Below are 144,179 nucleotides of genomic sequence, written 5' to 3'. Positions count from 1 at the left end.
GGACCGCCATCCCGGGGATGTTTGCAAAACACTTTTTGACATACAAGCACGAAGTAACCTTAATTCCCTAACGGGTGGGAAGGACGAGGGCGAGATCTTCACGTAAGCAGCAAACTAAGAGATCTCTTTGCGTTAGCACCGGCACTCGGAGGGTTCGCTGTAACGGGAACTGCCGAACGGCTCTTTCAAACCTAAAACTCGGTTGATAAATGTAGCTTCGGCAACTTTTACCGGGACCAGACTCGGGCAGGTGCTTACAGGCTGTGCTAACTGCGCCGTGGCGGGGGACGAGAGGATCCCACCGGGCTCACCCCACCCAGCGCCCCGGGGGCGGCGGCGAGCAGCACCGCGGGGGCGCTGAGGGGGACGGCCGGGCCGTGGCGGAGGGGGGGCGGCGAGCCGCGCTGCCCACAAAGGCCGGGTTTGGGGGCGCTGGGCCAGCCGGGCAGGCGGCGGCGCTGCTCCTCCTCCTCCCGCCTCCCCGCGGCGCCGGGCGCGCTGCAGCGGCCGCCCCGCACTGCCGGCGCGGCTCCCCGCGGCCGCCCCGCGCCCATCATGGCTGCGTGCGCCGGGCCCCGCGCCCCTCGTCCCCCCTTCCTCCTCCTCCTCCTGCTGCTGCTGCTGGGCGGCTGCGAGGCCAGCCTGCCCCCGGAGCCGCCGCCGCCGCCGCCACCACCGCCGAGCCCCGAGCCCCAGCCCCTGCCCGAGTCGGCTCTGCAGAAGCCCACCGTGCTCCTGGCCATCATCGCCCGCAACGCCGCGCACACGCTGCCCCACTTCCTCGGCTGCATCGAGAGGCTGCACTACCCCAAGAGCAGGATCGCCCTCTGGTAAGGGGAGGGAGGCGGGGGGGGGACGACGACGACGACCCCGGCGCAGGGGCCGTGGCCTGGCCGGCGGGGTCGTGCGGCCCCTCCGCCCGCAGGGTGCGAGCAGAGCCCCGGCTGCCCCAGCTCTCGGTTTCCAGCCTGCTTGTGCCTGGCGGGGGCGGGAGGGGGGGGCACTCCCGCTGCCGGCGGGGAGAGGGGCTTTTGGGGGGAGCTGACAGCGTGGCCGTGCCCGGGAAGGGGGATGTCCCCGCTCCTCCGGCCGCCCCTTCCCGCTCTCCGGCGGGAGCGGGGGCCGCCCTGCCTCCCCCTGCAGCACAGGTAGCCGGGGCTCGGGCACCTCTGCCCGGCCGCGCCGGGGGAGAGGCGCGGGGGGAAAGCAGCTCCCACCGTTGGAGCCGAAGAGCCGGCGTTTGGTTTTGGCACGCTGGGGAAGAGCTCGCCCACCCGGCCGCGGGGCGAGGGACGCGGGGTCCCCGCGACCCGCGTGTTCGGGGAGCGCGGTCCCACGGCCCCCGGAGGAGCGAGAGGGCTTTGCGGTAGCGGTAGGCGGTGGGGTGGGGAGACGAGGTTTTCGAGCGAAGCTGGCCTGAAGCCTGGGCAATATTCACCGCCTTAGCATTTGTCCCAATCCACAGACGCGAAGAACTCGTGGCTCGGTATGGAGAGCCGGGGTGGGAGTCTGGTGTTTCGCTCCCTGGCTGGTAAATACCGGGCTTGGGGGGGGGACCGGGGGAGATGGTCAGTGTTTGGCAGGGCTGGAGAGCCGGCATGCTGTGTAGGTGCCGATGGGCATTGAAAAGGAGCATTGTTGCATGGCTGTAGTCTGAAAGATGGATTCAAAGATGTATTCAGAAATCGCAGCATGGGGGCAGCTGTGGCAATCAAATGTGTGTTGGGGTGGAGGAATTGGACCAATTTGGGAACTGGTCAATTTGCCTTTATTTTAAGGGGGGAAAAAATATCTTTCTCTCTCAACCTGACATAAATGTTAGGAGGAACAGGAATTGCATGGAAGGATCCAAAGGAGATTTTAAGTGTGGTAATTGTGTAAAATAAGAAATGGTGCCATAGGGCATGATCCAAAGTTCATTGAAGTCAGCGGGGACACTCCTGTTGACTTAAAAGTCAATACAGTAAAGCTTTACTTTGTATAAAGGGATGTGGGGAGGACCCCTCCCCCCGGTCACATCGCTGGTACTAAAGTGTCATTAAGCAGACAGCATTAGATGTTTCTGTGTGTGCTTCGGGAACGTGGCTGTTACTTGTCTTCGAGTACTCTACAGGTCTTTGCAGAAATTCAGTGGCTGGTATAATCAGTGCATGGCTCTTTTTGGCCTTTTTTTTTTTTTTTTTTTTTCCCCTTTTGTATTTAGGGTGCACAAAGCAGATCGTGATATCAGCCGGAATGTGGCGTGCCACACAAGTGTGTCTGTGGAATTACAAGCTGGCTTATGGTAGTGGGTGAACGCTAGACTCATCTGTGTGTAGGTGCATGACTATGCTTTCATTTGTATCAGTAGGAATTTTGCTGGTTTGGATTTCATCTTAGCAGATGTGTGTATGAGTAGATATTATCAGACCCTACATATGGACTGTGATTCAGCTAATCTTGGTGTTTAGAAAACGTAGTTGTAAGTGCACACCTGATCACCGAAGCAGGGTGGATCCTGAAATGCCTCTTGCTGTAGAAGTGTAGAGTAAGTTTGGTTTTTTTTGTGAAGTCCTGCAGAGCATTGGTTGGCTTTACAACTTTTTTAGTATATTGCTTGCATTATCCTTACTTTAATTAAGGTGTCTGCAGTATTGTGTGAAAGTATTTGTGGGGATTGTTGATGAAATTAGAAGTGTAAGATAACTTTGAATATGCTAAGAATCTTGTAAGAATATCACTCAATTTTTAAGAGGATTGTGCATAGATGCAAGGCATGGTTAAACTGGAAAATCTGCTGTTGAAAATGACAAGCTTTGTAAAATGAGAATGACTAAAATGTGGCAACTGAAAACGAAGTTCTCTAGATGCTCTGAGTTGCCACGGAGAGAGAGCAGCACCTGTAGGGTGGCAGTGATTCCTTGAAGATGTTTAGTCCTGTTCACTTCAGCTCCCCAATAAGTCTTGAGCTTTTTCAGAGCCAGAGATGTTCAGGACACAAAGTACACACCAAGAGGAGGCTCACAGACAGTATCTATCAAGTCTCTTGAGAACAAATGAAACAATTAATTTCTGGTAGCGCCTTGCATTTCAGACTTTGTGTCTGACAGAGTCCTTTCACCAGATAGATTCCAGGTGATAGATTCCACCCATGTCCCTGTGCCATTGCATTACTGGGGTAGATTGGTGTGAAGGGCAGTGAAGTGGTGCTTGTTAGAGTTGCATTCCTTCATTGCCACTTATATTCTACTTCAAAATTTTCTTGAGTAAGTCAGCATTTTAAAATGCCCAAATGAAGGTCTTGAGAATGAAGATGAAAAACACACCTCATCCCTTAAACTTCCATATGCTCTCTGTATTGCTTGAGGGTTTATATTCAACAGTGGATTCCTCAGACAGATTTCTAGGGTGGAGGTTGTATGAGTGACAGTAGAGATGGGTTAAGAGACAATAAACTAATTTGAAGCAAACACTGAATTTTCTTTCCATAGCCTACATCAATTAATCTCAGTCTTTGTTAGCCTGATACTGAGCAAAAGATGTACACTGGACAGTCTTGTACTCCCTTCTTCCCTTTGGTCTTAATTCTGACTTCTTCAGTTGCTGTGGTTGTGAGCAAACTGGGAAGGACATGCTGGCTACTAATGACTCAAGCAGGCCATTTGGTGGGAGGCCAGCTGGCACGTTGTGACCCGTGTCCTTCAGTTAAACGCTTCCTTCCTTTCTTCCTTCCCCTCTCCAAGAATCAGGAAGCTGCATCCAGACTGCTTCTGGGGATGGTCCCTGGCCTGCATTAACCCCAGCCATCCTTGTCTCAGTGGGCACAGACCAGGTCATCCCAGGATTGTACTAATGACTTAATGGTGGGAATTTCTGTGGAGCAGTGCTCAGGTCTTTGTCCTGTCCCTGCTTAGTTTGCCGCGATAGAGTTGGCTGTAGGCAGCCTGTCTGTGAGCCTTTGGTGCTGGCCACCGAGGTGAGAACAGCAAAGACCCCCCACTTGAGCAGTAGAACCCAGCTGCCCTCTCCGCTCTTCAAGCTGGTGCTCGTGTAGCTGTGGAAGAGTGATGCTGGAGATGACGGTTGTCCCTTCTTGCGAAGAAGGAGGGAGTCACAGCCCTCCCCTCAGGTGCTTGTGGAAAGTCTAGGCAGCATTTGGCTCAAAAATCCGTAACGCTGTGAGAAACGCGCTAGTGCTCAGCAACAGTAGAGAGCCTTAAGAAAACATGGCTGTTGGACCCAAGTCAATCTATTTTTTAACTAGGGAGTGTTATTCTAATACGCTCCTTGTGTGGCTGCACTTGGTGTGGTCACTGGGGTGGGCCGAGCTTTTCTCAGGGCCGTGTCAGTGACACTATGCTGCGAACCCAGCCTAGCCGAGTTAGGAAACTTGGGCACGTTAGGAAATCTTACTGCATTGTTTGTGTTGGTGTTGGAAAACGGCAAAGGGAGGGAAAAATGTTCTTCTTTATCTTGGACAAAAATGACCCAGAAGTTACGTAGTCAGCAGGTCCCAACCCTCTTTTGGGTGTTTGGGGTTTTTTTTGTTTTGAACTTCAGCAGTGCTGTTTATTTGAGATCCATTCAATTATAGGTAAGGAGTGTTTTTTTTGTCAGACAGGTTCATGGCTGTAGTGGGGGAAGTAAAAGTGTGTGTATTCAGCAGTTTATCACACTGGCTTACACTTCCCTTAGCCTCGGATTCAGCGATGGTATAGCAAAGAAAGTTGTCTGTAATTTCATCTTTAAATACCTGCTAGTTCATAGTTGTGGGCCATCTGCTCTCTCATCCTTTACTAACCTGGGGATTAAGTGCCTGCATAAATGAGTTGGTGCTTGGAAGCAATAATTAGGTTCTTTTGAGCTTGAAAATCTGTGCCTGCTTTGCAGATCAGAGTATGCTTATATTTCAGAAACGATAACATGAGTGATAGGTGAAATTGGTGGAAAGCTGGAATAAATCCCAGATGAGAGATCAGTGGATATACTGGAACACTAGCTCCAGTGAGTGAATGGTTTCAACTTAAAAGAACTAGTTGTCACTGAAAATAGAAGCTGATGAGATCAGTGTAATAATTAACTTTCATAATTATATATTATTAGTTTAGAACTAGCTGATGATGCTTTATCTGAGCATTTTCTTATTCTTCAACAGTTTACTTTTCAAATGCAAAAAATCCTACATGAGGACAATTTCCAGTAAGTGCAGGGATAATTTGAAACTTTAATGGGTGTTATTACTCACTGGGAAGTGTTGGCTTTCAAATGTGCTGTTTTCTGTCCTTGTTCCCGTTTGTGCAACAAGGTCACTTTAATCTTCATGGTCAGTATTAATCACTTAGGAATGCTGAAGTTCCAGTCTGCTGTCTCTGTTACTTCTGTCTGTGGGTGTTTTGCATCTATTTAAAATTTGCTCACCTGTGCTGTAACTTCCATGTGACAATATTAAAGTTTAGGTTTTAGAAATTAAATTGACTTTTCACTTGGCTTGTCATTTAAACTTGTGGGATTTAGTTTCCCATTCATATTTGTAGATTTTTAAAATTTATTTATTATATAGCTTTAATAACAGAGTCATAGACCAAGTGGGGCTAAGAGCAAGATGGGTCTTACACAGCCTTGGAGTTATGATTAAGGCGATGATCCCATTGTGCAAGATGTTGCGTTGTCTTTCTTCCAGAGAACTTGTGTTTGAGCTTACATCAAAAGAAAGAATGGGAGTAAAATAGGTCCATTTTCTGGCTGGGGAAATTGGGGAAGAAACATTAAGTAACCTACACAAGATTCTTAAATTTATTAAGACCAGAGATAGTATTCATAACTGACATTTCTTGATTCCTTTTTCTTACTGAGGTCGCTTTTACACTGAAGTGTGGTAAATTTACGCAAGAAATGGAAAACCAGGGAAGGCTAAAGAAATGACAGCATCCCAATACAACAACTTTTTTTTTTGTCCTTTAGGTCTGTCTCCCTCATCTAAGTCTTGGCAAACTTAGGCAAATGACATAATGAAATTGTTCAGTAGAAACATTTGAAGGGAAGCTGAAAATTACTGCTGTGCTTTGCTGAGGTCTGCATGGCAAGATTTAAACTGCTGTCCAGCTAAAAACTGGAGTTCTGCAGAGAAACATTAAGCATCAGCTGTGTGATGGCAAACATTTACTGGGTAGCAGTAGTTTCTTTATTTTTCCTACTGTGCTCACAAATTGCCAGATTCTGGTGCCTTTTTGATGTCATTAAAGAGCGTCTTGCCCCACACTTTATATTAGGGTCTGCTAGACATGAATGTGAATACTGGGATCTTTCATAAAATGAACAAAAAGAGGTGAGGGGATTATACTGGGAAAATGACATCTTGAAATGTGTAGGAATTCTGTAAGACTAGTGAACATAATGCATTGTGTGTGTTTGATTTTTTGGTCTGAATCCTGCATGCTATGTATCTTTGAAAATGCAGCCATTTATTTTGACTGCTCTCTTTTGGCAACCATGTTTTGAGGCAGGTCTACTCTGTTATCCATTTGTCTGTCACTTGTGTAATTGTCTACCTGGTGCCTTGTAATGTAAGTGTTGTGTTTAGAGGGTAGATGCCAATAAAATAATACGTTGGCACAAAGAAACGGTGGGACAGAGCTCCATATCAGAGGTTTACATTTATTATAAGCCTTTGGATGCTTTCAAAGGTCAGGGAGAACTAGTTTTCAAGATTTTTTAATATGTACAAAGTAGGAGTGAAAAGCCCTCAAGAGGTTCATTCCTGCCCAGGGCAGGATCCCGCTTCATCCCTGACTTGCCTGTCACCCAGGGTTGGGATTCCTCATCCAGTCAAGTCTGCAGACTGTCAAGGTTGTGTATTGTCGTGTCTTCTGAAGCCTGTTGAAGTGTGGGGGAAGTGGGAGGCAGCTGTGGGAATGTGTCAAAGGACCAGCTGCCACCAATGTTGGCTGTAAAGTGCTGGAGTTAATTTGCCCCTTAAAAACATGGCACCTTCACTTGTACATTCCTGGCATACAAGCTATTTCAGCTCCCTAACTTCTGGTGAGTCTGGAAGCAGGGATCAGTTAAGTCTGATCCAGGGGAAGCCTGCCCAATTCCTGCTGTCGTCCTCTTATTACAGGGACAAAAGCCTCTTCCCTTCTGTAGTGCTTCTCCAACTGCACTGTCCCAGGACTAATGTATGGATATTCTAGAATGGTTAAGGTCGGAAGGCACCTCTGAAGATTTTTCTAGTTCCAAGCCCTGCTCAAAGCAGGCTCAGGTGAAGGCTGCCCAGTACCATTTCAGTTCAAGTTTTTAATATCTCCGGAGATGGAGACTCCACAATCTCTGGGCAACCTGTTCCAGTGAGATAGTCACTGGCAAGGAGTGTCTCGGAAATTCGTATCAGCAGAGGGTGAGTGTAGCAGGATGGCAGACCTTTGGGATAAAGACAAAACTTACATGAAGACTTGTTCCAATAGCTTTTTTCCTTTCTCTTTTGCATGTTCTTTCTGCTAAATTGAGCATGGTTTCTTTTCAGAAAGCTGCCTGATCACTGCTAGTCAGACTCCTGAAGGAGAGACCCCAGGTGTCTGAGACAGCTGGAGAATGATTGGTTCCTGGGAGGTATGGCATGGGCCTGCCTTAGGAGAGGAAAACAAGGCGGTTTTGCTTAAGGGACCAGAGAGGGGGTAGCAGAGGGGCTAGGCGTGGTGTCTGTCAGGATGTACGCTGAACCATAGACTGAAGGACATTTTTGATCTTTTATGTAAAGTATCACAACACCTGCAGTTATTTAGCTGAGTCCCCTGTCAGTGAAAGTCTTCACGTACTGGGTCAGGATTCTCTAAAAACAGATCCGTGATACACATGGTGTGCAGAGCTTTGGGAGCTGCCCATTGCCAGCTCTTGCTGTCATTCTTTGGTCCTGGGGGATTCCCTGAAAGACCATATGAGCTACAGGGTAGAGAGAGGACCAAGATGGTGCAGCATGCTGTCTGTCTGAACCTGGAATTTCCTTCCTGTGGGATGATGTCTCAGACTTAATATTATTTCAATATATTTATGTGCATCTCATTTCCTTTATTTTAGTGAAGCATAGTGTATGTTGATGATGCTCATCGCCAAGGGTGGATTACAGCTAAATGGGGCCCACATGCATCAAAATTTCAGGCTAAAGAAAGATAGGAATAAAAAATTTGTTAGTGTTCTCTACAAGGTGGATTTTCAGCCAAAATGCCCAGCTTCTTCAGACAAGCATGTGGCATTGCTAATAGGCTCATCAGTAAAGAGAAAAGGACTTTTTTTTTTTTAATGGAACTGAACAATTTGCTTCATTCAGTGCCTGAATCCAGTTTTTAAACATAGAAATGATTGGTTTCAGTTATGTGTGTGTGCGTGCGCACATGCATATCTGTCTATCTGTATCTGGTGTCCTTGGACCAGAGTACATTTGTTACTGTAGAATGACTCCAGTTTTCTTCCTGAAAAGTTAACAGGGGACCTAATAAATATGTGGTGATTTTAAACTTTTGCCAGCTGACTCTGGAACAGGTATATGCTTTCAAATGGTGTTTAGTCACCCAAGTTTTTTGAGAACCGCTTTGGTTGTGTTAATGTTTTGTAATGTAACATTTTTGACAGATGAGGCACTGCTAAATAAATGGCTTAATTTTGTACCACAGTGAAGAAAGAGTTTCACTGCAGAAGACTGGAATTATGTTTATGCAGTATTATGTTTCTTTGGGAGAGGTGATCGCCTGTTCAAGATAGCTGTAAGACTGCTGGGAAATAAGACCTCTTTATTCAGGAGCAAAGGCTGATATATCTTCTGCTTTCATTCTGAGCAATTATTTACATAGTCAATATGCCTTCCCCACTTACTGAGATATAACTATACCATCAGATAAAACAGCATGAAAGCTTATGTTTTGGGATGGGAATATGTTTTTGCCAAAGTCTGGCCTTGCTCCTTTTCCATGGACTCTTAAAACACTGGCACTGCTGGAAATGTCAGCTTCAGTGTTATCCCTGATGCCCATGAGGTTGTAATACATGGAAATGAACAGGTTTCTAGCTGTTTCCCTTTTAATTCTGTCTGTATGCATTGATAGGAATAACGCACCTCTTCTAAACATAAGCAGATCTTGATCTGGACCAGTAAATGCGTTAAGTTTGAGGCTGTCCCCCCTGAGCTCTGGGGCTCATGAGGATCTAAATTCATGCTGAAGCAGAAAATAGTGGGAGTCTATGTAAACTGCAGTGATGTGGTAGGCCTCATATAAGCTCTTTCACATTTTGGAAGGCCTCAGCTCCAATAGGGATTGATTTTTTTTTTATTTAAAAAAAAATTATTATTATTTTTAAAATTTCTTTCCTGTAAGGAGGAAGAAATATGACTCTCATTTACACTTCCCCCTGCCCTGCTCCCGACAGGGTACAGGCTTCCCTTGATTCTGAAAGGATTGTTTTGTTTGCTTATTTTTGCTCTTTGATCCCATTGCAGAGGAAGGGTTATGTGCGGCTGCAGTCTGGTTTGAATTTTGTCCAGTGGCAAAAACTAGGTTGCATTAACTGTGAAGTGTTAGTTTATATCCTGAAGCTGATAGCAGGTGGTTATCTCTCAATTAGCAGCTCAGAATCTTGGTTTTGCTACTTACTTAACAGCTGCTCTTAAAATGGATACTGCATTGTACCTTTGGGGGTAGAATAGGAATTGAAGGCTGTAGTTTATTTCCTTAGTATTTTCAATCATTCTTGTCCTTACAAGGTACTTAGGAGAATTGGAGAAAAAGGCTGTTTTCCAGCATTCATACTTTGAACTGCTAATTGTGATGTGAAGTTTAACATTTAACTTTGACAAATGCAAACGCTTTGATTTTTTTTTTTCCTTTTGTTTATTGGTTTGAATTCATGAATTATTCCCCACCAGTCTTCAGCTGAGTGAACTTAAGCTAAATTCCTGTAGTCGGACTACTGTGTACACTGTCATTAGATAGTCAAAAGCCACCTTGTGGCAAGTCCTAGAAAGTGGTTAAGTAGGAAGCATGAGCATTAGACAACCAGGAAAAGCTATTAGAAACCTTTTCTGTTCCTATAGTTTGTGTAGGAGGCAGAGAGGAACATGGCCTATAAAGCTTTGCAGCAAGACTCTTCTTTCTCCTTCAATCATCAGCACTTACCAGTTTATGTGAGGATGCAGGGATGTTATGTTATCTTTGCATCAAAAAAAATAAACCAATGTGTTTAAGTGAGATTAAAAACTCATTGGAGAGGAGCCAGTGTGGTTTAATGTTTGCTGCAAAGAGAACAGGTGCAGAGTATTGACCTTGGCTGCACTGCCTCAGCCTGTTGCAGCTAGTTAGCCCTTTTCCCTGATGCATGCTGGAGTGTGGTCCTTTCTGCTTCATCTTGCTGCCTGCCAGTAGGGAAGTGACTTTTTGGGGTAGTTATGTCTCCCAGCTGCAGCTCTGTGTGAGAAGATAAATAAATGCTGCAACAGTGACACAGCCTGTGGAGAGGAGTGATGGAGGGTGGGCTGGTGTACTGATCTTGTAATGTCCCAGGGTGCCTATTTTCAGTGCTGTTTTAGGTGTGAAATCCCAGGATCCTGAGATTTAGCTGCAGATTTGCTACTCAGTGGAGTTTTAATGCTGGGGTGCATATTAATGCTATTAACTCCCCTTGAGGTTTATTAAGGGGTGTGGTTTTGCTCTTGAAAATTCTTCTTAAATGAATAGCATCCATTCTTGTAGTCTAACCAGAATTCGTAATTGACACCATAACTCATAAAGGCAGTGACAAAAAGATTTAAAGCTAAGTGAAAAGCACAGCAGCTACATGTACAAGTCACTACCCTAGAATAGCAGGAATCCTAACAATAAAAGACATATTGAAAGATGAGAAGTCATAGTGGGAACTGTATAACTAGAGCAAAGGCTTTTTTAAAATTAATTTTGGAAAACTACGGAAGTCATGCTATTTCTCATTTCTGCAAACTGAGGGGTTAAAAAGAGTTCTGGTGTCTTCAGGAAATGATGGCCTGCATTTTATTTTTCCTTAATTCTTGTCTAGAACTACTGGTAAGGATTGGGAAAAGGGGGATTGAAGTGCCTGGTTTATTACTGGTTTCACCAACACTTTGTTTAGTATTGCTGTATCAATAATATAGTATTAGTTGGTGTTGGCCTTGCCAAGAGCTGTGCTCTTCTTCAGGTGCTGGGTAGCTGAGTGAAAGAACGGTGGGAAGAGGTGAGCCAGCTGTGTGCCATTGGGGAGGATGAATGGGAGAAAAACAGGGTCTTCACAGAGACCTCCCAGAACAAAGATCCTGAATCCCATATTACAAGGGAGGAGGAGTGGCTAGAGACTCCCTCAAAGGAGTTGTGGTTGAAGACTCACAAGAAGGGAGAGGCTGGAAACATGGCACTCTGGCAGCACTACAAAGGCTCCTTGTTTGTGGTTCTGAAATTGCAGAATGGGTACAGGACTTGGAGAAATGGTGAGGAGGAAGATGTCCCATCAGAGACTGCTGAAGCTCAATCAAGTGTCTGCATGAAGTAAAAGAGGGCAATAGTTATCAGAAGCTGTCTCCTGTGGAGAATGGGGGTACCTACCTGCCAACCTGACTTGATGTCCTGGGATGTTGCAGGGAGATTGCTGAAGCTTGTCCAGCTTTCTGGCTATGCTGCTCATCCCTGTGGTCACCAGTTGTTGTGGCTCAAGCCCAGCTGGCAACAAAGCACCGTGTAGCTGCTCACTCACTCCCCCCTTCCCCAGTGAGACAAGGAGCAGAAAATATAAAGAAAAACTCATGAGTTTAGACAAGGACAGGGAGGGATCACTCACCAATTATGGTCATGGACAAAAAACCAGACTCAACTTGGGGAAAAAAACCTAAAATCAATATAATTTGCTACCAGTAAAATAAAAATGAGGATAATGAGAAATAAGTCCAAATCTTAAAACACCTTCCCCCCACCCCTCCCTTCTTCCTGGGCACAGCTTCACTCCCCACTTTCTCTACCTCCTCCCCACCAGCAGTGCAGGCATACGGGGAATGGGGGTTGGGGTCAGTTCATCACATGTTGTCTCTGCTGGTCCCTCCTCATCAGGGGGAGGACTCCTTACTTGTCCCCTGCTCCAGCGTGGGGTCCCTCCCATGGGAGACAGTTCTACATGAACTTCTCCAACATGAGTCCTTCCCACAGGCTGCAGTTCTTTATGAACTGCTCTAGCGTGGGTCCCTTCCATGGGCCACAGTCCTTCAGGCACAGACTGCTCCAGTGGGGGCTTTCCCATGGAGTCACGGCCATCTTTGGGGCATCCCCCTGCTCTGGCGTGGGCTCCTCCCCAGGCTGCAGGTGGGCATCTGCTCCCCCGCTCCCCTCCGTGGGCTTGGGGGGACAGCCTGCTGTCTCACCATGGGCTGCAGGGGCATCAACCTCCTCCGGCGCGCCTCCTCCCGCTCCTTCCGCACTGACCTTGCTGCCCGCACAGGGGTTTCTCTCACATTCCACTTCCCAAACTCCGCTGCAGGTTTCCCCTCTTAAATACATTCTCCCAGAGGTGCTACCACCATTGCTGATGGGCTCAGCCTTGGCCAGCGGCAGGTCCGACTTGGAGCTGGGGAAGCTTCCAGCAGCTTCTCACAGGAGCCACCCCTGCGACCCCTCCCCCGCTACCAAAACCCCACCACACAAACCCAAAACACCAGTGCACTACCAAGATGACCCTGAGTCCCCTGAATCCTGAATATGACAGAAATACTGCAGTTGGGTGGCAAAGTGAAGTTTTCCTCAGTCCTTTCTATGAGGAGAAGTGTTTTTATACATATATTCCCCCCTCACACACACATAACCTTGTTTCAACTTGCGTGATTCTGTGACATTGACTAGAATCAAGGTTACAGTTACTGGTAAAGGCTAAATTTGGGGGTTTTAAGTTAACTCAGTTTTCAGATTCTGTAGGGCCTGCAGGATTAGGAAAGAGTGTTGCATGTTCTGGTTTAGTGTTGGGTTTGTCCCCTTTTTAAGACTACAGTCTGGGGAAGGATGACTTGAAGGGCCATGCTTGTCACACTAGTCTAGATCAACCACAGCGATCAGAAGGGATCAGGGTTGAGATTGCAGTATGCGTTTGGGAGAAGAAACTTGTGGAGGCAATTTTAGGTGGCTTCTGCGTAGATGAGAGAGGCTGTTGCTCAAAACACAAGACAAATACATTGGTTTTTAATGTAGTTTTGGTTCCCTCGGCATGGTTATGGTTAGAGTTATGATCTGAGTTAGGGCCTGAGGAGAGAAAAAAAAGTGTAAAGTGTTGGCATTATTGTTGTGTTCTGTCCTAGCTGTGAGAATTAAGAAATGCATTGGTGTCTACTGGGGCTGGTGCCTTATCTTCAGTTTTCTGTATGGACTTATCCCCTGGCTATGGCTAAGTTTAGTCTCTAAAGCTGGGGTGAGTTTAAGGCTTAGGAAAAAAGGTTTGGAAGTCTGTTTGCCTTGCTGAGGGCCTAATAGTTTAGGAATTAATCCCTGACATCAATTATTGTAAGGTTAATGTTTGGGGAAAATGTTGCTTTGGATCAATGTATTCTGTTTGCTTTTATTGTGCAAATTCCTCCTGCAGGAGTAACTGAAATTAGGGTTGGCGATCGGATTTAGAAAAAGAAAACTTGAAAAGGCACTAAAAACAGAGGAGAAGTTCAGATTTTCTCTAGAAATCTCTGTTGACCGGGGCAGGGGAGTGAGGGGGTTGTGCGCTCTCTTACAGTGAGAGGTGCTTCTGTGGCTGGTGCTTGAGGCGGTACTAGAGTTTGGAAATCCAGTGCTTCACAAGCAGTGTTTATTGCCGAATTGTGCAGGGCCCACAGGTTTAGGGATGATGCTGTTGCCATTTGGGGACGATGCCTTATGCTCTGTTTTAGTTCAGAGGTTGCTCTGCCGTGTACAAGTAGGATTATGAGTAGGTCAGGGGGTTAGAGGTATGATTGGAGAATGTATAGTTTCAAGGTTGTTGGAAGTCAGTGAGGTCTGCAGGCTTGTAAAGGAGTCTGTGCTCAGCAGGAGGGCAACACCTTATATTTTTCTTTATGGTACAGCTTATCCGTTATTTCCAATTATGGCTAGGAACTTTAACAGTTCAGGCACTCAGGTCACTGCTGGTTCTGCTGCTCCTGCAGAGTTAAGAGGTTTGTTGTCCAGGGGAGGCAAGGCCCTATGCACTTCTTTCACTGTTTGGAGAGGGTTTCTGTGTCTGGAATACTTTTACTATAAACTCTAAACAAATCCTAGTTTAAGAGTCCAATCTGCGTGCTGGATTCTATAAGCAATAGCCTTTCTACTTATTTTAGTTCTGCATTTGTCGAAGCAGTGTGTTCTTTTTTGAATGGGTCTACAACTTAAAATTAAGGCTAGCATTTGAGACAATTACGGGTGCTGCAAAAATCAGCAATAAGAGATGGGAAGAGGGTCGGTGTCAGTGGGTATTAGTGTATTCTGTTCTGATGTATACAAGGGACCTCTGTGTACCACAGCTGGAATAGCTTGGAGGTTAGCTTTCAGGTTTTGAAAGCTAAATAGTCAAGGACCTCTTTTACTGATGGGTTGTACAGGCTTAAAAAGTCAGGAGAAGGAGTAGTGTCAGTAGGAGCCAATGTCCTGATAATCTCTTTTATTATGGAAGTGATTCCTTACTAGGTGAGGGTTAGAACTGAAGTTATGTCTTGGGAGTGGAAGACATTGAGAATCCCATTACTTCTGACCTGTGCAGATCCTGCAGATGTAGAAAAGGGTCTTATATTGGTGGAGCATGTATTACAATCTTCTGTTATAGATTGATCCCTCTGGATTGAACTGGGGTTTTGTGGTTAGGGGTAAGATTTGGAAATCTGAATTTGCTCCTGGATTCTGTGTGGCCGGCAGAGTTGGGAAGAAGGTTGGTGTTGACTTGGGTGCATTGCATTTTATTCTCTGTTAGTGTATGTATGGGGTTTCTGGTAATAATTTTACTAGAGTTAATGCCTGGAACTCTATAGCTTCTGTAGTTTGGCTTGGTTCTGTCATATTCAGTGCTTTCAGATGGAGGTGGGGTGTTGGTAGAAGTGAATTCCTTCTGTTCTTTTTTGCTGTATGGAATGGCTTGTGTCAGGGTTAGGTTTTGGGAGTTTCAGGCTGCTGCAAACTGAGATACGAGCAAATTGATTTGGTCCCAGAGGTTTGGAAAGAGGCCTGTTTCTGATAGGAGCCAAGTGCTGCATGCTCTTTTGTCCTCTTGGTGCGTATGTACCCTGTTTTGTATTTAGTTTAGGGACAAGGATGGAGATTGCAAAGGTTCCAGGCCCCAAAGTGTTCTGTAGAGCTGACAAAAATGAGGAAGAGGCCAGGGGTTGGTATGGGCTTAGGCCTGATGTTCTCGTGACAAAGTAAAAGACTTGAAATTTCCTTAGGCCTGAAACGAAACAGGCAGTCCTGGTAACTGTTGGGAAAAGGCACCAACTTAACCAGTTCTTGTAACCAAGCAAGGAACAACAGAGTAGTAGGCCAGCACTATGCTCATTTTTCCCAGTCATATGCCATTAGATTTACTTGACTCACTTGCATAAATCAGTTTCTGGATGCTGCCAGTGTTTGCTCCAAATGGTACATGCTTCTTTGGTCGAAGTTCTGGTTGGAGTTTCCATTTAGCTGTCTCTGAGATGACTGGCTCCGGGGTTCTGGAGGAGCCTATCCAGACTCTTCTAAATAGGTTAGCAGAGAATAATAATTGCTTTTGGGTCTTTTGCCTCTTCAAATATTTTATTCCTCCAGCTCTGGCTGTCAGAGACTTTGGTTACACTCATTTTTCAAACACTAATCTGAAATAAATTCAGTGTGTGTGACTGGAATATGAAAATGTCACTGCTGCTAAATACCTTCTCTTAATTTATGATTTTTTTTTTATTTTTTTTTTTTTTTTTTACTTAAAGCGGGATTTAAATGCAAATTGTCATTGTTAAGTCATGGAGTGGGTTTGTGATACACATTTTATCACTTCTAGCACACACTCACTTCCTGTCCCCCACCCCCACCTGCTTTTATTTCTCATACAAACAAGTTAGTTGTTGCTTCCACAGAAAGTCTTGTCAATGAGTTGTTATTTCAGACTAGTGAGCTCATAGCTGTCTGCTGGCAGAGGTCTGCTCTGACTTCATACAAACTAAGGCTGTTGCCAGGATTTTTTGCCTAGTACCTGAGCCTTGAAGGACACTCTGTTTTACAGAACAAGAATCAAACTGCTATCAGTGGTGTTTCCAGCAGGTTTGACTACAAACATCCTATCTGTCTTTTTGGACCAGCCTGCCTTTATATATGTGATGCAAATTTAAGGGGGGGAGGGCGGGGCGGGGAGGAATAAGTGTCCAGAGCTAGACAGGGGCTGAGGAAAGCAGTAATTTCTTTTCTATGCTCAACAAGTTGCAAAGCCAGTGCAATGGTGTTGGTTGATCCTACTATCTGTGTCGAACTTCAGACACCTTCAGCTGTGCTATATTGTCTGCTGCAAGCTGCATCATTTGTTGCTGCATTCCTGTTACAAACTGCATCCTTATTTGAATGCAGACTGCCCAACCACTGCAGAGCAGGTGGATCTAAATCACAAATGATAGCAAGCATAAATTCAGCGTACCACAGAGGAGACTTGCTGAGGAGAAACATGGTTCAAATCTCTCATTTATTTTCCTCTCTCCGATAGAGTGAGATCTCTAAGGAAAAGCAATTGCGTATTACAGCTAGTAGCAGTAATCACCAGCTCCTGTTGCTGCTGCAGGATGTGTGGCCAAGTTGGTTACTACACATACGCTTTTGGGACAGCCCACAGATAAAGAAAAACATCTGGTTATAACAGTTTGGGCACATAGCTGGACCAAAACTCCAGCCCTTTCTGCTCTGAAGGATGTATTTCTTCCAGATCTACTGAACTGACAAAGGCATATTTCTTCCAAGTCTCTTGAACCGACAACGCAGATGGAGCTGTAAAGCTGTGCTAACTCTGGCATAGAAGTTAAGAATATACTGGGAAGAAACAAAATAAGGAGCCAAAGTAACTGAGATTTCAGATTGTTAGATCTTGTATCAGGTTACATAATCTGAATACGTTAATGAAACACTTTAAAACAAAAGTCCTACCCAACTGTTACAGGCAGAAATAGCTTATACTGAAATGGTTTGTGAGGTGTCTGCTGCCTGTCCCAGGTGGTTAGGTTTGGAGCCTGAGAAACAGGCTGCTAACTGAAAACATCCTCAGCAGCCGTGCTAGCTCAGAAACCCTCTGTTATCTGCTCTGTCTGTTCTCCCAGGCAGCGACTGAGAAACTGGTAGATGTTTAAGAGAGAGCAGAATGATTTCTCAAATGAGACAGAACTAGTCTCAGTTTTTCCAAGAGGAAATTAACCGATTGCCTTTTTTTCATTTATTTAAGAAATCCCTCTAGTGGCCAGTTACTTATATGACACATTGGCTGTTGGGTTGCAGCTGATGTTGCACATCAGTTGCTGCTGTTGTATGGATTTCAAATGAAACTCCTAATAGATTATTTGAAAGGCTTCAGAAAAAGGGCCTGAGACAGTTTCAGATGAAAGCCAGGGAAAAAAATAAAGTTTGTTTTTTGGTGGGGTTTTTTTTTGAGTGGCAAGCAGGTGATGCTAAAATCTTTGAAATGCTTGTGGGGACATTAAGTGATGCTTTGTCTGTGGTATGTAGTAGGTCAGATTAAATGATCTGTTGGACTTCTAAGAAACATAATAGCTTCAGCAAATAAATTAAAATAAGCAATTAGGTTTCAGTTTGTGTCCTTATACATCACACCTCTGTGTAAAACCCAAAGTCTTCAAAGACAGTCTATGTTATTTTATATGAAGTGTATACATATTTTGTAATATATAAAACAGTTGTTGCATGTTATCTACTATTCCTTGTTGTAGTACTGGGATCGTGGTTAGCATGGTGTTTGTCGCTGACAGGGAGAGCCTGGGATCAGTTTCCTGCATGCTCAGCTGAGGGCCTGTGTATTCATTGAAGCTGGACTATCACTTTCTTCTCTGCTCTTTCATCCCTACCACATTAATGCCTTGTGATGGGTTTATCAGGTTTTCCAGAAGTCCAGTTTTCCAGCCTTTGAAATTGCGTCAAAGCCCCGGGGAGCTCAAATGTCCAGGCATGGGAATGCTGCTGGACAAGTGCAGGGATGTGTACAAGGTCTGTTTGGGTTAGGGCATGTCCCTGCTGGCATAGTCAAGTCTAATGCCTGCAGGTGTGTGTGGGAGTCTCTCCACTGAGGTTAGAAAGCACTTTATCTTGTGCGCTTCATCCACTGCAATGGATATATCTAAGCTGTGAATCTTTCCCATTGGAAATGGCATAGTTAGGAACAATGCTCTGCAAAATAAAGGCATACATGTATTTTATGCAGCTTCCAATTACCCAGTCCATTTACTAGCAAGTGCCCATTTCCTCTCTTTATTTACATCCAGGGAATGAAGGGGAAAATATTAGCTATCCTCAAACTGTGCGTTTGTGGTCAGGATTAAACCTTAAGTAGTTAAAATAAATTGTGCATTTGCATTCTTCTCCATGTGCATTTACCACACTTGCTGATGCAGCCTTCAGTGCTCGGCTCTCCCTGAAATTTGCATCTCTCCAGTGATGCTTCCTGAAACTTGCACAAAGAGGACAGACCAGCAGAAGTGAGAATTGTGATGTTGTGTACTGTAATGGAAGCAATCCCATACTCTCTTTAAATGTCACTTTGTTTCCATGAACCCTTTTCCTCAGTTGGGGGTGAGAAATACATAGCATTACTTATAGAAGGCTGCAGAGCTATTGGCTTACAAGATTAGAGAAAGAACTCACTGTTTTTGTTTTTCTTCTCTTTAGAGTTAAGTCAGCCATCAGCATAGCACCAGTTTTCCATCAGTTTGAGTCCAGAGTTGGTCTTTTCCAAGAGAAAATGTGTTCTGACTCTGGCATCCAGAGTATGTCACTTGTATTCACCAAACTATAGCCATGCATCCCACATGTGTGTGCCCATGCCTTCCTCCATAGGAGAAGCTGTATGGATTCCTGTATCTGTGAGTGAAACAAATGAAAGAGATTCAGACTCAGAAATTTTAGCTAGCCCACAGTACTTGGAATTTAAAAGTAGAAATGCTTTGCTTGCACATAGCTCTGTTAAATGATGAGGTTGTTGATGGTGTAGTGTTAGTTCAGAGACCCATGTTATTCTGTGCTGTTGTCTATATGAGATGACAGAAAAACAGAGGGTTTTGCCACCTATGTGCTGAGTTAGACAGGAAAAACAGAGGTTTAGCTAGCTGGTTTGACAGCTTGCTTAGAAGCACGCCCTTCAAAGTACAAAAAGATGAAAGGCAATTAATAAACCAACTCAGAATCACAGCTCTCTGTTATCTGCACCCCCTTCTGCCTGTGAGGCTGGACCTGGGGAGAGATCACCAGGTCAGCAAAGGAAGCAGTCTGTTGAGCAAGGAACTCAACAGATTTGGGCCTAATTTTCAGACACCACAACAGTATAAAGTCATGTTTACCACTGTGCAGGCTGGAGTCGCCCAGACTCAGCTCCTGGGTAGAATTCATCCACTTGTTTCTTACAAGTGTGTGCAAAGTATTTCTAATCCTGGAGTTGTTTTGGGGTTTGGGGGTTTTTTTGTTTGTTTGTTTGTTTTTCTCTGAGTGCTTCACTGATTTAAAAAATAAATCTAGAACTCCATCTCCAAACACTCAGGGCTTTTTTTCAGTGATGAAGGCAAAATACTTGCATAGGAAGAGCGACTTTGCCTTTGAGCTTGTGAGAGTTTCTTAAAAGCAACACAGAGGAAAAGTTGTTCTTGAGATTGCTACGGCCAGAAATTTACCACTAGTCTGACAAATACTCTGTGAAAGTGTTAAGTAAACTGCTCTACAAAAGCTGAATATCTGTAGTTTATTTCAGTGTATATTTTGGAAGGCTTGTAGGCTTGCTTTATCATTCCCAGCCCTGACACCCACTCCTTTTTTGTGGCTTGTGAAAATCCATTAATCTCTTTGCTTTTGTTTCCCTCTCTGTAAAATGAAGCTATAATGCTGCCTCAATGCAGTGCTCAGGGAGGTTGAGACCTTTGCTGTGGATTTCAGGGGCCTCTGGGCATGCCCTCTAACCTGTCTGATTCGTATTGCCTAATTCCCAGAGGTACGTTGAAGATGAGTACACTTAGCCATTCAAAGCAAGAACACTGTAAAATCTGTCTCTGGTAGAAATTCAGAAAATTTTAATTGATAAGTTGACTATTTCATGCTAGCAAAGCGTTGTTTGTTGTTTGGGTTTTTTTCCCCCATATTCAGAACCCTCTCAGCATATGAGGTGTTGTCATCTTTTCAGCTGTTTCTTCATCTGAAATACGATGGACAAAATTACAGCTGACATCTAGGAAAACTCTCTACTTCATATGTTAAGGTTGAGTATTTTTTTTTCCTGCTTGGGTGCAGTGGTTGTTTTTCTAATCTCTTACTTAATTATGTATAAAACATTTTCAGCCAGTTGCCAGAAAATATGACATAATCCATTTATTTTGAAGCACCGTACCATTCCATGCAGTTCAGAGAACCTCCATTTTCCAGTGTGACTGGCTACTTGAGAAAGGCTGGGCCAAAATTATGAAGTCTCAAGTTCCATGCTGGCTTCAGCAAAGTCTAACTCTAAAATAACTTCCTGATGACTGTAAGCTTTAGTGTAACATTGGTGAAAGCAGAATTTGGCATGAACTCCTTTATGCCAAGTGAAACCTGTGCCAGTGAGAGGATAATTAAACCCACTATGTTTGTTTGCTGTGAATTTGCCGTAGATCAAGAGAAGTGTACAGTCTGATGTCATTAGATGCTGTGCATGATTAATTTCAGCTTGTAGGTTCACAGGGGTTATGCATTAGTTGGGCTAGTAAACTGGGGAGGTTGCTTATTCTGGGTGGGAAAGGCTGGTTGTATCTCCAGCATTAACACTTTGGTTTTGCTTTTTTATTGCTCATTCCTGATCCCAGAATACTGGAATTTAAGTGACTTGGAAGTTTCTGGCCATGTTCCTTTTCAAGGGCACTCTGAAGCTCTGATAATCCCTGAAAAGGCAAAAATCTTTTATTCCTGACCTTGTGACTAACTAGGGTGCTTTAGCCTTTGGCTATGCCACGTCGTGGAGTGTTCGTGGAAGAAACCGCATCCCGATCCCAGTCATAGCCCTGGCTGGCCCCTGGTATAACTTATGCATGGTTGGGCGCTGGTGGAAACTGAATAGTGAGTACAATATAATGTAAGACGTAGGCTTATCCACATGTGGGTACTGAACAATAGCTAAAGAGACAACCTGACTCCCAAACATTCCCTTCCTGTGGTCACTCTGCTGATTGGGAAAACCTCTTCTCTACTGCAGAGATGGAAGCTCTGTAGCCATTTGCCATTTTATCATTTGGAGACAGTAGCTAACCAGTTGGAGCCATGTTGAATGTTTGATTTATTTACTTTTAATTTTCCTGCACTACCTTTTCTGTATGGTTCTTTATAATGTTAATGCAAACTGTAAAGCCAGTGCACATGCCATACCTTGAAGACAGATTGTCCTGGCCTGCACCTATCAAGTCCTTTCATTTCCTTACTGTATGGCAAGCAGCAACATCTTGGGATATACGTTTTATGGTCATTTTTTAGCTGTGTGTTCAGCTTCCGTCATGTGGCTCCCATCAGCAGCAGCTGTTGTAAACACCTTGGATATCTTTGGAAGAACCTGGAGGTAGTGCTGGGTGGATTTCATGCCTCAGTCTTTCCAGGAGTATCTGGTACACAGCTTATTTTTGCTATTGTGTTTTGAAGTTTCTTTGCTTCTTTTTGAAACTGTGGGTCAGATTCAGACGTGTTTTAAAAAGCAGAAACTCTTCTGCTTTGGTGGAGAGAGGTGTTAGCTCTGTGACTTCTTGGAGGGCTGTGACATTTCCCACCAGCCACACACCTGAGTGGCTAAGAACACACCTCAGCACATGGCAGTGTTGGGAAAAATAATGCAAATCTGTATCAGCTCCGATGCGGCTTGCCTGTGAGATGGCATCCGAAGCTCCTGTCCTAGCTGCGGAGCTGTGCTGTCTCCAGTATTCATCTGGAGCTATGAGCTCTTAGGCCAGATTTTCTCCTGGTTTCTTCTTGTTTGTGCTCTTGGTGTACAGGCTGGCCTGGGGGTGCCCAGCAGTGGTGGGATGTGTTGTGAGGAGGCAGGCTGGACATCTCCTAGGCACAGCCTGGTGATGAAGAGATCAGTCCTTTGCTTGCCTCACCTCATGCTGTGCTCTAGACAAAGCCTTTAACTGACATGTCTTCTGGCTGTAGAAGTGAGGATAACATTTCCCTGGCCTGCAGACTTGAGACTGATCCTTTTTAAAGGTTGTGCTTCCAGAAACATTGGAGTTGGTTGCCCCTTAGGACAGCTCTAAGGCTTGGTGCTTTGTGATCTGTGGAAGAGGAGGTGCTCTGGCAGCAGGAGGAAGGCCAGTTTGCCTTCAGATTTGCTTGTGATCTAGGTCAGTGCCTGGATCCCTTGTGAAGTACAAGACGAAAAACATGGCAGCTCTTCTCCTTGTGAGAAATTTATTACAGTTCCCTGGTTGACTTTTACTTGCTGTACTTCCTGGCGTATTTTAAAAGCAGATTCTGTGTTAACACTTTCCATCCCAAAGGATGCTGACTTGCTAGTACAGAGGCTGTAGAAGAAGCAGCCAAGAAATTTACTTGTGTTTCTACTCCTTTGTGTCTGTACTCAGTGTTATAAGCACCTGGGGTTTTATCATCCTTACACTTGCCCAGTTTTCTTGTAGGCACCCAGTAATTCACAGCCCTCCCAGGAAAGCAGGAGTATTTATTATGTGCCTGTGCCAGCCTTGATCCTGTTATCTTGCACTGTAAGAATAAATTCAAGTTACTGTTAGTGTCAAAAGTTATATGAGTTTTGAGGTGCACAGATGGCTTATTGTGCTGCCTGCTGAGATTGTGCTGGGGATCACACAGTAAAGTTTTAGATGGGGGCATTGTTTCTGATGAGGGCATTGGTACTGATCCTTCTAGCACAAGTGAAAGGGGAATGGTATTCTGTCGGCTGATCATAAACCCAACACGTTTTTCCTGTGGGAATGCAGATGCCTGCATAGCAAACTTTGGCTTATGTATGATAGGGGGTTTTTAAAGTTACCTTTCACAAACAAACTGGAAATAATCCACAGATGTCTGCTGATCACAGTTTGAAAACAGCTGTTCTTGAGCTGTCCTGAAATTGAATTCCTTTGAAAAAGTCTTGCTAACTTTGTCTGCTTCTGTAAGTCTGATACCTGGTACAACACACTCACATACCTGAGACTGATCTGCTCTAGGAGTAGGGAAGGAATTACCCTTCCTGACTGGATTTAGATTTGTCTTTGTATTCTGTATCATCCACTCCTGGTGGTTGTATTGCAGATCATCAGGGTGGAAAGAGATTCACATGCATAAGCAATGAGGAAAAACTTAATTAAATTGTTGTAACTGCTTTTGCCTGTGCAAGGCAAGCCTGGAGCTCTATCTTGGGGTCTAAACCTTTAAGCTTGGCAAAACTCTCTGTGCGAGAGCATGGCAAAGAGAGAGTTGTGCGTTTGACAACAATACTTTGCACTTTGACACCAGTGCTGGGATTTCTCCATGCGTCTCTAATGATCTATTCATCTGGTACATGCTCCTACCACAGCCCTCTCCGTGCCCAGACAGTGAGTCCTTTCATGAAGGCGAAGTGCAGAGTCATATTTCTGAGTGCAAATTGGCCAGGAGATTTATTTGTAGTGTAGGCTTGGCCAAGCTCATTTCTCTCAACAGCTACACTGCGAGTAAGCCACACAGAGCTGGAACAAGGAAGGTGTAAGTGAATACCAGTGTGTACATTGCCAGCAGACAGAGGAGCTGAGGGCTGGCCCTCGTCTGTTGGAGGACAGGTTATGCAGAGGGCCAAGGGTACTTCAGCCAAATGCTGAGTGTCCTCCACTCTGTGTCAGTGTCTTTCATGATTAGATACTTCCATAGGATGGTGCAACAGAAATATAATACTTTGCACCAGGCCAGCATACTCCAGGAGTGCTAAGAAAAAAAATCCCAGCCCTCTGGAAGTTGACAGGATACTTCTCAGAGTTGCTGCTGTTGCCACTGGGATACTCTTTGGTGAGGCTGCTGCACTTGGGCAGTCCTGAACTTGGGATGGTGGCTGAGTCCAGACTTTCTTCCTGCCTGTAACTCCCCTTTTCTAAGCCTTTGTGGGCAAAGACGGATTGTTGCTTCTGGTGGAATGGAGGTGTACCCATGGGGCACACATATGACTCAGCTTTTTCTGACTCTCTACAGGTGTTGACTGAGGGAGCCTTCTTAGGAGGTGGGCACTAGGATTGCAGAAAAGCGCAAGGTTCTCCAGTAAGCTGTGCAGGTTTAGTACAGAGCACTGTAATACGACTACTGTCCAAAAGCCTACAGAGGTGGAATTTTGCAAGCTGTTGCTCAGCGAGTGTGTACCTAAATCCTCAAAGTCTTCCAGACCTGCTGAACTGGAAGACACCTCCTAGCATTTGTGCCACATTTTTTCAGAAATTGCTGCACATACATGAAATATTTTACTGTTGAGGTTTTCTTTGTGATGTCTCTGTGCACCTGAGTATGTAGGCAGGTAGCAACTTGTCGGAGACTGGGTCTAAAAGGCTTGGTGCTGTTGTCCTGTTGACAGTCCTATTCAGCCTGCAGCAACAGCAGAGGAATTCCTGGTCCACTGGAGAGGTGCAGGGTCTGGATGGAAATCAGCCAGCCTTGAATGCAGAGTTGACTTCAAATAGATGCATTGGGGCAGCAGTCCTATTGCCTGGTCTGCACAGGGGTGTTGTTGACAGATTGCTAACAAAAAGTAGTGACTTTGCTGTAGAGCAGCCCTGGTTTGTTTAAACCAGGCTAGAGGGTGACCAAGTGACGGGAGGTATGTCCTTGTAGTTTAGGGGCATCAGGGACTCTCATCATCGTGTTTGCCTGATGGCTCTTTCATTCATTCTTGCTGGGGTGTGTTCCTTGCCCCCTAGCTGATTATCAGTTCAAAGCCTGTATGTCACTCGCAGAAAGTCTGCAGGACGCTGAGAGCACTTAGCACAGCACAGCTTGTCTTTGTCCAGTCTGGCAGTCCTGTTTCATGTGCTAGTGGGAGTCCCAGCGGTTTGGTTACATTGAGTTTATACCTGTGCTTTCAATAGGAGAAAGTCTGATTTGAAAATGAATGCAGCCTAGGGACTTACTGATATGTGACAGTGACGTGTCTTTATTACTTATGCTCCACCTTCATAGCTGCTTGAAGGGAAAGCTTACACTTTCGGAAAGATAAATGAAAATTGTAAACTACTGAATAGAGTGAATGGCTTTCCTCAAACATGAGAAGGCTGGTGAGCTGTAATCTGAAGGTCATTGCAGGTGAAAGAAATCTCTGTATTTCAGTGATGTTTGCATCAGGCTGGAAGGTCCAGGGAGTCTGATGTGAAAATACGAAATACTGTTGATTTTCAGTGACAACTTTGAGCGTCTCCTGCCCTTCTAAACATATCTATTTTTCTCTTTCCAGAGGCAAAAGCTTTCTGGATAGCCAAGCATCCTTTGCCAGTTTGTTTGTAGGAAGAGCAGTTTATGACCTGTTCTTGTATTTCTCTTGTGGTTCTTCCCTACTTTGAAGCAGACCTCTTCTCTAAATGCTAAATTTGGGTTTCATCTCAGAGAGCACTGTTACTAACATTCATTGAGTTCTTCCTCTGTCTTGTTCTGGTTTGAGATGCAAATCATAGTGTTCCTATTTTATAATTCCTATGGCCTCAGAGACAAGCTGGCTGAAAACCTTTGGGAAGAATGTCTTTATTGTTGCAAATCAGCAAAGTTTTCACATGGAAGGGTCAGTTATTGTGTAAAACTCACTCTAATGTCACACAAAATGTCCTGCCGGTTTCCAGATCACAGAGCAGATTCGTGACTGGTAAAAAACTGAATTTTCCTTTGCTCCAGAATTAGCTTGGTGTGTTTCGTATTGCTGCTTGAACTCCTGCTAATTAACAACATTATTTAAAATATTCTGTTTCCATTACCTATTTTCTTACATAGTTTCTGTCAGCCTGCACCGGACAAGTGATGAAAACTCACTTTTATTCAATTGTACAGTATTTGGATTACAATAAAAAGTGTTTCTATGTGTGCTAAAATGTCTTTGATTAAGTCTTGTAGGACATGATTAAAATGAAAATCCATTCATAATGGAAAGGAAGTCATATTTCATATTTTAGGTCAAGAGTACATAAAAATGTCTTGTCTGGAAAGGTACATTCTTAAACACTTTGGAAGAATGGAGTGTACCTGTCTCAACCACATAACTTGGTTATGTTCAGCTAATCCTATTCTCTCCAGGTTGGTGTAATCCTGAAATAAGTGTTCCATTATTCTTTGCCTGCTTCAAAGGAAAAGAAGTCTGTCGATCCATACCAGTACTACAGTATGTCAGCAAAAGGGAGATCTTGGTTTGCAGTAATAACGGCAAGCTTATGACCTTTGACATAAGCTTGGAAAGGAGGTGAGGTTCAGGGAGAGGTAAAGGAAGATGTAGAGAGGTATTAGCTTTTCTTTCCTGGCATGTCACAAAACCTACTTTTACATTCTGAAAATCTCAATATTGTATATGTAGAGCTGTAAATAGTATGAGATATTCCATAGGAGATATTCCTATGAGATATAGTATGAGAGGTGGAAGCTCTCATTGGGCGGTGTGGGGGCTGGGGGGCAGACACTGTGTGCTTACTGATACTTGTAGAGCATGGTTATAACTTTTGGGGAAAAGAAAAGAAAAAAAAAAAACAAAACAGACCTAAATTAAAAAAGTAAGCCACTGAGTGGAATGACTTGGGTCTGCCTTTCTCTCCAATACTGGGCGTCTAGTGGTCCCTTATCTGAGTCTTCTTACTGGAGGTAAGGCAGACTGTGGGAGCCTTGCACTCATTCTTCTGCAAGCTTGGTACAGAGACTGAGAGCTTTTCAGATGTTTCTAATTTGGGGGACCCTTGGTAATGTGGTATGGGCCCATATTCAGTGTGCCCATTGAAAAATTAGTGGTACTGAGCACCTAAATGTGAGCAGGTTCTGCCCTTTAAAACGTATCCATTTTTTGTTACCAGAGCCAAGAATATTTCTAAATACAAGTGTTCCTTCCCAGTGGCTTACACACTTTCATTAATCTTGAACAGCTGCATTAGCTGGTGTCTCAATTAGTATTTGTGGGAACAAGCTATCCCTTCAGAAATTACAGAACTGTTGCAATTAATTCCTCATTTGAGCAAACTGATTTCAGAGGCTAGTCACAGCCCTGATCCTGTGCGTGTGATATTTCCTGGGCTTTCCTTACGGGAGTTGTTCCCTAGAAGCCAAGTCTGCTTGGAAATATTCACAAGGCCAGATGCAGATGGTTTTTTGTTTCTTTTAAAGCTTTGTCTGCAGTGGGGCAACCACGGGGAGAACTAAAGCAAGATGAAGACAGGACTTGGGATTGAAGCGGCAGGAACCTCCTTTGCACTGCAAGAGAATTCCCTTTGCACAGATGCCAGAGAAGCTGTTAAACATGGATTTTTGACTATTGGCATGAGGCAGCCATAAGAAGCCCTAGCCCGATGGCTTTTCTGGAGATGTTGGTTCCCCCATTGTGTCTGTGCCCACTGGGCTTAAGCACATACCTGTCATGGCACTGTACTATCAGAGACAACCTGAGGATCTTGGGGAGTGTGAGACAAGAAAGTGAGAGATTTCTTGAGGTGGTGTGGAATTAGTGAAGATCCTAGTGCATGTGAATGTATGTACACACTTATATACATCTGTGAATCATTCTCTCACTTGGACTTGGAAGATCACTGAAGGTTTTAAAATCACTGCTGCTGCCAGCAAAATACGTTATCCACAAGCTGCTGAAGGGCCCGGGGAAAGAGTTAGAGAAGAGATGCATTTGTTGCATTCTTGTACTGTGAGGTCCTGTTCTTGTACAGCTGCCCAGCCTGGAGAGTGTCACTGCTCTTGTTACTGGCTCCGCGCTCCCACACAACTCCTTACCACCGATCTGGGCTCAGACTGCCTCTCTGCTGGGAGCTGACATCTTGAGGACCAAGTTAAAATAATTAAAAAAACAAAAGAAGGTATTTCCAAAAGTCTGTCCTTAATTAAGGAAAACCCTACAACAAATGCCAAGCCCCTATGAAGCCAAAAAGTCTTACGCATACATTAAGATTTTAGTAACTTGTTTAAATGCTTGAACAGTCCTTTGAACTTGGGCCTGAATGTTCAGGCCTTATTAATGAAGTGTGTGAGCATAATTGTGCTAAAATAAGTGGTGCCAAGGAAGGTTTAAATCTGTTCACAGCCTCTGAACTGCGTTGTTGTGAGCTAGCTTGGTGGTGTCTCATGATGTGTTATCCTCTGATCCCATTGATTTCTGTGAGATTTGAGGTGTCAAATCTCACATTAATAGATGCAAGGTAGGGCTGGCAGTCCAGTGAGCAGCACAAATATCTACAAAGCAACAGAGTGTTTCTAATTAAAAGAAAATTGTTTATTAAATGAGTTTCCTCAGTGCTGGGTGAACAAGAGCCATACCTGCCTGTTGGTGGGGGAGTGCTTGAAAAGGTATAGTGAGCCCTGCTTGGTTTGCTGCATTTTTGGGAAGATCCTGAGCAGGAGAACATAAAAATCATCAATAGTAACAACTCCACTTGCTTCCCTGTGGTAAAGAAGGACATTTTCACAGCTGAAATAAAACACTAGAGTTTGGGAAGTCGGGGTAAACTGTCCGACTGTGTGCTGAACAGCTCTTTACTTGTGCATCAAGCCATGCTAGAGGAAGTAAAAGCCAGCTGCTTTGGGGTGGGTAGTGTGCTGTGGCCCTCAGGGGGAAGGGGATAGAGCTATAGCTACAAAAGCATTGTCTCAGGCCATTGTAATGGTGCAGCTGCTTTCTGGTAGTTCTTCACTGCCTTGGCAGACTCCCTCTCACTGGGTTTCAGAAGTGTCTTGCATCCGTCTTGTTTTGAATTTTTTTTTCCTCCCCTTAAGGATCCATACCTTCTCTTCCAGTCTCTCCCAGCTGCACTTTTTCCTAGTCAAGGTAATTCATCACTGGTTCACAGTGGAAACTGCCAGTTTGTTGGTGTTTATGTTTTGAATTGGTTTTCTAAGTCTGGCAGCATTCAAACAAAAAGACAGGGAGAAATGACTCGTCTGTTACTTTATTTACCACTTGTTTTGGGAAATCTAAATCCAAATTTGTATTTGACTCATATTAAGACTCCATTGCTGGATTTTATTTTTTGTTACTTTTGGCAGGGCTGAATTCACACCCAGAATAAGCACAGTCATCAGTCAGGATAGCCTGTGTGACACTGAGCTCAGTTCTCCACTCAGATCAGGGAGCTATTTGAGCTGCCCAAAGTGACTGAAAGCCGAAGGTTTTTGCTGCAGGATCCAAACAAGTCGGAGGCCTGTAGTGAGCCTTACAAAGCTAGAAGAACCTTGCTGCCTTCCCCAGTTTTGCTTTCTCTTTAGTTCAACTTAAGCTGTTAAAATTCACATACTGTGCTCTGTTCATCACGTGTCATTAGTGCTGTGGTAAAAAACATTGGACTGTTGTAGCAAGTTGTTAGTAATGGCTAGCACCGAATGAAGTAGCATGGCTTTTCTAATGCTCTAGGGTTTGAAATCCCTGTTGTTTCCCCAGAGCATCGGGGGAACTCCCTGTGTGGTGCCCTGTTGCTGCTAGCTTGGGGCAGAAGGTTGTTATGAACATGCCAAGTCCTGCTTTGAGGGCTGAGCTTTTCCCTCTCAGAGCAGCTGGTGGGGCCAGCTTTGGCTGTAACCCTCTTAGCAAGAGTGGGGGACACAGCTCTGATGACTCAAAGACCAAGCCATTTGGTGACAGCACTTTTTTGTCTCCAAGGCTTCTCCAGAGAGCCGAGACTAGCCAGATTCCTGATGAGGGTTTATGCTTGTGGGAGGTAACTTTCTTAGGAATAACTGTAGAATTCATCATTTCTTGATAAGCTGGAAGGTGGCAGGTTAAGTAGCCTTGCCAAACTTTTAACAAACAGTAAGAGCTGGACCTGAACTGCTGTATTCCCCATGAGTCTGTGTTATCTCTAATAAAACAGGAAAGATAGGGCTGCGCGGGTGAACTCCTCCCCATTCTGTCTCACTACCTCAAACGTGTGAGGGCATGGAGGGGTTCAGGGTCCAACATGAGTATTTGGGCACCTCTGTTAGTGCAGTTATGGAACACGGCATACAGAAATATGCTTCCTCCATCACTGTTTTGAGATGCAACCTCTCTCTGAACGCTTTATTGCTGCTTTGTTCTGTGGAAGATGGCCAAGGTGAGCTACTGGTGCTTTTGTCACCAGTTTGTATGCTACAGTTGTTAGGAGTGATCTACTAACAGGCTTTCCATTGGCTTTGGGCTTCACTTTGGACAAGACCCTGTGGGTTTAGGGCATGTGGTCAACCTATGGCTCTTGTTTCAGTGGAACTCAGTATTGGACTACATCCCGTAGCAAGCCTTGTGGGTAAATTGAACCCCTGGCTGCAGGCAGAGAGGAACCGAGACAGCTAACATGGATATCTCTGGGATTTTCTGGGACTTGGTTACACACCCAACAGAGTCCTGCAGCGTCCAGAAGCAGCAGGCGCCCTGGAAAGCCATGGACGTCCTCTTCGTGTGAGCCATTCGCAATGCAACCCCAACCATCAGCAGCATCCTGACCGTTGTCATTCATGGTAGGCGCTTGGCAAAGCGATGCGAAGGGCCTACTTGAGCCTGGGTGTCTGAGTTTGACTCTCATAGCAGTAAAGGGAGAATCCAACACCCTCAACTCCTACAGTGTTCAAAACACTGACAGAAAGGGAAAGGATCCTCCTTACAGCTTTTGTTTTTGAAAGCTAGCTGCCTGCAGTTGTGACTCTGCTTTGCAGTATACGCTTCTTGAATGTGAAGTACTCACCCCTGTTCGAAGCCTTCCCTCCCTACCTGTTTGCCAAAGGGAAGAGTTGGTAAATGTTAAATTCAGTAGGAAAATTACTGCAGGGCCCTGGCTATAGAGTTTCCCACAACTTGTGTTACAATGTGACCCATATTCTGACAAGCCAGAGGCACACAGTGTTGGTTTTGTCCTGTAGTACTTTTCCTATACAGATGGTGAAGGGGAAAATTTTCTAATTTTCTCTTCTGACCCAGTGCCTGAGGTAAATAAACTGTAAATAGCTTGGGAGAGCAGACTGGGATGTGAAGAAGTAAAAAAGGGTGATTTTTTTTTTTTTTTTTTTCTTTTTTGGGGGAGAAAAAGAGGAGGATAACCATTACAGCCTAAATTAACTCCCTCTTGCAAATACAGTTTGAGGAGACATTATCAGGCTAAAAATACGAGCAGTTTGTGAAAGGAGCAGTTTTCCTCGTATGCTGCTACTCACATGTTACTCAATTAAAACAGTAGGCTCTTAATGTTGCGCTTACTTTTTCACTATTCATGGTACTTGAGTTTTTTTGGGAAGGGGGTACTTTGCTGGGGATGGACAATGAGGGCTTGTGTCCATGGTAAGACTACTGGTTAAAGCCAAAGTAAATATTGAAGTGGTTATAGTTGTGCCGGCATAAGCCCCTATATGAACGTTCTCACTCAAACTTTTCTAAAATTTACCTTCTATTTATTGGAAATGGGTTTAAATCTGAGTGGAAAAAGCTGCCATGTTACTGGAATAGGAGTGTCCATCTGGAGGTCTGTTCCAGTTTAATTTATTAAACTTTCTTTTCTGAAAAGAGTGGTAGGAATTTAATTTTTTTTCCTTGTCACTCCACCAGTCTTTCCTGATTGTGTTGCACAGGCTTTAGGTTGTAAATCTGGCAGAAGACCTTTTTTCTGTAATTAAATTCTAGATGTTGTTAATCAGCTCTTGAACCTGAAGTTGCCTCCTTTTTAGTGCAAATGTCATTGATGTAACCTGTCTCTTTTGAGAGAAACCCACTGTTTAAGTCTTCTCCCCCAATTACTAGTTGCAGACAGAGTGTGTTGGCTTTGAGCTCAGAGTTGCCTGCAGGGAATCTCTTGAACTTCATCAGGTCCTGCACCTGGGAAGGAAGAACCCTTTGCAGTGATGCAGGCTGGGGAGCAGCTCTGCTGAAAAGGCCTCAGGGGACCTATGGATCCATAGTGGACAGCAACCTGAATGTGAGCCAGTGGTGTGCCCTGGTAGCAAAGGTCAGCTGCGTCCTGGGTAGCATGAACAGAAGTAAGCCAGAAGATCAAGGGGAGGGGTTATTCCCCTTTTGCTAGGCTCTTGTTTGATCACATCTGCAATACTGCCTCTGGTTTTGAGCCCCCTTGGTGAAGAACGATGTTAACAAGCATGAGTAAGTCCAGCAGAGAGCCATGAAGATGATGAGACCACGAGGGTGATGAGACGTTGGAGAATGATGCGTGAGAATTGTACTCCTTGGCAGGCAGCTCACCTCTTCTCTTCCTGTGGCCTTGCACTTGGTACATCTTCTTGTAGCTTCTGCTTGGTCTTGAAGGCACAAATGTTTCAAACTGATCCACTCAAAAAACGTGATTTAAACCTGATGCCAGGCCAAGAATAGTGCTGATAGACTCAAACTCAAATAATAGTACTGTGCTCACTGACCTGCTTTCAAAAAATACACAAAAAAAATCTAGGCACTCCTTAGTCTAAGGGCCTCGTGGACTGCTAAGCTGTGTTCTTGTGAGCTAAGTGGAGCTGGGTTAAGGTGATCCAGTCTCCTTACCCTATCAAGTGCATGCCGTGGACCAGTAAGGATCAGAGGATGTAGTAAAAACACTTTTCCAGGACAGGCAAGTGAGGAGAGGTGATAACACCTCTTCTGTGGTGGGCCCTCACCATCAAACTTACTTGCGCGACATGCAGAGAAGACGTGTTCACCTGTGCTGCCCCTCTTCACTAGCACTGTTGTTGGAGGAGTTTGGGCAGACTGAAATTTGTTTTCTGCAGGTATTGGAGGTGCTGCTTTACCTCACCTCCTGTAGGTCTTTTCCAAGAAGAGCCAGCACAGGATGCTGCCAGCTAAGTGTCCTCCTTGTGATGCCACCTTACCCTCAGTTTATCACATGGAACAGTCTGTTCCCATGGCCTTGTCTCATTGTACCAGACATGGCACAAATGTTGACTGCTTTGTCTGTGTGTCTCATCCTTTCCTGACTGTCGTCACCCAGGGAAAGGACAGTCAGTTTTCCAGAACTGGGGAGATGTGCACCATGGGCAAGCAGACTACCAGTGGTGGTGGTGAGATCTGCAGCAGAGATGGCCTTAGCATCTTGAAAATGGAGCAAGAATGAACGGAGTCCAACTGGTCCATCCATCTGAGTTAGAGCACTGAAATTTTAACTGTGTGCTCAGCTTCTTGAAGTCCTACAAACTGTGTATTAAAGAAGAAGTGCTTATAATGGGGAATATCCTGATCTCCCTCTTATGGTTTGAGGACCTTTTGCTGCCAGTGGGAAGTCCTGCTCACATTTTTATTTCCTGTTTATCTTGTGCAGGGGTTGTAATTTGAAAAAAAGGGGGGGGCGGGGGGTATGTGCCTGTTTTTCCATACAGTGGTATTGCAAACACCATAGCTGCTATTTTTGGGGGGAGGATAGGTGGACTGGTTCAGATATTGCAATAGGAGTAAGTGCTGATTTTGTTTGATCTTAAATGTGAATTGTTCTGAAACTAATAGTGAAAATTGCTTTTGGGAATGGCTTGGGTTGTTTGGGGTTTTTTTTTGGTTGGGGTTTTTTTTTGAGGCTCAAAGCTGGAAAAACAAAGGTTTGCCAAATTGCTAGTCATAGGGCATGTTTCATCCAGGGCGTGACAAACTTTATTGCCTTTGAGAACTTTTGGGCTTAGAAGTGCTGCTGGGTGGATAGTCCTGGAGACAGCAGTCCTTTCTTTGTGCCAGAGCTTTGTCTCATCAATGTCTTCGTAAAGGTCTACTGGGACGTGAATTTACCTTCTACATAACGCCATTACAGCCTGAGCAGTAAAATACCATCTTTCTTCTAGCAGTTTCCTCGTGGGTAGATGTCGAGATTCCTCTAGGCTCCCATTCCTGTGTCTCACTTCTGTCTGGAGGATGTTAGCTGTTGGGGTCTTCCAGGGTGGATTTTGTCGAGGGCGTACTGCCCTACCAGGAGGAGGATGGAGAACCCCAGGCATGGAGGGTCTGATTGACTCTTGGGAAACTCTTTCCCTAGGCAGCCCTTTGCAGAGGGCAAGATCAGGCAGTAGTAGTCTTTGGTGTGCTGTGCCCTTCTCTCAGGGTGGTGGTGTGTCCATGCAGTAAAACTTGTGTGGTCTGACCTTACAGGAACTGGAGACAAAGACAGGACAGGAAGAGCATCCTTCGGCCCCTTTGGCTTGCCTGGGGAAGCAAAGAAGGGGTAGCTATTGAGGGCAGAGCTGCAGTAACTCTGTCAACCACTGTCTTTTTCAACTTCAAGGTTTCTTCTGCTAGTCAAAGTTTGGGGCTTAATGAAGCAACTCTGAGCAATTGAGGAAACAACCGTCTATCATGTTAATAATTTTCTCTGAGGTTGAATGACTCTACATTTTAACTTCTTTTTTGTGAAGGAAATTGTGTTTCATTTGTGAACTTTGGGTTTCCATTGCACATCCCTGCAAACAGCTCCCTCACTAATACATTTTGGGCTTGCGTGTGCGCAGACCTGAATGGAGAAAAATGTCCTGGCTGAGACAAGGGAGCAGCCAGCATAACACTGAAACTAATTTGACATGTGCAGAGCTGAAGAGTCCCCTTTCCCTCCCCAGACCATAGCAAACCCCTCCACACATCCTCATTGATTTATGTGAGGTTAGAAGGACTGCAGTGAGGCTTGCTGAGGGAAACGGGCACATGGAACTGACCCTGTGGGAGTTATGTGCTTACTTTAAGGATTTGCAGGATCCTTAAGACTAGCCTGGACCTGGCAAAGAGTATGGTGTAAGATGGACTCTGACATTCTTCAGGATGGCCACCTTGTTTTGTGTGATGCTTAACTGCAGTGTGGTCCCCCTGTATAGCAGGAGCTTCTTGGTGCCACTGCAACTCCAGCGATGACCATGAACATAAAGCCATTTTCACAGTTCTCTGGTATTTTAGGAATTTTGGAGCTGTTGTTCACTGTCTGTGCAGCTGGAGTGTGGGAGGAAAGCAGAACAAGGCTAGCGAATTGCGCCGTGGCTGTGGAGGCCCAAGCATGTGTGCTGAAATAGGGGCTCGAGTGGATGAGCTGCAGTCCATAAAATACATGGAGCAAGTTTGACTTAGTCTGTTCTACCAAGTCAGCACTATGACTGTTTTAGTCCAGTGAAACATTTTTGCAAACTAGATCTACAGTGCAGTTTGACCCTGGGTCTTGGTCTGAAGCAAACCCTGAAGTTATGACTAAACCCAGCCTTGTGCTGTGATAGGAGAGCAGTTAATAGCAAAGAAACCAGCCTCTATTCACTTGCTGAACTTTTATTATTTATTGTTTTAATAGACAGGAATAAATATTCAACAAATAAGCTTCCTGTCCTTAAGTGATTGTGTTCTTCTGATTATAAATAAACTTAGAACCTGAATTCTTGATTCTTTTTTTAATTTAAAGCAGGCTAATCCCCATGAGAATGAAATCTTCTGGTTGCATGAACTAGAAAGGGTTCATACCCTGATTCTCATCTGGAGGATCATACGATGACTTGGGGCAGAGGTATTTTCCTGAAATAGCTTGAAGTGGCTCTAGGGTTTGGGACGTGCCCCCTTTCTCTGTTCTGTGTGCCCTCCCCTAACTAGAGGTATCTCTGGCTTTAACTAGGGTGGAGGATGCTGTGGGAAGTGCCTCTGGAGCTGGAGGACAAAACAGGCAATTTATAGCAGTTGATGGGGGCTTAGCATGGCCTTCCAGTGCCCTGCCCTTAGGGATGTGTTTCACTCTGTCGTTGCTTATCTCTCCATGGGACCTTTTGGGAGTATTTATACACCCAGAGGAATATAAAGGGATTGTAAATTCTCAGCGGAGCTTGCTAAGCTGTGGCTGCACAAGCTGTTCCCTACCACGGGGCTGTGCTTCCCTGCCTTCTGGCCAGGAAAAATGAGCAGCCCTTTCACTTAAGGGAATTGGCTGTGGGATCTGCCGTGACCATGTGAGTGGCCAGGTGTTGGATGTGCAAAGTCCTGGTCCTAGGGAAATGCGTGCTGGAAAGGAGCAGCTGGGATGCAACTTGGCTTGCTTGCCCTGTAACCCAAAGGCTTTGAGGATCCCAGGAGGAGACAGGCTTGTGGCTCCTTTGGGAGCCTTTCCACATGGTTATTGTCAGAGACGTGGATTTGTGCATCGTGTTCCACTTTGTGCAGCTATACTACTCAACCCTGAGGAAAAAACATTCTTCGGATGCTGCTTTCAAGGAGGATGGCAGAGGCCATAGGGGAAGCAGACCGGTTTCTCCCACTCCATTGTTTGGGACTGAGTGCTACTGCAGTGCTTTAGGAAGACATAGCATCTGCACAAAGCTCCTCTGTGTGTTTTCACAAACTTGTAAGCTCTGTGTCAAGAAACAGTAAGAAAGCAAGCTGTCTCTCTCAGAGCCTCAGCCTCGCTGCTTGCTGGCTATAGCAGGGTGGGGGGAAGGAGGTCTGATGCTGGTCCTGGTGTATGTGGAGCATCCCTGCCTTCCCCTGCCACCTCTGTGCTCAGCTTGGCCATGCACAGGGAAGTTGTGACAGGCTGTGCTAACTGCAGGTTGCAAATCAGAGGCAAGTGGCTTTCTAGGCCTTGGCTATAGTTATCCATGTTGTAGAGCAGCGAGTGACGTGTTCCTTTGCTCTGCTAGTGGTGTGTTAGCGGGGGCTCCTCTCAGTGTCTTAGCAGAGCCCCCGATCCTGGCAGAAGTGATTCCTGGGCCATAGGGTGAGGCAGCGGTGTTTGCGTGCCCACAGCTGGGCTGTGCATCTGAAAAGGTGGGCTTGCAGGGTGATAAAGCAAGCAGAGCAAAAAATCCTGGTACTTCTAGAGACAAGACCTTCGCGGTTCCTTACATTGGGCCGTTCATCTTGAGATGGCCTACCTTGTCTTTGCCAGTGGATGAACTGAACAGAGAGTTCAGTCCTGTATCCGCTTGATGATAAAGCTGCTGTAATTCCTGTGAGGCAGGAGGAGATCAGTGAGAGGCGAGGGGTGTGCAAGCATGCCTGCATTAAGGGGGTGTTCTGCCTTTGTGGGGAAGCGGGGCTCTGCTGTGTGCCTTAGCAAGGGCTTGCACATCTGTGGAGCTGTGCTGAGTTCTGCCAGGAGCTGCATGTGCCAGTAAGAAATAGTTCTGCCTCTGTTTGACTCATTTACCAGCTTGGAAAAGGCAAAGAACCTAAATCTTGTGTTAACAGGCTTCCTTTGTGCTCTCATTTTCCCAGGGTGGCCACTGACCACAATGTTGATAACACCACAGCAATCCTTAGGGAGTGGCTGAAGAATGTGCAGAACCTCTACCATGATGTGGAGTGGAGGCCGATGGAAGACCCCCAGTGAGTACTGCAGTGAGGGACTGACTGAAGCTGTTTGGTGTATATGTCAAATTTCCTAGATTTTCTGTTGTCAAATCAGGAGATGTATTAAATGTCCAAGCATTAAAATGTAGGAGGTGGTGGTGGTGGTGGGTTTTGGGGTCTGTCCCATTAAAATTGTGTTCTTATGGAGCCCATAAAAAGGTCTCTGACTTCAGTGAAGCAACTCATCCAGAACTTCAGAAAATTTTCCATTCAGTTATTTAGGATCTACAGCTGCTCTCTTTGCGTGGTAAACAAATCACATCAAAAGCTACAGGGAATAAAAACTGTCATTCTTTATTTGCAAGGAAGCAGAGAAACCATAACCCATTCCCATAGTGTCTCTGAAAGTTCTGTCCAAGACATCAAATATTCAGTAAGTTCTGAGCCAGAGAACTAGATTTAATTCAGTATATTATGCCTTTGCATGACTTGTAGGATCATTCCTTTGAAATATTATGTTAGGTGTGTTGGGTTTTTATTGCTTTATTCTATTTATTTATTTATTTTAAGACCAGCTGTTTTGTTCTGTTTTCTATTTCTTCTATCAGGGAAGAGTATATCCGTTTCCCCTTTCTTTAGGCTTGCTTTTATTTTCAAGGTCCTCAGTGCAGTGGTGGGGCATTTGTGGTACAAACCCACAGGGAATGCTTGTTTTATTGACTTTTCTAATCCTTAATTGGAATTGAGTTTTCTTAATCCTGTCAAACGTGGCTTTAAATTCTGTTAAAAGTTTTTGAAGTTCTTAACTCCTTCACTGGCTTACGCTGGCACTGTTTCAAAGTCCTGAATTTTTATTCCACACAGGGGTCTGCCCCTAAGTTTCCTCCCATCTTTGTTATAAAGCATTTGCTTTTGGACCTGATCCTGAAAACAGAGATGTGTACATAACTTTGCTCGTGTGATTGGGCTCATGGGGTTGGGTGTTGGGTGTTTGTAGATTAAAGAGCTGTTATTGGGATGTGTTAACAGTTACTAATAATGCCCAGACTCCGAGGGAACCCAGATTGCCTTCATCTTCACATCCTCAGCTTTGTTGATTCTACTGGGCTTAAGGAAGCAGCATTTACAGTCTTAAAGCCTAGCAGAGGACAGATGAATTTCTACCAGAGGGTCAGATGAGGTAAATCAGCTTCAGTTCACTTTGGTGGGGTAACCTCTGCTTACATCAGGTGAGAGCCTGCTGCTGTGGAAGAAACTCCTGGTTTTGATAGTGCTGTTTTGCTTGTGGCCGCTTGGTCGGCAGGAAATGGTGCAGTGCTGCTTGTTCTCCAGTGCCCTGTGTACACATGCCAGCATGAAACTTGGAATCATTCTCCCTCAAAACCTCTCCTGGGTTGCCTGAGGTGACTCTAACACTGTTTTTCTTTTGGAAAGAAGGCAGCAAGGGAACTTTTTTTTTTTTTTTTTTTTTTTTTTGGACTAGTGTAATAGGGCCCAGACATGGGTTGTAGTCACTTTTTTTTCTTTGCTAGGTCTTACCCAGAAGAAATTGGGCCAAAACATTGGCCAAGCTCCCGATTCACTCATGTGATGAAACTCCGACAGGCTGCCCTGCGCGCTGCACGAGAGAAGTGGTCAGACTACATCCTGGTAAATGCAAGGTTTGATTTATTAACTGTCCTCAGGCAAAAGCTTTTCAGGTAGTCACTCTGATACTTGGGGCTGCCAGAAAGTTTCTTCTCCATCTAAAGACAAAGCTCTTTGTGGTGAGATGCTGTGTGTCATTTCTTGGTCTGATGAGCAAGAGACTTTGCAGCTAGAAAGATAAGTCCCTGGGCAAACCCAAGGCTTTCTCCACAGAGGTCAGGATTGAATATAATCCTGGTGCTGGGTAGGTACCTGCGAGGGTCCCTGAGATTGAAACCCCACTTATTATTGATGAAATGTAAGGGAAATAGTTTTGCACAACAGTTGTGGAAAGATGCGTGCCTTTGGTGATTACAGCAGCAGTTAATGACGGTGTTCCCAGCCTCTGAACAAGGCAAGGGTGTGAGGCCAGTTTTTAAGAGTCTTCTTGATCCTTTTCAAAAAATAAACCTGCCCTGAATTTTCAGCAGTGTTATTTTCCCTCGCAGCTCCCTTGCCCCTGTGCTGGAGTAACGTTCTGTGGAGTCAGAGGGAAGCTCCACATCTTTTCCCATCCCACAGCTGTGGTGCAGGGGCAACCCCCGTGGGGTTCACCCATAACAACCATATGTCCTGTGGTATTAAAACCACCAGCTCTGTGGTTTTTGCCAATACCTCATGCCTCTGGCTGCCTTGTTCCCAAGAAAGTGTCAGGGGAAGCATATCATTTTATCTAATAACAAATTTCTTTTTCTCTTCCCCTCTTCCTTCTCTAGTTTATTGATGCAGATAATTTACTGACCAACCCACAAACCCTGAACCTGATGATAGCAGAAAACAAGACATTGGTGGCACCGATGCTTGAGTCTCGCTCTCTCTACTCTAACTTCTGGTGTGGCATCACCCCCCAGGCAAGTGACCACGTGAACGGTGCTGGGTGACTGTGCAAGCTATGTTTTCAAAGGCCTTCTGCCTTGTGTCAGTGAAGCAGTGGGCATTGTTTCTGTTCTATGGGCTTTCCCACCTTCTTCTCTAGTGTCCTTCTTCTGAAAAGAAGCTGCTGTAGCTGAGGCATGCAGAGGTGGTGTTAGCATGTACTGAGGATAGTGATGTCATGCGGTCATCTCAGTTTGCGCCTCTCTCAGTGACAGCATCCCAAATCTTGGGTGGGTGTCTTTAGGAAAGGTCCGTATGTTTATAGGGAATCTGGGAGTAAGGGTAGAGAGTACATGGCAGTCTATAAATGCTTTTCAGGCTTTGTTTTCTAACCAAGCTGTAGATATGAGCAAAGCAATACATGTTCCGCATTGGGTGTGCAGGCACATAGCTGAAACTTGCTTCCTTATCTGAGATTCCTCGCTTAAAAAAAAGCTGAATCTGGAGGAAGCTTAGGTTGCTTAGCCAAAAGTCCTGGGAAGTGATACAATCCCACTAACTACATTAAAAATACTGATATACACACCAAAATTTATTTGAGGTTGTTCCATATGTTTGTGTAGTGGCCTTAAAACTCTTGGTACATAATTTTAGACTAGCTTTCCTGTATAGCGATGCTAATCTGAGAAGAATTTGCTTTTCTTTCTACAGCTCTCCATTGTGTATAGGTTATTTTTCTCACATGTGAACAAATTTTTGTAGTCAGACAACACCCTTTGCCTTGTAGCGAGTGTGTATGCCGAAGTGTGTATGTAAAGGGTACTGGTGTAAAGGACAGAAGTGCTGAGCCTAGAAATTAGTTTCCTGTTACTTTCTCAAATCACATATACTGCAGAAAGTATCAGATACAAAGATGTTGTCTAGTAGAAACAGCATTATTTTTAGAGCCAGAACGAGGTGGAGCTGTCACTTTACAAGTTGCCCCACATCACTGTGGTGTGTTGACCCTGGCTGGTAGGTAAGACCCCACCCAGTCGCTTTCTCACTCCTGCCCAGCGGGATGGGGGAGCAAATTGGAATTGCAAAAGCAGGAAAAAAAAAACCCACCACCAAACCCCAACCAAACCCCAAAGCAACCCTCATGGGTTGAGATAAAGGCAGTTTAATAAGTGAAGGGGGGGAAAAATAACCCAAACAAACAAGTGATGCAAAATCAGTCACTCATCACCAGGAGACCGTTGCCCAACCATTCCCTGGGTGCTGGCTGCTTTGGAAAAGCTCCCCCAGCAGCGTTCTTGCTGAGCATGATGTTACATGGAAAATCTATGGAAAATCACTTTGGTCAGTTTGGGTCAGCTGTCCCAGCTGTGTCCCTTCCCAGCCTCTTGCCCACACCCAGCATACTTGCTGTGGGGGGCAGAGTGAGAAACAGAGAAGGCGTTGATACTGTGCGAGCACTGTTCAGCAGCAGCTAAAACATCAATGTGTTATCAACACTGTTTTGGTCGCCTGTCTAAACCACAGCTCCATATGGGCTGCTATGAAGAAAATTAACTGCATCCCAGCCAAACCGAGTCCATAAAAGGATTTTAGTAAGAGAATCAAATATATAGAAGGACAGATATATTGTCACAGTCATTTTTTGCCTTTTTTTACTCTTTTAATTTGAAATATTCTTGATTAAGCTCTAAATGGGCTTTCTAAGACATTCAGGCTGAAATGGGGACTGTAGTTAATGCTTTTTTCTCCCAGGTAAGCCTCAATAATGAGATCAGCTTTTTGACCTGTTCTCTAGTCTGCTGCTGGCATGTGTTTTGTCCTACTTTGAGGAGGCAGGATACCAAGCTGCATGTCTCCTAGAATAGGAAGAGGTTTTTTGTTCTCTTGAGAAGTTTCCCTTTTTGCCCACGTTGGCCCTGGAAAGCTTCAGGATTTCCTTTTTACTTCCATGCCTGAGTCTTGCGTTTCCTTCTTCATAAAGACAAGCTTGCCTTACTGCACAGACAACTGTGTTTAAGCTTCAGCTGCACATACATCTTCGAGCTTCCCCAGGGCATGTGAATAGGAGTACTTTAGAGACGCTCTATGGTCCTGCCCTTCCCTGCCATCTTGATTTATTCTGTAGAGCTAACCGGGTACTAACTGTTGTCATTATTGCTGGAGTGACACGAAGAGCAAACTCCATTCCCCCTTTCTTCTATTTACCTGGTGTAAAAAGTCATTCTTCCTTCCCAGTGTTATCAAGGACACAAGTAGGGACCACAGGCAGGGTGAAAACTTAACAACTGTACTGGGTCGAACCAAAGGTCCATCTGGTAGCAGCAGTTACTAGCAGATGCCTAGGCAATAGTATAAGAACATGGCAAACAAGTAAGTGAATGATACCTCCCCAAAATATTTTTTATTCTCTGGCAATCTCCTTCTCTTTGATTTCTTGAGGAAGGTCTTTGTCTTTAAAGTTCTCAGTGATTTTTTTGTTTGGTTGGTTTTTTGGTTTTCTTTACAGAAATCACTGTCTGAATCTTTTTTTTTTTATTATTATTATTTTTTGGGGCATCCACACCATCTTATGGCAAGGAGTTCCACAGTTCAGACTAACTAATTGAGTAAAAATAGCAGGAAAAGGTCTTGAACTTCCCAAATTCTCGGGAAGCAAATATATAGATAAGGAAAGGCGGAGGGAGTGGTGTTTACATGTTTCAGGTTTTGTTTTAAAATGGAGATATAAAAGTCATAGCGAAGGCATTGTCCTTTAAGTTTTTAAGGTTAGGTCCTGAGACAGCCAGGTTTTCCACTGATATAAATCAGCATTGCTCCACAGGCTGAAGTGGATCTCTGCCTGTGTGCACCAGCCTCAGCCCTGGCCCTAGCATTACCTCTCCAGTAGTAAATTTCCATCATTACCAGTGTTAGCTGAGAAAAGGAGAGGGGAAAAAACTAGCAGCAAATGCATCTTGCAGAATTTGGTGAAAAAAACTGGTCAAATGAAAAGGAAAGTTCCCACTTTTTTTTTTCTTCTTCTTTTCTCTTAGTTGCTGCTTCTTGTTTCTGTGCTCACAGTCCCACAGCTTCATGCTCTCAGCCTTGCTCTCCCTGGGGACTTGGGGATGGAGTAACAGCTGGAGCACATCCTGAAACACTCAGCACTGAGCAACAGCAAGCCAAACCCAGCTCCAGACAGCTTAACATTTAGTTGTCATAAAGCTAACCTTCATAGGAGAGCACAGCAATAGTGCTGACAAGTTGGAGTCTTTCTTGACTACACATGGTTTATGAGCAGTGAAAAGCCCCAAAACCCCATAGTGAGTGACTGGAGGAGGAAAGATTAGTTTCCAGCATCTTTCACCTGTGGGCATTCTTGGATGTCTGTTAAAGGCTGAATATCTTAACCCTTACTTTGGTGGGAATGCTAGTAAGGTCTCTGCCCACTTGCTCCTTTTCATGAAAATCAGACTGGCTCTGTCCTTCAGATACCTAGTCCTCACAGTATGGTCAGAAGGTATCTGAAGGACAGAGGGGATGTTCGACAGATACACAAATAGACAAATGCACCACGCCATGCTTCTACACAAAACCAGGGTAAAGTGGTTCTGCAGTGATTTGCTTGGCTGTTGCTAGGATGCTCATGGAAAATATAACGCAAAAGTGACTTTAATGTATTTTAGTGACTCATCATTTCTGTAAAGACCAGAATCTGCTCTGGATTCAACCATCAGCCGTGTCGGGGTGTCTAATTGCTGTGTTAGGATCTTCTTTCTGGAGGAATTCAGTGTATTTATTTCCAAATCTGATAGCTTTAGACATATTGCACCTGCAAAACCAGTTGTGAGCTGTACAACACGGGTGTTGCACCCACAGTGCTGGAAGGCTAGCAAAGGTTGTGGTTACAGAGAAATGAGCTGACTGACGTGCCTCCCCCAGACAGACTGTGGAGAGAGCTCAGGAGTGAGTATTAAACCTGCTTGCCCTGGGATGGAGGAAGCAAGGATTCTTACACAGCTGATGGAGACTGAGATGTTGCCTTTGCTGTCGTGAAGCAAATGACTTTTTTTTAAAGTTATGGTCAGAAATAATTTGCAGGTCCTATTCTATGAGACACTGAATGTCCTTTGTGCCTGTTGAACATGGAGGATGTCATGGATGCTCAGCAGCTATGTGCAAAAATGGTTTTCAAAGAGCCAGGAGAAAACAGTCTGAGGCTTGAAGCTCTATTGCAAGGGAATTTTGCAATGGAAAGGCTTGGGTTTCCAATAGCTGCTAAAAAGGAGAGAGAAGGTCAAGCTTTAACTTTTGTGATGGAGATTGTTTCTAAATACTCAACTGAGCCCTTTCCAAATGGGAGACACTTAAAAATCTGAGAATTGAGCACTGATCTGTCTCTGCTAGGGAGGGCTAAGGGTGACAGCTTTTGCTAAGGAGCATCTATGAAACAGAAATCTCTTGTAACCAGCAGCCCCCCCATTGTGATTGCAGGGCTATTACAAAAGGACCTTGGATTATCCCCTGATTCGGGAATGGAAGAGGACAGGCTGTTTTGCTGTCCCGATGATTCATTCCACGTTCCTCATTGACTTGAGGAAAGAGGCCTCCACCAAGCTGATGTTCTACCCCCCCCACCAGGACTACACCTGGAGCTTTGATGATATCATGGTCTTTGCCTTCTCCAGTCGCCAAGCAGGTATGTCTGGAGCCTTTGCCGGGGAGAATTCACTAGTAGAGACATGCAGACCTCTACTTTGAGTTCACAGGCCCAAAAGTCCTATGTTGGCTTCAGTGGTGAGTTAAGACCCTGTTCCCTTTCCTCATTTGGATCTGGTCAGGGATAACAAGCAGCAAGTGACTGGCAATGCAGTTTTGAATCACAGGTAGCTTCAAAGGACACAGGAGCCGTTCTTGGGATGGAGACAGTGTTTCAGAGACAATATGTGTGCCATCCACCCTTGATTTGTGTCACAGCAAGACAGTAGTGAACACAGGTGAATGCTGTGAGAGGGGAAGGTATTCTGAAGGCTGTAGGTAAGGTATCTGAAGTCACCACTTCTAGGAGATCCATGAGGAAGGGGGTGAGGGCAAGAGACTGTTTCTTAAATGTAGCAGCCCTTGTGGAAAACAAAAACCAAGTTGCTTACCCAAAGTGCTGATGAGGCTTCACTTCATGGCAGCTCAGCAGGAATTGTCTGAGAGGTAGGGGGGGGGTGTTTTGGGTTTTTGGTGTTTTTTTGTTTGTTTTGGTTTTGGGGTTTTTTTTTTGGAAAGCAAAATCAGTGCAACTTTCAGGGAAATGATGTGAGTCTGTGGGCTGTGCTGAGAGGAAATCTGTTGCAGGCAAGAGGAGGTTAGAGCTGGTGTGTGAGCAGTAAAATCTCTGTATACTTGACATTGTATCATTGGTGCTTTGGGAGAACCAGTCGAGCACTGAACTGCCTTGAGATCCTTGAGGCACAGCAGAGAGAAAATGTGTACCACTCCAGCTGATACTGGGATCAGTTTCTACCGGTCAGTGGGAGGATTTCAGTCAAACCTGAAATACAGGGGTCCTTTCAGGCCAAATCACAACCTCAGTGTCCTCTTCCTTTGTCTGGAATGGCTGTTGATGTTTGCAGAGAGCTCCCGGTGTCTCAGAGAACTCACTGTCTCTTAAGGGCATGATACTGCTGCTACTGCTGCTTGTCCTCATGGTGAGGTTGTTTAGTCCCATTTATTTTTGGAGAGTGGATCTGGTGGGTATTCTCTCTCCACCAAAGTCCTGGGTGGCAGACCTGTATGTAGTATTGTCAGAGCTGAAAGGGGCTCCTGGGAAGAATATGGTTGTAATGGCCATCTTTATTGTTCTTTGCCCTGCTGTGTTGAATAGGGGAAAGTTTGGGGCCTTATAAGGAAAAAAGAGACTGATGAAACCTCAGCAGCACCAATGAAATGCACTTCTGTTCAGAACTTCATGACTGGTTTGCTGGGTTATTGAGGTGAATTAGGGAAAAGTTGTTTGTGAGTTCTCTGAGTGATGTGCAGTTGGTGTTGCCTGTCTTCTGTTTGTAAAAGAGGCAAAGTTAGGGTGAGAAGGAAGGGCTGTTCTTGGGGGACAGACAAGCAGAGAGAAAGTGAAGTGTTGTTGTTGGCAGTCATTTCTGCAGAAGAGACAGGCTGAGAAGACTGCCTTTTCCACCATTTCCAGACCAGCACAGCAGCCACCAGCTGTTTGTAAGTTTCCTTTTAGTGCTGTTTCTGGTTTGAAGTTCTTGACAGCATTGAAAAACATGGCATTGTCTTGGCAGACTAAGTAGAGCTTTTTAAAACTCAGCTAAGAGAGGATGAGGGGCATCAAATGCGACAGATGAATGGTAGAGGAGGAGCAGCGAGAGCTGAAATTAGAGCCCTTGGAAGGCAGAGGCAAGATGTGAACTTGCAGGACACCTTTGGGGCCCTGACTTTCCGAGTCAGGACGTCAGTATATTGGCTCCAGAGAATTGAGGTTTAAGTCTGGATAGCAAAGCAGACTCCTTCAAATCTACCTGCCCAGCTTGTTGCCTCTGACAGCTCTCCCAGAAATGCAGCATCCAATGAGTGTGGCAACTGCATTGCAGTAGCTCCAGCTGCTTAAGAGATATTTCAGGGATTCAAACACATGATTTTTTTTTCCTTCCGTCCTAGAATACTTTAGCTTTTTCCAGGACTGACCCATGACATGAAAGGCTTTGCTTCCGCAGTCTGGCCCATTGATCTGCTCAGATAGTTGGCTTGTGTCCTGGCTGAGTTTTGTCACCCAGGATAAAAGGATGATATCCAGGTTCAGAAATGTGAAAAATGTATGGACTTTGAGGTAAACTTCTCTTCGGAGTAATTTCACTTACTTCCCTGAAGTCATAAATGATATTGGCTTTTGTCCAGGCCAAGTACTGCACTTAATGCCTCGGATCAAACCATCAATTTTCAACAGTGAATCTACTGCTTGAAGCAACTGTTTTGTCATGCTCCAAAAAGACCGTCCCACTTCTGCTGAGAGGACGTGGCCTGTGATGGGAGTACTGACTCGGAACAAAACTCGGTGTGGATGTTTTATTGACAAAGGTGGACTCTGTAGAGCTCCTTGTGTCACAAGATAGCATTTAGCCAGCCAGATCTCCTGAGCTTCCTTTCAGCCTGAGGCTCTGAGGACCTAGAGTCAGCCAGCAGGCAAGTCTGGTCACAGGGATGTGGGGGAAATTTAGGTTACCTAAATAAGGCTGTGAGTTTAGGGCATGGCTGTGAATCCTGGTCACTGCCTTACAAAGGCTAATAATAATACAAGTATCTATGGCTTTTCTTTCCCTTGTAGCAATTGTTTATTTTATTATAAAAACAGAGCTGGAGAGTGAGTCCCCCTCACCACTTTAAGGTAGATTTACCATTTTAAAGTAGCTTTTATCCCAGAAGGAACAAAAATACTGGCGTGAATGTATGCAGATTAACTGTGTTTAAGCCAGCGGAAGATAAGAACGGAGATTAGTGAGCCAGATAAGATTAGTTGATTAGATCAGTGCCAAATCCATTAATGTCAGCAGGTAGTATTTTTTATTCTGCCATTTAGCTAAATTGCAGCTGACAGCTGAATGTGTTTTGGCAAGTAGGGTAGCCAGCAATTTACTTGCAAAACTTAAAATGGTAGAAACACTGGGGTCATTAATGCAGACAATTTTGCTTTGCTAAAAATACCAGGGATTAGGAGGACTAATACATGAAAGCATCAACACACCAGGTAGTGTCTGCTTTTCGTTTATTTCCTAGAGGGAATGGGGTGGTTGTGCTTGTTTCATTTAAAAAAAAAAAGGGGGGGGGGGAGGAGAGCTTATACGTTTGCATTTTTCTTTAAATCTGCTTTGTATGGGTTCTAGCAGCTTTCAGATTGTGGTTAGTTAATAAAGGACCTTAGCAGAGCTCAGTGAAAAACAGTGGAGATACTTTCCCTTGGCTCCTCTGGATGTAGCTTTTGAGTGTGGTGCCTGATGTGACATCAGGTTGAGTGCTGCTGCAGTTATAGCCAATAGTGAGCAAACCCTTCGTCAGTCCAGAGGGAACAGAGTTTTGCTGATCGCACGTTGCTGGGACATTCCCAGTGAACAAGCTCAGCAGTGGGTGGGTCTCTTCTCTTGCAAAGGCTCTGAGGAGAGGCTTTGCATCTTCTCTTTGTTTCACACCATCAGATTCAGCTCCTTGAACAAGTAGTTGCAAAAGCTTTTGAGTAGAAGGATGTTACATTACCACTTCTGTTTGAAAACATCTTTTCTCATTGCTGGTGTCTCTCTCTGGGGTTTTCCTCTAATCTTCAGACCACTGTAAAAACTAGTCCTGGAGAGGAAAGGACCATGTTTGGTGGTAGACTAGGCACTTCCGAGATGATTATCCTGTATATTCCTCAAAGTCCTTTGCCAACACAGGTGAAAATGTCTTTGTTTTCTGGCCAAAGCAAACAGAAGCAGGAAGATGCTTGACTGCAAAACGCAGAGTGAATCCCTTGCTAGGCTAGTAACAGACCCTGCAGCTATACTGATGCCTTGGGCCTTGCAACTTCATCCCGTGTGATCCCAGGGGAGCTGAACTGCCTGGGCCCACATTTGGCCAACTGTGTGCTGTTGAAGCTGGGGATCAGGTTGGCTCCTCCACCCTGGAAGGGTCACTCCATAGTTATTGTGGTCTGACAGAGAAGCCTTGCAAAGCTCAGACAAAAGCTTCCATCACCCCTAGCCACACTGGGTTTGTTTGAATTTTTCCTTCTCTAAGGCTGCCTGCTCGGATAGACCTGCACCCTTCTTTGCCCAGCATGCAGGACAGGGCATCCTCTGCCCACAGAGGAGGGGGGTATCCCGTAGGACTGCTTCCCTTGTGCCTGAGCCGCTTCACCCCTCACAGGTTTGTGACAAGCACAGCCTTCCTGTGTTGCCCTGAGCTTTGAAACCTGTGTGTTTTCCCCCACCTTTGAGCCCCATTCCCCCCCCGCCCCGGTTTGGAGGCCGTTGCTGAGCCCTGGGTGTGTGCAGGGAGAGAGGCTCCATGTCCCAGGATCGCTGCTGCTTCGCCTTCAGCACAGCTGCAGGTGGAAGCCCATTTGGCTCCTTTGTCAGCCATGGCATCGCTTGAGGCTGGCTTACTCAGAGGGTGAAAACCTGTTCCTGCTTTTGGCTCTGGTCTGTAAAGGGATTTTCAGGTGAGGTGCCAGGTCTGAGCAGTGCAGGTGGGGTTTTGGGGCTGGGGGTTTCTGCGGTACTCCCCAGTTATAGGCAGCAGTCCTGCTGTGTGTATCAGACACTGCTTTTGCTAAAGGCTAGTTCTGCCCTCTGCTGTAGGATTCTTTTCATAGCGTGAAGGCAAAGGCCAGGTCTTTCTCTGGTCTAAGAGGGGTGTTCTGTCTCTCCTAGGAGAAAACTGACTGCAGTTAGAAACCCCTTCGGTTAGGGAGCAAGTAGAAATTGGTTTCATAGGACAGGCCACTTTGCTGCCAGCTAAATAAAACAGAAAATGGCATGGTAATGTTTTTGAATTGTTTGCTTATGAAGCAGAACTTCTTGGGACTGAGGTCCTGGCTTAAGTTTTATTGTGGCTATGTAGCAACAGAGCAGCAAAATCCACTCGTAAAAGACCCGACTCTAATTTCTGTTTTTCTGTAATCCCCAGGGATACAGATGTTCATCTGCAACCATGAACACTATGGTTTCCTTCCCATGCCCCTGAAATCGCACCAGACACTGCAAGAAGAAACCGAGAACTTTGTGCACACACTAATTGAGGCTATGAGTAAGTTGCTGTGCCCTGCAATGATGGAGCCCCATAAGTTAATGTTTGTAGAGATCTCCTGCCAGCAGCCCAACTCTTTTCCCCTTGGGAGTCTGCCTCCTGATCTGACTGCTCTGATACTGTTTTGTTATGCAGTTTTCCATTTCCACTGTTTTTCTATCTAGGGATGTAATAATTTCACGGTCAGGTCAACCCCCTTCACAAAACCCCTTAACTTCCCCACTTTAACATGCAAAAATGCAACTTCAATGTGGAAAGGATGCTACAGAACCTCGTTTTTGTCATCAGGTCTGTCTGGCATGTGGCTGCTGGCTCCTGCTTTGCAACATGGATGCTTTCTGCTACACCCACTCCTGCACTGCTTTCATGTCCCAGCTCTCTGGGGCTTTTTAGGCCCAGTGATGAAAACACATGCAGATATGTTATATCAATGCAGCTTGTACATGAGGGTGATGCTTGGGATCTCTCCTCTCTTTCAGTTGATCGACCTCCCATTGAACCCTCTCAATATGTCTCTGTTCCTCTGAAGAACCCTGACAAGATGGGATTTGATGAAGTAAGGAACCTATTCTGCTGCCATTGTCTTGTCTTGTCTTGCTATTTATCACTTAGAGGACCCGGTTCTCCCTGTAGCTTAGCTTCCAGCTGTTTCCCCTGGAAAATATTATCTTTTCACCTAGTCAGCTTTTTCCCAATCACTCATCTTTTGGACTTAAACTTTTGGCAAGGAGAAAATAGCCATCCTTATTTGGGGAGAACTTCTGCCAAGCTCAAGGAAGCAGAAAGGAATGGGCTCAGGAAGCGTTCTTTCCCTCTGGCACTTGCTGTGGAGAAATGAGGCCAGTCAGGTCTGCGGGCACTTAGTACCTGCTGCAAGACCACTGATTAGAAGTGCAGGTTTGTGTGCAAGGGCAGCGCCCAGCAAATCTTTGGGGTTCCTGTCTTGATAGTATGGATGTTTTAATCCAGCCAGGAGGAGATAGCAGAAATGAGGCTGAAAAACACGTTATTTAACTCTGCAGTTCTTGTGCTGTTTCCTCTACATCTGACTCTGCAGAGCAGCTTGGCAGTCCTTCTGTTCTGTGACAAAAACTGGTCTTTTGGGAAACCTCTCCTGCTTTCCAGTGACAGAAGGGAACAATTTCTGTCACCTGAGAGACACTGGAGAGTCTGGAGCAGCTGGGGGAGCCAGGCTCACAGCTGGGTTCTAGCCCAAGCTGGGTATGTCCAGGAGTGATGAAAATCACACATGCTGTCTCCTTACTGTGGCGGCTCTCCCTCTGCCCTGCTTGGTCACCATGTTTTTCTGCTATGGCTTTAAGTTAAAGTGAACTAGAAAGATGGTTGCTGACACTGGTAGCGCCCCAAGACCCTGCAGAAATTCCTTTCCTGACTCTGCCTCACATTGTGGAGAGAGCAGGCATTGAGGGGAGAAGGCTGGAGAGGGACCTGCTGTGCTTTAATTAACCAGTGTCCATGTTATTCCCAGAGCCAGCAACCCCTGGGTATGCAGCTGCCAGGGTGGCAGTGGCACCATGACCGAGGGAGTTGTGGTGATCAGGGGAGCCTTTGTTTTCTTGGTGTATTCTGCTACATCTGTTTATATGACTCATGAAGTCTGAACCTGATTTGGTTACGTGTGTTGGAGTGTCTGTGTTTAGGACACAGCTGGTGTAGGTTTTTTTCCATGTTGTCCTTTGTGGCTGCACTATATTTATCCAATTTATTATTTTTGCATTTGTACTGAGCTGGAATTTGATCCACTTCTTACTGGGGTGAGGTTTTGCTCTACAGGCTACAAGGCTGCACTTGTACTTGTCTGCCTGGGACTAAAAAATATCCCTGACCCTCTGCAGTTTACCTGCATATGAGGTCTTCAGTCCTCTGCTCCCTACCAGAGAGTCTGTCTCCTCAAGGCTTGGACAGAGCTCTGCCCAGACATCTTTGTTCCCGGTCTTGGCTCTCTACTAGGCTTTCTGCTCTGGCAGGGGTAGCACTGGATTTTCAGTGCCTGAAGTAATTACAAAAATCCTCTCTTTGCTGTGTCCTTGTACGTGGATGGTGGCCCGACTGATAATCCTAAATACAGGCAGTGGCAATATTGTGAGGAAGCGTGTGGGTCAATGTTCCTCTGGGACTGGAGCTGGAGATGGCCATTTTACTCTGCCTTTAATATAAATAAAAACATTCTATATCTTTGAAAATTATAGACTTGGCTGTGACTGGTCTCCTCTCACCTTTATTCATCTTCAAAGAGCAACTTTCCCTGTGACATAAAATACCCATAAAAAGTAGTTGTTAGACAAAGAATAACCCTCTAACCTTTCAACTCAAAACCAACCCCCATTTTTTGACAAATTCTAAGCAACCCGGAGTAAAACCACACCTGGTATTTTAATAAGATCTGCTTTTCCAGTGGGGCTGCTGGAGAAGAGTGGATCAGGTCTCCCTTTTCTTCCTCACTCCCAAGCCAGGAGGCTGATGTCTTTCTCTTCTACTCAGATTTTCATGATCAATCTGAAGCGTCGGAAAGACAGGCGCGATCGGATGCTGCGGACTCTCTATGAGCAGGAGATTGCAGTCAAGATAGTGGAGGCTGTGGATGGAAAGTGAGTTTCAGCTGGGGTTGCTGATGTTTGGAAGAGTGGGTTGTGCATAACTGCTTAACAGTATCTCTCTGGATGCTCTGACCTCCCTTCTGGTGGGGAAGGGTGCGCTGAGGGGAGAGGTGAATACCACTTTTATTTACCTAACAGTCTGTTTGGGGGAAATTTTGCTCTGTTTCTTCCTTCTTTTCCAATTAGTCAGTCTCCATGAGAGAACTAGTGCAGTGTGGTTCGGACTAAGATGAAAATCAGGTTAAAATCATACTGATTTCTGTGAACTGTAACACTTGCACATAGTTAAAAGGAGTCAGCAGTGAAACTGTTTGAGAGCAATTATCTCCTGGGAAGATAGTCCATCCTAGTGCTACAAAGCTGTTGTGCTACACTGTTAACCCTGACACAGCCCTTTCCAAGCTTACTCTAAGGTGTGTCAAGACCTTTTTATAATGAGAAATCAAGGCAGAAATTTTTGGTCTGGGAGCTGCAAAAAGGCCTCAGGGAGGTAGGAATCCACATGCCATCTAGTGGTCTTTGTGGCTTGGGGGTACCCATCAAGACCTCTTAGAAAAATAAATCTAAACCAAGCACTTGACAAGTTGATGGTCCCACAAGAAGTCATTGACAGAGTTAAGGATATGATTTATCAGCTTAATTTAGAAATGTAAATCAAGAAATTAATTTTTCTCTGGGTTTTTGAGCGAAACAAGTGCAGGAATTTCTCAAGACACAGCTTTTCTCTGAACATCAGTAGCATTTCCCGTGTTGCATCTGTGTCTGACTCGAATTTACTTTTTTTGAAAACGGTGATAGATATTCTGTCTTTCTCAGAGCACTGAACACGAGTCAGCTCAAAGCTCTCAGCATCGATATGCTCCCAGGTTACCGGGACCCATATTCCTCCAGGCCATTAACCAGGGGTGAGATCGGCTGCTTCCTTAGCCACTATTACATCTGGAAGGAGGTAAGGAGTTTGTGGGTGCCTCTGAGTTCCTGCAAGAAGGTGCTGTGGGCAGGCACCATAGGAAGGTGCAGAGCCAGTCGTAGGGCAGAGCATTAAATACAATGCAGGTTTCTGGAAAGCATAGGATAGAACTGTTTTCCTTGGTTTGTAGGGGATTGCGGACAGGGTTTTTCTTGAATGCAGCGTTCAGCTTTCTCATCTGCTTTCCATTTGCCAACAGCTCTGAGTGATTTTTATCAGAATATTTTCATGACTCTTTCTGCAAAGTATCCAATAGCTTGCTTGGAGCAAGCTTGCTTAGGAGAAAGGCAAGAAGGTTTTGAAGAACAAATGGTGTTAAAAAAAACTTCTGGTTTTTTCCCCTGGTTCTGCATCTGTGCTGAAGCAAGTTCAAGTGACTCTGCTGATTGGCTTTTTTCAGTTGTCATATCATAAATATTCTTAACAGTAGGGACCTCTGTTGCCTGAGCTAAGAGATCTTGTTTGGGTGGTAAAAGCTGTAGCTTCCATCTGTCCCTGGTCACCTGGGGAGTGACACTTGAGAAGATCTGGGCTGTGCTGGTCACAGATGCTGGAGTTACCCAGCCTGACATCAACAGGAGGGATTGTTTCAAGTGAGGTGAGATGTGGAGGCAAGGAGAAGGACGGTGCTAGAAGAAGGCTGGGCAATGGCAGCGGTTGCCCAAATATAACAGTGAGGGTTGTACCTCCTGTTGCAGGGTCCTGTACAGACATATAAGGAGACAGCCCTCTGCCCTCAGAGGTGTTAGTTGCAGCACCTCTCAGCAGGGCAGGGCACTGATCCAAACAGCCTAGAGCCAGCAGGAGTGACTTCAGCACTGAGAAGGCAGGCTGTGCTTTTGGGCTTGAGGCTTCTAAATCACCAACAGTCAGATAACACGGGAACTTACATGCAGGATGCCTTTGCATGTGTGTTCTCTAAGTTATCAGGGCCAGGCTTTGGATATGCTAGATGGTCCTCCTTCCCAGACTCCAGGAACACTTTCTTCCAACAAAGAGGTTTTTCTGAACAACGGCTTTGGCATCAAAAGCTGCTGCACATTCTTCTGAGGAGGTGGTTGCTGTGGTCATGCTAGATGGTAGCTCATGGGTGCTACATCAGATGAAGGGTTTTTCTAGGTTGCAGGTGCTCAGCCACAGAGTAATTTCAGGCCTGTTCTCACTGGCTTTTGCAGTCTCTCCCAGATGAGCTGCGAATCTGGGAGTGGTTCTCCTGCCTCCCTACCTAAAGGGTCTACAGGGCAGTGCCAGGTCAGGATGGCCCCCAGCAATTTCAGGGCCGCTGTGATCACTTCTGAACCCTCTTGTTTCAGGTGGTGAACAGAGAACTGGAGAAGACACTTGTTATTGAGGACGATGTGCGCTTTGAACACCAGTTTAAGAGGAAGCTCATGAAACTGATGGATGACATTGAACAAGCCCAGCTAGACTGGGAGCTTATGTAAGTAACCAGCCCTCAGCCACCTGCGAACTCCTGGGCACGCTGGGGAGGTCGGCAGCACCTGCTGTGTCATGTCGGAGATGCGGGTTAATGCTGGAGTGCAGGGGAAGGTGGCAGAGACTTCTCGGTGGCTCTTCCCATGAGGACAGATCTGCCTCCTGGGGCAGGCTGATGCTGGAATGCCCACTGGGTGCCATTACTGCCCTTTGTGGGCAGTGCTGGTTGGTCTCAACAGCGTCTGGAGATGCTGCTGTGATAGAGGAACTGACACAGCTCAGTCCTGAGGCTTGGACCATGGCATCTTAGCTCCCTTAATGAAGTCTTTCACAGCTGTACCACCCACTGGGTGAAGACATGGGTGTCGGGGAGTGGTGCAGGATAGAAATCTGTGAGCCTGCACAGGGATTACTCCTTGGATTGACCCTTTGCCCTTCCCTGGTTGACCTGAACAGTCGTGTGGTCCTAATTGCTGCAGATTCACTTTGGTTCCAATTTCCTTGGTCTTTTCACCCTTTAAGCTACATTGGCCGGAAAAGGATGCAGGTGCAGGAGCCTGAGAAAGCAGTTCCCAATGTCATGAACCTGGTGGAAGCTGATTACTCGTATTGGACCCTGGGGTACGCAATCTCTTTCCAAGGGGCTCAGAAACTCATCGGAGCTGAGCCTTTCGGCAAGATGCTGCCTGTAGATGAATTTCTACCAGTCATGTACAACAAGCACCCTGTGTAAGTAGGATGCCTTTGTTGCTTGGGTTGACATGAGGTGGGTCTTGTGAATGACTTTAAACCAGATCATGTTGGTGTGTCTCAATTCTGTAGCCTGCCTGGCAGGGGACAGGGCTACTCCTCGTGCTTTTTGGTTGTCCGCAGCAGAGCTCCTGACACAGGTCAAAGGAGGTGACAGACCTGCAGCAGAGGGGTTGTTGTCCCTACCTGATGCAGGGCTTGTGGGCTGGTTCTGAGACACTTGGCTATCTCTGGTAATGGAGGCTTTGGTTGTATAGGCTGTGTGTGATTGTGAGACACCTGGTTGTGGCTGTATAGTTAGATTCCACTCCAGCAGCTACCTCCACTCCCTGGGACCTGCTTGCTCAGTGGATTGTCTTGTATCTTACAGTTACAAGCAGTGGCACTGATGAACATTCACTCTGTTACTGATACTTATTTTTCTCTCCTCTTTAGAGCGAAGTACATGGAGTACTATGAGTCCAGAGACTTGAAAGCCTTTTCAGCAGAACCCCTGCTTGTTTACCCCACCCACTACACAGGGCAGCCAGGCTACCTCAGCGACACAGAGACCTCTACAATCTGGGACAACGAGACCGTGTCAACGGACTGGGACAGAACACACTCCTGGAAATCCCGGCAGCAGGGCAAGATCCATAACGATGCCCAGAACAAGGATGCCCTGCCTTCCCAGTCATCTCTCAACGTGCCGTCCTCCAGGGATGAACTATGACTGCCCGCTTCCCCTGGAACTCTGTTGACAGCTGAACCTGCCTCACACTTTAGCTTTTCACCCTTGAAAGTTGTAGAGCAGCTCTTCATGCGGTCTCCTTCCCACTGCTTCGAATGGCAAAGCACAGCGGTTGGACCTGACAACTAACCAAGGCACTTAGGACTGGGTGGGAGATGAAGGAGGAAAAAGAGCAAGTGTTCCAGACTGGCAGAAAAAAGGCAGAGATCTGAACAAAAGCCCTCGCAAGCTTTTGTAAAAAAACAACCTTGAATGACGTCTTTCTACAGTTTCTCCTGTAGAACACTGTATTTATAAAGATTAATATATAGAGGTGTACAAGTGTTAATACCTTTCTGGATAGCTGTAACTGGGCTGCTGTGTAACTTACTCCTTGTAGGTTTGTAGGCTTTTATAACCCTCTTCACTGAGAGAAACCGCAGGCAAGCATTTGGGTTATTTGGTTTTGTTTTTCAAAGGGATCCCTGTCAGAATCAAGATGGTTTCCAAAAGTGTTCAGTGCACTGGAGAAGCGCTCCTCTGTAGTGTCTTCTCCCTCATCACACTTCTATAGAAAACTATTGCTGGCTTCCCCTCTGCAAATTTCAAAACTTGCTAGATCCCATCTAAACAGGCCTCCCAGTCCAGAACTGATGTCTTGGCATGTCTGAAATCTTGGAAGCTAGTGGAGAAAGTCGAGATTGCTGGTTTTATTTGTCTCTGCACTGCCTGAAGGGAACACAGGCGGAGTTAGTCCTTGTCACATCCTGCTTCAGCCCCTGCCCCAACTTATTCCTTCAGGAAAACAAAGCCTGACAACCTATTTGCAGGCCTGTTTAATTAGGCCATAAAACCAAGTGTAGGACTTCTAGGAACTTTAAATTTTAAAAGTTCGGTTATGAACTGCTTGACACTATCTTTATAAAAACAAAACAATCTACAGAAATGTTAGTTTGGTCAAATGTACAATTCTCGACAGCCTTGATTGATAGAACTGTGTTACAGGACGACGGCAAGGCAACTTGTCTTGATATTTTTTCATGTGAAGAGCAAACTTGTCTTTTTGGTTTTGGGGGTGTTTTTTATGACTTCTGATGTACTTGCTGTTGGCTAACACATCAGCAGAGTATGGTGGGGTTTTTTTTGTTTGGTTGTGGTTTTTTTTTAATGTTTCTCAGAGGCCAGGTGATCATGGACCACACCTCTTAGGTTAGCTGGCACAGACCTCAAGCTACAGGCTGTTGTTGCAGTGGGAGGATGCCCTCCTGGACTTGCAATCTAGAGACTCACCTGCTGGCTGATCTGTACAGTTGAGTATGTGTGGCTGGTTCTTTAATTTTTATTTGTTTTTAATAATAACTGATCAGTGTTGTGCTTTCTGCTAAAGAAGACATGTTATTACCTGTCAGCCGGTCTGATAATACATAGAACCTGGTGCAAGATGAGCAGCTGTGTGTATTCTTCATTGGGTGGGAGTAGCCCTGGCCAGGGAAGGCCAGCTCAAGAGGTTTTCAGCAGTGTCACTCTACCATGGAGTCACTGGCTGTATAAATGTGCCTGTTCTGCAACTACTGCCTGGAAGCTGTGTTCCTTCTGCTCTCCAGGCTGGAGCAGGTGCCTGTGCAACATGGTGAGTATGGAGAGCAGGTCTTCTGCGGGCCACCACGCACAGCCTGGGTCATTCCTCTCTGACAAGCCCTCTCGCTTCCTCCTTAGGTCTTGTTTTACGAGTCTGACCTGTTTGAAGCATGATGGCAATCCCAGAGATGTTGGTAAGCAGCTTGGTGTGGCCTTCAGAAGTAGGACTTCTGTGAACTGGTGAGCATCCAGAATATTGTCAGGTGTCACTGTGGATATGGGTACCACCTTACTAAGTTGTTCTGTCATGTTGTGCTTCCCTTGGGATCAGGGCTGATTTTGCAGCATAGCTGTTTCTCCAGGCCTTCGGTAATGCTGTTTGAGGGCTGGTCAGCTGCTGGAGCTGTGGTGGGAAGGGTGCGCCGGAGGAGCAGCTCCCCAGCTTGGCGTAGCACCCACGCGGGCTTCCAGTCCTGCTAGTGCGGGTCTGCATCCGAGTCTGGCAGAACGGCAAGGGTGGGCCAGCCCTGGGGGGGGTGAGTCCCTCTGGCCTAGTGTCGTTTCTCTGATCTAATACCGTGGCTGCCTCTCCAAATAAAGGCTCGTTGCGGTTACACTGTGTTCATATACATCACCACTGCATATCTCTTCCTCCCTCAGTGTGCTTTTTGTTCTGTAAAAGACCCGTCTCTGTGTCCAAGAGAGGGGCCTCTCCCCCAGTCATGGGAGCGATTTACCTGCATCAGCAAGAGCTCTGGTTTTTCCAGCCCTTTTCTTCTCTTACCTTTCATGATGTCTCTTCCCTGGGGAGCATTCCTATATTGGCCTTGCAGGAAACATATAATGGATTTTAAAAAAGTGGGATTTGAGTCCCCCTGCTTTTTTAACCCTAATGTAGCTCGTTGAAACGATAAAAAGAAAAAAAAGCTCTCTGCATCAGCTGCACAGCAGTTGTATTGCAGCAACTGGGCTGCCCCGGCCTTGCAGCAAGTCCGGCAGATGTGGTGAGGGCAGGGGCGCGAGGCTGGACGTGGCCGGTGCTGACCGACAGGTAAAGCTGCAGTATGGACGTGTCAGCCCGGTCGCCTCGTGTGGGACGGAGCTGGCTTGCACGGCCCTCTCAGGCAACGATGCTGTCGTTGGAGTTGGTTTGGATGCTCAGGGAGGCTGAGTTGTTTTATTTAACTTTGATTTCCTTAAGTAGAGCAGTAGCAGTTTATTAAAAGCATCTTGGCAACAGGGCTGGGTTTTCTTTTTTTCGTATGTATGTGTTTGGTTTTTTCTTTTAGTTCACTCTGGAAGTGAGTGGTATAAGGGGCTTGATGGTGGTTTGGGGGCGGGTGGGGAGACAAATTAAGAAGAATAATGTAATGAGTAAAATGAACGTGTCCATTTCAGAACAGATGTAGCCTCAACCTAGCTCATTGTTCTTTTACCTATATATGTGTGTGTGTATACGTACACCATTTTCTATTTATTTACATATGCAAGACCTGGTGGATGGCCAGTGGTTCTACCTGCTATGACAAGTGGTTTTTCCCTGTCTGTGTTTTCATTTCCTTGGCAGGTGTTGCCCAGGCTTTGCCCTACTCAGAATTAACTGTGTTTTGGAAAAGTAGGAGCCAGCTGAAACACTTCTGTGTTTTTCTGCTATTTTTCCACTTTCCATGTACTTACTTTTTTTGACTCATCTAATGGGCTTCAAGTAGGAGCACTAGCTTGAACCTGGCTCTTGCTGAGAGTGCCGTTTTTGCTGGGCACAGGGCAGGGACTGTGCTGTCCCAGGCTATGGTGCAGCTTGGGCACAGAAGGGGCGTCCCCTCTGAGCCTGCAGCAGGTTTAGCACCCACAGCCCAAAGGTGGAGGTGCCTTGCGCTGGCATCCTGCATTTGGTCGTACATCTTGGAAATGAGTTTCTGTCAGCAGAACTTAGCAAGTGATAAGTAAGAATTTGCCAGGCTGCTTCAGCAACCATGGAGGGCTTTTTTTTTTTTTTTTTTCCTTCTCCTCCCACTTCCCCCCCCAGCATTTGGTAGAGGGGTTTTGTTCTGCTGTGGAGCATCAGAGCTAAGCCCCAAGAGCCCCCAGCTGATGGAAGAAACACCCAGCAGTGCCTACCCCAGTGAGTATGGTGACAGACCTGTGGAAGCTAGGAACAGGTTCTACAAAGTATAAGTAGCAAGACAGCTGAAAAAGCAGCTTTTTCACAAGAAAGGTTGTGGTGGTGGGCTCTAAAAATAAGACTGCTTGTAACCTAACGAACCACTCTGTCTTTGCTTTTGTATAAGAAAGGAAAAGTGCTGTTATACTCTCAATATGGCAATATGAAATTCCTAGTTCACAAATAGATTATATTTATCCTGAAGGAAATCGAGTAAGGGTCTGTCATTGTGTTTTGTCTCCCTAGGTAGTTTAAGTAGAAAAAAAGCAAGCTTAAATTCAGGCTACTCTTTCTTTTGCCTTTGCTATTGTAACATGAGAGGCCCTTTAGTGACAAAGGCAACTGTCACACTTCAGGGACTCACAGTGTGACTTTTAGCAGTTTTAGGAGTCTCCCCCAGTGCTGAAGTGTAATGCTGACAGCGTTACAAACAGTACAAAACTGTTACTGGATGTGATATTGAAGAGTAAAACAGTCCTCAAGGAAGGGTGTAGCTGAAGGGTTACACCTAAAATGGGATGTTTCAAGTTCTCTGGGTGGCAGGGAAGATGAGTTGTGGGAGCTGGCAGAAGTTGATAACAGTTAAAACAGTAAAAGTGATGAGGCTGAAGAGAATGACAGTGAGGTAAGTGAAGAGGTCGGAGGTGTAAAAAAACCACAACTGACATGCAGTAATAAAGGCCAAGAGAAGAAAACAGATTAACTCCAGGCAAATATTAGTGGAAAAAAAGTTTATGTACTTGTATAAAGATTACAGGTAAGCAATTAAAAAAATCTTTTTCATATATAACCTTTTGGAGGGTGTAATTTTAAAATCAAGAACATTCACCTTTCAGCTTAATACAGACATACAACCTCTGAGTGAGCAATACTATACTTCACAAACAATACCCTCCAGACATCAATGCATGCTTACACTGAAATGCAAAGAAAACTGAACTAACTTCTGTTGTAATCTTGCCCTAACTCTGGGCAAAGGTTAAGGCTCAGTTACAAACTCACTGTCTTCACCTTCTCAACAGAAATACAATTGGAATTCTTAAACTATTCAGACTAGGACCTGCATGGTGCTACTTGTAAACAGAAGTGATAACTCTTCACATAGTGTAAAACAGTACAACCCAACATTGTTTGCAGCGTGAGTTTATCACCCATCATAAATGTACTCTGAGCCCAGTTTTGAAAAGTAGTGCTACAGAACTGGTGGGGAAAAAAGGCCCAGGCATGTATAAAATTCAGTATTTATTTTAACTAATACTAATGTATCTCAAAGACAGCCTGTTCAGTTAGGGCTGCTTACAATCCAATGTCTCATTTATGGCTTTTTAAAATAAAACCTCTAACTATCCTTTCAATGAAACCTGTGTTCTGGGAAGAGACTCAAGAAGTATGTTATTTAAAGTTTCATAGAGAACAGCTGATTAAATTCTTTAGTCCAGCTGAAAGGATGTACCATGTCAGGAAATTCATTTAATAGATGTGTATAAAGAGCAAGGGAGGTGGCTGCAGGTAATGCATAATAATGCTACAGGTATATAAAAACTCTGGTTGTTTGGGGTAATGCTTAAAACCTGGCTCTCTCCTCTCAATGCCCACTTTTAAAATAAAAGGTCATGTAGTTGCCCCTCATAAATGAAAACGTGAGTTAAAAGTTTTGCTCTTGAAGAGTGATTGCACATATTACGAAGAGGTACATCAGTCATTTCAGAGTACATGCAAAAGGCATCGATTTCTGTTCAATGGGTTAGCAAAGTAAAAGGAAAACCACCCTGTAGTGGCATTAAGACAAGACCTAAATCCAGACAAGTAGTGTTTGTTTGCCTTGTTCATGAACAAACCATGACATTCATCCAAAAGCAAGTGCAGTCCATTCTTTTAAAGTTCTTTGGAAAAAAAAAGTCCAAAATAGGTAATTTTCTGACGTGGAAGAAGTGCAAAAAAGAAGTTTGCCAGCTGTGTGAAAGCAATACACACACTTGCAGTTTCTGCTGTCTCCAGCAATGAGTGTTTTGGGGACGTACCCACCCTGCTTTTTCGTGAATGCAAATGCCTCGTGGAGGCAGCGATTGCTAGTGGCACTCGGCTCACCTGCACCTTCTGCAAACCAGTGTTCCTGTCAGTCAGCTGGAGGCTGGCTGGGATCTCCTTCTTGGTTCAGGCAGAATTGTATTGAGACTTTTCTTCTCCAGTTTTATAAAAATAAATTTAGACCTTCTTCTGTATAACACTGGCACAAAGGAAAATGTTTTCTCACAAAAAGAGTTGGCTTGTGTGGTGTTCTTAAGACAAATGTTGCAGTCCCATTTTCCCCTCTAACTGGGGCTCTCGCCTTCCTAGGCTAATGTGCAAAACAAAAAAAAATTCCAGTCTGTACTGTCCCGTAAATCCGTGTCTGTCTGTCCATATACAGGTGCAAGGGCAAGGAGAAACATCGCTGGCTGTAGGTCAATCAAATGTTCACTTTGCATTTCAGCTTCAAATCTTTTCCAGGTTGAATACTGACACATTCATCTACTGGCATTCTGTAATACTGGATGGTAGCAAAGGTACAGTTCTCAGCCAGCTCTCCCTGGCCTGTTGTCTCCCTCACACTGTAATTTTGCTGGGCCTGTTGCTCCGGCACCCCCGTTTGGCAGTTCTAGGGAGTGTCAGACTGCAACGGCCCCTCATTTTCACCTGCCCATTGACCGAAGCTTTTTTCCGCAGGATGAAATCGAAGTTCACATGGCTGTTCATGGCGTAGAACACGTTGGCGTTACCTGGGAGCACCAGCTCTGCAAAAGAGGGACCAGAGCAAGCATTAATTGGCAGTATCGCACGTAGCAGAAGGAAAGCCAGGAGAGAAGAGGGACTGGGTGAACAGACTGCACGAATGCAGCTGGGCAGCGCTGGGCCCCTTTCCTTGTTCCGCTGTGCCGCTTCAGCCAAAGCTGCTTCGGGTGGTGCCCACAGCAGCTGTCCCACAAAACAGGGGGAGCAGGGTCGCAGAGGAGAGGAGATGGAGGCCAAACCCGGACCACTTCCAGCCTGGCAGAGGCCTTGGCAGCCTCTCCCAGAGGAGGCTGTGCCGAAAGCTCTGTTTGCACAGCCCAGTGACAGTGGTAGCATCCAGGCCTGCCCGGATCTGTGGGGAAGTCGTACCCTGCCCGGCCCCTGTGGCAGACTGTGCTCAGGGAGGGAGAGCAGCTGCTCTTCGGTCGATAGCTCTGCAGTCACAGTGCACATACGAAGGCGTACCTGGCAGCCCACGAGTGAACTCTGCCTGTGTAAAGCGATGTGCTGACAGGCCAAGATAAATCATCCCTGCACACCAGTGATCGAGGGGGGTTAGTCTCACTGGCAGCTGTGATGTGTCCGTGGCATTTCTAACGTTGCTTCACATTTTAGTCTTTCCTTCAAAATCCAGCAGAACTTTTCAAGCTTCCCTACCTTTGTCCTCAGAGATGACCTGTACAAGCTCATAATCCTCAGCTGGGTCAGATTCCAGGTTGTGCTTCAACATAGCTCTCTGGATGACAGCAGGAGTTTTGTCTTGGCTAGTTAGCTGGAAAGATAGAGTTGCAATGAGAGATTCTGCTTATGCACTCTATATGATTTAATAATTAGCGAAGGCCTGCCTTTCTGCAGACCGCTTGGTCTTGGAAAAGATTTCAGAAAACTGAAAAAATAGGATGGGTCAGTAACAAAGTAGTAGGTACTGCTAGATACTAAAGCATGGTATTTGTGACATTTGGAGGTGGTGTTTTTTTAGTTCAAGACGACCAATACTGTACTGGAAGAGAGAGCAGTAAATCACAGTGTCTGCTCTCCTGAGCAAACACTTTGAGAGGCGAGGTGTTTTTCTCACTAGCCATGAAAGTCCACATAAATCGCTGCCCCATCTGTTGTTTGCAGACCTCAATTAATCTGCAGTCTCCTGTGCTAAATACTTTGACATCCTGCAAAGATTTTTGGCCTTGTAACTGGGTTTACTGTCTGCTGTGGAAGTGCTGTGCATCTGGAGCAGACACAGGGCTCCCTCTAGAGCCTTACGCAGTCAAAAGGAAGGGGGAATAGCTCTTTGCGATTTGGGGAAGGTCAGACCATTAAAATCATAAGGTAGCTAAATGTGCTAAGACCTACCCCCCGTGTGTTTGTTCCCCCCCGGGCCCTGAAGGACCTGAAGCGTTTGCTCAGCAACTGAGTCTCTGTCAGGTATCTGTAGAGATTGAGTGCAGGCGATTCACGTCACCCATGGTCCAGCACAAGCCCTGCATTCCCTCGGTGGTGGGCCTGGCGCTGCCAGAATCCCTCCCCTGGAACCAGCGTCGAGGGAAACACCTGAACGCTGGCTGCTGCTGGTCAGGCAACCTTTGCTGCAGAGAGAAGCTGCATAATGAAAGGGCTTGTCAGCTTCCTCGCATACAGCTCCCTGTTTCTAGAAACCAGCTCGTGGGGGAAGCTTCTCCAGGGAAAGACTTGGCACATGGCATCTTGTGTCAAAACTCACGCACAAATTCCAAGCTTAGAGAAAAACCAGCTAGCACTAGCAGAAGGGCAGGAGCAGCAAAGCCTGCATTTGATCAGAATGCTTCACTTTGACTTTTTGATAAAACACAAGCTTTAATTTCAAGACCCAAAACTCCCACAAAGATGCTATTTTCAAACCTCTGATTCATACCATGTTCCACATATTTTGAATTGTAACATTTGTCATTTTCCCTTTCAAGCCAGGCTTGATTAGTCCGCTCAGTGAGTAGGTGTTTTTAAAACTAAAAGCACCATTTGTTTAAGTTACCCAGGATGAAAACACGACCAATGATAACAGCATTTTGCTGTTCCACACCACTCACCAGGATGCTCTTGTACATGTTGCCATTGCTGTCTTCTATGCTGATCCGGATAATGCACATATCTTTGTTCTGCTGGTTGTAAACAGGAGGCAGTACTTTTGAGGTAATGGGTGTCGTGGAGACAGAGCACTTGTCATTGGAGGACGGCAAGGGAGTGGATGAGATTAAAGATGACACCCCCGAAGAAGATGTGTCCATGGAATGGGTGGGGGAAGAGGAGGAGGAAGAGGAGGAGGAGGATTCAGCAACCTACACAACAGAAAGAAAGAAAAACACTTTCATAAACAGGAGGTTTTGTATGTCTGCGCATGTCATTCTGGAGGAAGAACGTGAGAAAGCAGAAGGCATATATAAAACCTCAGTCATCTGCACTCTGTGCAGCAGGCTGGCATGGTATTCCTTGCCTCCAGAAAAAAGTGAACTACAGTTGAAACTTATTTCCAATTCGGTGAGCGTTGCTTGCTCTTGCCTCTCAGTTAGAGCAGGCCAGGAGGTGGCAGCAGATACAACGAACAGAAAGAATCCGGTTGTGGGCAACCGGCCAGGGAGTGGGACCCGCTAGGAAAGAGCAGAGGGCATGGTGGGCACCGCTGCTCCTGCTCCAGGTCGGAGCCTTTACATGAGTGAGAACACACACACGCTTCCCAGTCTGCCACTTCTCCTTGAGTAGTCTTTCCTCGTTGGAAACTGCTCCCTTCCTCCTTCTGCTGCTCAGGGTTTTGCCTTTCACTTCATCTGCCTTGCTCAAAAACTGCCAAGATGATCTTCCTTCCTTCCTTCTCCAGCTTGCTTATCAAAACCACCATAACAACTGCTCCAGCTAAATTGTTTAAATGATTTATGGATGCCCGTGTCTGGGACCTCATGCTTCATTTGGTTTAAGAACATTTAGTACAATTTAATTTAATACCCACAAGCTAAACCCCAATATGACACTCTTCAGCAAAACATCCCTGAGAAGGGCTTCAACAGTACAGTTAACACAATTTAGTTCAAAATGGAAGAGTCTGTAGGAAAGACATCCCTGTGGATCCCCTTATCAGATCCCTTCTGCTGGTTTCCTGCCCGTACAGCTTGTCTCTCTGGATGGTAATGACACATGCCTGGCTCATCTGCTCTCAGCATGAACGCTCTCAACTTCAGCCTTACATTCATTTTGCCGTGGGGTATCCCAGCTGCCAGCATGTGGGGTGTAGGACTTTGCCTTCTCTGCAAACAAGGGATTTCCTGGCACATCGGTTCAGTGCCTTTGTGTGAGACACTGGCTGCGTGTGCTAGGAGCGAGCTGGTGTGCGCGGGGGGGGGGGTGGATGGACACAGCAGCACTGCACTGCACCGCACACTGACTTCCCACTGGAATTCGACTGAGCCAAGGCAAGGTGTTCATGCTAGCAGCAGGGAGCTCATGGGAGCTCAAACCCACGGGGGTGGCAAGCTCTGACCTTCCCTGCCTATCACTTGGTCAAGTGCAGCTGCTCTGCCTTCCCCAGGATTAGGCTGTTAGTAATGCACACATACTTCCCCACCCAGAAAACACCTTTCGCCGGAGTGCAGGCACAGCTTTACTGCAGCTGGGCTTTCTTTGGTGAGCACACAGCTGCTAAAGTCAAGCTTCCTTTTCCAGCTACAGCTGATTGAGCATGATGGACATAACAGCAGGCTGCTAACAGCAGAATAACTCATTGAACCTGACATATTCAAGGAGGAAATGACTAGCTATTGATCTTGCTCCACTTCAGCTGATCCTGTCTTCTGTTCCATTTGTTTTTGTTTGTGGGGGCTTATAAATCCTCTTGTCCGTGTCACCACTAACATTGTGCTGCCATGTGCCATGAGCGAGCGTGCTGTTTAGGCTCCTCACACCATTTCTCACAGGCTCGAAGGTAGAAATGCTGCTAGCCTGCCCCATCCCTCTCAAAAAGCACAATGAGGGACTGAAAAAAAAAAAAATTAAGCTCATGCTTCTCCAGGGCCTCACCTAAACCAAAAACACTGCCAGGCACTGCAAGAAAATGTGGTTTCAGGGAAGGAGAACTTCAGTCTGACTTGTATCTCAGCAACATAGAAGGGATTGTGCGAAAATCCTGACTGAATTGCTTCCATTTTTACACATTTATCTCTAGAGTCTCTCCATTCTGCTAAAAGCAGTGCTCTAGGCAAGACCAACAGGCTTGGGCAAGCGTCTAGGGGCTGCCTGCAGTGTCAAGAGTGTCTCACAAGCTATGTATTCAGGCAACAAGGCCCAGACCATACCTTTTTCTGAGGCTCATCAGGAGTGCCTGTGGGAGTGTTGCAGGCATCTTCAGATTCAGAGTGATTAAACTCGCATGACGAAACGCTGGCTGAGTCCGTGCTTTCACCAGAGCTCCCACCTGGAGTAGATTTGGGTTGCTCTTTGATGGGTGTGCTATGGGCGATCACCTCAGAGCCTAAAAACAGGCTAGTATAGAAAAGAAACCATAAAAGCCAGTAAGTGAAAGCAGATCTGAGCTGGGCAAAGCTGTCACTTGGTTCAGAAATCTTACGTATTGTTTTGTTTTCCTATCTTGAGTGGCCTATTGTTTTCATTTCCTTGATGTTGTTTATATGGTTTGTCAAGAGTTTGTTACACACTAACACAATACCTTCTTGACCTAGCGTACCCACCAGCTGCAAGGCCAAAATCGGAGCTAATGCTGAAGTATCACAAATGAGAATCCTCCTCAGTCTTTAAATTTTCAGACTCACTTGCTAGGAAATGATTGATCGTAAACCTCATGCATTTACAAACCAAGGGACAAAGGGCAAGTTAGAAGCATGGCAGCTGGCTCCACCTCACATGCTCCTGCACGCTGCTGTCACTCCCTGGTCCTTCTGACACAAGGCAGCTCAAGACCTACTTACTTGCCATGAGTAAGTGAAACAGTGCGTGAAAGGTAACGCATGGCCATACACCAGGCAAAGGTCTTCAAAAGGCAAATTCATCCCCTCTTCAAATTCTTTCACTCAATAAAGGTGCCCTCACTAAGAGTCTGAATGGAGATGTACACAATGAGATGACAAGAAAGTGTAAATTAGAGGCTCTCCCTCTCTGAGACTCATTTCTAAATGCAGGTCAAGTAAATTGAAAGGAGTGTCAAAGGAAACAAACCTGTATAATACGTAAAGTAGAGAAGCAAGGTGAATTATATGCTATGTCAGCATGCAGTTAGTGATTTAAAACAATTTAGAGAGGTGTCACTCACTGTTGCCGGAATGAATTATGCCAGTCTTTTCAACAGTATTAATTTGCAAAACACATTAAGAATGCAGATGAAACAATTGTTTAGACAAAGACTGCACAGTGGAAACAAACTCAGTACAGTAAATTACAATACTGCGGCACTGAAACACAGTCAGAAACAAGAGAATAAAGCCTGTGCTCCGCCACGATGATTCTTACGCACAGCTTAGGCACATGCCAAGGGAGACACAAATGAGAGGCCACCGACAGTTCAGGCACTGTCATCTTCAAAGCTCACATTCTCATAGCATATCACCACCAACTCCGATGGACTAATTGAAACATTTTCCAAACAGCTGCCCGGATTTTTTTTGTGTATCAGGACTCAAAACTCTAGATGGAAAACACCTATTCTTCTTTCAAACCCTAACCTGCAATAGTGCTGACATGAAGTGAATGGCTACTGGCTGTTCTGAGGAAACTAGGTACAAGAGCCAAGCAGGAAAGGAGAGTTAAGAGCTGATAGTGCTGTTAAATTCATCATTTCCCCCCTCATCTTGATCATGCCACTGGTATGCGGGAGTCCCTTCATATCTCCTCTTACATCAGGTTCAAATTTCTCACCTTTCAGTTATTTTTACTTCAGTCCTTGATCTCTGCTTTCATTCCCTGCAGGTTTCCCTGAATTCCTGCTAGTCTGTTGTTTCCCATGTCTGCTTAGCTGCACGCCCCTGTTCTCCACTCACCTCCTGTTTGAATCTTTGCAGTATTAGACTAAATTGGATCACGTCCCCATGATTTTTTTCATTCTCTAACTTGAAGGCAGTTAGGCAGATTGTTTCTATTACCAAATGCCTTTTTGCTAACCTTAATTTTCATATTAAAATCCTGCAAGGAATTTTTGCATGTGTATAGCAAGTTAGACTAATAATAGGCCAGACTTTATCCTCGTTTACTCTGTTTTGCTACTGCATTCAGGGAAGTTATTACACAATAGATACTGAATTTATAATCCAGCACTAAAATTGTTCCTTTTTCTGACACCTTAGGAAGGCTTGTTTGTTTCTAATCTCTTTCATCATTAATAATCCTCATTACTACTTATAACAATAGAAAGGAACAGCTTCAGACAGAAGTAGGCATTTCTAGCTGATAGTGTCTACTTAAAGCAAAGCAGTGGTCTGGATCCCCAGCCAGGTTTTTCAGCTGGTGAAATGAGTACTGCTTGTTTGATTTTTTTCAGGTCCATATTAACACACCAAATGCCCTTTGCCCTGTTGTACTTACAGGCTGAACCTCTTCACCATGCTTTTCCGAGATTTTGGTGATGTGGTGCTAGTGTCAGCAGCTGCTTCAACCTCACGTGAAAGGCTGTAACTGCAGAAGAGAGGCCACTGGGTTAATTTTTACAGACAATACTATTAGTTATGTATCTCAAAGTAGCAATATTCAAGAATTTCGAGAAACCTTCAGTTATTCCCACTTCACAGAAGGCTGCAACCCCACAAAGAGGAACATAGCTCTGTCTACATTTTACCATGGTGAAGAGGATATTTCACTTCTTCATAATAGTTTTAAAAACTAGTGCTTTTTTGGATGACATTCATCATTTTATTTAAAAAAAATAAACCAAGAAAATACTTAACATATTAGTTTTGGATAAACTGACTTTTTTTTTACTGCGACTCAGTACAACGCAGCATGTATCTGTGCTTACGCTCTTCGTGCAGCAGAGTGATATTCAACTACCTAGTGGAGACATTAAAATGCTGTAAGTAAATTGTCTTGGGTTGGTCTAGCAGCATGTGCAGTAGCACAGAACTCAGCAGGGCTGCAAAACCCACCCCAAATGCCCAGGAGACATTCATCTGGTGAGTGCTCAGTGAGCTCGGCGTTGCCTTGGCTACCTGCTGCCCGCATCCACCAGCTGAATGCTCAGTGACTGCATCTTGACATCCCTTAGGACTGACTTCAGAGTGTGTGTCTGGGCATACAGACAGCCCAGACACAATAGACTATCATATTTCAAAGTCAGAAGCCTGATCTCCAGTCTCAAAACTAAACCCTGCTCAGTGTTCAACAGGTTTTCTACAGCTGTTTAGCAGAAGGCAGATGTATTTCCACGCTCCTCGAGCAGCAGTATATGTAAGCTCCTGTAAGAGGATAGCTAAAGGCTGGCATAACCTACCTGCAGGTGGGTGTGGGTGTTCGCCAACTGTACTGAGAACCTACCTCTCCTCGTCAGTTAAATGCTGCTGTCTCCTGAACCACTGGATGAATTTTTGGTCTGGTGTCATGCAATAGCTGTTACATGCAGATTGCAAGAGCTTAATTTGGGCAATTACTTCAAATTCCTAAGAAAATTAAAAATCAAATAGGAATTTTAATTAGAAAACAAGATAAAGACAAACTCATTTGCATACTAAACACATGCAACAACAGATCCAAGACAAACTTAGTTTGACCTGAAGTTCAGTTTCAGTTGAGTTACTATTTCAAGAACCAGTTCTTCAAACAATGAAGTCTTTTTTTTTCTTTTCCCCCAGCATCTGTAATGTGCATTGAAATGTCAACATTTTATCCGACACACACAAATTAGAAGACAAACACAAGGAATCATACTTCACCACAGACCTTTTCTCAAGTACTAACTGAAGTGTAATGCCCATGCAAACCCTACCGAACGGCAGCGCTGCTGCTTGTTCCTCTAGGAACAAGGGTAGCAAAGCATCCTAAATTCTTCAGATGATCCTACCTGCTCACCCCTGCACTGGCCAGACCAGCTCCGAGAGAGGAATCATGCTTTGTACTTCAGGCGGTTCTCAGGCAGCAAGCAAGGGTAATAATTAGGGGTGCCTGTGATGAAAGCAAAGTCTGATCCTCCCCAGCTTTGCACATTGTGCTCTCACACTTGCACCAGAGGAACACAAAACGCTACGCTTAATATGTGTGACTAAAATGTGCTGCTCTTCTGTAACTCCACTTGCATAAACACTTTGCTAAAATAATTCTTAAAAAGCCCTTGTGGTAGAGCAGGTTATAGAATCAGGATGTAGAAACGGAGCTGAGTACTCAGCATGGTTCAGAGGACAGCTTTGCCACTGGTTTGTATGAAGCTGGACTGATGGCTTCGGAGAAGCTCATTTGTCACAGTATTAGTATCCTGAGCTGTGTAGTTATACATACAAGCCAAGTCCAAGAAGTGGTTTGTAGAGCTGGGAGCAGTTAGGGGAAGGGAATGGCTCCATCACAGCCAAATCCAAGTCTGCTTTCAGACCCCAGAACGGAGATTTGGCACAACTTCATTCAGACAGATGTAACCCTAGTACCTTTACTCCTACATAGCATTACTTATCTCTGACCAACAAGGATCAGGCTGAAAGGAAAGACTGGTAGCATTTATTTGTCGGTCCCGTGTACCTAGTTTGCTCTCTGCAGCCTTTTATCTACAGTTTACTGCAGCAGAAGGAAGATACTTACAAACTGTATCTTCTGGAAAGCAAGTCTCATGCCACTAGATCTGATTTAACACACAGGACATACACATGTAACATATTTCCATGAACACCAAATGCAGGGAGTGTGCACGCCCCAGATGTAAATCCCATGGAAGTAAGTCGCCTGCAGCTCCTCTTCCCCTACTGCACACATCTAAAAAGTAGGTTCTTTTCCTGCACCACCCCTCACAGTTTGGCAGAGGCTCACAGCATTTCGGGGATCTATATTTTCCTCACAAACCTGCATTAAAATTAGCAGCTGTTGTATACGCCTAGGCAAAGACAAATAGCCTCACCAAGAGAATGCTCTAGAAGAGGGCATCAGTAAGCTAAACAAAAAACAAAAAAACAAACAAAAAATATCACAGAACATTCAACTTACCCTTCGCCTCTTCTCAAAATTTATCAGGCCACCCTGTTGGAAGGAAAGAGAAGGGATCAGAGTAGAAGAGCACATGCTCAGTTGAATTTAATCACAAACAGGATGAAGTAGCAAAGGCTAATGTAAAGCACAGACCTGCCCTGAGCAAGGACCTTCTAAAAATACCTGATTCCAGATCTGGTATAAACCACAGTACTCATCCAAGTGTCCAAAGGATATCTGTCTTCATGGCCTAAATGGCAATCTGCCCAAGAAGAGAAGCCCAGTACAAGAATGCTCATAAAAGCTGTGTCGAGATCAGATCTGAAGAATGCTAGGAGGATTTTGCATGCAAGAAACAAACTTGGCTTTTGCCTGTGCTGTGAGTTTAGCAGTGTTCCCAGTGAGTGTGTTCATCAACTGAACATAAAGCATGGACAGAAGGGAAACTGCCAAAAAGAAAATGGATCTATAGCAACCTTACACATGCCTGCTTTAGTACAGTTTTGCAAAACAAACAATCACCAAACAAACCAGCAACTATTACCAGCCCAGGGAGAAGTGTATTTGCCCATTCTTATCATAAATATCAACACTAGCACAAGAAAGGCTGAGCACCTGCAACATGGCTCCTCAAGAGTCTCCATTAATAGGGCCAATTTTCAAAGGTTTTTGAAAACCAATTGGCCCCATCCTCAATCTCTGTTAAACAACCAGACTCTCTTGCAATCCTTTTTCCCTTCCTATGCTAGATTGGTTCCCCCTGCTTGTTCAGCTAAAGAGAAATGAAAAAACCCAATCTTTATTTACTTTAGGGCTCAGATGCGTCCAAGTCAATACTGAAGCACTTCAGTGATCAGTCTGAAGAGCTGAATTTGTGATTCTGTGTATTTTACCAATTAGTCACAGAAATCTTTACACCTAAAATGTTTTCAGAAAAATAAAAGAGAATAATGGAAAGCCTACTGTCTTCACATTTTCTAACCTAAGGAAACAAGACAAAATACAATGCTAAGCTTGTCCCTTGAGATAACTGCACTCAAATTCACACAAGATTCTTGTTGCTAGTAAAACTGCGTATTGCTTCCTTTTTTTTGAAAACAGATTCCTCCATTTTTAAGAACTGCATAAGAACCCAGTAGAAGATACAGAAACAGACACACTCAGTGCTGGGAAGGCAGGAAGGCTATTTTGGATTCAAAAAATTGCCCCCAATTACCTCAATATAGTCCTGAAGGGCTGTGTCAAGCATGATGAGATCAGTGAGGAAGGTACCAAGATAGGGTACCGTGCCTTGCATTACTCCCTGCAAATGATCAGAGCAATGTTGGATTAATTGACTGAGAAATGGTAATAATTAGAATGCTAGAATACTCCTGTATAAGAAAATGAAATAAAAGTAGTCTGCTTAACCAAACAGCGGTCTTATAAATTGTTTTCTTTCATTACATCATCCTCAGTATCTAATCTAGAATTTAAATCAAATCCTAATGAGAGCAGGATGCTCTCACAGATACTGCCAAGTTATTTTATATTACAATATTGCCACCATACACTGATTTCTAACTGTGGGTCACCAGGAAACCCTGCTTGTGGAAGAAGCATTGAGCACCAGGGACAGGGTCCCTCGGTTACTTGCTACAAGAGAAAGCTGGGGAGTGGTCCTGTGTAAGCAGTTTCTCTCTGCTTCATTCCACTGGATTCTTACTTAATGATGTTCTTATACCACATGACAGTCAAGTCAAATCAAGTCAGTTTTTTTCCTCCAAGAAGTGACCATCTTCTCCAGCCATTCATTGCATTTTAATAGTAATTATTAAAATTTTGAACTTCGGAGACTGCTAGCAGTTGTAGAGTTCAGGCTGCTTCTACACTTGTGAAGGAAATGCTTGTTTCTACCATCCAAAAGGTTCCCTATTTTTTGCAGTCAAACAAATAGACAAACAAAAAATCATATTCACCACTTTTGCCTCCCTATCCCAGATTTCTCTTCCCCGTCCTTTTAAATCTTTGCCAACTTTGAGACAAAAGCCATTTTCACCAGCAGGCTGGAAACCAGACGCATTTTACAAAGCAATCTCTTTAGAAGTCTGTGCAATTTTTAAGCTGGTACATCAGAAGCTTCATGAGCTTGTTTAAAAGTAAATGAGATTTTTGCTCTGGCCAGAGCTAATTTTCTTTATCATGAGAATTCCAGTACTTATATTATCTATTTTACTACATGAAAATTTTGTGGCTTTCCCCATATTTCTCTCTAAAGGGTAACAAGAGTAGTTAAAGGAATTCTTTCTTGTAGGACAGAAACAAGACAGTTGAAAATGATGAACACATGTTTATATTCATCAATCATTTTTTACCCTTTTATACGACAGGTTAAGTGAATTTCTGGAAGACTTGAAACTAAGACCAAACCCTTGGCTCAGTGTCCATCCCGAACAGCTGGTTGGGATGGGAAGCAAATGCAGTGGGGACAGGAGCAGCAAAACTATACACCCAGTTATCCCCTTGCAGGGGACAAGGGAAGACTGGCGCCAGGGAACATAACGTGGCCCCTGAGTACATCCACTGAATCCTGAAATCTTTGAGTGTTGCCAGCATCAGATCACTGAATGCGCTGGCTATGCTGATGCTTTGCATATCCATTTCCTCCAGCATTTCAGTACACAGGCGGATGTTACTGGAGTAAAAGGACAGCTGGGTTGCACTAAAAACGATAGCTGTTACAGCTTGGTAGCTCAGTGTAGGCCATACAGCTTGAGCTGGGGGCAGCACAAATCCCACTTTGTAATAGTTTATATATACAGATGTATGCTTGTGTGGGATTGTCTATATATATGCACATTATACTTACACACACAGAGTATTACCTGCTTACTGTGATCCACAGCATAAGGGAAATACAGCTTTGGACACATATTTACAGGAACAAAAATTCTGATGGCATATTCAGTCTAAATCTTTCGGTTCACTTGCTTTGTATCAGCTAATCAATAGCATTGATGTGATTGTTTTTCTTGGCAGAGGGCACATTCAAAAGCATTACCTACTGCACACTTGCTTTCTTAAATACCTTTCTAGATTTTGCTTCTTATATAATTCACCAGTTAGGGTTAATTATGTTACCAATTCAAAAAGGGGAGGAAAATGACCCCAAACACACCATATCTTTTTGAAGTTGCAGTCGCCTCTGTGTCCTTTTCTGATTTTCTTTCACGCTGCTGTCCAGATTTGCAAATTTGGATGTTCCTTCCTGTGAGTTAAAAGGGAATTAAAGGCAATTAATGGAGGAGCTAAGTAGTAAGCTGGCAACTATGTCTGTGTAAAATAATTGCAGATATATTTAACCAGGCAAGCTAGGCCAGCAAACATATTTGCTGTGCAGGTACATGCATGTATACGTACATGTGCTAATTTTCTGGTACTTGTACACTGATTGGGAATTTTGGATAAAATCCCACAGGATGACTATAAGGGAATTTTTCTGCAAAATGGCTCTACTCTGGCCAAAGCTAAGTGCTGCTGAAAATCTCCTGAGAGTTTAAATCAGAGAAGCTTAGGACATACTTTAGGTGGCCAGATGCTTCTCTGAACTCTATCCTGACACTCTTGACCTCAGGATTTCTGTTTAATTTCCTAATCAGGACAGCTACAAGTAAACATTTCTATCTTATGTAATGCTTTGTTGTTTTTCTTATGCCACAACATAGAGATCCAGCAACTACCCACTGTGGCTTATTGACTAATCCAAAAACACGCAGGAAATGAAAGTAATAGGTTTTCATCTCCACAATTCAAGCTTTCCTATGAATGGATGAGCTATTTCACAATAGATCTGTAGCCTTTTTTTTCCCTGGTTCCATACGGGATGCTGGGAGTTACTGTTATTTTTTCCAGTGGTCGGACAGATGGGGCATGAATCATTATCAATGTCTTTTTAAGAGGCACAAAACAACAGCCTGCAGTTGTAAAGATCCTCTCATTACAATGTTTACTTCTCTCAGTCACAGTTAATGAACAGATCACTCAAACTGTATTTCCTTCCTCGGCTGAAAAACAGGAGCAAATGAAAAAGGAGTGTTGTCTCAATGTCTTCAAGATACTGAAAGGTAAACTCAAGATTCTCTGACAGCAGCCGGCAGGCAGGCACAGAAGCTAAAACTTCAGCTCGCAGCAGAGCTGTTGTTGGGGGAGGAGAGAACAGAGCGCTCCCTCTCCGTGCTGACCAACCTGTTTCACATGGCATTTTGTCTGCTCTACACTTAAATTTGCAGGATGGATAGGCAAGGTCAAACACAGCTTCCCTAGAGAGACTATTTATAGTGAAAGAAAACAAAGACTTTAAGGATTCAGTGGACATTAATCCTCCAATCATTACAAAACGGTCCAAGACAAGAAGTAGGAGAGAGGTTCTAGCTATTCTGTGGAATTTTTCTCCTCTCACTGCTTTCAAAATGTTTTGCAAATCTACTTAGAGCAGCTGGAGAGACTTATTTGCTGGGAGCCAGACGGTCTGGGCTCAGATTGAGTTGTTGTTTTGTCTTTTTAATATTTAGTTAAATAAGCTGTTCTGAACAGACATTTTCCCTCTATGCTTATTATTGTCCCACCTGCTTTAAAATTTAGCTACAGATGTTGATAAATTGATGATAAACAAAACAGACCGACAGGTTTGAATGTGTTCATCCATCATTCCTGAGCAAAACACAGTGTTTTAGATACCAAGGCAAGGGGGTAAGGTACAAATGCCAGATTGACTTGGATAGAACTGCCAAAAAGTAAACTGGTTAGCCAGTTTATAGAAACTTTTTTATGTAAACAGAAAAAACTGCCACAAACATTCCTTAGTTTCTACAGAATATAACCTTTCCCTGCTATTCTTCCTCACTCCTTTCAAGCTCCTGAGCTTGTTGGGGTTCGCCCAGGAGAGCGTACAAGTCAAACTGTTTCAGACAGAGCCTGCTTTGTTGTCCATCTGGCCACACACAGAGCAGGAAGCCTGTTCCTTCAAAATTCCCAGCCCTGTTTTCAAGTTCCAAGAAAGGTACGGGATAGTCGGATAAACATCTTGGTTTAATTCCTCAGCTGAAGCTGAGTGGCATTGTTCCAGTGAAGTCAAAAGCACTACAGTAGTGCAATCCAGTCGAGAATCTTGTTTGGAGTTGCTCTGCACTCATCGATGCAAACCTGAGCCTTTTCCAGGTTTGCTCAGAGGGTGCACAAGCTAGCAGTTCATCTCTCTATACAGAGCACGATAAAGCCAAAGTGCTAATTTCTAACCCATCTCAGTAAAATTACACTGTGTAGCACCTCTTCACTCTGGTTGTGGCTCCAGCACTATCACTGGTATGATACAGTGCCCACAGCTATTCTTGAGCCAGACATCACCATGCCCAAGGGAGCGTTACCTGTTACCTAACTACAGCAGTTTGACATTCAACTTGAGGGGCTCCAAGGCATCCTGAACTGCTGTCTTGTGAACAAGCCCACACAGAATCTGTGCTGCTGCAGCCTGCTGTATGTGGGTATCGGAGCTCAACAGGCTAATGCTAGGGTAAGTTCTTTCAGGAACAATGAAATCACCTCTCAGCCCAGCAGAAAAGCACAGATTTTACAGACCTATCTTCCCTGAAGCACCGCATACAGTAGTTCAGGGAGAGATGAGCTTTGGCAGCTTGTTAGAAAAAGGGCTAACCTCAGCTTTAATTGAGATCACAAGCCTTGCAACTCAAGCTAATTCTCACCTTCATTAGCAGCTCCCTGCTTGTCAAATAATTGTCATGGTCTGAGAAGATATCAGACAGCTCTTCGAACATCAGCATTATGTCCCTGTATAGGAAAAGATTAGATCATTTAGGTTATTAGTAAGCACTCTAAATCAGATCAGATTACTATTTTTTCTCATGAATCGTTAACAGTTGGGCATATAAAAGATAACACCAACAAAATGCTTCTAATGGGATGCTGCACAACTACTAGGAACCTTCCTGGGATCTTCTGGTGCTCCCAGTAAAGTTTCACCTTATTTGGCAGCTTCACAAAGAAATGCCATAGGTACGCAGACCCCGAGCAGGGTTTTCAATTGCACTGCAGGGTATGAGACTGTTGTAAGAAAGTGGGTAAATGGATACAAAGGAACAGAAAAATAGCTGAGGGAGGTATCCTAAGTACTCCAGTTTTGCCCTGTTCCATGCACTCTGGGTAGCTAGAAGCATTTAAGTGTATGAGTCCCTTTCTATTGCCCAACACTATAAACACAAGACAGCAATATTTTGATCAGGAACAGGAACACAGGGCAGCGGAAGGAAAGACCCACCTCTCTCTAGGGGAAATGCAGAAGTATACTGTGTGGCAGAGTGACATTTTTCTTTGTTTATCAAAGGCAAAGGAAAGAAATCTATTCTTCCCAAACTGAATGAGCAGAACACTCTCTTTCCCACACAGAGATTTCTGGTGTCTGTTTGGCACGCAGTAAATATGCCAGTTGCACAAATAGGTATTTCCCCGTGAGAAAAATTGTCTTCAATACAGGTTTGGATTTTGTAGTTTGAGGGTATATTTTAAGGAAATGTCAGGACCAGGAGAGGATTAGTGAGGGTTTGTGGCAACCTGGACCTCCTCTAACTTCAGAGGAGAGAAGACAACAGGCAAGTACCATGGTGCCCTTTTGCTGACCTTCCGAGAGCGGTGTGCATGAGCTGGGTGAGTAGCTAGTCCTGTAGTTTTTCAAAATAGGTTGTGGAAGATCCAATATGCTATAAAGGACAGAAGAGACCCAGTATCCCCGAGAGCAGGTTGTCCCCTCAATATAAAAGAGGAGCTCACAGCAGTCAGACCCAAAAAAGGGGTCTCAGCCTCACAGGAATGAGAGGTTCTTCAAAGAGAACAGATGTCCATGAAGGAGCAGAATAGGAAGGCTGAGAAGAACAAGATGAAAAGAAAGAGTACTGAGCTTTTTGCCTTTGTTTGAGGCTAGCCACAGGACTGGAGGGGGAGGCTTACTTTGGAACACACGCCCAGGTCTTCTTTAGCCTATAGATGGAGTTGGACTGCAGTGCTGAAACGATGGCCCTCAAGGAGGAAAAATTCTTCAGGATCCTACATTCCTGTGAAAGGAGCGGTTAGAAATATAGGAGCATTAAACGTCACCATTACGGATATGTTAGTACTCTTCTGTTTGACCGGTGTCATGCTTGCTACACATTCTCACTGCTAAGCAGGCAGCTGTACAAATATTGAGCATCAAAAATATCACTCCCCCCTCCAGCCACCAAACACTTTATGGGCTTTGGCACTTATATCTTGTTTTCCTCACTTTCATGTCTTTGTGGTGATGCTGCAGTATTACAGCTTCCACTTCTCCTAGTAAAAATAAAAGTAGAACTGACTCCATGAAGCCAGGCTAAAAAGCACAAATGTTACACTTCTTAAAAAGCTCCTTATAGTTACCAATCCCTTTTACCCTTTAGGGGAAAAAACAGGCTTTGGCTCTTTGTATACAGTATTTAAAATGTAAACCCTCAATCATCTAAGTGTCAATTAAAAATAAAGACATGCAAAGGAATAACCTGTTATTCAAGTATGTTCACACTGTCAAAGAGAAAAACCTTCCCAGCTCTTCCAGAATTGGGATCAAATCCTAACAGAGAGACTGGTTTATAAACATTTCTTGTGCAGCTTCTCTGTGGCAAAAGCTTTGATGGAAGAATACTGAAAAACTTAATTCTCAAAAAAATAGCACAGATTCCTGGTAAAGCAGATGGAAGCAAGGAGGAGGAGGAAAGTCTGGCCTGTGACTCTTCAAGGAACTCCCGTAAATCTGTTGGTGGTTCATGAAATAGAGCATGGGCACCACGAACTTAAGAAACTCTTGCAAATACAAGCTCTTACAAACAGGTACCTGTACATGCAAATTAAGCAGACAAAACACATGCCAATTTGACTGTTGCATGTAGATGAGAATGTATTCAAACTACAATTCTGCTTCTGCAAATTTTTATGGGGCTGATTATTACACTAATAATGCTGATTATGTAAAGGATCCCTAGAGTGAAAATAGACATAATTTATTTCCTTTGTAGGTCTGAACAAATGTAAAGCGACCTTAGCATAAACAAAAGTCAGACCTTAATATATCAGCAACTCTGTTTATGAGTTGCATTAAAATTGACTGAACAACTAAGGCAAGTACATTTACTCTCATTTATTTACCTAAAAAAAAAAATAAAAAATCTTTGTGCAACTTAGAAGGCTACATTTAAGAAAGTGTGGCTTAAGAAGGCTGACTGGACAGACAGTAGTTGAAGCAGGTTGGCAGTTAGACTAGATAAAGATCAAGTTCAAGATCATGTGGTAGGACGCGCAAGACCTGAAAGTTATTCTTGCATGGTCTGGGGCCAAAGAAAACACATAACAGCTCTTCTTCAGCGATTGACACATTTAAGAATGAGACCCTTCTTTCTTTATGTTCAACTTGAAATTCAGGCTGGGGAGAACATGGATTTAGAGACACAAATTCTCAGCATTTCTTTTTTTTCAAATACAACAGGAGTTTGGACTAGAAGATCCAATTTGGAACCATCTTGACTTAATTGCACGTTGCATAATTTAAAGCACATTAGGAAATCAATATTGGATTTTGTGTTCTCAATGATTTAACTGACTGCAGACTAAACTTTAGCAAACTTTCATTTGTATATAAGAAGAATTTTTAAGACTGCTTTGAGTAACTTTGTTTCATGCTGTGTCCTTCACAAGGGGAAAGCCAGAAATAATCCTGTGCAGAAGCAACTTTGATTTAAAAGAATTAAGCATAACAGGATATTAATGATTTCATTTTTACTTTTTATTTTTAAAGAAAATATTGTGTGAGTGAAATTGGCTGCTCCGGCTCAGGAACCTTAGATCTAGGTGGAGCAGAGAGGGCTGGCAGTTAGAAAAAGTATTCAGTTTATCTTGTAAACAAAGAAACTGGATCCAAAAGTCATGAACAGATAACAACTGTGAAATTCCATGCTTCTAAGTTACAGAGTTAGCTGTCAGTGAATAACTGCACTTTAATGAGTGGATTATTTTCCAATTCAGGCATCTGACTATTCAAAACACTCATTTGCAAGCCCATTCAGAAGTGGGCAGCTAAGTATATATGCAACTAGCTGTTCTACATGTGCAATTATTTTGTAGAGCGTGCACATGCATTTTTCATGTGCTTAGCTAAGACTGGAGTATTTAATTATGCATGTGAATTAAATAAAGGGAGAAGTACTGAATCAACAGAGGTGGAGAACAAAGTTCTCCCTCCACAGAACAAGTATGATGAGAGTGATGCCTGTCCTAGCATCCCTGGGCCTCCCTGCTGACCCATGATGAGCAGGAAGCTGCTTCATACTTGCTCGCCCAGGCTGCAGCCCAGGCTGCCCCATAAAGGCCCCGTTAGCCAGCACCCTCTGCAACTTAAAGACCTGTACGCAGAAAACAGGAATCAACTTTCTAATCAATTCACACGGGGTATAAAGCAGTCATCAGATGATAACAAAAAATGAGTCAACTTAAGTGCCAAAAGAGAGGTGAAAGACTACTTCCTCATACCAGTTTCCTGAACCATGCAGTTGCCAGAGCTTAGGTGCCAGGGCTAGCAATACTGCCTCTGGAAGCATAGAAGTGCATTGTCAAGATTGGAAAGCCTCTGTTTGGCTTGAGCTTTTTATGACTGCTTATTTCGTATAGCTCAGAAAGAATCCATGTGATTCTTAAAACAAAAGTCAACACACATCCTTATGAAAGTGCTTTAAATGTTCTCTTCAAAAGAGAGATCTAGCTTACTGCCAGCTGCCCAGTGTTCTGAGGGGAGTTCAAAAGGTTACAGTAAAATATTAAAGATAAAAATCTAAGAAATTAGCAAACTAGTGTTATGTAAAGAAGGCGTGCAAAACCCTTTCATGCAAAGATTAAGAAACACACAATCTGCTACAAGACAAAGGAATTGAAGCAAAGAGTAAAAATGTGTTAGAGAAACGTGTGAGACAATGATAAAGCAGAAATATAAGAACATGAGGAGACTGGTACCATATTGTAACTCTATTTTTTTCTGGTCACTGCTTGCACCTCTTATCCCCTCCTAACCCAGCTGGTTTGTATACCTGATGTAAACCATGAATAACTCAGTAGGCAAACGACCTTTCAGGCTCAAGAATTTTTCAAAACAAAAGACTACAAACAATAATTACATTTTTTCCATGTTAAAGAGGCTACTACTTCCTAGAAGTAAGTTAGCTTTGTCTGCACTTACTTAAAACCTTGTATTTACTTTATTTTCATATGTACACACACACACACATATATATATATAAATGTATGAAAACCCAAACAGTTGTACTGTCTTCCACCATATCTGATTTCAACTCCCGTGGTGTTCATAGATGCAGGAGAGGGAGCATGATGCTCATCGACTGAACACGAATGACCAAAGGCAGGTAAGCATAAAGCTTATTCTGACTGCGCCCACTGCGTGCACCACTGCCAGTCCTACTCCATTCTTGTTAAACTTTCCTCTGAAAACAAGTCTAACCTCTGGATGATACCAGCAATCACTTCACTGCTTTCACTATTGTGAGCAGTATTTTATTTTCTTCCTAGGGAAGTGAACTGGTTGAATTTATACCTATCTCACCATAAATGTTACATTATCAAGTATACAGCACTTCCCATCTACAAGACACAGTGTCTGCCTCACCCGTTAATTAGCACTCCCAACCCTGTGAAGAGACAAGCATCAACACCATTCCATGGTGGGCAAGGAACTAAGGAGAGGAAGGGCAATGCTTCATCTGCTATTACAAAGAAAGTCAGTAAAAAATAGAAAGAATTAGAGCCAAGATGTTCACTGGCCTGGTAACAATGCATACAACCCCCTTCTCCCCTCCCAACTCCCTCAGTCCAAGGCACCTGTACAAGAAACATTAAACAGTCTAGAATAAATGCTTTACATGTGCAATATGAATCCACTTCTCAATGATCTTGGCTCTTTGCTGTGTTTTGAGTTCCTTGTTCTTCAGGATAGTGCTGATAACACATTTGGTAACTACATTGAACTGAGAGATGGTGGCTCTGATAGTAGGTGCCAGGTGCTTGTTTTCTTTCTTATCCCTTCGAGACCAGATGCATCCCAAACAGTGGTAGGGCACAACTTTCTTGAAGAGTTTCTAGAGTGAAATAGAGGTCTCTAAGTCAGCAGGATTCTCCTAGATCTCTATTGTCCACAAGAAGAAAGGCATGTTTACAGTACAAATTGGATCCAAATCTAATATGGTATTAAAAGGTAAATATTTGTTTTCTCTTCATTTAAAATATACACTTTGGCATACTCTTTATAGGTTTGATGCCCTAAAAGAACTGTCAGCTAAATAGTCCTGCAAAAATAAGAGACACCTTTTTATCAATTGTATAACCAAGGGGAAAATTTTTTACATAATGATATTTTGAAGGATATCGATACAGACAAACCAAATCAGAGCACAGCAGTTAAGAGTGCCTATACATCTTTAGGCCAGGCAGCAATATAGTCAAAATGTGCTATTTCTCAGGTGTCAAATATTAAACTTTGCAAAAAGGCTACACAATATACATTCACACTTTTCTTTAAAAAGAAACAAACCTTCAGAATGACTGAAGGAAAAAGCCCAATGAATGAAGCAAGTTTGGATAACCAAGCAGTGCTGTGTCCTGTGTCCCAACAACAGACCTGCTCTGGAACACTATACTTATATTGACATAATTAAAAAAAATAAAAAAATTTAAAAAATAATAAAAAAAATTAGAAGCCCAGCACTATTTCCCCTAGCATTTCAAGAAGTACATATACTCTACATACCGCATCCATGTATGTCAACTGTTCTGCCACAAGGTCTTCTTGGAAAAAAGAGAATTCTTCTGGACTGCTGATGTCCAGTTCCACTTCATCAAATAGGTTACAGGGGAAAGTGTTATGGATCCCATCTGTCCAGGATGGAAAACATGATTTAGTAAATTTATACAGCAAACAGTGAATCAAAGCAGATGTTTGTTTATTTTAAAACATCACTGTATATATTATAGCAGAATGCTCAAAGGGTCCTGCCTGATGTAATGGCCCCACTGTGCTGCATATTTTAGTGAGAAAGATGATGACCAGAAGATTAAATTGGCAAAGAAAAAGTGGAAGAGAAATAAATAGTTAGAGAGAATTGAGCTGTTCAGGGTCTCTTAGCAGAGAAGTGGCTCTAACCCATTCTCTAACCATTCTTCTGAAAGAAAAAAAACAACACAAACCCCCCCAACTAAAATTCCTTATTAATGCTGCAGGATTTTGTTAATCTACTTCTCAGTATTTATGCATTTTGTAGTCTGAAAAGAAAAGAAAAAAATCAAACTGCAAAGGGACAAGACTGCAGTTACATCCCCAAAATATTACATTAGGAATGCTCTTACATCCAGATTTCATCTCCCATATATGGAAATAAAAGGAGTTATCAGATTTCTTGGCACCATTTGTGGCTACATGGACTATATTAAAGAGAGTTTATTCCAGCATCCCTCACCTTCCCTCTCTGGGAGTTTTTCCCAGGAAAGGGAATACAGTGAGCACCTACAGCATTCACCTGAATGCTTCTTCTAAATTTGCACTGGGCAGCAGTGAAGAGATGAGAGAGGAGAGCTGTCCTCATCAAGGGACCTGATGCAGTGTAGAAGGGAAGGGATTTCACAGATGTTCCCATGTCACCTTTTGGCTCCCACAGGTTGGGAACAAAGCCACATTGAAACACAAAGAAATATGCCCTTGTTTCCCATGGTAGAGGAGTAAGTCAAATGGAAAATGCCTGAAAATAAATCCTCTTCCTAATCCCTTTTACTGTAAGGCAACAGTAACTCCATAAGAAGGCAGGAAAAAAAAATGAACTTGTTAAAGACTAACAGCGAAAGTACTGAGCTTCCTACTAGGGAGATTTCATTAACAAAAACAAGCAGCACATTTCAGAGTATCTTAGGCAATACTTCATATCCAATTAAAGCAGAACAGACATTAAAGCAACAAAAGCAGATAAAAAAAAAAAACCAATGAGGAAGTATCACTTTAAGTACTTAGTTTTTCCTTTCTTCATTAATTAGCAAAACTTAATCATCAATGTAAACTGCTACAATTTTGATGTAACAAATTATTACTACAGGCTGTATCCAAATTTCCATCTGTAGATTTCAATTGCACAATTTATTGACAGAGCTAAACGCGATAAATGGAGACCTCTGTTTCAGCATTATTTTTCTGTGGCTGTTTTGTAACAATATGCGTAATTAAATGGACTTCTATAGACATTTTAAGAATCACACTTTTTTCTTTCTCTTTTTGGCTATGTAACTCCTCATTTTCTTTTCAGCTCTTGAAAGTCAACTGAAAATCCTCATCACTGAAAGAGTTGCAACCTTACTCAAAACCCCACAGCACTCATAAAATCAAGTCCTGGAGTGCAACGCAAGATTTTCCTTTTCTTTTTTAATGCCTCTTTTTCTCCTTTCTCTCTCACCTTCATAAATGTGTAACCAGTCTTTTCCCTACTCTCCAAGAAGCTGGAATCCTCTTGTACTCAAATATCTCATCATCTTCAAACCACTGGGATCCATTTAGCCCTCACAAAGCCCAGGTGCCCTCTTGACTTCACTGAGAGCAAACATGTGCCTCTTCCAAATTTGCAGTCTCTGACTCACCTCGCTTTGTATTGCTCAAGCTGCAAGAATTGAGGCCAGGAACAGCTTTTATCTCTGTATCTGGTACTGGAATCTAATCTACTGGTATGGCTGATGGCAGCACTGAATGGAGGTCTGATTACACAAACCAAACTGTAGGATTTAAGACCCAAATTTGTAAATTCAAAGCACAATATGAATGCTTTAGAACAATAATTATCAGCAAGTCTTGATTGCAGACAACACATCAAGAGTTTTGAAAGAAATCTCTGAAATGAACACAGATGGAGCTCTGATAAAGTGACAATTCTAAAACTCTTCTCTGCAGACCCCACAGGTTAATTGCATTCTCCTAATCTTATTCTAATTAACAGCCTCTATTCTGCCACAATTTGGAAAATGTTATCATTCAAACTGACCACTCTAACTCAGAAAAGGACCTTTTCAACTGTTACTTGAGGAAACAAATGCAGAAACAGGGCTGCTGGGAACTTCTGTTCACTTTGAACCCAAATATAGCTCTCGTGAGCTTTCTTTGTTTGACCTGTGGGAACCAAACCGAGAAAAGGACAGCAATAGGCACATATTAGCAATCCTGTTCACTTACCTATGTTCAATAAGGAAAATGCCTGGGCTCTCTGCAGTACTCCTTTTTATGTACGTGTTAATGACTAAGTTAATTTGGCATTTCACTGTATTATGCATTGACATGGTATTTCTGGAACATCCGGCAGGCATGATTTTTATGGGATGAAATGTTTCTTTTCTGTCATTTCCTTTATACTTTATTACATGAATTATTCCCTCTGCCCCTCTGTGGAAGTTGATTCTAGTTCTCATTCACACACTATGTGAGCTCCTACGACTTTTCAGCTTATGCCACAGGAAGCTTTCTGACCAGGATAAGGGTATGTGTCAGGCTTGACACTATGCACAGCATATTTGTGTTACTACAGTCCACTATTGTTTCGGTGGATTGTGACCCCCAATAACGTAAGTTTTTCCTCTGTCCTTGGATACCAGCAGCCGGCCACTCAAATAGGAAAAAACAGCCACAGACGCTTCCTTTGACATGATGGTAACTAGGAAGAAAAGATTCATGACGACAAACCTTGTGACTCAAGCTGTATTTTGTCACAGCTCTGTATTTTGCTTTTTGTTGTTTTGGGGTTTTCTTGGCCGGGGGGGGGGCGGGGGGGGAGATAGGCAGGTATTGAAATGAGAAGACCAGCTAAAGAGTGGCTGTGTGTTTTAATCCAATGACATGGGAAGTACGCTTACAATTAACCACTTAGCTGCTGCAGCAATCTCAAAGTTTTGGCTAAAAATTACAGAAGTGCTGGATTTCCCAATCCACCCCAGAATGAACAGGCATGGACACCTACACTGTGCGACTATTTCATCCCACACAGAACCTGTAGCCTCACACAGAGATTATTCTTTTTTAAATAAACTAGAAATAAGTCACTGGTGAACTTCACAATATTGTCAACTAGCATGAATCCCTTCAGTACCATAGGGTCTGGGAGAACAGAAAGACAGAAGGGAAAGGTAACTTACCATCGTTTTCCACTTCTTGGCTCTGGAACTGCTCCAAGAGGTTCTGTGCCCTCCTCTCTGGGTCAGAGCCAGGTATATTCTTCTTCAGGTAATCCAGCAACTTCAGCAAACACGGGTAGTCAGGTGGCTCTTTGAAATCCTCAGAGCACTGATCAAGCCAGGCTCGTAAGATTGATGCTATTGCACTAAGAGAAAAGACACAGAGCACACTGGTTGTATACAGCATGTATTGATGCAATTGTATGTATCTGTATCTAATAGAGCAATAAAAACATGAGACATTCATGCCCCACATGAAGGCAGTATGAAGACTTTTTTTGAGCAAGGAACTTAATTTGTTCTTTTTATGCATAGAATCTTATTAAGCTATCACTCGGATTTTGCCAGGGACTTCAGTGAAGTTGCTCCTGATTTGCACTCCTACAAGTGGATCCAATTATGGCCCCCAAATGCAAACTTAATAAAGAATCAAATCTCTTTAAGCTATATTGGGACCCTTCGAATAAATTCATGAGAGATAAAGCAATTAAGAGAATAGAATAGAACAGAACAGAACTGAACTATTTCAGTTGGAAGGGACCTACAATGATCATCTAGTCCAACTCCCTGACCAATTCGGGGCTGACCAAAAGTTAAAGCATGTTGTTAAGGGCATCGGCCAAATGCCTCTTAAACACTGACAGGCTTGGGGCATCACCACCTCTCTAGGAAGCCTGTTCCAGGGTTTGACCACCCTCTCGGTAAAAAAATGCTTCCTCATGTCCAGTCTAAACCTCCCCTGGTGCAACTTTGAACCATTCCTATGCATCCTGTCCCTGGATCCCAGGGAGAAGAGCTCAGCACCTCCCTCTCCACCTCCCCTCCTCAAGAAGCTGTAGAGAGCAATGAGGTCGCCCCTCAGCCTCCTTTTCTCCAAGCTACACAAACCCAGAGTCCTCAGCCGCTCCTCACAGGACATGCCTTCCAGCCCTGTCACCAGCTTGGCTGCCTTCCTCTGGACACATTCCAGGACCTTCACATCCTTCTTAAACGGTGGGGCCCAGAACTGCACACACAGTGCTCCAGGTGAGGCCACACCAATGCTGAATACAGCAGGATAATCCCCTCTCTTGACCAACTGGTTATGCTGTGTTTGATGCGGTTTGCCCTCTTGGCTGCCCTGGCACACTGCTGGCTCCTATTGAGCCTGCTGCCCACCAGCACCTCCAGATCCCTTTCTGCAGGGCTGCTCGCCAGCCACTCCTCTCCCAGTTTATACTTGTGCCCAGCAGTACTCCATCCCAGGTGCAGAATCCGGCATTTGGACTTGTTAAATTTCATCCCATTAACCACAGCCCAATGCTCCAATCTATCTAGATCCCTCCCAAGGCCTCCTGTCCCTCAAGAGAGTCAACAGCACCTCCCAGTTTGCTATCATCAGCAAACACCCTAATGGTGCATTCAACTCCCGCATCCAGATCACTGATAATCATATTGAACAGCACTGGCCCTGGCACTGAGCCCTGAGGAACACCGCTGGTGACCAGCCGCCAGCCAGATGTAGCCCCATTCACTACAACCCTTTGAGCTCTGCCCTTCAGCCAGTTCTTCACCCAGCGCACCGTGAACCCGCTCATCCCACAGTTGGACAACTTGTCCAGAAGGATGCTGTGAGGGCCTTACTAAAATCCAGAAAAACTACATCTACCGCCCTCCCTTCATCCACTGGGTGGGTGACCTTATCATAGAAGGATATCAAATTAATTAAACAGGACTTTCCATTTGGGAACCCATGTCGACTGTGCCCAATGATTGCATTATTCTTTACTGGGTACTATTGAAAGGCAAGTATAATCTTCTCCATAATTTTTCCAGGAACGGAGGTAACTGAGGTTAGACTAACAGGTCTGTAGTTCCCTGGGTCTTCCCTCATGCCCTTTCTGTAGACTGGAGTAACACTGGCTAGCTTCCAGTCAGCAGGGACCTCCCCAGGCTCCCGAGACCTTTGGACAATGATCGAGAGGGGTCCTGCCGTAACATCCGCTAGCTCCTTCAGTACTCTGGGGTGAATCCCATCAGGCCCCGCGGACTTGTGAACGTTCAGCTGATACAGCTGGCCTCTTACAACTTCACTGTCCACAAATGGAAAGTCACTGTTCCCACACTTGTGGTCCTCCAAGTCAGAGGACCAGGCAGCCCAAGGTCTATCAGCATTATTAAAGACTGAGGCAAAAAACGCATTCAGTGCCTCTGCTTTTTCTTCATGCCTATTAGTCAGGTGACCATCTTCAACCAGTATTGGTCCAATGTTTTCTTTAGACCTCTTCTTGCTATTAACATACTATAAGCCCTTCTTGTTATCTGAAAAAACACTGGCCAGTTTCAACTCTAATTGAGCTTTGGCCTTTCCTGTCTTCTCCCTGCATAAATGAACCACAGCTCCGTACTCTTCCTGAGAAGCCTGACCTTGCTTCCAGAGATCATACAGTTTCTTTTTCCCCTTGAGCTCCAGGAGAAGTTCCCTGTTCAGCCAAGCTGGTCTTCTGCCCCGCTTGCTTGACTTACAACACAGTGGAATTGCCTGCTCGTGTGCTTCTAAAAGGTGGTTCTTAAAGACTGACCAGCACTTGTGGACTCCTAAGCTCTCAAAAGCAGATTCCCAGGGGATTTTGCTAAATGGCTCCCTGAATAGTTTAAAGTTTGCTCTCCTGAAGTCCAGGGTAGCAACTCTGCTGTCCTATTTTCTTATTACACTGAAAACTTTAAACACAACCATTTCATCATCACTGTGGCCAAGACAGCCACCTACCATCACATCCCCCATGAGTTCTTCTCTATTCACAAACAGCAAGTCTAGGAAGGCATCTTTCCTAGTTGGCTCACTGAGTACCTGTGACAAGAAGTTATCTCCTACAAAATTCAAGAATTTCCAAGACCTGCTTGTCACAGCGGTATGATATGCCCAGTTGATGCCTGGGAAGCTGAAATCTCCCATAAGGACAAGGGCTACTAATCCAGAAATTTCTGCTAATTTTCTATAGAATAACTCATCAGTGCTTACATCCTGGCTGGGCAACTGGTACTAGATACCCACTAAAACATCTCCTTTGTTTTCCATCCCCCTAATCCTTACCCAGAGGCTCTCAACCACATCATCACTAACTGTAAGGGCTCTGCAGTCAAACTCTCCCTTACATAGAGTGCGACACCTCCACCTCACCTGCCCTGCCTGTAGCCTGTAGCCCTCCATCCAATCACTCCAGTTGTGGGACTCATTCCCCCAGGTCTCACTAATACCAATTACATCGTAGCCCTGGGAGTCGACCAACGCTTCCAGTTCACCCTGTTTGTTTCTCATACCGCGTACATTAGTGTACAAGCATTTCAGATATGCTCCTGAGCCCTCCATGCTCCCAGAAGCAGTGTAAATGTTCCCATGAGGATTGCCACCCTCTGGTGATGCCATGCCAGCCCCTGGTTTACCTACTGCAATCCTATTGGTATCCACTTTGCCCATTGATTCTAGTTTAAATCCCTTTCAATCAGCCTTGCCAGCTCACACCCAAAGACCCATTTTCCCCATCAGGGGGACAGATGGATCCCATCAGGCCCCAAAATACCTTGTCTCTCAAAGGCTCTTCCATGCTTTAAAACCCCAAAGTTTTGGCGGAGGCACCAGTCCTGGAGCCAGGTATTGATATTCTGGTCTTGCCTGTTTCCCATTACTGGGAGGATTGAGGAAAACACTACCTATGCTCCCAAATTTTTTAGCATTCTTCCCAAGGCTCTGAAGTCTATTTTGATTGACCTCAGACTTTTTGTTGTGACATCATTTGTACCCACATGAAAGAGTAGAAATGGATAGTAGTCTGAAGGTTGAACTAAGCTCTTCAGTCTTGTGGTGATATCCCTAATTCAGGCCCCAGGGAGGCAGCAAACTTCTCTGAAAAGAGGGTCCAGTCTGCAAACAGGTGCTTCTGTTCCGCACAGAAGGGAATCACCAATGACAATAACTGACCATTGTTTCTTCTCGGTGCTGGTCTTAATGCAGTTCTTGTTGCGAGGGATTGGTCTCTCTGATCTCGGCAAGACTGCTTGCGGAGGTTCCTCCTCTTTCTTTTCTCATTATGCACTTCATCTGCTGTACCCAGGGCCTCATACCTGTTCTGTAAGGGTATTTTAGAGGGTAAAGGTGTTTCTCTTACTGCTCCATGCTGTAATCTTCTTCCACCTCTCCTTATCCCTTGTGATACTGCCTTCCTCCTGGCACAAAGCAGATCCAGGACCTGCCTCTGTAGTGGCCACACTGAGTTGGCTTCTATGCATCATAGGTGGCAGAGTACGGCTCCACTGATCAATCTCCTTCTCAGACTCTTGAATGCTCCTCAGTCTGCCCCCTCTCCTCCTGCAGCTCAGCCACCAAGCAGAGCAGTTCATCAATCTGGTCACACCTCCCGCAGTCTTGCTTATGATCACTTTCCACCTCTAGTAGGAATATCCCTTCACACGTCCCACAGCTGGAAATCTGGGTGGTCACACGCTTGAACAGGAGCTCTGTCTGTGTGGCTGCGTTGGTTCTACCAGGTGCTAGAAGCTCAGGAGAAGCAAGGGACACTGCTTTTTGCCAGGTGGCAACCATGCTGCCATGCACCTGCCCACTTGGAAATATATATACTCTGGTGTCTGTTGCAATCAGATGGGCTGATTGATTTTGCCTGCTTAAATCTCCCACATTGCTGGGTGCAGGCTCCATGCCTTGCTGTCTCATCCAGTCAGTGGGTCCGGGGTCAGTGGCTCGGGGAATGCCCCCTGTTCAGACAAGTCTCTACTTGTCCATGTGTCTCCTCGTGTGTTCTGCCGCTGCTTGCTGCCACTGCTGCTGGTGCTCCTCGCACTGCTCCAGCATCCATTGCAATCAATAATACTAGAAATAGCCCTCTCCCAAGTATATAAAGCCAGCACCTTGGATAAAACCAAGTAATTTTCTGTTACTGGTATTCATTATTCATTATGAACCTGCTTCCCTGTATTGCACTGTTTGTCAAGATAGCAAAGCAAGATGTGCAAATTACCTTGGAGTTATGCTTTGCTTAATCAGTTGAAGTATCTTTGCTTAGCTTACCATGACCATGTTTGAATAACTACCAGACATTATGCATACAATTAAAAGCAGAACATAATTTCTGAATTCCCTCTTGTGCCAGTGGGAAAAGCTGTGGCCCAGCGAGGGTGCAATGTTTGCTTCATTACCGCTCCCTGGGATGTTGTGGGAAAACAGCACGGAGGAAACAAGATATTCATGGCTCCTTCAGGGTAGCAGCTTCCCAGTGGAAGCGCTAAATCAAACACTTCCTTTGGTGCCCTTCCTCTCATCAATTGCTGCTGCCAAGTCTGAGGACCAAACTGAAGCTGCATATTCCTCCACACCGTGTTACTCATCTGCTGCCTTAGTAGAAAGACTGCCGATTCATGAAACCTTGGGTTCTGCAAAAAAAGCAGTCTAAGCCTGAACTTAATCCCCAGGAGCACACGCAGTTAGTGAGATTGCGTTATCTGTGAAGATGAAATCCTAATTGTGACATGTGGAGCACGGGCAGCACTATGCTGCCAGTGCCCAGTATCGAGCTTGCAGATAGCTGAACCCAGAAGACAGACTGGTCTTGCTAATCTTATGATGAAATACGTGACAAAAATATATCAGCAGAACCTGGATTTTACCCTTAGCCCAAAGACAAGGTGGGGCTGTCAAATTATACCATGCAGAAAGGTATCTCAATCATGCTGGTGGTGCAGGGGAAGAATGCTTAAGGAGTTACAGGAGCATTGGATCTCATTCAGCAAAGTTATCCCAGACCTTCTTAGACACATGCAGCTAAAAAGACACCAGTTGCAGAGAACTGCCCATGCCCATGGATAATGCACAAATGTATGCTTATAGGAATTGCCTTAAATCCTGTCTTTGCAGGGAGTTTTTCATCATTTCAACTTGATTTTGCAAGAAAACAAGATTTATAATTTATGCTACAGTTTTCCAGAAATAACTTAAAATTATATTAACAATTTCAACTAAGTGTGAAAAAACTGGAAGAGTCTGAAAAATAACCAGATTTCTTCAAGTTTTAAGAAAATTCAAGCCTGGATAAAAAAATAATGATCAACTTATTTTTTCTGCTGCAGGAAAGACTGTGAGATCTTTGATTCTTCATAGCAATATGCCAGTAAATCAGCGTGTATACTTTGGTGCACCAATTAGCCCTGGCCACAGCACATGTTGCAGGCTGGGAAGACACAGATGGCCTATCAAAACACTTTTTAATGACAATTTTGTTCACCTGAGTTGACAGAGGGATTAGGGAAAAGGACTTTTGGGTGCAACCACTTAACATGACACACTGGCCATGGCCACCTACTGTCGTGTTCAGAGTAGGACATAATGTGAGAGAGGAAAAGGCCCTTGTTCCAGAATAAAAGGCATAATAAACACCTAAACTTCCTGAGAAAAGGAAGTCCCAAAGATTTCCTCTGCGACACTGACACCATCTCTGTATTTCAAATCTCTTCCACCCAGTAGTCATAAATGCTGTGGCAGGCATGAGAGGTGACTTACAGGTATTGCTGTCATGGAAAGCACAGAAAGATGTTTAGGAGAGAAGAAACACAGTTTTGTAGGGGAGCAGATCTCATGAGCTCCACTGCCATCAGAAAAACAGCTGAGGCAACCAAGTGACAACAGCCCTGGTTTGCAGCAGGTCCTGTTGGGTTCTGCAAATGCTTAGGGCTCTGCTGTGTAGTTAGCTGCGAGAGCTTAGCCCTCCAATGACTTTATTTTTCACATTTACAGAAACCTTCCCTGATACCTATTCCAATAACCCTGGCTTCACAAGACCCTCACGCAATAACAGCATCCCATACTCCCAATGATATTCCATGAAGAGGAGATGGGCCGTGCTCTCGGTAAAAACCTCTAACCATGAGTATCCAGTTAGAGACACTGATGTGTCAGCTCAAAGACCATCTGTGCTCTGTACTTATGAGAATCAGGCACTTGGCTTTTAAAGTTCAGATCCTCGAAAATTAATGTACTGGCTCCTGGTCATGTTAATAGCTGCAAAATGGAGAGGGACAAGCCTGCCAGGACCACCTCTCACTCCTCAATTTATGAGATCATGAGAAGAGTTCAAATGTGAACACAGATTTCACATGTAGGCAATGAGGAACCCAAAAGCCAACTCAGAAAGCGCTCACATCAGAGCTGTGTACAAATAATGGCACATTTGTTCTGCAAGTAGGGAAACCACAGCAATATCTAGTTAACTCAGCTGCTCAGTGGCACTCAAAATAAACCAATAGTTAATAAAGAGTAAAGATAGCTTCTCCCACTCTCCTTGTCTCATTTTAACTGTATTGTTTTTTCTTCAAAACTCAATTACCTTTTAATCCCACACAGATGTGATTTTACAAGTCCTATCCACTTTAGTCTGTTGTTTCTTGCTCCCTTCTCTGATATTGTAGCAACTTCAAACTTTTAATTAGTGAGAGTATTTGGAAAGCTGTCAGTAATACTGTTTGGTTAGGCTTGCCGACAGGAGAAACTCTGGAATTGCAATTTTAGAGCTACAAAAAGCATTTACAACCAAAAATTAACGTGCAAACACATTCTGAATTTCAGGCTTCATTGCAAACATGAAACACAGACTGTGCAGCTTGGAAGAATCTCTTTATATTTGAAAACTGTTTTGGACTGAATTTTCACAACTTGGCTCAGACAAGCTTCCACCATACATGCAACAAGCCCTTCATGGTTTAGGCCAGTGATGGCCAAACTTTCCATCTGGAGCTTCAGGACCACATTCCACATTTCTCTGTCAGGACAAGTGTCACACGATAGCCAGTGCTCCACCACCGCTGCAGTGAAGCCATCAGCGTCAGCCCAGCTCCACATCCCAAGGCCAAGAAAGGCCACAACAGACAGATGCCCACTGTGATGCTCCCAAGCCCTCACTCCACCCTCCTGTCTCCTCAGATTTTTAATCATCTGCTGTAGCCCCGCACATACCCAGAACACTGCAGCACAGCAGCACTTGCAGTCACAAATGCCACTGTCCTATGTCTACTATATTTTCATTTCTTTTCCACCACAGGCAGGGGAACACTATACCTCACTCTATGCCCTAATAGTGTATTTTATCATGCTCTGTACCCCCTTTCCCAACCCACATCACAAACTCACCATCATCCCTTCTGGCTCCACCACCAAAAACTAGGTTGGGTATTCTTTTCTTATGAGCATTACCAGTTCAGCAATGATTTGGAAGAAGGAGCCTCTCCACAGGATAAGTTCCTGTACTAATGTTATTCACACACTCCTTATATTAAGCTCAGTTTCCAGAGCCTTGTTTGATGGCCACTTTCATAAGTTGAGGAGTAAACAGATTTTAAGACAGACGCAGTCTCCCAGAGCAGGGTGAAGAGTTCACAGCAGTTACAGACACTGATTTTTGCCAGCAAAATCATTTCAGTCAAGAGGCGAAATAGGAAAGAGAAAAAAGGTACACTGTGCCCTACTGACCTCCTATCACCTGACTGTTTAATTGGTGTGTCAGGGAGGGAAGCCTTCTGAAAACAGGTTGGAGACTTGCCCGTATCTTACAGTATCTTTATGTTTGCTGCCCTTGAGAAGAAACTCCCTGTACTCAATAGACCCAGAGACAGATAGAAACGGGAGCCTTCCAAGATCTCAGACAGGAAAGAAACATCACAGACTACATTTTTCATGGGTTGATTATGAGCTATAAATTTTTCCTTTCCTGCCTATAAGAAAAAGCTTTTTAATGTTTAACTCCTGTCCTGCCAACCACAGACCCTGGGCTCTGTTCAGCATTGTTTCCAAGTTTCACACCTATCAGAAAGTCTTCCGATTTCCATATCAGCTTTGCCTGAAGCCCATCTCTGAAGGTTTCAGTCTCCAAAATCTACCGTTAGGTGGAAGAAGCATATCTGATTCCATCATTTACAAACTGGGAACACAGAACTATTCATCCACTCACATTTACACATGAGCTACCACAAAACGTGATGAGACTGCGGCAGCTCCAAGCCTAACCTCTCTGTTAAGCTGAGCTAGCAGGGCACAGAGGAGGTGGAAAATGAGGCCTTCATATCACATAGGCACAAGCAATTCAATAGGTTACACGGAAATTCTGCATAGTCTTTTCTCAGCTGGGGAGACAGCTATAACACTGGTCCTGAAGAGATCTGCATAGGAATTAAAGAGATCATTTCTTGCCAAAAAGGCAAAAGCAGTGTTTTCTTTCCCACCACAATTATTTGTAAAGAATGAATAGAAGGGAATCTCAACAATTAAGAATAAGGAGAACCTCAGTTGCAAAAAGAGATTAAATGACTGATTTCTTATGAAATTAAACAGGAACATGCACAAAACTATCTGTAACTTGACAAATGCATACTTAAGACCATCAATGGAATAATCTTTACAGAGGGCTATTTCCTCTCCTCCACTGTCCATGCAATAGCTTTCAGGCTTGCTTACACAGACTAAATTAAGCCAGCTGTATTTTCTCAGTTCTGCTCGTTAAATAACATCATCATCAGTTAAATCTCAGCTTTGAATCAGGGGTAAAATGTATGTAAACTGCAAGTAAAGGTTGATGTAAGGGTACCTTCTCACACCCAGTCTGTTTATAAATAATGTGCTGATGACTTCCAGCAAATGATCTCTTTTTTTGATTTGGGAAGAACTAGTTGAATAGCATATGGGGGGGGGGGCTTTTGCTAGGATGCATGTAAAGTCACTAAGGGAATAGCTCTGTGAGTTGTTCTTTGTTTTAATTGAGATGCCAATCACTATTTTTCTTTGCTCTTCTAATTATTCTTTTTTGCTTGGTTCTGGTTGTTTTCATAACTCTCCTACTCTTCCATTGCTTATACTGCCCTGTGTTTGACTCTGCTTCTCATGTAACCACATTGGTTTCTGCTGTTGTTTTAGCTTAATTGGCTTTACTGGAATGAATGCTGATTGTTGCTCTCCCAAATGCATCTTAACTGCTTCCCACCATGGATTTCCCAGGCATCAGAAACTTCCAGCCAATTTTCTTCCATTTGTCTCACATTCCTTTGGTGTCTGTTCTCCTGGAGTACAGTGTTTCAGGACCAGTTTTATTTCTGCAGTACTGTAACTGTACTCATTGTTTTCCAGCAGGACCGTTAGCTTCAGTAGGAAACAAGACAAATTTTCTGCCAGGAAGGTCTAAATTCACAAGAAGCCATGGGACAATGTTTGTTTACCACTATGAGAAACTCCAAATGCTGCAGTAGTCCACTGAAGGTTTCGGTATTTGCTATTTTAATGCAGAAGAAGAGGGGTAAACATGCAAGACACGCCACGTGGTAACTAAACAGTTCCTTAATTTTCTTTATTTGAACTGGTTTACCCAATTGCTGTGGAATGAAACAAGATTTCAGTTTAGCTTTGAGTTGCTTTGTCTGCGGTTTTCAATCGCAACACGTTCCAAGTTTTAATAACAAATAAATTCCGCATTTTGATAATGGCGTGGTTTAAGCCCAGACAGCAACAACGCACCGCGAGGCCACTCACTCACTCAGTCCTCCTCCCCAGTGGGATGGGGAGGACAAAATATAACAAAAAGCTCGTGAGACAAGCACAGGAAGGGGTCACTCACCAATTATGGTCACAGGTGAAAACCAGACTCGACTTGGGGAAAAAAACTAAAATCAATTTCATTGGTTAGCAATCAAATCAGATTAGGGTAATGAGAAATAAAACCAAATCTTAAAGCACACTTCCGCCACCCCTCCCTTCTTCCGGGCTCAACTCCACTCTCCATTTTCTCCACCTCCTCCCTACCAGTGGTGCAGGGGTACAGGGAATGTGGGTTGGGGTCAGTTCATCACATGTTGTCTCTGCTGCTCCTTCCTTGTCAGCGGGAGGACTCCTCACTCTTCCCCTGCTCCAGTGTGGGGTCCCTCCCACAGCAGGCAGTCCTCCACGAACTTCTCCAACATGAGTCCTTCCCACGGGCCACAGCCCTTCAGGCACAGACTGCTCCAGCACGGGCTTTCCCACGGAGTCATGGCCACCTTCATGGGCATCCCGCTGCTCTGGCGTGGGCTCCTCCTCCCTCGCTCCCCTCTGTGGGCTTGGGGGGACAGCCTGCTGTCTCACCACGGGCTGCAGGGGCATCAACCTCCTCCGGCGCACCTCCTCCCCCCTCCTTCCTCACTGACCTTGCTGCCCGCGCAGGGGTTTCTCTCACATTCCACTTCCCAAACTCCGCTGCAGGTTTCCCTTCTCAAATCTGCTCTCCCAGAGGCGCTACCGCTGTCACTGACGGGGTCGGCCTGGGCCAGAGGCGGGTCCGCCTGGGAGCCGGGGAAGCTTCCAGCACCTTCTCACAGGAGCCACCCCTGCGGCCCCTCCCCCATTACCAAAAGCCCACCACACAAACCCAATACAGACAAAGCAGATGCAACTAGGAGCTGACATTCAAGACAACAAAAGAAGTCCCAAGTATTTTGATTCATTTCTGTGGCCTGTCATTCATCTGAGGGGGAGCACCACCAATCTACTCCAAATCAGCAAACTGAAGCCAGCAGCAGAAGGAAACCACAACCTTAAACTCCAAGAGGAGGTTTCAAAGGACTTTTACTGTTACTCAAGCTCATTTAGGATTTAAAAGCCTCAGGACTCAGCCATAGCAGTGCTTGGGACTGCAGAAGAGGAGAGTTTGAGGGCTTAAAGCTATTTTACTTTTTGTACTACATAAACTGTTTCTGCCTCTCATTCAGCTTTTCCAACTCCAGTAAGAAACCTCCCTTTTACAGCACTGGGGATGTGAGTATACAGTGTAGCCAGGAAAAAAAATTAATTAAAATCCCCATTTGAAACCTCATACTGCAACCAGGAGACCAGTTTTCCAGTTCTACTGCTTTCTCTTTAATATCCGTGAGAAATATAACCTAAACTTGGATTTATAAAAATTCTTAAACTTTCTTTGGTTTCATCAGAAGGAGAGATGTACATAAATGGATCAGAACATGGCTCACTGTTTACGGCACAGCATTTCCTTTTCATCACCTTTGCCCTGGCTGTGGAGTCTCTTACTAGCTACAAACGCAAGAGTTATTTCTACATACAGGGGGAGATGGCATGCTTTTTCCTCTCCCTGTTATATTTATGAACATGCCCAAAGGGTACCTTTAAAGAAAACATACCAATGTTAGACCTCTGGAAAGCAAACAAACAAAAAATCATGATCTAAGTCCATGGACCAATATGGCAACGTCATCTGCCTCTTGAAAAACCTCTCCAGCAGGTAATTTCAGGTTCATACTGCTATATTTTTGAGCAAGGTCTTCAAGTGACTAGATTCAGTTAACATTAAACTAGTCTTCCCTGAATACAAACATTGCAGGCAAGCCCGGACTGCCAGGCTGGACATTTTTCTGTGTGTGCTGAACAGCAATAAATCACTTCTAGGAACTTCACTGACAGAAATCTTCAAAACTCATGGCAACAAGCTCAGCACCTTTTATCCATGAAGTGTGATGTGCTGCATCAGCTCTCCAGGTCTCTCAAGCCTAGCAAATCACCTCAGTGACATGGCCTCAGCCCTGTTTCAGACCCTCACATTACTCAGAGGCATCTCAGTATCCAGTGAAGCTATTGACTTCCAAAAGGTAGAAGCAGCGACAATATTTTATGGTTCCGTCTCCATCCTCAACCAGCTCCAGCAAGGTCTTTAACACCTATCTTCCGGGAAAAAAAAAGTGTTCTGCTCCTTTAATACATCACCTCTTTAAATTCATGGAGTCTGTGATCTGGGTATAGCTGTCTGTCAGCAGTGAATTGCCCAGAGATCAAAATTAACACAGTCAAAATTCATTCAGTAGGGGGAAGGAAATAGGGCACAAGGTATTTCACAGATCATTCTGCATAGAAAACTCAACCTTTTAACAGTGAGTTAAAAGTTAACTGAGGAACTCTCCTGCTCTGAATAGAGACCACAGTGGATGAGGTCATATCACCAAAAGCATTGTTTCTAACTATCTCATACACACAATCACTTCAGGAGGACTGAAGCCCCCAGACAACATTAGTTGCTTGACTTGCTGATCCCCTTCCCAGAATATGTAAAGGTTCTTGAGATCTCTTGGACGTGACTGTCTCATTTCAGTTTCCCATGACTCCTGGCTGATAAGGTGTACAGAGTCTTCACATCAGACAGGAGCAGGGGAAAGTACTTTTTTTCTTTTTGCTCTACTTTCTTTCCTCATTTGCTTTTTGTCAGGTGATGTGTACCAAACCACACATTTGAACTATACAACCTCACTTAAAACCAAAAGTATAATTGAATTATAGTACAATTTTTCTACAGTTCCTGTAATGTGTACTATTGTATGGACCTCTCTAATTCTTAATGCTACTCATCATGCTGATAATTTTTGTGTTTAATGTATGTATGGTTTTATTCTGAATGGTCACATGTCTTGGTGTGTTATATCTACTCTTTTCTTTCTGAAAGTCAACAGAAGTCCTAAGCTAGAAAACATGTAGTGAATACACAGAACTCCGAAGACAATGATGACCCAACTGAGATGAGGAGGCAACTCTGTCACACCTCAACACAAAAACGTGCAGAACTGCAAAACAGCACCAGGCAATCTTGTTTATGTGATGCAAGAAAGAGCAAAAAGAATTGCTTATAGGAGGAGATAGAGGGCCAAGTAAGTTACTCCTTACAACTCTCTTATCAGACAATTACAAGAGACATGGCATCATATTTCTGGAAACACAGGCTAAAGTCCCTCTAACTCAGACATTTGACCGGAATATCTGACCTTTTCTGGACTTTATTCTTCTGTTAAATTATGATCATGAACTTTCCGACTGACTGAAAGTAGTGAGAACTGTGGAAAGCAAACTAGTGAACATGAAAAGCATGGCAGGTGGTTTTCTTTTTGGTTTTTTTTTTTTTTTTTTTTTCAAGCTCACAAAACTTTTGACAGTGTTCAGAGCTTACTCATAACTCTAAGGTCCAAACTGTCTGTGTGTTTTTAAAGTTACAAAACTACAGTACCTTTGTTTAAGCTGTGTAATACTGAATGTAGTTTTAAAGAAAAGGGCAGTAATAATAAAAAACCTGAAAGACATTTTTTATTAGATGTAATTAAGTCAGATCCCTGTTGAAAAAATACAATTTTTTTGACCACTCCTGTGGCCCAAAAATGATAGGAATGATGCTTAAGTGAACAGGAGAAAAACCCCTTGGCAGAACGGATCCTTAGAAGGCATGTTTCCGAACATAGCTGAAGTGATCTTGGGTCAGTAACAACTATATGTCACTGCAACAAGTGTGAGAAGTAACTGCTGGCTCAGACCCATAATTTGGAAACACAAGGGTAGGTTTATAGCTCCCACAAGTCTCTCAAACAAGGCTGTGCCATGAGTGCACTTAAGCCCTAGCGTAGGACTTGCAGGTTCAACATGAACACTGGGTGCAATGCTAAAATAATTTAAAAAATTACGTACATCAGGCATTTTGCTTCTCAAATTATATCACAACTCTGTACTACAAGTACAAAAAGCACAGAGAATTTCAACATAGAAAGTAGCAACCTGTGGACATGAGACATATTTTTCCTCCTATATGTACCTACGATTTTGCAAAAAACCCTCTCTCCTCTAAAGCTCCACAAGATATTTAAAGAGTCATAAATTCTTCTCCTGCAGTTGTTTTTAATTTCTGTAGTGTTTTCTTGTGTCAAACTAGTGGAAATGGTTTAAATTGCACCCCCATTTCTAATGCCTCAAATGGATTTTTAAAGCATCTGAACTGTCAGAGCCAGAGTCTGACAAATGCAGATCTCTGGCTGCAGACCATGGGCTTCCCAAGAGATATTTTTCCCCTGAGAAATACAGAGTTAATGGTAAGAAATAACATGGCTCTACTGCTTCTTCCTCTTATTTCTCCAAGTCATACAAAAACAAGAGCACAATTATATCATGTTTCTGTTCTATGAGAAAAGAGGGCAAATGCAATTGTATTGGAATTATGCCAGACAAGAGAAAACCTGAACTACTAGAACTACGTGTTTCACAACAGGACTACAAAGCCAACCTCTTTTCCAGATACCATTAATCATATCTAAGAGACAAGTAGCCAGAGCAACTGAGATCAATGGAAATTTTTAAGGCAGGACAGTGAATTCACATTTATACAGGGTCTCTTAAAACACATATCCCTGACAAATTACTTTGTTGACAACTTCATTGTTGAGCTTTCTATAAATAAGTAATTGGGTAACAGGTATCAAATTCAGACATAAAAGGTATCTTACGACACCAAAGGATCAAAATCAGCTGTGCTAACTATATTAATGAAAATCATGTCAGATAAACTCATGAGAAGCTGTGCAACCACAGGAATAGGACAACAGACTCCTTCCATTTGTCAGTCCCTGGCTGCACAAGGGCGTTATGTGACAATTACATGCCAAGAGGGGAGATGGCACTGATGCAGCAGGAAGCAATTAAGCAGGGGGTATATGATAAACTATGTGTATGTCAGTAGGAAAACAATTCCATTAAAAAAAAATAAAACAAACATGCTCCTACTAAATGCTATTTCACTTGCATGCTCACCTCCAGGCATAAAAAAATTGATGCATTTTGCCCAAAGCCCTAGTGACACTAACATCAATATTACTTTCACCCTTGGGCAGTTGGGGGATTAATCCCAACATGATTTATAGTGGTGAAATTATCTTCCTCATCCCCAATATAAAGCCTTAATCTATTTTGCAGGAAGGGTACTGCTTTAGCTCATATTTTATGGCTGGACTGAGATAGGGGGAGGTCAAATGGTTTGCCCAAAGCTGGAAGAGACCCTAGAGCTCATTTTGGATGGGAGTGTGGGAACCCACTGACTGCCTATTATTCCCGCTACCTTCTTGGTGTTTGTGACAAAGTTTTAACTACCAGCTGCTCTTTGATGAGTTCTCATGGCAAAATGGGAGGAAAATATTGATAGCTCTCTGTAACACCATCCAGGAAAGAATTGGAGAATTAAGCCCCCATGTCAATTCTATGGGGCAAGAGGAACAGCCCAAATCATCAGAGCTTGTAGCTTTCTGTCCTTGCTAAGTACTAAAAAAATAAAAGAAACAAAATGTTATCGCTTGTTAATAACTAAAGCCTTTGAGACTCCTGTATCATTTACAGACATTAATTAAGCTCTACATTTTTTCCTCAGTCAAGCAAGCATAATTCATTCTGTTTTCAGATACAGCTACTGAAATGCTCACAGCCAAGGAGCTTTTACCAATTTATCTCTGGTGGTTAAACAAAAACGTTTCCGCGTGGATGACAGAAGGCAAAGCAATCCCACTGTTTAACCACTCCATTCAGACAATGGAGGACAGGAAGGTGTTTAGTATGTTAATGGCACATTTCTGGACTGGGGATATTTGAACCATTTTAAGCCAGACTCAAAACACCCCTATCCCAACACACAAGCCATCAGAAAAGCACGGAGGTAAGCAGTGGGAAGACCAGGCCCAATATTGTAGAACAGAATGTGATTTGAATCGACAGTCTGCCTGAATCTCAGGAATGAAAATACTGCAGTCTATTTCTCAGTCTTGATTAGACAGTGTATCTCATGATAGAAAAACTCAACATTTTTCTTCCTTCTCAAAACAAAAGGAAACTAAAGGATTCTTCTTCAATTACACCTTGAGAAATCAGTGCACTGATAAAAAAATTTAAGGTTCTCTTAACTGGTGGAAGCTGAGATAAATTCATAGAAAAGCAATCTTCAGTAATGCTGACAAGAATCAAGCATCTTCATACTGTAACCAAATATAACAACACAGCTACTTTTTATTGCCATAATGCATGCAAACCACAGACCATACAGATGTCAAAAGTACAAATGCTGATGACCTAAGGCACATTTTACACCCACTGTCTAAAGATAAAATGCAGTTTCATGTGATGCTAGAAGGATAACCAAACCACTTTTTTCCCATTTAAACTGCATTTCAAAACAGCTTTGCTATTTTTCTTGCAAATTAGGATGACTTCAGAATTTAAATTTCACTCCAAAAGCAACACTGTAAATCATAGGGGCACTAATGGAAAAGATACATACATACACATGTTGCCCGAAACAACCTCAGCTTTGGTCTGCAGACACTGTTGTAATGCACAATAAAATCAGTCATAAGCAATAACCATTTACTGCTATAGGTAAGGCAGGGGAAACAAACACTCCTTGTTTGTTTAGTCAACAAAATGTTGACCTAGATGTGTTCATCTCATGTTTAATTCTGAGACAATTTCCCTGATGGAAAGATCTCTGGGTTATATTATTGGATATGTTACGAGACAATTTATATTTGGCCTTTACACAGACTTGTTTAAGCAAGCAAACAGTGCTGTGAAATTTCAAAGGAAATAACAGCTATGCCGCCCACATTCTCCCCCAATACTGAATCCTGACTGGGGCTCGCTGTACAGTACAAAACCACACTTACGTCCTGAGTACTGTTTTGGATTCAGAGGAATTCTCACTTCCAACTTCTTCACAGCTTGAGGTCTCCAGGTTTCCAAACCTGAAAGATAAGATGGGTGTTTAGAGGAACCTCTACTGAATGAAAGCAAAATCCCAAATAGCATAATTCATATACAATTATCATAAACAACCAAAAAGTGTTTCTAGCTCAAACTACAAATATGGAATCTAACAGCTGGGCAAAATTAAGGAGCTGGAAGATTATTTCATTTAGGAGGAAAAAAATCCTAAAGAGACAGCCAGTATCTTCCAACATAATTCTTTAATTTATATGAAGCAGCCTGCACACAGGAGGAATCAGCCAAAACAGTTTCTTTGCTTACACTTCCAAGACCCTTTCTGCCCATTTTCACGGCATCCTTTCCTAAAGAAGTATTCCAGTGTGCAGTAAGGCTGTTAAGAGAACCACTTTCTCCAATACAGCTTCTGTTTCTCTAGTATTTGTCATTCCTTCTAACTCCAAGCGTGATTCCACACAAAGTTTTCTAAGCGGTAAGTGCCCATTTGTGCCAAAACTACTGACACAGTTGTCACGAGTGGGAATGGCCCATGGCGCTTGTGAAAATGCCACTGGGAAAGAGGAAACCATGGGCATAGCTCCAACAGTGCAAAGCAAAATCTCTTACCTACACAGGCAGCGCATGTGCCTTGAAGGCAGGATTATGCACTTCATTTTCAATGGGAGTGCCCATTGTTTCAGATGTACAGCTCCATAAAGAATTTCATGGCTCCTTACAGGCAGCTTTAATGAAGACACACAATTACTCACAGTCCAGAATAAGGCAAGCTGATTTTACACATTCTGTGCTCAACTAATTGTGTCAGGCACCTGCAATTAATCTGGCTAGTTAGGAGAATAAGTGCATCTTTAAGTGTTTGTGCTACAACATCCTAGTAATGTCGGATAAAGTAAATATGTCCATTTGCATGTGAACCAGAAGGTTCATGTCAGAACTGTAACAAATTCATCCAAAATATTTCAAATGATCAAAATAAGAGGTGGTAGTTTTATGCTCCTCTAAAGTATCAGTCTAAGGCTTCATATGTAAGAATCCCAGATCTGTACAGACATTCAACTAGCGTAACTGAATTCAAGCTCACTCTCACCAGCAGATCTGCTAGATTGTAAAGAACATGTTTTGGCACCACCATCCACCACCCTCATATTGATAGTCCACCCTACTATGGCTCACAATCTCAGAACTCCACAATACTTTAAAATAGGAACTTTAGTTTCAAGAATCTTATGACAAGGGCTTAATGTTGGACAATTCCACTGTGGATGGGGAAAGCTGAAGCAGAGAAAGATCAAGGGTTTGCATACATTCCAGTACACTGCAAAGTAAACCCAAACTAATAAAGGCAAACAAGTAGTCCCACTGATAGAAGCAGTGTAGCCACAGTCATAAAGAGGTCATCTTGGGCTTACTTAGCCTTGAGAATGCTGCAGTAAGACCACTTGCGTTATCTGAAACAGCTCATTTAAAACCAGATCTTGGCATCTCTGACTACATTGCAGGTAAACATAACAAAAAAAAAATTATTTGCTCCATTTGTTACCACATATCTGTGGCAAAGCTGAGAACAAAATCATGACTGCTTGACCCCGGTAGCGTAGTCTGACCAATACACTGTGTCTCATTCAACCTAAGTTCCCACATCAGTGGTGAAGTATTTGGAAATCTCAGTATTTTATCTCTCCAGAAAAAAAAGGCATAACACATGCATAAAAACTTGTAAACTTATGTTTTAAAGGGCTCAAATTCTTCTCAGTTATCCTAAAACAGTCATGCTGGTCCTGTAAGACAGAAGTATGATAGTAGGTTTTAAGGACTTCTTAAACCAGAAAGGGTCCTTAGAGGTACATACAGGATAACCCATTTTGCCGTTGTGATTTCACAGAGCTAATCCAAACATCTAAAGAAAAATATGCTTAGCTAAACTGACAATGGGGTAAGAATCCACTTCTAAACATGCTGAATAACACCTCCATCCCGCAGTGGTCACAGTGTATCACAACAGGAGTATTCACAGAGGAACCACTGCTTGGTACAAGAATGGCTGTCAATCTTGTTCTGAAATTTTTTGGTGCATCAATAGCCTCTGTGCTTTCTCCCATATTCTCCCAAGCAATTTCACACCCTGTCTGTGCTTTTTTTTATTGGGATCAGCACTACTGAAGCTGTAAAATTGAATAGATACCTCTTTCTGACTCTCCGCTATGCCCGAATTCACCACTTAATCCTACCTGGCCTCTCTCAGCTCTCAGTCATACCCTAGACACTCATTACTAGCGTTTGCAATTCAAAGTGAATGCAATTAACTGTTTGAGATACTTCCCACTGCTTTACTGCAAGGATGGAATATATCAGAGGAACCTTAAGAACAATACTTCCAACACTTTGCTAAGCTGAATTGTAAAGTTTAACCTATTTTTATTAGATTTAACTCTATTGGTTTCCAATATTTGCTCTTGCAGACCTGTAGGTTGTCCTGCATTTCTGAATATTATAAGACTAGGTAACATATCATCTTACCAAGAAGATACAAAAAGAGCATAAGGGGGACATTTAGAGAACTATGCTGATGCTTTCTCAGTGCAGATTGCCCAGGACAGAATCAAGACATGCTGCTGATATAATGTACATTTCACACTATGATGGCTGCCCCTGTCCTGTTGCTAAAGGGAGAGGATTTCACTCTCCACTGCCATCTGCTAGATAAGATGACTAAAATACATCTTAGCCAATAGACAAAAGACATTTTTCCCCCTGCTGGGAGAAATATGCAAAGAAAGCTTCAGGTTTTGAATGACAATTAAATTTTTATATTCATTTTTCAAAACTTGCCATTAAGTCTTAGAGCAAAATTTATTGAGATGACTCACAGTGTCATTGTCCTAGTATTGTATGAAATATAAAATATGTATTTGCAGAACTTTAGGCATTTGCATTTAAATCCCACTAGAGACATACATGCTGATTTTTTATAATATGAATCCATAACACAGTAATAAAGAGCAGGCAATTTTCTGCACAAAACTGCAGAATTATATAATGCTTAATTATATTGCCAAATGTAAACCTCTGCCTATTTCCCAATGCAAGAGCTCTGCATGAACAACAGGTCATTAAATACGGGTTAGGAGGAGTTAATGATACATCTGATATAAAGAACAGTGTTTCTGCAGACTTCCACTGCTCTGTTCTCACCAGCTCCTGGACAAAGAGCCATTCACTACACAGCCTTGTATGAATGCTTTGCATACAAAAAGAGACATAAGAAACAAAAGGATCCTGTAGCCCACAGAACTTTTCAGCCTTGCTTGGCGTTTGGACAGTTATAGACTCCACTCAAAGGGACTGACTAAGCAAATGAGACCAGAATGTAATGGGTAGTAGTGAATATTTAAATACTGAAAAACAGAGTAGAAAATGCACCCCTGCATCTCTGTTAAGAAGGGAAGGGTAGAAGAGGGAGGAAAATACTCTTTGAATAACTCGGAAATAATAAGGAAAGGTGGTTCTCTGCAAAAGCCCCCAAAAAGCCCTAAATAAGGCTTGTAAGCATCAAAACAAGCAACTTGGAAGCACAGATACTCAGCAAGAATCATAAGGTGTTTTGAATTATAAACACATAGATTCGTGGAAATGAAGTCGCTGCTTTAGCTGAGTAGAAAAACCACCCAGTATACAGGAAAACAACAGGCGAAAGAATAGATGCTACAGCAATAACAGTGAACCAAATGCCATATAAAGCTACTGTCCTAAAGTGCAGGGCTGTGCTACCAAAGGACCCATTCTATCAATGTCTGCTCTCTACCTCCATTTTCCTCTCCATTTACCCCCTATTGAGCCATCCTCCAGCACAAGGAATTAACTGAAAATGTAAAACTAACTTGTTATTTGCTGTCATTATCCAGCTCTGGCTCTCCCATCAAACGGTATCCATTCCCTTCTCTGTAAACTCCTTGAGATAGCGACCGGTTGCTACTTTATATGTGACTGTGCCAAGCACAGCATGGTCCCACTTTTAAGCGCTGCTGCAAGGAACATGATTACGAGGAGAAAATAAAATATGTAAGAGAGGAACTTGGCTCAGTTCTGCTTTCATCTGGACAGCTAAACATCTTTGGCTTCCATCACACTTGTGAGCAGTTAATTCCACAGCGCACCCAGTGACACTGGGGATACCAAAGGATCTCTGTGGAAGCATCATGCTGTACTCCCACACCCCAGGGGCAGGAGGAGCTGGTCTCCTTTTCCTCTCTCCAGGAACTTCCATCAAGTGTTTTCTTATCAAAATACCAACAAGATGATTTTTTTTTTTCCCCAAATCTCCCTACCCACTTCAACCAAACAAAGAGAAAATATCAGAACGTATAGTGTTAAAGACTTGGCAGGTTTTCAAAGCTGTCTGCTGCGTTTAGGTGCCAAACTTCCATGAATACTAAAGGGATGCGGATGTCCAATTACTCTCAAATAGCTTTGAAAATACAAGTCATCCCCCTCACTTTTCAACATACCAGCTTATGCCCAAGATTTTGTTTAGTTTGACTTCTACTCTATGTTAAAAGAAAACTTTTATAGGCTGAATCCAGCCAAAAGAATGAATAGGGCTCCAGTCTCAAATTTAATAAAAAGTAAGAGCTGAATTTGAAGTCCTGGAGGGGAAGAAAGAAAAGAAAAGAAAAGAAAAGAAAAGAAAAGAAAAGAAAAGAAAAGAAAAGAAAAGAAAAGAAAAGAAAAGAAAAGAAAAGAAAAGAAAAGAAAAGAAAAGAAAAGAAAAGAAAAGAAAAGAAAAGAAAAGAAAAGAAAAGAAAAGAAAAGAAAAGAAAAGAAAAGAAAAGAAAAGAAAAGAAAAGAAAAGAAAAGAAAAGAAAAGAAAAGAAAAGAAAAGAAAAGAAAAGAAAAGAAAAGAAAAGAAAAGAAAACAACCCTACATCATCCCCCCCCCCGATTTACTCACAATCTCCAGGAAGTGTTAGAAGTTACTCAGAGAGCAAATAGCACATCTCTGATCTTACTAAAGACAGAAGTTATCAAAGGGCCCAATTTAAAGTCCATTACAATAAGTAGCATAGCACTAAAAATCCAATAAGTATCTTCTGACTGAAACACGGGGAACTGCATCAGTCTTTAAATATTCCGAATTGTACATTAACAATTTAAACCTTTTCATATGTCTTGTTTTATATTTTCTGTCACTCCACTTGCTCCACTGAATGTATCGTAGGGCAGAAACTGCTTTAGAAATGTTCCCCTCTGCCCCGTTGGTTTGTGCATTTCTGTGATGACAATACCAGCACGGGCTGTGGGAGTCAAAAGCACCACAAGGACTAGCACCATGCAACTGTGCGATTCCTGCTGTGACATAACCGAAGCCATGTGTGTTTGGCTTTGGGAGGACTTCCTCCTGCTTTCTGACGTCAGGTGAAGAGGAGTAAAGGCAGTGTAAGCAACACGCATGTCCCTTTAGTCCATCCTACTGCACTGGGAGACAGAAAACTGCTAACTCCTCCACAGCCATGCAGGAAATGAAGATTATAGTGTGCAGCCAGAAAGGCCTCCTCGGAGCTACCAATGGCTGCAGAGCCTCACAGGCTCGCAGGGCAGATCACAGCTTATTTTAACAGAGTAAGGCCCAAGTCGGGAAAAATATTTTGCCCAGAAGATTTCACAAAACCTCACTGCAGCATGGACCAATTTAACAAAAGCACACATTATCCAGAATTATTCAAACCTTTTAAAAGTTCATTTTTCTCTGCCCTAACGCTTCAGTTTCTCTTAAGTACAGCATCTGCTTTTTTATTTGCCTCTGTCACTCAGGGAAAAGCACCTCACCTTTTTTGGACAGAATAAATGTTTCATGTCCCAAATTCAGTTAATGCTTGCACTGCTTGGACAGGGTACTCTGCAGACCACATCAAATGACCAACAGGTATCCTCCCTCACTTAGGGTACAATACATCCAGATTTCCAAGGACACTTCTCCAAGAGTACCACGACTCTCTTTGTCTCATCTGAATTTGTGTATGTCTAATGCATACATCAGACAATTCTGCAGCACTCACAGCAAGGTGTGTATCCACAGTAAATCCAACATAAACTGAATGCACTGGACTTGAGGGGAACCCAGCCTCTACACATACAAATTTTGGAGGAAGTTTGTCAGTGTGTACTTTCCTACAAAAAAAAAAAAGTATCCTACAACTGGGAGATGCAGATGCTGTTCCCTCCTACTCTATGTCAAGGAGCTGCTCACCTGTAAAAAATGGAAGGGCCTTTTTTTATCTGGCCACATCACCATCCTCCCTTGGATGGAACAAGAGCTCAGCATTGCCATTCATGATTGTTCCCTTGCTCCACAATCCTGCTCTACCACCAAGAATAAGAAGCAGGGCTCAAGCTCTTCACATGAAACTAAAATTGACAACTAATGCCAAAATCTTACTTGTTTTTTTAAGACATTGCCCTTTTCATTACTTTTTTTACTTCACTGGAAAACAAAATACAAATACTTACAAAACACAGACTATGCACTGACACCTGCTTTAGCCTCTGTACTGTTGTTATTAAGAAGTAAGTTGCAAAAATGCAGACTCTTTGCTACTTATTCTACACTAACGTAGAGATGAAAACTAAGCTGGTTGAATTTAATTACTATCCATTTCTTTTTTTAATTTTTCCTTATAACATCTGCTTTTCTTCACAAGCCCATATTCCACAGCTGCATGTAAATCATTCTAACTATTATAGATTAAATTTCATCTGTGTTTTTTCCCAAGCCATAAAATTCTAGATTATCCACGATATTCAAAAAGCCAAGAGAAGCATCCATGGATTCTTAAACACTACACTCCTAAGATTTGTGAGAGGGGAAGGAAGTGGTAACCTCCTAAGATTTCCTGTGGATTCTATCATTCATTATAAAAGGCTGGGAAAAATGTTGACAAGGTCAGGCAGCCTACATGCCCTTCCCTCTAAATGAGACATTATAACTTGCTCTGCGACGTACACAAGCCAGTAAGATCAGAATTGGGCTCAGAAGAGAAAGTTCTGTTCTATGGAGACTTTTTCCCTGTGCTTTCTTATCCTCTTCTGACATTTTCACCTCTTTAAAGCAGCATCAGAGGAGAGCAGCAGAGCAGACTTCCTTAGTGTCATGTATGCTCCTGACTTGCTGCTGTTCTAATCAACCAGACTACCCAAACTTACCTGAGATGTTGCTATAAATACCATTTAGGCTATTTGTTTGAAGCAAAACTGCAGTATCTGAATTTCCCTTATTTTCCCTTCCTACCCTCAAAGCCAACCTCAGGAGGATGTCCCTCCTTAAAGCAGGGCTTCTACCATGCCAGCATGTTACCAAAAACCAATGGGACAGGAATTCAATCTCTTCAAGACCACAAGGACAGAGTAGTGCACAAGTTTGGCCCAAGATCCTTCCCCTCAATCAGCAGCCACCGACGCAGTGAGTAACAAGCACATCATCTTTAGAAGAGGACACCCTATTTTCCTGTTCATTCCTGCTTGAATGCTCTAATGAAGCCCCTTATAAACTGGCTATGCACACATTTCAAAGCTAAGTTAGTCCTGTCTGCTCAATTTCTTTTCCAGTCAAGACTGGTTTTCTCTCCTCTGATACCCTCCTGAGAAAACGTAAGAAAGACTCATAAGTCAGACTTGCCACTTCTTTTGTGCTGCAATCCAATTGTAATATTACAGATGTAATTCCCAGATATGAAAATATTAAGAACTTAATTGCAGAGTTAACTGGCTAAATTGCACCAGCTATACCTTTACTGCATGGAACTGGCATTTTCACAGGAGCCCAAAGAGTTTAGGTGTCTCATGACTGATGATTCTCAGAGAATGAGTAATTACTTTCTTCAGGCTGTTTTTAAAATCCTATCATTAATACCTACATTAAAGAAAACAAAACAGAAATAGAAACTAAAGCCCATGATGATGAGCTTCATAAAGATCTTAATTTCTCCCCCCTCTCAAATTCCTGATCTTTGAGTACCTGATTTTATAACTTCAATATTTCACTAATTTTGTATGTTTCTATTTTTAGGTTGCTATGATCCTTTTCAGTAGGGAAAAATACAGGAAGAAAACAGAACCATTTATCTAGGGGACTCTACAAACTTCAGTGCAAAGCAAGATTCCCAAAAGACTTTTTCATCATCCTTAAAACAGTGCAGCCTAACAGAGTTTGAACATTTTAATGGGTAGTGATGAAACACCACAAAACAATCAAAACCACGACAAAGCTAACTGACTGTAGGATGGACTGCTGTTTCAATGGATTATCCCTTTGGCCCCAGCCCCAAGTTTAAAATACTTCAATCCCCAATTATAGAGAGATTTAATAATTTCAGTAGTCATTGAAGGGCTGAATTGACAATTCTGGAGAGGTATATCCTATATTAAGCACAAAGGCGGAAAAGCACAAGCAGGGGCACTGCAGCTGAATGTGCCTTCCCATGCCCCAGTTCATCCAGACCTCCAGCAGCACCCACAGCTTGGCTTCTGGGGCATAACCCCCTGGAGCACCCATTGAATCCAGCCAGGTGAGGTGACAAAGAAGAAAAGATCCAGACACTTGCACATGAAATAGTCACCTGTCCCATACACAAGTTATGCACACAAAGTCCTCTGCACAGAAGCACACAGGTGGACAAAACAGCCCAACAGCTACAAGACCCCTTTCCTAGTCCTGCCCAGGGGCTTTGCACTGACCAAAGAGCCAGCCCACCACCAAGAACCCAAGGCAGCTTCCCAGCGCCAAGAATTTTTCTCCAAAAACATCACTTTGGTGATCACCCAGATTTGATAGTAGATTCTAAACTTGCTTGTCAGATACACAGGATCTTTTATAATTATACAAATTTTAAAAGTGCAATATAAGAATTGGTCTTTGCATAACACTTTCCTGCCTCCTGAGAACAGCAAAAAACAACGAGATACAGGTGTGTAAAAATATGGATGTGTGAAACCCCAGGTCGAATTCCAAAACTGTCACAGTGAGTTAAACCCTTACTCTCTCTTTGCCTCAGTATGCTCCTCCTAATTATCTGCATCATAGTCAATTTCTCTCACTGTTTATCATCTCTTGACTGTAGAGGGTCTTCAGGGTAGGGGCTGTTGCAAACAATTCTAGGCATGTTTGTACAGTGATTTGTAAAATGAGGTCACAGTCTCAGGTGGGATATTTATTTGCATTACTGAAGTAGCCTTAGTAAGAGACAAATAAGAATGGAAACTACTAAAAATCAAAACTATGTTGAACTGGGTGGGGAGCGCACATGAAGATGCTTTCTAGTCATTTAAACAGGATACATGAATGTACTTTAAGACAACTTAAGAGCCTTTAACTGAAAATCAAGGTGTGTATCATCGGATTTAGAGCCACCTTTGACTGACTGATTCACATTATTTGAGCTACTTGCAAGTTCTCATTGATTACAGAAAGCTTCCCCAAATACATGTCAATTAATACATAAGTACCCTGAAAGAGCAGTCGGGCAATCCACCAACACAGAGCCATAAAAACTGCACTGTTTGGGGAATGATATTTAAAACAGCCATTTTGGGCAAAGTATTCTTGCAAAGGCTACTATTTTATTTATTCCAACTTTTTCTGTTAAAAATGTGTCTTTATAAAAGTAAGTAAAATAAATAATACATGAAGCATTATTGGCCAAAGTGACAATGTATATGCATACAACTGTTGGTTTCTCCTATAAATTTGTGGCTTTTTGGCAATTCACTTGCTTAGGAAGTAAGAGATTCTCATGACACACTGTCACTTGGCAAGCCAGCTCCTCTTTAAAGTTAGTAGAATCCACACAAACTTGGTGTCCTTTCATATTTTATTCTTCAAAGATATGTATGTCCAAAACATAGAATCCAAACCTGAGGGTATAGAAAGAATTATCCATTCAAAAGAAGGAATTCCTCAACATTTTTATGTTCTTGTATATATGCACTGTCAATTTTTATTGCTCCTCATGTTCTACGTCAGAATTGGTATGGACTGAGAGGTAAAGCTCACAGTAGTAAATATAACTGTACAGTCTGCTCCCAGGATGGCTGCTCTTTCTTTATCTGACTTCTTACCTCGCTGTGAAGTTACTGCACTTGAGCAACCACAGCTATTATTACAATCCCAGTAGGACTGGCAGCTGCGCATTTCAACATCACTACTAATTGAGCCACATAAGATTCCTACAAAGCAAGTGGTATTATATTCCTTTTCAGATACAAAAGAAAACCACAGATAACTTATCCATGCCTTGTTCCTTATCTACGTAGTGAAAGAGACAAAATTAAAACCTAGGAGTTCTTACGCTACTCCTCTGTTCTAATTACTATATGCCAAAATAACTGTTTCTGTACATCACTTGAGTTTGAAAATGCAATAAATATGATACTCCCCAAATAAGATCACCTCTGACCCAGTCATGTCTCAGAATTTAGGGCGAGGAAACTAATGATGTGGGTTCTAAGCATTTATACAGATATAGCAGTTTTACCATAAAAGCTATTCTTATAGCATTAAGCAGTTCTTGTGCTGTCTGCAAAAATTTATGACTGCATGTTCATGTGAAGTAATAAAAGTGGCTAGTGAAGTCTTTCTTATGTTTGCACAATCCCTGTTTCAAATCAGCAGCCCCCAAACAGGAGAGTTATGTCTGAAAATATCAGTATCCAGCAAAACATAGGAATCTGTTCTAGGTATGACTTTGCAGCCCACGCATTCTGGTTTTGGGGGGGAAGCTACATTAATTTTCTTGTATCAGTCCCAGTTTGGGTCCTTAGCAGTCAAACATGGCACACTTTACCCACTTGGTAACTATGCTTTAATGAGAGTTGGGATGTGGGCAGCATGCATTTATGGATTTTATGTTTATGCTGAAATTCTGAATTTTGCAGTATTCTTGACATCTGTCCATCGGGTTATTAAGTTCATGTCCACTAAAAGTGATGAAAGAAATTCCTGACAACATCCCCCTGTCATGTAAACGATGGCTCAGTTTCCATTATATACTGGCTCTTACCTGTCGAGGAGAAGTTCCAGTACTTCCTTAGTAGAAGCAAACGCCCTGTATGTTGACAGAAATATACTGATGTAGGTAAAATCATTATCCCCAAAAGCTGTCAGAAGGTTCTCCACAAGTTTCTCCAAAGTTCCAGCTTTTATTGTCCTGATCTTGCATGTTTCGTACTGGCTGACAGTATGTTCTGGAGGTAACTGGTCCCCTTCAGCCTACAAAGTTGAAACAAAAACAAAGCACAAAAATCAGAGAGAAGCCAGATCCCCAACACAGCTTTTACAATGAAACACAGATTAAATTCCATCTTTTCACAGAAATAGTCCATCTTTAGTTACTAAATGATTTTGTCAGTTTGGGCTCTCCAAACATCAAATGCTGTATCAAATAATGGAGGTTTTTAGCAAGTTTATCTTTAAGATATTTCTCTGATATGCTCCACAAAATATTTTATAGTCTAACTGCTATCAAGTTATCTTATGATCCCATCATATATTATTTTCTAAAAGAAAAATCCATTATTCCACAAAGAATAATAGTACTGGAGGGAACAACAGTGGTGATTCAGTCTCTCACTTAACTTCTGAATAAACATGAAAACTGACCACAACTTTAGCATCAGCACTTGTGATTCCCTTGCTGAAAATACCAGCTTTGGGTTGCCATACAGAACCTAGGGTCATGAACACATGCGAAACATTTCATGGTATTTTTGCAAGGAAGGTGTCAAAGTCATCTTGCAAACATGTCATCATAACATTTCAATTTTCTCTTACAGTTTCCATTTGGCACAATATTGTCAACAAATCCAGGGTTTGGTGTTGGGGGTGTGTGTGTTTTTTAAACAGCATTTGTTTTTAATGCTTACGGCCTGCTTTAAGTATGAAATAACTAGAAACATTCCCTTAAATTCTGCCACTATTTAGAGGACAGTTCAGAAAATTATTTTTGTGACTAGTTTAAATACTTATTTGTTAATTGCGTGTGATAAAAAGCTTTAAAAATGGGATTATAAATAAAAAACATCAACAAGAGCAATCTAACAGAAAATTTCTCTCTACCTTTTCAGTTGGATGTCTCTAGGAAGAACAGTTCAGACCACTAACGTAAAAAAGGCTGAACTCTACAGAAGCAGCATGGGAAAACATACAGTTCCCCTTCCATTGCTGCTGTTTAATGGGGACCAAACTGGCTGACGTACTGCATCCTCAGCTTGAGGAAAATGTGCTGTGAACGCACCTGCCCTTTTACCCTGACTGCAATTACATGACACGCATAATCACTATTTAATCACTATACTCACATATAACCAGCACTAATAAAACTCCAGTAACAAAAAAGTCATCTTCCTTCAGAGAAAAAAATGGCTTGAGCCCGTCTGAGCATCTGCAACCATGAGTAACTTGCAAAATTTTTCACGGACCTTATAGCTGTTTTAAACATGTATAATTTGTTATATACCTGACTTAAAGGTGTATCTGGAATTATATGTAACACCACCATTACAGAAACACTAAAAGGATATGTTGTTACCACCGCTATGTATCTCCTCCATTCAAATTTTCCCTAAGTAAAACTTGCCCCCCCCCAAATATTAATTTCCTTGCTGACTTTTCCTCTTACAATTAAAATATGCTTTTGAAAATAACTAGTTACACAATACAACTGCTTTCAAACAGGGAAGAAAGTCTGCACCACTGAATTAAACTATTAATTTTCTATCCAGCAGATTGCCCTGCTCACGATGTACTGACTTGCAGCCATGTTCTACTCAGTGTGTGCAAAAACCTCTCATTCACTGATGTGATTGTGTACCAAACAAGGGCAGAATCTGCTTCCAAGATAGATACATGCACAAAATTTTCCATTAATTGCAACACTGCAACTTCCCCAAGACATCAGGTTGGGAGAATGTTAAAAAAAAAAAAACAAACAAAAAAAAAACACCAAAAAAACCACCAAAAAACCCAAAACAAACAAAAAAAAACCCCAAAACCCAAAAAACCCAAACACCAACCCCAAACTCTGAAAATCTAAAACTGAGTTTGTCAGCAAAACATTAAACTGCTAGAAATCATTTTAAGAGACTTTTAGGGATTGTTTGTATTTGTATTATTTTAGCAATTCTGCCTGTAAGTTTAAAAGGAAAAAGGACTTGGCAGACGAGCTCAATAACAGACTTTCAGAATAAGACATTGTGGGCTGAGTTAGCATGCTAACAGGAAACTGCTCAGTCTGGATTTAATCAAGAGGCCATCTCTTCACTGACATAACCAGGCTACCCAAAGGCAAAAGAGTTTTCATGTTTGTTTTTGTGTTGTCTGCTCAGAGGAATACTGTATCTACTGCTATTAAAAGATATTCCTAAAGCTCTTTGCAAGTTTTGACAGGGGCACACAGTGATCACTGTTATGTGGTGCCAATTAAAGCCACCAGAAGTTTTGCAGTGTTTTGTGCATCAAAACAACAAAAAAAAGGCTCTCTGGCACCTTCTGTTCCTCTCCTATCAACTCATCCAGCAGCCTAACAAAGGTGCTGGACCCGAACATCTCAGGGCTTCAGTAAGATTTTCTTGGTCCTCTACAATGCTGAAAATAAACAAATGTGGCATTTTATAGTCTGATTTATTTTAGGTTTTTTAAACAGTCTGACTTTGATTTTTCAGGCAGTGGATTATGGCCTTGATAATCCGCAAGTATAACTGATGAGCCAAGAGTTTCCTACCAGATAAACAGCATCTTTCAAAAGCAAACGTAGAAATATTGAACGGAGGTATATTCTTACAAGTCCTTATTTTTTGAGGTTGTGCGGGTACTGATCTGGTGTAATTCTAACACCTTTACTAATCCTCTGCAATGTTGTACCTTTAGAGGGGCCCACTCTCTTTTAAGGCGATCATCTTACAGCTATACAGCCCAAAACATTACCCATGTATACAGTTCTTGTTGAAACAGGAGAGCTCCATGCAGACTAAAAAACATTCAGGCTAAAAACTTCCTTCAAACACAAACTGACTCTAAAACCAGCTGCAGATGCCCAGTACTGAAGGAGCTATAATTCGGTTCCAAGCTGGTTACAATTAAGGTCCTGACCTTGCCCCGTACAGGCTGGCTCCTGAACCCACACACAATCTTACTGACTCACCAAGGCATTGTGAAAGTGCAAGATAGCCACGCACACAATTGCAGGATGAGGAAAAGATATGAGTATGAGCATAATATCCAACAGACGTCTTCTCTCTGCTACAGCCACCAATACAGGGCTTGAGTAAGCAGGTCCTAAGTTAAAAGCAGCTTGTTGCCAGCATAGCTGGTTACTAGGTGTGTAAAAGCAACACTCCTTTATGAATCTCGTGAGACATGATGTGCAACCTTTGATACCACAATCTCCATTTCCCATCAGTCCTTCTCTGCAAGAACTGGCCAAGATACACTGATCTCTTGCCATTTTACCTACTGATGACAGGAAAATAAAGAAAAACCTCCACATGCCACAAAGTTGCCAGGTATCTCACTCAGTTTGACAGCCAAAATACAGATCTAGAACCCACAGCCTCGTGGGCCAAAGGTACAAACACTACCTGTTAACCTTCAATGGGTTTATAAATTAATTATAAACTCCACCATTTCCTAAATTAATGGTACATCCTAGCAGGAAGGAGTAGAGACTCAGGGTAAAAAAAAAAAAAAAAAAAAAGCTCAAATTTTGAATAGTACAAAAATGGGCTTCTACCCAAATAACAACATACAGAATTGTAGTCATTATTTCACAAATATCACTGGAAACAATTGCTTTTACCCCAAAAAACACTGGTCTGCAGGTTTTTTTCCAATGCAAATATTATCTGTTGGGATTTTGAAAGTGAGAATCATGGAATGAAATCAACGTAATTGTTTTTCATTAGGCAGACTGAAAAAAAATATCGGAAGAAAACAACTGGGATGAACCATAAGTAAATGAGATATCAAATATTCTTCAGGCTTAGTCATTTAAAAACATTACCACTTTACTAAAGAAGTGGTATAGAAGTTCTGCAAAATTCTTTTCAAGAGTACCTAACTAACTAGTGTGTCTTAAACTCAATTTTTACTGATTTTGACAGATTTTTAAATGCTTTTGACTTTCCTTGAAACTTACAGCTTTTCCAGATGGGGAGTTTTCCACTCTACACATTTTTATTAATTTACTGGACAGACACCCTATGCCAGAATAAAACAGCCTAAAGTGCAGTCACTTATAAGTTAACTAACAATAAGGCACTCTAATCAAGAATGACTCTTTCATTTCACTGTTTGCCTAAATGTGAATCAGCTTTAACCTTCTGAAAGTAGGAATAAGATGCTTTTTGTGATTTTGCCCTATTTTTTTTTAATATTGCTTTCTTACACACATGCTCTCCAGCATAAGCCTTTAATATCTACACTTGGGGGGGGGGGGGGGGATAAAGAAATCATGGCATGATTAAGCTTCAAAAGCTCCAGAAATACAAGCATCCACAACACCAGTCTGAGAGAAGAAAAACCTAGGGTATCCTTCATTGAACATGTAGTCACACATCACTTTAGTCAAATATTTTTGTAAAGAACAAATGCAAAGATATTAACAACTCATTTGACATAGCGGTCCCTTTCAACAAAGATCTTAATGAACTCTGTAATTGAGCCTGCTCCCCTTAAAAGGAAGAAAGCAAGATTGTCCCGTAGGTATATTGACAGATAAAACCCACGGCAGCTGACAATCATGCTGAACTGACTCAAACTTGCACACATTGTGCTGACCTCCCCCGCCCCCCATCCACACCACATGACAATAAAAAAAAAAACCACAAAAAAAAAAAACCAAAAAACCCAAAAGCAAAACCAACCCTCTGTGAAAAGTGGTAATTTTGCGCTAACGATACCACATAACAGTTCACATTAAAAAGAGCAGTGACGGGACAAAGCTTATCAAATTAAGTCTCAAGTATTTCAAGCGTCGTCAGGGTAGGCCCCCGGGTGCACGCATCCACGCTGGCTCTTGCAATCGGCTCTGCAACACCAGCAGGATTTAAGAGCCTCGTATCCCACCACTCTCCTCTCTGTCCTTGTCCTCCACTCTGCAGAACTGTCAGCCTGGAAAACAGCTTGCATGAGATAAGACTCTGATTTTGAAGCAGAATTTCCACTCTAGGAAACTGTGGCTTGAAATGCAGGATTTGGGTGGCCAGAGGTAGGATCTCTTGCAGCCTGCAGACTCCAGGCAGCTTGCCTTTGCAAGAGCGGCTGCTTTTATAGTACAGCGCACTTGGAAGTAAAATGACTATGGAGCTCCCCACAGAGCTCTCCCCGCTTTGCTAACTCCCATTTCCTCATTTTGGATGCTGCTGAAAATCAGAATTCTGCATGTTGACTGCACCAAACTCAGAAGCCAAAATAACTTTATGAGCTCTTTCCTATGATCTGACAGCTAGGGGTATTCCTGGATTTCCAAAGCTCCACCCTTTTCCGTTCCTTTCTTACCACATAAATAACCTTTCTTGGCAGCAACCCAGAGTTTCCAGGACCAATTAATTCCATGATCATTATATAAAAGGCATTCTCATTTTCTCGTATCCTTAGAGCTCACAGCCTGGCTGGTATCTGTCTGAAGAGCTGGCAAACAGTAACAAAAGCTGTGGGTCAGATTTAGAGGGAAAAAAAAAAAGAAAAAAAAAAAGCTCCTCTTACACAAATGCTGTTGCTCAGTTAGAACCCTTTCAGTCAGGCACCTTGCAGCTACTTAAAGCCTCTCTGGGGAAAATAAGAAACAACGTGCATACCATGGTACTGAGCTGTGCATTCTCACACCTTCTGAAGTTATGCAAATTTAGACTCATTTGGATATCAGTGAACTATGTGGGACTAGCTCTAAAGAAATCAAAGCAAAAGTAAAGCAGCCTAATTTACACATCCCTCTCACTGCATGCATCCAAAGGAGTTTAAGCAAGTGCATTAAGAAATTGAATCTTCAAAGAGGTCTACATTAAAATGGCATTGTCCAGCTCTTACAAATAGTGAAACTTACTCAGCCATGGGAACACAAATTCCTTCTCTGAATTTGGCCCACTTCTTAGAAGCATCTGTGCAGCAAAGGAATGTAGCCATATTATTCAGTGAGAATCAAGTCCTCTGAGAGGTTCACTAAGCAGCGTACAAGCTTTTTAAAGAGGCCAAAAATTGCCCCAACAGCTTAGCCCCAAATCTCCATCTCTAGCTATCTTGTATGATTTAGGCACTTACCTCCTCATTGCTTCCTACCTACAAAAAGTTCCTTCTCACCCTGACTCTCACCCCTCTTGCTAGAATGACTTTTTAACACAATCAAGACAAGCCCTCCCACCCTCTTCTCTTGCCTGACTTACTGTCTTCATTGTATCAGCTGAACCTGAAACATCAGATCACTTAAACCCTTTTCATTTTTGTTTGCCGTCTTTCACAGTTCTACAGTTCACCACAATCTTGTTCTCTCTTAAGTAAGCCGGGGATGTATTATTTTCATAATACATCAATATGTATAAATATTCCTTGTGGTAATTTTGATCAGACATTGAAGCTTAGCAAGTTCCAAATTTAAAATAGAAAAGCAAGAAAAAGAAACCAGTAAGTCAGGTAAGACTCTTAGACATGTTCATCTTGCATTGTATGAGGAATAGCTGTCATCAAATGACATTTACTAGAAACACTCTTCTAATCCACCAAACAAATGTGTCCCATATTAAGTACCTTTCCAAAGCCCTTCTGTATTAGAAGAGAATTACCTCTGTAAAACTCAGCATCCTCCTCTCATCGGTGCATAGGAACACCAAAATGTCCGATCACCAAACTGAGCAGTAAATAAATACTCAAAATAATAAACAGCTAAGTGAGTAGAGCACCAGAATGAAGGCAAGGAAATAGGTTTTATTGCCCATTTTGGCAATAAAATCAGCCCATTTTGTAAAATATTTTGACTTGGAGATGACGGATGTGTTACATAGTGTCTCCATAAGGGAAGAGCTCTCCATGGAGTCTTTGGACTTGAATAAAACAGTCAGTGATGAACTGTCAAGCCTAACAAAAGCTTTTACAGGTATGGATTATAGAGGGTGCCTAAAAGAGGGAAATAGGCAGCTGGGGCAGTTCCCCTGTGCCCTAGAAACAGTAAATTGTAATTATTGTTTCTGCTATCAATCCTTATCTTAACTTGCCTTCCCCCCTCTCCAAACCCTCATTGCTTCCAGTCTGTCCTGGAAATTTGTAGGTGCCAAAGCCTGCTTACAGTTCCCAGGCTGAGTTACTTACTAGGAACCATAAAGGAGAAAGGAAGGGGTATTGACTGGGGAAAAGTAGTACAAAAATGTAGTCAAATATTTCACTTGACTCTGAAACAGCTTTCAGTAATCCTGACTACAGATTACGATAATAGGTATACTGCACCTTCCATCTGAGGAATACTTAGAGGTTCAAGCTCACAGCACAGCAAATATTGTATTTACATACACAATGCAAGCCTCAATTATGATTATCTGAAAACACAGCATAATTAAGTAGACTGTTTCTACTGCTCACCACCCCAGAAGTTAATATCATCCATGTCTATAAAACGTTAGACAAATCAGATTGCACACTGGCCACCACTAAGTTTAGTCAGAACTACTGGCTGATCTTTGCAACTATTTTCTCTGCTCACACATTTTAACTAATTTCAAAATTTCAAAAATTTTAGCTGCACAAAGCAGAACATCTGTTGACTGCAGATGGTAGGGAGTTTGGCTTTTCAGATGACAGTCTTGCAGAAAGAAGAGTCCCTCCTGGGAAGTCCTCAAAGGTGGATCAAGAGAGCCTTAGCACTCTGGAAATTCAAGCCATGGTAATACTAGCCCTGGGTAGAGCCATATGCAAGACCCCTGGGTGCCTCAGTTTTTCCAGCTATGGAAGGGCAGATTAACACTAATATCCTCTACCATTTTATGAAAATTATAGATCAACATGAAAAAAAAAATAATTTTATTTTGACCATTCAGAAACGTAAAGACCATTTTTCACCAGTACCTATGTTGTTGGTAGCCAAAAATTGTGATACTTTTCCTATGAAAAGTCACACTATTTTTCCCCCTTCCAGGAATGTAATTTAATTTAATTGTGGAGCTCATCATCACTTTCTGCTCAGTCAGTAGAAACAAAGAATGTCCTGTATGAGACAGCAGGCAACACTGCTGAACTCAAAATGGATTTAAGGATGCCACAAGTAATAATTCTGTTGCATAATAGTAGCATGAATGCACATTACATAACCCAAAATTGTTTTATTCATCCTGACTGTATTGTTGGCTTTCCTTTCACACTGTAAAGCTTGCTCAAACAGTACACAGAAATTAAAATTACACTGACTCAGGAAATCAGTGTAAACTGCTACTGCACTCAGTGTAAACAAGGCAAGAGTGATCGATTTTAATAGTATGAATAGCTAGAAAATAAAACTGTAGGTGCAGGGAGATTAAATGCATTCTGACAAAGGAGAAAATATGTAGTAGAAGACTGATTCAGATTTTAAAATAAACTGAACTTGAAACATAAGGTATTTTTGTGGAAGAAAAAACATCCAGGAAATGTTGTTACATGTTTCATAATAATTACTGTAAGCAATCTCTATTGCCAAGCTTTTTTAATCTTTTATAAAAGAACTAGGTTAACAGTAAGTAACCATTTTTATGACCACAGCATGAATACATACCTAAACTGCATTACAAACTTCATTTCAATGGCTGTGCTTTTTACTACCCTTTGTTTTGAAACTAAGAGACCTCTCCAGGGTGGGGTCTGAGTAGAAAAAGCAGTAATAGTAAGCTAATGTTACCTAATATTACGAGTTACCAGCTTGAACACTTATTTAACTGCTGAAAGAGTCCAAAAACATTAGTTCAATCATTAGTTCAAGCCAAACTGCATTTTTACTATATTATCTAGACAACACATGGGATCCAGTCAGGGAATCGCTTAGGATTCTTCTCTTGTACACATACACACACATATAAAGGGAGTGTCTACGTATGACTACACGCGTGTCTGTATGGACCACACCTGCAATGGCAACAGTCTTGTGCCAGTTCTATAGGTATCTTCTCTATGACAAATTCTGCGTTTTGTATGACAGACTGCATAAGCATATGGCAACTAAACATACTGCATACCTACACAAATTACTGCATTCTTGTAACTACAGCACCTGGCCATTAACCCATCTCTTTTGACACAGCAGAAAGCAGCACGGGTTGCATGAGCTGGCACTGAACCCACTGCAGACATTTGTATTTCAGTTTAAGAACGCTATGTTGCAGTTGAACTTAAATCCTTAGGCAATGGACACAAATCAAAACACACACATAATTATGTGGAAGTATTGAGTCAGAATGCAAAATAAGTATAGCTTACAAGTAAGCGGGAAAGAAAGAGTGAAAAATGGCAGGCTGAAAGATAAAACAGAAATTGTCCATGTTTACTGTCCATTTTGGGTTTGGTTGTTGTGGTTTTTTTTTGGGGGGTGGGGTGGGGTGCTGTTGTTTAATTACCTACCAGGAGTTAATAGCATATCTCTGTTCTTCTCTGTTCTGTTCTAACTTTATGGCCACCTGATGTTTTCTGAACAAAATGACTGTTTTTGCATGAAGAATTCAAGTCTCATGGTTTAAGTAAGTGTGCAAGAGTTCATTCACATTTTATGTGCTGCAGGGAGCCAGCAGATTGAAAGCACAGCCAGAATCAATCTGAAGCACTCAATGGGAGGAATGCAAAAGCATAAGTTCTAACCTCCAAATGAAATACGTTATTGTTACTTATGAAACATTTCCAACAGCAGCACAATGGCTGCCATGTCAAAACATAAGACACCATCCCTGCCCTAAAGGGTTTCTACTCTAAAATTACAAAACACACTACAGGTAGAGCCAGAGATTACTACAAACCAAGCAAATAGACAAAAGGATGCGTAGGCATATCTTCCTAATAATTTTCTTGTTGTATTTGCATGTAATATTTAAACTGGCTTCCAAATGTACCTCAGGAGCGTTTAGTTAACTGATCTCTTTTGCACTGAAGACAACAGTTAATCCTGAAGGGTGTACTGACTTGTCATTTGCATCCCAACACCAACAAAGCTTTGAAACATTACCAACCTCCTCTAGTAAGTTCTATTCACATGAATACTATAAACAACTTAAGGACATTCTGCACTTGATTCAAGTCAAAACAGAAAACTCAATATGATTCAATGCATGCAAGCTTTTATGCAAGTTTATGTGGGGCATAAATCATATATAGGAGGAAATAAAACCCTCAATAGCTTTTTAACATGCAATGGTCTACTTCTCCTTTAGGATATATGGATACTCAGAAGTTTAGATCTTTGATTTTTAAGAGTCAGAAGGAGCTGCTGAGATCAGGAAGTCTAAGCTACTACATGAGATATATCATAAGTCTCCAGTTTGAAGCCCAATAGCTATGATAATTTGAACGTATCTCAAAGCATTCAGCCATTTCATATTGCTCAATCATTCTGAGACCTTTCAATAGAAAGTGCCACTTTATAATAAAACCATGTTGTTTTACCTGCACAAAGAGCCCGTGGGCTCCCTAGAAAGGAAGAAACAGCTATTGACTGGGAGAAAGGTTGAGCCTTCATAAGGAGAAAGGCAACTGTACAAAGCAGCTGAGGGGGTGGGAGGGGAAAAGAAAATGCTCCTTTAAACTGTATTCAGAACAAAAAGGTGGGAAGAAAATAAGAGGAAAATATATTAAAGAAAAGAATATAATGACAGGATCACTCTGCAAAAGCATTTTAAATGTCTACACCTTATTAGTGCCATTGTGGCCCAGTGGCAGCATCGCCATCTGTAGACCACAGGCCATGTGCTGGAGACCCATGCAGCACTCAAAGTCACTGCAACCCACTCCAATACAGCAACCCACTCCACAGGAGAGGCACTCCTCTGTGTGCTGCGTGGCACAGCTGGGGTCCTGCTGGGAGGTTTTAGGAAGGAGGAGATAAACTCCGGTGTCTCATCCAACACGCTTTCTCTTCACAGAAAGGATTAAAGAGCCAACCCTCTGCATCTGTAAGCAGCAGACTATATTGGTCCCCAAAATTTCAATGGTAAAGATTGTACAACAAAGTCACAGGGCAGATCACGAGGATCTTGCTCCGCTATGGAACTTTTCTTGCTTGTCCGGCACAGTAGAAGAGTTTTCTCTCTCATAGATTTGAATCTATACAGTCGTATTAAAGCACAAGAGTTTGCCTCTGCACTCCTCAGATCACTAAATCTCAAAATGAATACTAAGTATATTACAGATGAGAAAATTAAACCCCCAGAAGATAAGTTGGTCAGTTCAAGCCACAGGGTGAGTCATTAGCAAACGAATACTGAGTACAGGACTCCTGACTTGCAGTACCTTTCTACATCCAGTATCACAATTGTCCTCAAATTGGTATGACAGGGCCATTATACATAATAATTCATGTGGTCAATACCATATGCAGCAAACAGTTTATTCTCAGCGAAGATTTCTCATTATTTTTGAGTCGCGGGAGACAAGTGGAGCAGCAGCAGCTAAGGGACCACCACCACAGATTTCAGTGGTGTTTGCAGTATGCAATAACTTCTACACTGATGCAGGGCTGAGCTACACAGAGATGACTGCAAAAATTTGGACATAAATTGGTGGCAAAGAGGAACACGTAAAAACTCCATCAGACTGTAACCCAGTAACCTGAGAGCAAAAGGTTAATGAGTGCTACCATGCAAAAAGGCAGAAAGCTTCACACCTAAGTTGGAGGCTGCCAAAGTTTCATTTTGATTGCCAAAGCTGTTAAAGGGTAGCTACATTCTGATGGGCAACAGATGGCTTATGCAACTAAATGTAGAGAAATATAAGAGACCAGCAAAAAAGTCTGTTGAAAGTACTACCATCAAAGGTCACACTGTGGCACACAGATCAGAGAAAAGATCTGAAGGGTTAGAGTAGGCACAACATTAAATCTTTCAGCACAACGCAACAGCAGCAGCAACAAAAAGCAAACAATTCTGCAAAGTATAAATAAAGGGTACCAAAGCAAGACAAAGGACATTATTCTTCCACTGCATAAAAGGTCTGATGAGACCACATGTAGAGTACCGTACTCCGTTCTAGCTGCCTTATTTTTAAAGTGGCTATTATGAAGTTGAATGGGGCAAAGCAGAGGGCTACCCACGCAATTCCTACATTCGCAGAGTCTAAAACAGCAAGGACACAAACTTTTGTTTTACACAAAAAAATAAAAGCAGGATCTGAGCACCCAGAGTTCTCATCGACCAGGAGGAGGTTGCAGGACTTCTGGAAAACAGGCCCACAACAAACTCCCGTACTATGTTGCAATATGTCCTTGACATCTTCTGGACATTAAAGTTCTCATGATTCTTTTTATGAGTGCCTGTGTTCAATTTTATTCTGCCTCGTTAAATATTTGCTGCAAACAAATTGAAACCAGAACTTTATAAACAGCAACACATAATAATTGTCATTTTAAACTAAACTAGAGGGTTTTCCCTCTGACAATGGCCAGATGCTATAGAGGAAGGTGAAGAAATAACACCCATAACATACAGAATAACCAGTCTAAAGGAAAAGACTCTTCTCAAGTGCAGGAGCTGGTTTTATACCTAAATCACAAAACATTACATGTCTTGTGTTTTAAATCTCATGTAGTATTCATGCATTTGTGCTCATTATTTATATAAATGTCTAATCCTTTCTGAATCCTTCTAGACTCAGTTGGACTCAATTACTTCTTCCAGCAGCAAGTCCTTCAGGTTAATTACATGCAATGTAAAATTACACATTTCTTTCCCCTCCCCCCTTGCTTTCAAAACCACCAAACACTCACTGAAGTGTTCCTTCTCCACTCACTGTTTTAAATGCCTTTGCTATATCCTCCTATTCATTGCCAGTATCGAGCCTCAATCCTGTGAAGACTTATCAAATACACTTATTGTTAAACCTGCACGTCAACCCTAGTTGCACCAAGATGCAGCTTTAACAGTCTTCACCTTTTCAGTGTCTCCAAATGCCAACAATCCTTTCCCATCTGTGGATCCCTTTTCTAGTTCCCTTACTTTTGAGATGAAGGAACAAGCATCAGGAATGAATGAGGTGCTACTGTAATCTCCTTAATAGTATTTTCTAAGCTTCACTTCATTCTCCACTTCAGCTTAATATTTGAGCCTGCCTTCACAACTGCTCTTGCATGGTGGGCAAATGCTTCCACAGAACTGTGGACTCTCAGAAGTCCAGGTCTTCTCCCAAAATGGTTTTAATTAATTCACTTCTGGACCTAAATTGTTTCAATGTGCTGCTCTGCATTGTTAAGCAGCTGCTCCTTGCAGCATATATGTCATATGTGGAGAAGATATCCATGTGATAATGCTATGAAACCACTAAATAAATATTACCATGCAACTTTGACAGTTAATCCATCTCCCCCCAAACTTTTTCTAATGCTTCAACCTCCTTGGCAACATCAAGAAATGGCCTTTTTAAGAAACACTTTTTTCTCCTGTCTTTCCCACCTCCCCCGGATAAAGGGGAACTCTACCAAATCACAGGCAACAGCATTGCTGCTGAGTTTTAAACCCCACCCAAATGATGCTTCTGTACAATGTTACATTACAACATATTTCACATAGTCTGTCTGGTGAAAATTTGTGGCCATGCTTTGAAAGTTATTTGGATGAAAGATGCTGTAAGAATGCAAGATTATTATCATTTCACTCGGATACGTTTTCACTTTCCTTCCGGTCCCTAAATTACTGGTGGCATGGTGCTGAACTGAACTACAGACCAGCTGTATTCAGGTACTAGCATGAGTTCATTTTGGTCCAAGGTAGAGTGATTTCCACAAACAGTAAATGGATTTCTGTCCAAAACATAAAATTCCTCACTATAGCTTTAAAACTCTATTAAAAACCAAACCAAACCAAAAAATCCACATCCTCATATATCTCAATAAAGTTCTTATTCCAGAAGGTGTAAAAACATAACACAGACTTTATAGTTTGGCCCTAAATGTAAACCTACATGCTAGTGTACCACCTATGAAGAACTACAAGTCACTTCTCAAGAGCTTGTATGGCCACTGAACATGAAAATAGAGCATTTTGGGGCTGAATCAAGGGCAAAAGAAGTTCTGAAAGACTGCAGGTGCAAACCATCACAACTCCCTGGAGATAACTGCTCATCAGCTGCTCAGCCCTTTAGGAATGAGGTCTACATGTATCTGTGTTACCTATGAGGAGGTAGAGAAAAGTATGCAAATAAAATGTATCAAAGTATCATCCCAGGGTTCAAAGAATGGTCTATCAAACTGGACCACATCCACTGGACAAAAGCAGCTGTGCTGCTGTCTGAGCAATCTGCTAAGTATAAAACATTTCAAATACAGGTGGGACACTCCATTTTTCTGGTGTTTAAAAAAAAAAGGTCTTATGCATAAAGATAATGTTTTACAATCTCTGATACTATCTTACTAGGGTGATAAACAACACTAAGACATTACGCACATTTGGCTCTGGTTTACAAGATACTACACACTGGCTACACAAAGACAAGCAAGAACAGGATTCACACCAAGTTAGCATTCATTTACCCCTTTCACACAAGGTAACCCCATTTTCTTCAAGGGGTTAGGCCATGATCTGATCACTTTGTGCTCATTTCTTCACACAGCTGTACCCACTTACAGTGCTGGCTATAGGAAGCTATATATTTAGAAAACAGATTCCTACAGCAGTAGTAAAAGATGCAGGTTCAAAGCATGCATTTACACACTGTCACTAAACATATTTTTAATTAGCTTCACCAAGGCTAAATTTAAATCCAAGCATGACTAACATGTTCACAATGCTTCAGCATGTTTCTTAAATGAAAACATCAAAACCAAAACTGTAAAACTAATGGTTTCTCCAGGGCTATTCTCCTTACAGCATCTCAGTCCAGTTTGTATGCTGCTTCTCCCAGGCTTTCCGATGACACATAGCCACATTCCTTGCCAACACTTCTTTAACCCAACAAGTGACCTACATCTTCTAGCATTCAGAAAGAAAATGCCAGTTTCTTTGCAGAGCAAGCTGATTTTTTTTTTTTGTTATTCCTTTCACTTACTACTTCTTGAAAAAGCAAGCATGATAACACTCAGTGATGTTAGCAGCAAGGCAGTTAAGATGCTAGAATTCAGGGAGAACCTCTACCACCCAAGAAGCATAGTTTAAACAGACAAGCATCCTGGCTATCAGAAGAATTCCCAGTGGAGATCAATTATAGCACAGGATATCATTATATTCCTGTGTCACAGGTAAACCAAAAGTATCCCAAAGGCAAATTTTCATACAGAAGCAAGCTGGCAGTGAGATTTCTAAAATACAGTTGAATGCAACCAGTGCAAAAACAGAACAGTGCAGTCTCCAGCAACTTTTGCTCAAGAGGCCTTCTGTAGCTCTTTCTATTCCACTTAATATAACAATCATTAGCAAGAGATGCCTCTGCACAGCCCTATAGGAAGGGAGGCTGCCTGTGTCTCTCTCCCTAGTGCCATGTGGCCACGCAGGAGTATCCTACAGCCTTAATTCAGTGTTAATAACACCACAAGATTAAAGCCCTGCCACCCTGTCACCCTTTGACAGCTTGGAATGGAAGGTTTTAAACTCAACTGAGAGCATGACACTGTGCTACAAAGCCAGTTACCCTTCTAATTATGCTTTTTGTATTTGGAACTGGGAAAGTAAAAGACAGTAATCTTTCAGGCTTCCATTTTAAAACTCATAATAAGCTCAGTTTTCAAGTGTCTGTTCCACACACAGCCTCTATTACCCAGCTGATGATTGCATCAGAGAGTGTTACTTGGGATATCCCTGGAACAGAGATCTGTGCCCAAACAGGGAAGTAAGGAGAAAAATGTTCCATAAGAAGTCATTAATAAGGGCTACAATGCTATGGTACTATTACACTCACAACTGAAGGAAAAGACGGAGGAAAGAGCCTACTCAAAACCAAAAGGCAAGCTGAATGAGATGCCAGAGCTTTCTTTTTGATAACTATGTACCTGTCTATAGGCAGAATAATTCGGTTCCCTCCGAAATCTCCTATATATCTACCTTGTGGGTCTCCAGCAGTTGACAGGCATCTTCCACCATGCAAAATCAATGTGAGCACAGCCCATCATTCTTCCTTCTCCAAGACAGTTCCTCAGAGAAGACAGCATTCGGACTGGACAATAGCACAACCTGGTTTCTGTAAGGAGCCTGTCAGCTCCTTGGGAACTGCTTTTCTGCTTCTGCCAAACATACGGTCAGAACTACACCCTGGCCTTGGTCTGGGCAGTCAGGACAGGCTGCAGGAACCTGATTCCAAAGAGTCTGATTTAGCCAAGAGGGACCAACATATGCTATAAATCAAGATACAAAACAGCAAGCTGCAGCGAGAACAACAATCAGCCAAGTCCTTGCCTGCTGACTGCACAGGAAACTACACTCGACCAGAACATCTGGGATCTAAGAGTAAGATAAAAACAGAAATCACAGAGCTGGCTTAGAAGGGCACATGGGAGGGCAGGAGCAGGCTTAGAGAAAATTTGAGGTTTTGCATGTTCCTAAAATGTTGATGGTTCCGGGTACCATTTAAATCTCAACCCATACTTAGGAGGTCAGTGTTGGAAAAAAAATATCCAAACTAAAATTTCTTTTCTGACATATTGTTTAAGTCAAAGAGAAGGTTATGTCCAAGGTCCTAACTGGGATACAGATTAGTTAGACAGAAGTTTTTGTAATGTTTTTCTGACTGAACTTTTCAACACAAGCTTCCTGCCAATGTATGTGACTGTAGAGGTGTTTAGAAGCCAAACTTGTGGTCATATGTAGTATGCAATGTGAGACGATCATTCAAAATTCATTTTTAAAACACCACAAAATTCTCAGAAAAGGTAGTTATCAAACAATATCAGTGTTAAGAAAACACAAAACTATTTAATGATAGATTTGGTACTTTTCAGCTCTTCCTCTTTCAGAATTTTGAAGATATTTAAAAGCATCCTTCTACAGCAGTTCATTTATAGTTTTGGAAGAACATGTTCTGCTATACACCCAATGCTATAGCATTAAAGACACCTTGAGACAAGTAATATTTTGAATCAATCTCTGTCTGAACAAACCCCAGAGCCAGAAGTTCAGCCTGGGCCAAAAAAAGAAAGCAGAAAAAAAAAAAATCATGTGTCTAAAATCCACTCTAGACATGTAACCGATGGCTAACTAAACGAGGCAGCACTGGCCATGAGGGAGCATAGTATTTCTCTGTTATCTGGATATTTAAGACTCAAAGGAAGAGCAATCTGTGTCATCCATCAGTAGAGCAAGAAACTTGATGCTTCAGGACTGGCTCTAAAAGCTCAGCAATCATTTAAGACACGGAGATATAGTCTCTACAGGCCGCCTCGGGTGCACAGGGGCCTGGGGGAACTCCCGTTCCTGGCTGCATTTCCTGTGACTTGCCCCAGTAAAAACTCCAGAGGCAGAGTGCAGGCCCTTTCCTCACTCCCTCCCGGATAAAGGAATCTGATAGGAAAAACATTTGCAAGCATTAGGGAGCCCCTCCTGTCTCAAGGACTCATTCCTCACTGCTTCCCTCAGATTCCTTGAGGGCTGGACACCAGTCAACCACCCCTCCCTAACCCCTGGAAGGGTGAGATAAAGCACTGGTTAACAGGCAGATCTCCAAAAGTCACTTCATAGCATTTAAAAAACTCCTGTTTGCTTTTCATTTTTGTAATCTTCTGGTCCATCTGCCCATGCCACACCCACACCTTTCACGGCTCATTTTCTGCAGCACTTCATCCACTCTGTTCTTCTTATACCACTGTTCCCCCTCCTCCAATTCCACATAACATTTTCTAACACCTCTCTGCTACTTTTCTGCATCCACTTCTCCATATTCCGGTTCCCAGTGCATATTCAGACATCCGTACAGAAAAGGCACTCTCTTCACCCATCTTCCCTCCCTCCACATTGTACTCCTCACTCCCACCTGCCCTTCTCTCACTGCCTCTAGAACAGTGACTTCAAATCTAAAATTTCACCATGACCTAGCAGCAGGAGAGACCAGCACCACTGCCTACCTTGAATTAACCAAAGCTTTACAGCCACACCTTTTCTTCATCAGCCTGGATAAGACTATGGGGGACTTCTACCACAAAGTAGCTGCTCCAAAATGTTCCCCTCTGCAGTCTCTCTTCTCTGGACTCTCCTCTTGTCTTCATCTCTTACATACAACCAGCTCCACACAATCAACCTCCCTCTCTGAGTATACATTTGGATCTCTCTTTTTCTCTTGTCACAAAGTCCCACATTTTTCCCTCAAAAATGCAACTTGCATATCAATGATCTACCCCAATCCTCCCCTTCGCTGCACACTTTCTTGCTCTCATATTTCCTCTTGGCTTAGAAACATACAATTGGAGGATGCTGTGTTCTGCTCTCAAAGGAAATTACCTTATAATCCTCTTCACCAACTGATCCAACTCCAGTGTTGATGCTGTTGGGTTCTTTGCTTCCTTCACTCTTGCTGGAGTGCCACTCCACTACCTCATTGCTCTGATGATTTGAAACTTTTTTCTAATTTCTAACAATTTATACACCAGTCTATAGCTGCTGTGAATGGTTCTTTTTCCTCCCTTGTGCTTACTTCATGATTTTTTACAGGTATTAAACATATACTCCCTAAATCTTCATTTTGTTAACCTAACTAAGCTATACTCTTCAGATTATAATCAGACATATTCATCATTTTCTTGATGATCCCAGAAGTCCTCTCCTGTTTCCTTTCCAGTTTAAATCAACTTTCTCAAAAATGACCAGAATTACAGACTGTGAGCGAGGACACTCTACAAGGGTGTTCACACTTCCCATCTCTCCTGGCAATAATCTAAAACAACATCACATTTGGCTTTTCTGTTTTGCATCATGCTGGTGGCTCACATATCCTGTGACTGATTAATACAGCCAAAGTTGGAAGGGACGAGGACAAAAAATATCATCCTTTAGCAGAAATTATTTTAATACATTCACAAACATGCCTTTGCTTTCTGTGCTACTTAGTTTCAACCCACTTCTGTTACAGTAATCCTGAACGTCAGCCTGTAGGATATTTCCATCCTCCAGGCATTTTCTTCCTCTGCCAGACAATCAGATTTTGTCAGCATGCTCCTGCTTTTATGTCACTGACCCTAATGAACACACAACAGCAGTTCAGTTGCAGGACTGACCCATGTAGAACTGCCATAGGCACCTGTCTCCAGACCAACAGTCCCTCTCTCAGCTTAAGCTGCAGCAGCAGCTCTTCTTCAACGCATCCTTCAAAATAATTTATAATTCCTCAGTCTCTCCAGAGACTAATTTTTTCAAGTGTTTTCAAGAGCAGATTTTCAAACAAACAGATTAAAGCCACAGCCTTTTTAAATCCAGAAGATCAGTTTATCTTCATGAGACAAATATCTCCTACCTACCTAGGCCATACCTCCCCCACCCCAAACACAGGCACCACTGCTGTTCTCCAGTCATACAATGGCATTTCTGACTTGAACGATGAATTAAAACTCCTTGCTGCTCGACTATCATTTCTTACACCAGTTCCTTTGTAGTTCTGGGGTGGACACTACCAGCTGCCCAGAGTGGGCTCATTAAGCTCTTAAGCAGAGACAAAACTTGAAGACATGTGAAAGCCCCATATGCCATCATTACCATCAACCTCCAGGTTGACCTTTGCCATCCTTATAAAAAACAGGCAAAAAATAATTTAGTTTTTTGGGTTATATATATATTAACTTTAATTCCTTTTTCAATTCTCTCTGTGAAGCAGACTTATTTTTTGGCTGTTCTTATACAGCTGACAGTTTGTTTTCATTTGCTTTGTAAGGCTTGACTTTTGGCAGCTCTTATTTTAACTCTTAGATACAGCTTTCTCTGCTGACAAGAGCTTTTCTGTATTTGTCAAAACCTAATTCCTAACAACAACAAAAAAAAAAACCCAAACAAAAAACCCACCAAAAACACAACAAAAAAACCAACATATTTTTTAGATTATTATGCCTGCACCCTTCTCTGAAAGGTGTTGGTTTTTTTCCCTTATTCAAACTAGAAGTCAAGGTAGCATTTGCAGTTTTGACTCTCAAACTTCCAAGCTCACACATTCAACTGTTTGAACTTCCTACTCCTCTTGACTTCACCAAATAGTTCCCACAGTTTACAAGTGTGGCACTGTAAAGCTAAGTATCTCACAGACCTACTCTACTTATCTTTCTACAGAGTTTAAGATAAACCCCACTGACACAGCATCATCTCTTATTGGATCAGTCATATTTGATGAAGGAATCAGCTGGCAATAGTATCTACTGCCTTGGTTCAAATCTTGCCAGTGGCTAAGAACATTCACCCAACCAGATAGCCTTAAACCACCTCCTCACTTCCCTCTTTGCTATTTATATGATCATTCATTTTCTTCCTGCCTTATTGTCTTACACCATTCATCCTTTTCTCTTTCCATCACTGTAAGGCCCATTCTGCTAGCCCCTCGTCCTGGTGCATGTTTAGTGTATGCATCCATTGGCATATGGCACAAACACAACAACCAGCTCAATTTCCTTCTAGTGAAGGCCTTTTTTCTTTCCCCTCTTCCTTCGATTTTGTCCACTCCATAGTCAAACAATTTCAGTATTTCAGTTTAATCTCATTCCACATCTGCAGTCCCAGCCCTTCAAATTTTTCAGCCCTTGTTCCTCTTTGCAAAGGAACCCTTGAACAATTCTCATTTCTACCATTTGACAAGTGCAGAAGTTTCTTTCCTGTGGTTCTCCTCTGATCCTTTCATTTATCCAATGGATCCAATCCCACCTCATACCTCTTTCTCTTGTACCTGTTGCCTCCCATAGTCCCATCACTCTCCTAGTCAAAATCTCTTTCAGCCTCTCACCTCTTACACATTCCCCCATCTCTCCACTTCTCTGCCTGCTACTTTTTCCTTTCTCTTTCAACTGTTTACTCTTCAGTTTACTCTTTACAATAAATCACTGACTGGAGTTCACCTTTTCCAATGCCATTTATACTCCCTCAGCATACTGCTCCTGGCAACAGAAATTCAGGTGTTTAGCAGCTGATCTACTATTACAGCCACTGCTTTACTGTTCTTACCTGCTTCTGGCTATGGTATGATTCAGCTTGTCTCTGTTTCATTTTACGGGTACCTGGCTGTCAGTTCAAGATCAAAAAAACCCACAGAACTCTAAACTTTTCACCTGTCTTTTCTGATTTGTTGTCTTTTCTTCATGGACAATAGCACCATCCTGTCTGACACACAGGATGCCAGTCTCCCTACAGGCTGTCTTTACATCCTCAGAGGTAAGCTGGATCTCATTTTTCAGGTTCTTTCTGTGTCACAGTTTTAAAATACAACCTTCTCTTTCTAGCCACATCATTAAAATTCCTTGCTGCACTCTCAAACCTTCTATTCCAGTTCCTGATATGCCTTTTTCTCTAGCCTGATGTAATGGCTTTCAAAATGATGCTGAATGTCCACTCAAAAGCCTGCTGCAGAAAGCACTCTCCTCATCTCTTCTTTTGAGCGTACCATCCATCTATATAAATCTCTACATCTCCCTCCTTCTCTCTCACAAAGAAGTTAGGCCATGTATCTCAGTTTCCACGGACCTTCATGGCTTGTTCCCAATCTCCACATCATCTCTCTCAAGAACCTGGAGACCTCTCAAGGTCTATCCTGGAGACACCAAACCCCATCTCATTTTCAGAAAATGCCTTCATGCTTTCTCTTGTCGAACCTATTGTGTTTGGGAGGTATTCTCCCTCAACATCTCCAGAGGTTACATTTGACTTCTGAAGTTTTGTTAAGATTCTGCATTGCCTTGATGTCTACAAATAACTTGAGAAAAATCAGACTGTTGCAAAATTGATACCACTGCCTTGGATACCAACCATCAGTCGAGACAACATATGTGTACATATCAAATGAGGCTTGTCTGTAATCTGTAAATTCTTTTTAGTCAGGACAGTACTTTTGTGCAGCATCTAGCACAATACTGAGCTACTACTAGGGCTTTTAATATTTCATAATACTGTAGTGCCTAAAGTCTTAAGCTTCACTAAATATTTAGCAACTAAGTATTTAGTGACAAAAACAGTAGCTATTATTGGCATCCTTTGATGTCTAATATTAAATTTAAAGCTAAGAAATTTGGTGTTTATACAAAAGCTTCACACTTTTGAAAGTTATGGAATTGCTGATGACTGCGTAAGTCACAGCCTGTTTGTCTTTTTCTTTTATTAATTGTAGAATTTTGAAACACAAGACAGACATTTCTGTATTTAAATAGGCAAGTGTTTACAGTGCTTAAGCTGTAATCTTATGATTGGCTTTTAAACAGACCATTGTGTCATAATAAGGCCAACCATTCAAGAACCCTGGATGGATTCTTAGGATAGAGAGTTTTAGGAAAGGTTATTAGATGTCCTGAAACATGAAAGATCTAGGTTCATTCACTTACTGGTACCTGTACAAGAATGTATTTAAGCAAGATTTCAAGCTTCCCAGTAATTAAAGGAATTGGTAATAAATCCCAACACACTCAGAATAAATAAGACCTTTTATATTCCTTTCAACACAGGTTCTATGAAACTTTCAGTTATATCTGCATTTCTCTCAGACACATCAAATAATTTACCATCTAATGCTTTTCAGCTGAAAAGCCTCCAAATCACTTTACAAATGCAGCATCGCTAAGAACTAAACACTCTGGAACCACTGAATCAACCCCCCGCTCTGATACCACACAATATTTAACAGCCACATGCAACGTCGAGGTTTTAAGACTTGGGCTTTTCAAGTCACAGGAACTTGACGTGCACCAGTTAACCACAAGAAGCTCAGGGCCTCAGTGAAGGTCAAACTGTTAAGCAGACCTCTACAGGACACAAACTGACATTGACGAAGTAACTTTTTAAAAAGTAAACCCACACAGGCATATAATCAGTAACGGAGTTACTATATTTGTTACAATGAAGGCTCAATACTTGCTGATGTACAAATAGGTTGTTCCCATACTCTCCAGTTGACCTTGAGTCTCCAACCTAAGCCTGACTTAGAGCACCATCAAAAAAAATTAAGACCAGCATTGATAAATCCATCAGCTTATTAATTTAGTGCTATGAATTTCAAAGCATAGAAAAAAAGTTAACATCATAAAACCCTATAAGCTCCAGATAAAAAAAAAAAAAGGTCATCTGATGACAATTATAAAAGAGACAATTATGCTTTTCAAGGCAAAACTGCTGGGGGCAGGGATTGCTATTCATAAATAATGTTCTGGGTTAGAGGCTATTTATTGACTTTAGGACCACAGTAAAGCCATTAATAAAACAAGATCACAAAAAGAGCTTAAAATATTTTATGTTCCGAAAAGCTTAAGGGAAACAAACAGCCCATACGTTTAAAAATATTTTTAAGTAATATGCATAAGAGTTTTTGCTCATGAAAGACACCAGCCTGTAAGCTGAAGTCACCAATTTATGCCCAGAACAGGTGCGGACTTCTGACACACTGCCTCCTTCCTCACAAACAGGGCTCAATTCTGACCTGAAAAAACTAACACTAACCACAGAAAGCTAAAAGTCACTTCCATGAGCTTGCAGTCCCTTGTCCTCCTATTAAGATTGGCACCATCAGCTGTGGTGATGATCTCAGGAACACATATGCACTCTTCCTTTGAGAATATGACCAAGACCTGGCAAACTCCTTCTACATACAAGGAAGAACATAGCTGAAATAGGAGAAAATTCTACTTTTCTGAAGTATGTTTATGGGACACAGACACATTCAAAATGATCTCCACCTCTTATACAGCTGGGAAATTTACAAGAGCTCAAAAATACTTTCTAATATTTTTCCTGGTGAAAACAGGATGCAAAGATGGGAAATCTGCCACTCAAAGGAAGCAGATTTGAAATTATCTGTTCTGATTAGAACTCTATGTACTTCTTGGAAACATGGGAAGGGAAGATCCTAAGCACTATCTATATGCAGACAGAACTTGCTTATTTTTCTTGACTGCAGTTTCAGCACTGCTGTATTGCTTTATGTCACGGAACTTCACAAGCAAATGATTTTATATAAATCTCAGGGCAGTTTTAAGAGCCTTTAAAATACCAACCTTGATACTACATCAAACCAAGTTCTTATATTATTGCCTTTGATCCCAAAGAAAATACATAAACATAACAAAATAATAGGAAAGTTATAGCTACCTCCTGAAGATCTGGCTCAAACTGCCACAGCTGCACTGATTCCAATGAAGTGAGGACATTTTATATCAGCTGGGGACTTGGCCTGACAGAGGTGAAGGCACTCAGCAGCATGCCAAATTGAGTGCGTATGCATTTAAACCCATTTTACTTACTGCTAAAGCCTTCATGCTTTGAAATACACCTTTGAAAAACAATACAGAGCTGTAATTCTTGCAGAAATGCAATTAGTTTCTCATCTGGCTGAGAAAGCAATACGAAAACAAGACCCAAACCTGTATTCCCTTAAGTTTCGAGGAAGTTTCTGCTAACTTTTCAGAGATCTTCATTAGTCAAAATACCATGACTATTTATTTGGGAGATCTGAGATAGGTTCCTAACAGCAGAAATAAACCATAGCCCAGTCTGAAATAACTGTTAAATGTTCAACTTCTCAGGCCATAAGCTAAGATTCTTGTTTCTGCACTAAATATCATCTGACACATGGCCACAACAGGCCAAAGCTTTTTTACATGTCAAGAAAAGAGAAGGAGTCAACACAAGGAGAGAGCATTTCAGATGACCCAGGCAGACAACTTGAGTGTTTGGGGTTTTTTAAATAGTGAGAGCAGTCAGTGCTAAAAGTTAATATCGTAACAATTTGTGTGGAATTCAGCAGGCTCCAAAGTCCATGAGCAGCCTTCCAAAATGCCACCACGCCAGCTTTACTTACCCCTAGCCATCTCGCTCCTTTGTTGGCAGCCTGCTGAATCTGCACTCTTTTCAGGGTGACATGGTAAACAGCTCCCTCTTCTACCTCCTCACCCCAGTCCTGAATTGTGCTCTGCCAGGAAAAGGGAAAAGAAAAAAAGTAAGAGAGAAAGGAACATTTTCCCTGTTCTGCTAACCACAATCTATACCAGGTGCTCTGCTGCTTCAGGCAGAGCTGAGGGCAGAAGACGGGCTGCACAAAGTAAATACAACAATCAAAGCAATACAGGATACTTTGGGATTGAAGGAACACTGGAGATATTCTTGGCAAGCTGTCCTTTCCTGTGGTATCAAGATACCCTGACTTTCCATTTAACTATTTTTCCTAGACTAGCACATATTTTAAATAGTTGTATAAAGTCTTTTCTAAGGAAATAGTTTGGTTTTGATTAGCAGTCTTCTCTTCCCTCTCCCTCCCCCTCCCCCCTTTTCTAAAGCAATTAATCTCTTTGGCCTTTCATTTATGGAAGGAATTGCACTTTTTAAAACTGTTGAATTACTTAGGCAGACAGCCTTTAAACTTTGAAGCTAACAAGCATTTAAAATACAGCAACCCTTTATTTCTTTTGACAGGAGGGATCTAAAGCGCTTGTGGTTTGCTTTTCCAAAACCTATTATTTCAAGCTACAAAAAACTTTACAGAGTCGAGGCTTTAAAACTCACAAATAACAGAAAGCGGATTAAAAAAAAAAAAAGTGCATGCAACGTCTTCCAAACTTTAACCGAACATGTGCTGCAACGACTCCTCATTTCCTAGATTATTAACCGTACAAAAGAGCGCAAGCCGCTGCGACGCAGACAGAAAACATGCACCCGAATTTCTCCAAAGGGTGACTAACTTCCCTCTCTTCACCCTCTCCGTGTCAGGCACACGCACGCAGTCACTCCTGAAGATAAGCATCACTCGGAAGCCCGGCAGATCGCAGAGGCGATAACGCACGGCGTTTCCAGCGAGGCTCCGGGAAGCAGCGGACGGCTCGCCCGGCCACGCCGCCGACACCGGCACCCCGCGGGTAGGGCCGAGGGTGGGGGGGGGGCGGGGGCGGGACACCCGGTTACCATTTTAGCTCTCCACAGCAATTTCATTCTCGATGCCTTCCCGGGCGCCTCGACGGGGCACGCCGCCGCTGTCCGCCGCCGCTCCGCCCTGTCAGCGGCCGCCGCCGCCGCGGGCCGGGCCGGGCCGAGCCGTGCGGCCCCTCGGCTCCGCGGCGCGGGAGGCGGGAGGGCGGGCGGCCGCGCCAGGCCCCGCCTCGGCCCGGCCCCGGCCGCGGCCCCGCCGAGGGGCTTCCTGTTTACCGCGGGCGGCCCCGGCCGAAAAGTTACGGCGGATTCGGCAGCCCCTGCCCGGCGCCGCGCCGGGACCGGCGGCGGGGCTGCGGCCCGCCGCGGACGGCCACCTGAAGCGGGGCGTTCCACCCCGCCCCGGCCTCCCTGGGAGAGCGACAAGGTGCGGCGCGCCCTGCCCGGCTGCCAGCGGGGACGGGGCACGAAGGAAGCGTCTCCTTCCAGGCCCCCGGCAGCCGCCGCCCGCCTGTAGCCGCGCACCGGCGCCCTGGCCCGGCGGAGAGGAGGGGAGCGGCGGCGGCGGCCGGTGCCGGCGGGCAGGTGCGGGGAGCGGGAGGGCCGCCTTTGGGGCTCCCTACCCGCTGCTGGCGGTCTTTGAACCGTTCTAGCATTAAAAACAAGCAAACAAAAAAACCACAAAAAAACCCAAAAAACAACAACAACAAAACACCAAAAACCAAATACACAAAACTTTAAGCCAAGCTTAGTTTTTTTAAAAAAACCTATTCCTACAAGTTTGAGAGTAAGGAAATGAAAGGTTATAGTAAAGCCCGACACCGCTGCTGACAGCGGTACTCTGCGTTGTTCTAGTCCTGCTCTGCAGCGGCGTGAGGAGCCTACCGGGCTCTCGCACTCGCCCACCGGGCAACTCGGGTGGCTCGGACAGGAGCGGAGAGAAGACCTTCCTCCTCCTCCTCCTCCCGCCCACGCCGGCCAGGCTGTGGCAGGGCAGGCAGCCCCCACCGCGCTGGGCGGGGGGCAGCCCCCTGCAACTCCATCCTGTGACTATCCTCCTGAAAAAAAAAACCTTCCCCTGACAGGGAGATGCAAAGAGTGGGGACGGGGGATGTGCAGATGTGTAGCGGCAGATAAGAAACCGGTGATGAACAGTGAAGCCATGAGGAGCAAGGAGCAGAGACGTGGGCTGTGCAGTCAGAGATGTGGAGGGGAACAGGGCTGAGTTCCTGGTTTGGGGAGATAAGGTTTAGAGTGACGGGAAACTGGAGGCATGGGGAAAGCATGCCTACCCATTTAACCTGTACAACTGGCATTAGGAAACAAATCCTGACTATTGTCACCTCTCTCACCTTACGAGAATGACTATTCAAGAAGAAAAGTTTCTGATACTGATTCTGTAATCAATAAATTATAGTCTACCATATTTCCCACCTACCTCTTTAGATAGATTAAAACCACAACATCCTTAGTTTTCTTCTGTGGGAGTCTTTTGCTCACAGACCAGCAACCTGTATGAGCCACGGCCATCTCTGTACAAGCACTAGCTGCTAACAGGAGGATCTGAAACCACCTTAAAAACACTAACTGAAGTTGCCTATTGAGCTCTCTTTAGTTACCTGTCTTTTTCAACTTATAAATGGAAGCAGAGAGGAGTTGAGCACACAAATTACTGTACAAGTCAATGAAAGCAGTAAGAATTGAACCGGAGAGTTTAAATCTCCTGAACCTCAGTGCTAACAACCAGTATATTAGTATATTTACACACAAGTGTTACTATCAATTATCTCGGGAACAGTGCTGGTTCAGAGAGACTATTATCACTTGCAGCTGTTAACATGAGGAAGCATATGAAAGCAAGGAACATTATTTTAAGCTACGAAACCAAGATTGAGTCGTGTTGTCATGGGTGACCTGATCTGATTATTTGCCAGGCTGTGCATTTAGTTTATTTGTGTAATACCAAAGTGATCCAGAATATGCTGAGGCAGATACAGACTTTAATAATCCGACTAAAATGTATTGTAGCATACAAATCAAAGTCTAGATTTTCCAAAGTCCCTTGGCTTCTCCTGTAAAACTGCACAGGGCATTTTGAATGTTTTAGATTTTGCAAA

The 144,179-nt window shown here is 43.2% G+C and overlaps 2 protein-coding genes across 2 annotated transcripts; one reads left to right on the top strand and one right to left on the bottom strand.

Moving 5' to 3' along the window:
* The first annotated feature begins 532 nt into the window (after positions 1-532).
* Positions 533-57,793, top strand: COLGALT2 (collagen beta(1-O)galactosyltransferase 2). The gene is made up of 12 exons (XM_075037549.1): positions 533-830; positions 37,528-37,638; positions 39,135-39,252; positions 40,005-40,139; positions 44,578-44,782; positions 49,750-49,869; positions 50,349-50,425; positions 52,372-52,478; positions 53,304-53,436; positions 54,771-54,898; positions 55,417-55,623; positions 56,080-57,793. Exons 1-12 carry the CDS (start codon positions 556-558, stop codon positions 56,354-56,356), a joined length of 1,893 nt encoding a protein of 630 aa, XP_074893650.1. The 5' UTR covers positions 533-555; the 3' UTR covers positions 56,357-57,793.
* A 3,015-nt stretch (positions 57,794-60,808) lies between these two features.
* On the bottom strand, positions 60,809-142,282 carry RGL1 (ral guanine nucleotide dissociation stimulator like 1). The gene is made up of 18 exons (XM_075038678.1): positions 142,099-142,282; positions 141,002-141,112; positions 115,920-116,128; positions 104,814-104,891; positions 87,258-87,442; positions 83,851-83,975; positions 82,967-83,182; positions 78,984-79,087; positions 77,726-77,810; positions 75,145-75,234; positions 73,204-73,290; positions 72,006-72,038; positions 70,359-70,480; positions 69,414-69,503; positions 67,178-67,364; positions 64,925-65,173; positions 63,522-63,636; positions 60,809-62,866 (listed from the first exon to the last, which is right to left on the bottom strand). The coding sequence occupies exons 1-18, from the start codon at positions 142,123-142,125 to the stop codon at positions 62,679-62,681; spliced, it is 2,301 nt and encodes a 766-aa protein (XP_074894779.1). The 5' UTR covers positions 142,126-142,282; the 3' UTR covers positions 60,809-62,678.
* Positions 142,283-144,179: the final 1,897 nt, after the last annotated feature.

This window comes from Buteo buteo, chromosome 10 (genome assembly GCF_964188355.1).
Source record: "Buteo buteo chromosome 10, bButBut1.hap1.1, whole genome shotgun sequence".
NCBI lineage: Eukaryota > Metazoa > Chordata > Aves > Accipitriformes > Accipitridae > Buteo > Buteo buteo.
The sequence above is the reverse complement of the archived record's forward strand: the minus strand, read 5'-3'. Positions and strand labels throughout refer to the sequence as shown.

Coding starts and splice junctions, on each gene's coding strand:
- COLGALT2 (XM_075037549.1), top strand. CDS start 556: ATGGCTGCGTGCGCCGGGCCCCGCGCCCCTCGTCCCCCCTTCCTCCTC. Junction 37,639..39,134: donor AGGCCGATGGAAGACCCCCA/GTGAGTACTGCA, acceptor TTTCTTTGCTAG/GTCTTACCCAGAAGAAATTG. Junction 50,426..52,371: donor ACAAGATGGGATTTGATGAA/GTAAGGAACCTA, acceptor TCTTCTACTCAG/ATTTTCATGATCAATCTGAA.
- RGL1 (XM_075038678.1), bottom strand. CDS start 142,125: ATGAAATTGCTGTGGAGAGCTAAAATG. Junction 73,291..75,144: donor TGCAACTTCAAAAAGATATG/GTGTGTTTGGGG, acceptor GATCATTTGCAG/GGAGTAATGCAAGGCACGGT. Junction 70,481..72,005: donor ATTTTGAGAAGAGGCGAAGG/GTAAGTTGAATG, acceptor TAATTTTCTTAG/GAATTTGAAGTAATTGCCCA.